This window comes from Anas acuta, chromosome 20 (genome assembly GCF_963932015.1).
Source record: "Anas acuta chromosome 20, bAnaAcu1.1, whole genome shotgun sequence".
Taxonomy (NCBI): Eukaryota; Metazoa; Chordata; class Aves; order Anseriformes; family Anatidae; genus Anas; species Anas acuta.
The window spans coordinates 2,731,894-2,835,089 of NC_088998.1; the positions used below are offsets into that span (position 1 = coordinate 2,731,894).

The 103,196-nt window shown below is 60.0% G+C and overlaps 3 protein-coding genes across 5 annotated transcripts; 2 read left to right on the forward strand and 1 right to left on the reverse strand.

Annotated features, from left to right (window-relative positions):
- The first annotated feature begins 1,193 nt into the window (after window positions 1-1,193).
- On the forward strand, window positions 1,194-70,645 carry LOC137842646 (collagen alpha-1(II) chain-like). Of its 2 annotated transcripts, XM_068656957.1 has the most exons (69): window positions 1,194-1,341; window positions 27,090-27,237; window positions 27,753-27,911; window positions 28,527-28,722; window positions 29,360-29,497; window positions 31,107-31,148; window positions 39,582-39,858; window positions 39,939-40,276; window positions 43,107-43,151; window positions 43,883-44,002; window positions 47,135-47,173; window positions 47,294-47,347; window positions 47,978-48,031; window positions 50,524-50,631; window positions 50,722-50,775; window positions 51,519-51,572; window positions 51,691-51,735; window positions 52,000-52,053; window positions 52,463-52,507; window positions 52,606-52,659; window positions 52,744-52,788; window positions 53,066-53,119; window positions 53,239-53,283; window positions 53,466-53,519; window positions 53,898-53,942; window positions 54,477-54,530; window positions 54,803-54,910; window positions 55,920-55,973; window positions 56,293-56,346; window positions 56,559-56,603; window positions 57,122-57,175; window positions 57,859-57,903; window positions 58,447-58,500; window positions 59,201-59,254; window positions 59,661-59,714; window positions 60,031-60,084; window positions 60,312-60,365; window positions 60,566-60,610; window positions 61,049-61,093; window positions 61,271-61,378; window positions 61,626-61,679; window positions 61,896-61,949; window positions 62,175-62,228; window positions 62,423-62,530; window positions 62,600-62,653; window positions 62,836-62,943; window positions 63,602-63,655; window positions 63,785-63,838; window positions 64,016-64,069; window positions 64,458-64,511; window positions 65,038-65,145; window positions 65,286-65,339; window positions 65,456-65,509; window positions 65,734-65,787; window positions 65,954-66,007; window positions 66,114-66,167; window positions 66,335-66,388; window positions 66,871-66,924; window positions 67,722-67,775; window positions 67,859-67,912; window positions 68,087-68,140; window positions 68,223-68,240; window positions 68,404-68,457; window positions 68,593-68,655; window positions 68,905-69,070; window positions 69,426-69,532; window positions 69,647-69,727; window positions 69,939-70,127; window positions 70,320-70,645. In XM_068656957.1, the coding sequence occupies exons 1-69, from the start codon at window positions 1,245-1,247 to the stop codon at window positions 70,467-70,469; spliced, it is 5,370 nt and encodes a 1,789-aa protein (XP_068513058.1). In that variant the 5' UTR covers window positions 1,194-1,244; the 3' UTR covers window positions 70,470-70,645. The 2 variants fall into 2 exon arrangements, with proteins under 2 accessions (XP_068513058.1, XP_068513059.1); XM_068656958.1 differs by lacking the exon at window positions 31,107-31,148.
- Window positions 70,646-71,530: 885 nt separating this feature from the next.
- Window positions 71,531-76,082, forward strand: SLC31A2 (solute carrier family 31 member 2). The gene is made up of 4 exons (XM_068656762.1): window positions 71,531-71,687; window positions 73,996-74,062; window positions 74,539-74,713; window positions 75,209-76,082. Exons 1-4 carry the CDS (start codon window positions 71,682-71,684, stop codon window positions 75,375-75,377), a joined length of 417 nt encoding a protein of 138 aa, XP_068512863.1. The 5' UTR covers window positions 71,531-71,681; the 3' UTR covers window positions 75,378-76,082.
- NIBAN2 (niban apoptosis regulator 2) lies at window positions 75,994-100,915 on the reverse strand. 2 transcript variants are annotated; one of them, XM_068656761.1, is made up of 14 exons: window positions 100,738-100,915; window positions 88,078-88,208; window positions 85,292-85,420; window positions 84,846-84,951; window positions 84,130-84,297; window positions 81,593-81,708; window positions 81,412-81,516; window positions 80,600-80,762; window positions 80,206-80,393; window positions 79,886-80,041; window positions 79,533-79,649; window positions 79,071-79,178; window positions 78,848-78,959; window positions 75,994-78,003 (listed from the first exon to the last, which is right to left on the reverse strand). In XM_068656761.1, the coding sequence occupies exons 1-14, from the start codon at window positions 100,790-100,792 to the stop codon at window positions 77,099-77,101; spliced, it is 2,559 nt and encodes an 852-aa protein (XP_068512862.1). In that variant the 5' UTR covers window positions 100,793-100,915; the 3' UTR covers window positions 75,994-77,098. The 2 variants fall into 2 exon arrangements, with proteins under 2 accessions (XP_068512862.1, XP_068512861.1); XM_068656760.1 differs by lacking the exon at window positions 100,738-100,915 and adding an exon at window positions 89,637-89,709.
- Window positions 100,916-103,196: the final 2,281 nt, after the last annotated feature.

Sequence of the window (103,196 nt, forward strand, 5' to 3'; positions counted from 1 at the left end):
GAGCGGGTGAGGTTGTGTCACTGGGTTCAGCAAAGTGATCACCTGCATGAAAAGGTGCTGCTGAGCAGTCGGGGTTGTGGCAGGGTAAACGTATTTCTTTCACAAGTTTTTATCTTTTTTTTTTTTTCCTCCTGTTGGAGTTGGAGAGCATTTAAAAGGCATGGGTGTGCAGGTGATCCACCTAAAAACTGCTGCTGCAGCGGGATGTCAGTATGGGAAAGGAACAAAGGGCAGAGCCTCTGCATTGCGAGGCAGGTTGCACATCCCCCATAGAGCGCTGCTGCAGGGCAGGCAAGGAACGCAGCGGGAGAATTTCTGCTGGGCCAGAAGGTCACAGCTGTGGAGATCGATGGGACTCAGCAACACCTGAGATGGAAAAGCCAAACCCGTATCACATGTTCTTGGTGAATAAAACCCTCTGTGCTGCAAAGCAAGCGGCTCCTTGAGTATTTCTGACCTTCGTCTCTGGGATGCCCTCGGTGCACAGCAGGGGAAGGGCTGGGAGGTGGGGACAGGAGCAGGACACGACCTGGGGACACAAGGTGGGGACAGAGGAGCAGGACATGCAGTGGGGGCATGGGGCTGAGGGATGCACAGCCATCACCTGTGGCATTTATGGGGCAAACTCACTCGGGGGGCACCTGCCCACCAACACCTCCCGCCCTGATGCCCTTTGGTTGTGGCCGGTGCAGCGGGGGGGTGGCAGTGCCCCGTGGGTGCCCACCGCAGCCACCGAGCTCCTCGAAGCCCCCAGCATGGGGAGGGGGGGCGGGGCGGGTTTAACCCCTGCAATGCCAAGAAGGGGGCGAGGAGAGGGGGGGTGGAACCCTGAAGATCCGAGAACAGCTCTGGCAGGAGGGTTGGGGTCCTTCCCCCAGCCCCAAATGCTATTTATTGGGGATAAACACCCCAGTAACAGCTGCATCAACATTTGTGGGTTGTTTTTTAATTTATTTTTTTTTTGGGGGGGGGGGGTGCAGTCTCCTTTCCCAACGCTGCCCAAAACACCCGGGGGGGGGCATCATTAACCCCTGCGCCCCCAGCTGCGTGTGCACAGCCCGGCAGTGCAGGCGGGGGAGGGGTTACGCGTGTCCCCCCCCTCTGTGTGCCGGGGAGGGGAGGGTGTCGGGTGTCCCCCCCCCCGCCCTCCCCTCCCTGCGGGGGTCCCGCGGGGCGGGGCGGGGGCGGGGGCGGCGGGGCCGGGATGCGCCGTGCCGGGAGCGGGGCCGGGGCCGGGGCGCACGATGCGCTGCGGGGCGCTGGCTCTGGCGCTGCTCTGCGCCCTGCCCCTGGGAGCAGCGGGGCTGGAGCCCCCCGAGACGGGCTCTGGGATGCACCCAGGTAGGAGCTGTACCCCCCCCCCGGGGGTGGGATGGGAGGCGGAGGAGGAGGGGGGGAGCAAAGGGAGGCTCGCCCGGGGGTCCCCGCTCTCCACGCTCCCCGCCGACCGGTGGGGATGCTCCGGGAGAGGAGGCGAGGCGGTGTCCGCTAGGATGCACTGTTCAACCAGGATTGCAGCCCCGGGCACGGCAGTGAGGCTTGTCCCCTCCTGCAGTATCGGGGCTGACCTCCCGGCCCGGTACTCGGGGGTCCTGGGTGCTTTGGGGGGGGGGGGTCCCACCTCCCACCGTCCCAGGTCGCGGCTGGTGCTGGGATGGGGGGAGCTGGGGGGCTGGCAGGCATGTCCCTGGGGGGCTGCAGTTAATGGGGAGTGAATTTGGGGGGGCTCAGCGTGTGGCAGGGAAGTGGGGGGGCTCATTGTGGCTCCAGGGGTCTCGGTGGCAGGGCAGTGCTGGAGGGGGGCGCGGTGGTGGTCCTGCTGCAGGAGCAGGGCAGCCGGAGTGTGCAGGGCTCCTCGGGTGTGTAACATCACACAACATACGTGTAACAGCACGTAACGTGTCTGTGCAGGCATGAAACTTATGTTTGGGGTGCTGTGACGTGTCTCCACATCCCTATTATTTCCTCTCTGTGGGCATGGAACTCAAATTTGGGGCACTACAAAGTGTCTCCACATCCCTCGCCTTTCCCCTCCGCGGCTGGTCACGGTCGGGAAACTTTCACTGAAACTTTTTGGGAGCGCTGGGCCCCTTCGTTCCCAGTGGCAGAGGCTCCTGTCCAGGCTGGGGGTCAGCAGGGTCCTGGCTCCCCCCATAGGAGGGGGCTCAGGACTGGGTGGCCGAGTGCTTTTGGCGAGCAGCTTCCAAAATTTGGAGCGTGGGGCTGGGACGTGTCACTGGCAGTGGTGAGCTGGGGGAGCGCTTCCACCGTGCTGATATAAAAGAGATGTTTGCTGTGCTAAGACAAACGTTACCCTGCCTGCGTTGTGCTAATGCCCATGGGTCCTGCTCAGAGGTGGTGACCCCGACGGCACAGCTCCTGCCCGAAACATGCGTGCTTGGCCCAGGGCAGAGCGTGCCGGAGGCTTCCCTGGAGCCTGGTCGGTGGGAATGTGGTTGGGAGAGGGAAAGCCCTGAGTTATCTGAGCGGAGCTTAACTCCGCTTGAACCTTGGCTGGGAAATGAGGCTGCAGCCATGCAGCCCACAGCCTGGGAACCGAGCTGGGAATCGCATTCCAGTGGCTGAAATTGGAGCGAGATCCAAGCGTGGATAAGGCACCGGGGGGATTTTGGGGTGGAAGCGAGGAAGCTGGGAGTTAACGACTGCGGGGAGGTAGGGGGCTGTGTGCAGGGTGGGAGCAGGGCTCTCCAGGCAGCCTGGGGACAGCCAGGTGTGTGACTTCACCTTCGATTACTGCCATCTGTGCTGGTGCAGGTCATGGGCTTGGGCAGATTTCCTGCAGCTCTGAAGTGTTGCAGGTCCCCCAAGGAAACCAGGTGTGGTGCCACAAATATATGGGTTTGGGGGGCTTTGACACAGAAGAAGGCAGCTCTCTGGGCTGAGGCTGTGCCCCTGCTGTGCCCCCCCAGCCCCAATAACCACAACTCCTCCATCCAGTGCCCGGCTTCTCCTGTGCACCCTCAGCTTCCAGCTTTCCCCCCTCTTTCCCAGCTGACGGGGTCCTGCCTCGTACCCAGCCCCACAGCGGGCTGATTTCATGTGGTTTTAGGGCTGAGTGATGGCTGCTGGTCTGCGTGGGTCAGGGGAGCAAGCAGCTGGTGGTTCTGCAGCATCACCACCATGGGGTCAGCACCAGCCCTCATCCCTTCCTTTGCTCTTATCTGGAGGAAGGTTCAGATGGCTTGTGCTCAGGAGAAGGCAGTAGGGATGTTCCCAAGCCCCACGGGGAGCTTTGGGCTGTCAAAGCAGGAGGTGCCCATCCAGGAGGGGAACTGAGCTGTCACCAGCGTTGTGCTTGCAGCTGTCACCAGCAGATGCTCAGTAATGATCCCGGGAGGACCGAGGGTGCCAGAAATGGGTGGGGGCCGGACCCAGGGCACCAGGGACATGGTCCCATCCCTCATGAGCACATTTCCCCACGTTTGGGTTGCTGCAGCCCCAGCTGAGCCTCTCCCCTCTCCCCCCCTCGCCCAGATGTGCCCACAGAGGTTGGGATGCTCAGTTTTAGAAGGAGGAACCATAACTGCAACCCAGCTCCCCAAACCAGGAAAATTCCGTCTGCCAGCGCAACCCAAAAATGCGTGTGTGTGAACAATTTGCCATTAATTAAAGCTTAGAGTCACCCAATTAAAATCGGCTTAATTAAGGGATGAGTGGCATCTGAAGATGCAGCGCTTGGCTCCTGCAGATGGCATTTCTTGCTCGAGGGCTGGTGAAAGTTGTCTTTCAGTAATTTATTCTCCTGGAGATGTGGTGCTCTGAAATGTCACGTACAGCATCCTGCAGCAACCTCCTCGGGGCTGGGGCCGTATGCTGGGGTGTGCTTGTAATGAGGATGTGTTTGTGGGCTTGGTAAGTGAAAAATTTAATGTAGATATGTAAAATCAGGTATGAATTGCAAGGTGCTAGTGCTGTTTGTGTGTGTACAGAGCTGATGTTCTGTACCGTATACATCACATTAGTCTCTGTGTGTATATCAAGCTTACAAAATCATGCTAATCTTAACAAGTTTGCAAGTCAAATTGCTGAAGGACCCAGAAATAGCAGTTCTGGATTCCTCATGTCATCTGCATCTGACCCTCCAGTGCATGCACACTGCTCTGGGTCCTCAGTCATGCTGTTATATGACCTTATTGCTTTTTTCCCCTCACGAGACCCCAAACCACGCTCTCAAAGTGGCCTGAACGCAGGGGTCACCGCCTGCCACAGAGCAGCTGTGTGCTGGTCCCCTGGGGCTGCTTGCCCCTGTGAACGACAAATTTCAGGCTCGAAGGAGCTCCGAGAGCCTCCAGCAAAGGGCAGAGCCCGCCAGGAAATGCTCACAAAGCACCTCCTATCCCAGAGTACTTCAGAATAAGTAAGAGAATGAAATATGTGGGACAGCAGGGATATGAGCACGGGGTGAGGGTCCTTCTGGTGACCCTGCTACAGCCAGCCCCTGGGGCTGGGGGGCAGCCAGGCACAAAGGGTGCTTGTGCTCAGGGTGGGAGCTGCTGGAAACCCTCCGGGATGCAGAGGGGGAGCGCTCTGCCGGCAGGTCGGGGGTCCCAGCCCCACGGAGGGGTGATGGGGATGTGCCCTGGGGGCTCACTGACATCCCCCAGTGCTGTCTGCTATTAGGGCGGTGGATTGGTGTGGGACCTGTGGGTGGGGGATGTCGGCTCCTCTCCCCTGCAGAAAGGAGGAGAAATAAAGGGAGAATGCTGCACAGTGGTTTCTGCAGTGAAGCAGCATTTCTGGTTTCCTATGTGATGTGAAAAAATGTCCTATTGTACCCAAAAAAAAAAAAATGGGAACAATGACAAAGGTGGCTCATTCCTGGGTGAGAATTGCCTTCGCAGCTGGAAACCACTCTGTCACCTGCCTGAGCTCGCTGAGCACCACCTTCCAGTGCAGGATCTCATTGCTCATTTGTCTGCCAGGTGGCAGTGCCCCCTGCCCCCAAATCCTCTGGTCCCTTTGTCCAGGACAGGGCTGTGGGGGTGCAGGGACGTGGGGGGTGCACACACAGAGCCCACTGCATCCCCGAGGGTGCTTCTGGCGGTTTGGGTTGAACGCTTGTTGTACGCCTGCCTCATGGGGAATTGCTTGAAAAATTTCAGCCAAACCATCCAGCAGCTTCCAGGACCGCTGCCTTTAGCCATTATTTGTGATGCTGTGAGCTGGAGCGCACACCAGAGGCTTGGCAGCATCCCCACGCAAAATCCTTTCAGATCAGGCCGAGTTATAAAAACTTAAACCTTTCCTCTAGCAGCGGGCCAGACACAGCCTCATTTCCTACTTTCCCTGTTGTTTATTGAAGTGCCCACTCTCCGTGCCAGCAGGTTGGCTCCAGCTGTGGGTGGATCCGGCAGCCCCAAAAATTACCCCTGCCCAGAATTAATACAGCCAGGTACCGCTGCCTTCCCTGCAGCCAGGGATGCCGGTGCCACTTGCATCCTTACTTTTCACACATAATGGGTCAAAATCCTTGCTTTTAAATTCCAGCGTGCTGGGAAAGGGTTTGAAGGGTAAACATGCACTTCTCCTTGGGGGGAGGATTTTCTAGACAAGCAGTGTAATGGACAGTCTGCGTGCTGCAGGTTTACAACTGCGCAAACCCCGCCGGGCAGCAGGGCGAGATGATGTATGCCTCGTGCCTGGGGGAAAATAAACACGGTGAGCCCGGCTGCTTTGCCTCAGCCCGTGTCTGTCTGAGCACAGGCAGACGTCTTCCAGCTGCTCTGGGGCGCCCGGAGCTGTTGGGAGACCCCTGGCCGAATTCAGCATCCCTGGGGGGGACACGGGGGCTTGGGCGTGAGCCAGGGCTGTTGGCTGGGCTGCGATGCAGCGTGGGGCTGCTCTGTCCCCTCCTCGTGTTGGGACAGGCTCTGGCATGGCCCCGTCCTTGAGTTTCTTGCAAGAAAGGCACCGTCTGCTGCTGTTGAGCGGGTGCCTGGTGATGCCCCCACTGCCTGGGCTTACGTAGCCGCTCTCCTCCTTCTCCTCCTCCGGCCAAGCAGCTGGCCCCCCCGGTGTACGTTCAGTATGTGCTATATAAACATCAATCTCCGCTCTCACAAACTCTCTGCAGAGCCGTGGGGCTGATGTCAGCCCTGGGTGGGCAGGGGATGCTGGCGTTAATTCAGCTCTCGATAGCTGCGAGCGATTAAGGCTCAGCCCCGCTCCCCCCTGCAGGATGGGGGGTGTTCATTCCTCAGGGTTTTGGGGCCGTTTGAGGTTGTTTGAGGAGGAAAGATTGGGAACCCCATCCGGCACAGCTGGGATGTGCCTCAGCATCCCCATCTGTGGGACCAGGGAGCTGGGGGCAGGAGGCACAGCCCAAATGCAGGTGCCTCCCCCCCTGCCAGGAGCTGCCAAAGCTGTGGCTGAGCCTCCCGGCACCTGCTGCTGCCCCAGCTGCCTTGGAGAGCTCTTGGGGTGCCTGCTCCATCCGTCCTTTGAGCTTGCCCCTATCTCTGCGGGGTTTCTGCAGCTCAGTGCTGAGCACACTGCCCATCAGCAGCTCCTGGTGCCGCAGGGCTGCCCGAGGGAGGATGCTGAATGCGCTCTGGGCTGGTCCTGAAGAGGAGAGCTGGTGCTGAGGTGTCCTCGCTGGGCTTGCTGGAGGTCTGGTTGGTACAAGCTGAGGTTGCTGAGAGCTCCTGGAAAGCGAGGCTCTTCCTTTACCTAACCGGGTGGGGAAGTAGGGGCTTCCAGAACCTGCCTTAGTCACTGCTGGCTTACAAATCCTCACCAGGAGCTGTGTTCTGGAGGCTGCTGCAGCCTTGGCAGCGTTTGGTTCCCAGGCACCTTCAGTTCCTGCATGCCCCGAGTTGTCCCCCCCTTGCTGTTTCCCACCCAACCACATCCAGGGGACAGGGCACGGATGGATGGGGACATCTGCACGGGATGGTGGCTTCCGCAGTGAACCACATTTTAATAATCACAATGTGCACAGAGCAGGTTGGGCTTTTTGTCCCTAAATTGCCCTGGCTCTCAGCAGCAGTCTCAGGCTGGGACGCGTTGAAAGGAGAGCACCAACCCGAGCAGAACAGAACATGGCAAGGGGACTCCTTGTCCCCAGCGTCCCTTCATTGTGCGAGGGATGAACCCAACCCGCAGCCCCTCTGATGGGTCTCTTGGCTGAAAAGCTTTGCTCCCTTGTGGCTGTCATTTGGGGGAAAAAAATCTGCGACAGCATCCTCCTCCCCTGCCTTTCCCACCCCAGAGCTCACGGGAGCAGCTCAGCGACAAAACCCAGCTTCTGTTCAGCGCACGTCAACCTTGACAGCGCGCCGCTGTCCCGCGATGATGGTAATTAGTGCAGCGCTAATTACCCAGCTTGAGCTCTGCCGTGCCCACCAGCCGAGCAATCCCCACGGGGCTGGAGGCCACCAGAGGTCCCAGCCCCTTGGTCCCCACCACGATCACGGGAGGTGGATGGGGAAGCTTTGCAGTGGGGTTTCTGCCTGGGAATGCCAAGGGGGAGCTGGCTCCGAAATCCCAGGAACTTCATTGCGCTAGGAGGTGATAAAACCCAAACCCCTCTTTGTACAGCCCCCTGTTTTGATACTTGCTCATTTTAAAGTCCTTGTGGCAGCGTTGCCAGTCCAAAACACTTGACCAGTCCATGGAGGATTGCAGTATTTATTTCCTGAGTACCGAGACAGATACACGCTGCCCTGATTATTTCTGCAGGAAGGTTTGTAAATCTCATTGGAGTGAAAAAGAGACATTTCTGCCCAATTCCCACAGCTCCCGGAGGGGGCTGGGGCTGAGCTGGCAGCACCACCTGCGCAGCTGAGCCAGTGCAACCTTCCCGAACTGTGTTAAGGACCTCCCCAGCCAATTAATCTGCACAAGACTTTGAGAACCTGCAGGTTTGCCCTTGGCAATGGGGTAAGGCAGGAGCGGGTGGTGCCCCTGGGGATGGGCAGGGCTGGGTGGAGGGGCTGGTGGCATCCCCTGAAGGGCCCAGGGCTGCTTCTGCTGGGGCTGCACCTTGGCACGGCAGTTTGGGGATGTGTCATTTAGTGCTCGGAGGTTTAAGTGTCCTTTTTGCAGTCCCCCCTCGAGCCCCAGCAATCTGATGAAGTCTGTTTTGTCTTCTGTCCCAAACGGCTGTCCCAGGGCTCAGCAGCACTGTCCCCAGTGCCACCAGAGAGCTGGCACAGCCAGGGGACTGGAGAGAGCAAACACGGCCAAATGCATCGATATTTAATTTTTTTAATAAATGAAAAGGAAACCACTTTCAGGCCAAACTATCAGCTGCAGCCATCCCAAAGTGCAGATGTGGCTCTGAGCTGAGAAGGCCAGGTCCTGCCCTGGCCAGGGGTGCTGGGGGGGGCCGGGGCTGGGAGGGCTCTGCGATGGGGAAGTTTGTGTATCAGGGAGTAAACCAGGGGTTTTGACATAGTCGAGATCCTCATAAATGAGTTCATTATTTGAAAGATGGAATCGATTAGTAGATAAATTGGCAGAAAGTGGAGGTTTGTTGGGAAGGGATCCTAGCCCCACATCAGAGCTCGCTGGCAGCGCCTCCCCCACGTCTTTGGTGTGCTTTCGGCACAAAAACTCAGTTCCTGCAGTTGACATGCGGGGGCTTTCCTGCACAAAATATTCCTGTAGAAATCATATTTAAGTTCTCCATTGAGAAAAGAGAGATAATCCATTCCTTTCTGGGCCAATTCAGCCCCAGGCACACTACATCCAGCCGGGGGGGATGCTTTACAGCCCGAGGGGTGTTGGGTGGCTGTGTCACCCCACTGTCACCCTGCTCCCTGTCCCCATGGGTGGCTCCCAGTCCCAGCGAGCAGGGGACAGCTCTGTCCATCCCAGGGATGGATGCTGCCCCATGGGGTCCCTCCAGATGAATTACGATGGTCCGTTGCCACAGCCCTCCTTCAGAACATTTCACTTGGGAGGAATGTCAGAATATCCTATTTCTGATCCAAAATCTCTCCGCGAGCAGCCTGGTTATTTTTAAAGCATCGCTGCTTCTGCCAGCAGGTTTTCTCTGCTCTGAGAACAGGCGGCTGGGGCAGAGGCGTTGAGCGTCTGGTCACCTTGGGGCAGCAGGGCAAGGGTGGAGATAGCTCCTGAGGTGGGATTTTGTGGGGTCACAGGAGTTTGTTGAGCACCGGGGGCTTGTGCCAGGCTGGATGAGCCCTAAACATGTTGCAGCAGCTGCTTGCATCAAGGGATTCATGTGGTTCCCTGGCCAGGTGGAGAGCAGGAGACCGAGGGTTTGGGCAAAGATCGCGGGGTCAGCTGCAGGCATGGGCACGGAGAGCATCCTGCAGGCAGGGGCAGGCAGTGGTGTTTTGTTCCTGCACTCCTTTCTTATGGCAACACTTCCCCATGTGCAAAAAATGTACCTCTGAAAGCCGTCAGAGAGAGACGTGGCAAGGATCTGGTGCTGGTGTTGAGCGCTAGGAGGCTTGATGTGCATGCACCTTGCCTTGTCCTGCTCCAGGGAACCCATAACAGAATCATCTAGGTTGGGAGAGACCTCCAAGATCATCGAGTCCAACCTCAGACCTAACACTAACCAGTCCTCCACTAAACCATATCCCTGAGCTCTACATCTAAACGTCTTTTAAAGACCTCCAGGGATGGTGACTCCACCACTTCCCTGGGCAGCCCGTCCCAATGCCTCACAACCCTTTCAGTAAAGAAGTTCTTCCTGATATCCAACCTAACCCTGCAGTGGTGCTCAGCACGGAGCTCTCCTTGTGTTCGATGTCTCCATGGGCTGGGGGCAGAGCTCCCCTCCTGCACCCACTGGGGGAAAGGGGCAGGGGCTGGGCACAGCTCCCTCAGGTTAGTCTGGGGGAAAAAGAGGAAAAGAGGTGATTGCTGTTGTTGTTTTCACCAGAGTGTAAGCAAAGGACAGATTGTTTTGTCTTGTTGAGTCTCCTAAAAGGATTTGAGCAGCAGTTGCAATTTTCTTAAAGGAAAAAAAAAATAAGGATAATTAACTTTTATTTCTTGAAAACTGATGGCTCTAACAAGGAGCATTATGCAGATAGCTCGCAGTTGCAAGGTGGCTGTACTCCAGGTTGGAACATTTAGGGAGGACATGAAGTATTTCCGCTGGGATGTGGAGGAAGAGGAGCAGCAGGCAGGCAATATATCCCAAAGACATCCCAAAGCCCCTCGGAGCCCCAGACCCACAGGGACGGATGAAGGATGACTTCTGCTGCCGTACTGCGGGAGGCTATGGGGGATGCTGGAGCAGATCTTATCACAGCAGCTGCAATGAAAACCAGGATGCTCGGGGTGCTGGGGAGGCACTGGTGTGTGCTGCAACCTCCTCGGTGACCGTGGTTCTCGGGGAATTGAACATCTGCAGCCCCTGAGGTCAGGATGGGGCTGGGGAGCGGAGGGATGGGGGTGGCTGTGGCACACGGTGGGGCTGGGCCCCCAGTTCCTCACTTTGCTGTTTTGTCGTTTCTGCTGCTCGTTTCCCCCGGGGAAGCAGGGTGTGATGCCAGGCAGCTGCCTGCCTCCCCTCCTCCTGTCATGGCTCTGACTGCGAGATGGCTTCGCCAGACAAAATGCAGGCAGGCGGCAGCTGATGTTCCATTAGCTCCTCTCTTCCTCTCTTTTTTTCCAACCTGCTAGACATGACATTTCGAAGAAGTGCTGTTCCTTCACCAGCTTCCCCTGCCTTATGCTCCTGCGCTCCCTTCCCCTGCCCCTGCAGGTGCCAGCACTGCTGCCCCTGCACAGCCCTGCAGCCGTGGGGAAACACCACGCCGAGAGGTGTCCCCTCTGCACGGACACAAATTGTCCCCGAGGGGCACAGCTCCAAGGAGAGACGTGCATTGACCCCAGGCATGAAGGCTTTAGGGTTCTAGGGTGGCAAAGTGAGAGGGAAATAAATTCATTTTGCAGGCAACCTGCAAAAAAAACCTTCCTGAAGCCACCCCAGGGGCAGGTCTGGCCTTCTCTGTCTGGGCTGTCAACTTTTCAACAAAAATCTGCAAATTGGTGTCAGGCTAGGTCTGGAAATTCCTGATGAATATGGGAAATAGCTCCAGCTGGAATTTGAAATTTCTATTTCTCTCCCAAGTATGTGCCTCAAAACGAATTGCTGAGATTAAGTTTTCCTTAAAAAGGGAGGTGGGGAGGGAGCGACTTGAAGTCCTTCAGCCAGAAGAATGCCGCTGGTACAGCGGGGTTAGCAGGGACCGCAGGGATCACTCTGAAGTCAGCCAAAATACATTTTTCCCCCCAGTGCAATCCCTGAAGCACAGGCTGGTTCTCACAGCCGTGAGGCTGGCACGCAGCGTTTCACATCTGCGGCTCCGTGCGTGTCTCCTGGCAGGGAAGGAACATCTCCATCCTTGTGGTGGAGCTGGGGAACGTGGGCGAGGGGTGAAGCTGCCTTGGAGCTTGGGGATATTCTTTATTGAGTTTTTTTCTGCATTTCTCGAGACTTTGGTTTGGGTTTTGCTGTTTTCAGAGCCATGTTTTTGATGGCAGCTTCCCTTGGGTAGCAGGCGGTGTGTGGGGCGAGCGAGCCAGCGTCCTGCAAAGGCACCTGGCACAGGGAAACCTTCAGTGTGACAAAGTGACATTAGGAACACTCCTCTGAGTCCTGGAACAGGTCAATTAAAGGGCTGGGAATGCCTTGGGGATGCTGCGCTCCGTTCCTGGGTGTGCAGGGGCTGAGCGAGGCGCTCTGAGGAGCGCTGCTACAAGGTCATTAACGCGCTATTAAAAGGTCATTAAAGGGGCTCTGAAGTTGGATCCCGTGAGCTTTGCGTGAGCAGGTTTTAAATGACTTCTGTGCGTTTCTTTCCTCAGTGGAGCTTTATGAATATTTTAATGATGAGAGTGGAGGAAAAAAAAAAAAAAAAGAAAGAAAGAGAGAGAGAGAAAAGAAAGATTTGGGCGAGAGAACCAGGAGGGAGACAAAGGCTGAAGCCTCTCGTGCTGTTGGTGCTGCCTGCGGGGGGACCCATCTCTGTGGCCACCTGCAGCTCGTGGGATGCTGAAGCATCCTGCTCAGACCGGCTGTGATTGAGCGCTGGAGGTCCACGATGCATCCCCACCTTGCAGGAGAAGCCCTTAAGCTGCTGAATGTGCTTTGAGAAGAAAAAAACAAACTGTTTTTGTGGGTCTTTCTAATAAGTGGATCAGGAACTGGCCCACATTAAGCTGTTTTCTGAATCTTTATTGCTGGTTTTATTGTAACACCCCGCTCATGCTTTTCCCCTGCAAGTGAGTGGACTTCTGGGACTCCTACACCTTATGTAATAAAAGTGCTGTTAATTTTCTTCCACAGCTCCACTGGTTTTAATTGTAACCTCCCACGTTAGCTGTAACAGCCCATGTGCTGGCTGTACACATTGCTTAATTCACTGCTGGCCTGCCTCACGGTCGGGGTTGTGGCTGTGTCTCAGCGGCTGGGAGGACTTCAAATCCAGCCGAGAAGGTTCCTCCAGAGGGAAGGTGTTTCTCCTAATTCAGCCACAGGTGTTGGCCGTAAAGGAGCAATTAAGCAGGAGACCTCCTGGGCCTTATTCTTCGTAGGAGTCAGATCAGAAAGTGCTCGGTCTCACACTGTTACGGCTGCTGATCCATACATGATGCTGATCGCATCAGGAGCTGGAGCCTGACCCGAAGCCAGGTGGTTGCAGCCTCTCCGAGGCATTAAAGCGATGCCCAAAGGAGCTGCCCAGGCTGTCCCCAGTAACGCTGAGCCATCCTGCATCCCCCCCAGCCCTTCGTTTCAGACAGGGCAGCTCCTTGCCCTGCGGCTCCCTGCACCTCCCGAGCCAAACACGTGCAGACGTGGCCGTGGATCCCACCCGGCCCGTTTTACACACACAGGCTGGTATTTCCGCACATCTCCCTCTCCCCCTGCACGGCCCCTTCGCAGAGAACAGCGTCAGCCCTCGCTCGTGACCTTGACCCCCAAACCTCGCCCCCCCCCTCCTCCCGAAACAAGGAGCATCTGGCACGCACGTGCCTGCCTGCTGGCAGAGCTGCGCCGGTGCTGCACAGGCGTTTGCCCTGCTCGTCCTTTTGGGATGTGTTTGCAGCCCCACAGCGGTGCTTGCTCATGGCTCGGTGGCTGCTAGGGGGACATAGGTCCTTGGGAGTGCCCCCCCGGGAGGTGGGTGTCTCAGGCATCCTTTCAAGGTATGCAGGAAAAGTTTCCTCCAGTGAAAGGGTCTGGTGGCTGTGCTGGAAGTTATCAAGGGTTTGACTGTCGTAGGGCGAGGGGTGCTCCAAAATGACTCCAGATGTTAGGAGCCAGCCACATCTCCTCTGGTGCACGGCTGGCTCCCAGCCAGGGAGCTCGGTGGGGGCTCTTTTAGGGGCCCTTTGGAAGGGGGAATCAGCTCGTCCTGGTGAATCCCCCACGGCTGTGTGCTCGGAGACCACCACAGACACCCAGATGTCCCGTCTCTGCCACAGCCTTGTCTTCTCCTGCCCAGACGTGGGGAAGGGGAGCAGCCCTTCTTCCTGGGCTGTAGCTGGGTGCTGGGGACCATTCACCCCTCTGCAGAGGGGGGCAGTCCCCGAGCATCTCCTAAGAGCTTCCCTTTCAGGTGGTTCCCTGTAGCCATGAGATCGCCTCCAGATTCTCCTCCAAACCTTGGCATTCAACCTCCGGCTTGGACCATCAGCAGGCAGGTTTTCCAAGCTTCCCTCTCATGCTGTGAGGCTCAGGAAGGCTAAGTGAAGAGACCCAGAGCTGTTCACGAGTCCAGAGCTGGAACATTCAGTCTCTGTGTCAGGAAGTTGTGCTCTCTACCAAAGCCAGATCTTCAGAGCAAAGCAGCAGGTCTGAGGCCCCCGTGTCCACCCTGTGTAGTTTTTATATTTTTTACATTGGACTGGACTTCCATTGCACGGGATGCTCGTCATGTTTGGAACATTAAATGTCCTCCAGAGCATTCCTGCTGGCTTATTGTTGCCAGAAAGGCATCCGTTTGTGTGGTCCAAGACCGCTCTGCAATGCCATCTAAAGCGCACTAAGTGTAGATGACCGAGGTGTTCCCAGCAAAATGCATTCCTGATCCTAATTAAAATAACTTGTGCATGAGTTTTTTTATTTGCTGTGCTTATTTTCCACCTTCAGCAAGAGCTTTCCTGTGCAGGAGCAGGCTGTGAACACGTTAGCATGGACTAACATTTTCCAAAGCGAGCCATTTGCAGAGGAGATGTGAAGGGTGCACACCTGTGTCTTTACAAAGGAGGTGCGAGGCTGGCAGGGCGGATTTTCAGCCTTCGTTACGTGTTTTTTTTTCCAGACTTGTGGATCTCCAACCCAACAGTGGTGCCCTGGCCTCTGGGCTTGTTGCTGCTCGTGGCTGGGACCTGCAGTGCTGCAGGCGTGCTCCTTGCACACGCATCCCATGCAGACAGGCACCAGCTTTGCTCAGCCCCTGCTGCCCCCGTCCCACTGAAATTAGAGCAGGGCCCAGACTGAGCAGGCAGGGGAGCCAGGATGGAGATGGAATAGGATGGGGAGTACGGAGATAAATGTCCTGATGGAGCAGCCAGAGCCCGGCTGGCGTGGGACTGTCCTCGCCCCTTCCCCGTGCTTGGAGAGGGCTTGAGACAGCCCCGTTAATTGCTCGTTTGTTCTGTCTGCTCTCCTTCTTAATACCAGCCTATAAATATTGCTGTGGAGAGCGTGGGTTGGTGTGGTTCAAGTTCAAGGTTGCGAGCAGCATGGAGAAGGCTTCTTCTTATTGGGGTTGTGCATGGCCCTGCCCCCCTAAAGGAGTTGAAAGCCCTGAAGAAAGAGATGGGCAGCAAGGTTTCAAGGTTGGTTTTTTTTTTTTTTTTTTTTTTCTTTCTTTTTTTTAACTTAAAGGGATGCTTGTTGCTTTGCCTGGATAAATGAGTAGATTTTTCTTCTCATCTCAAACCTGAAAGTGGGTTAAGCACGTAGGAGAGCAGTTGCCTCTTTTTCTTTTTTTTTTTTTTTTTTTTAAGCCTGTAACATCACCAGTTGCCATACCAAAGACGGCGCAGGAACTGCTTGCTCTGAGTGTGGTGTGATGATCAGGAGACTGCTGACATCTCCGGGTGGTGATGGCTGCGGTGTTCAAAGCGATGCCCTGGGTTTGTTGCTTTTGCAGCTCCCACAGAGCAGAACCAAGCTTCATCAGGAGCTCCTCAACACCCCCACACCCCAACAAGGATTTCACTTTAGCTTGGCCAAAAACATGCCCGTGCTGCCGTGCCCCCATGCCACGGGGCTCCCAGGACCTTGACCTGGACGGGTTCTTGTGCCTCTTCCCCGTGTCCTTCACCTGTGGCTTTCTGAAGGAAAGTCAGGGCCCATTGCTGCTCCCGGGGGGGTTAGCACCCAGCTCGGCCAGTGCCAGGGAAGCTCAGCTCCAGTAACAGCCCCTCCCTTACTGGTGCTGCCAGCAGCACTGTGCTCTTGGGGCTGTGGCTGAGCCAGCTCACAGCACCGCAAGGCAGCAATGGAGGAGAGCGGCTCTTGAAACACAGGAATTGGGCAGTGTAGGGAGAAGAGGCATTTGACCCCGGCTTTCCCACATTTTATGGCAGTGTCCTGGTCTCTGGGACATGGCAGGAGGGGAACGGCTCCACTGACTTTGCATGTCTGGAACTTGGCCCTCTATTTTTCAGGTAAGATGTTGGACGACAATGACTGGGTGTTTGGAGCTGAGCTGATTCCTTAAAGCATTTGTTTCGCTGCAGGTGTGGTAAGAAAGCAGAGCAGCTCGAGACAGATGGACTTCCTACATTATTTTTTGTTTCCTTCGAATCCAAAGTAGGGAGAAAAAAAAAGAAAAAAAAAAAAAGAAAGAAAAGAAAGAAAGGAGAAAACAAATTTATTTATTTATTTATTTATTTATTTATTTATTTATTTTATGTAGGCCTGACAGAGCACTGAATTGTGCCGCAAAGGCTGGGAGCGCTGCTGCAAAGCCAGCATGAGCGATTGTTGCAGCAGCCTCCAGGACACTTATCCAGGGGGTCTGCAGAGCTCCTGAGAGAGCTGTGGAGAGGGGTTGGGAACTGTAGGAGATGTAGGAGTGGGGTCCCTGTTTTTGGCTGCCCTCCTCCCTTGGGAGCACGCAGCCTGCCCAGGCAGGGTGTCGGATGCCTCTGGATGCCCGTGTCTGTGCCGCGGGTCCGGGCATCCTCAGCACAGCTCCAGGAAGGAGCTGGTGGAGCCCAGGGCAGCAGGCAGGGCTGCACTGCCCCGCTCAGCTGCAGGTGCTGGATGTGGGCACCGACCCTGCCAGGCCCAGGAGGTGTGTGAAGGTGTCGGGGCTCGCCTGTCCCATGGGGACGCTGTGAGGGTGTCCCCAGGTGCCCGCCAGCCCTGCTCCACCCCAACACGCCCCGATAGATGTGCTGGCAATGCCCTGAGCTGCCCCCCTCCAGTGCCACACCATTTTCCTCCTGTCTGCCTTCCTCATCCTGCTCCCAGTTTGCCCACAGGGGCTGGGCCGTGTTGCTGAGACCTTGGCCTGGCTTTGGTGCTGCTGGCCCAAGGTTATCAGGGACGGATGCCCCTTGAACAGCTGGCAAAGCACAGAGCCACTGGAGCTAAACGTGAAAACCCCCAGATCCGCAGTTCGGTGGGGCTGTCGCACTCACTGGCACTCTGATACAAGGCCAGGTGGCAAGGATTACTTTCCACAAACTGAGAACATTTTAATGTCTCAGAAGAAGAAACCTTGAAACCTTGCAGCAGCAGGAGTTCTCCCACTGCGATGCTGGATGCAGTATGTGGTTTATAAAAAAAAAAATCCTGGCAGTTTTGGAGCACTGTGTGATACATTGCTTCAGTTTAGTGAACCCTTCTTTTTCAGCCTGGGAAATTAGCCCACGGCTCCAGCTGTCCTCTTTCCTCTTAATGGTCAGACAGAGGCAGCAGGGCAGTGGCACGGGCTGACGGCTTTGGTGAAGCTGGAGAGGTGGCAGGCTGGGTTATGGGCCAAGCAGGCTTTGGGCTGGAGGAGTTCTGGTGCCTTTCAACCTGTACGTGTCTGAAAAGAAGGTAATTTGTGTGGTCCTGATCACAGGAGAGTCAGCTCAGTGTGTTGTACTGAGCCGTTACAGCAGCTTGGTTTTGTGTATTTTACAAATAAATTAGTTTTTTTTTTTTTTTTTATTTCTTTGTTTCTTTGTTTTTGTTTTGTTTTGGTTTGTTTGCAGCTGTTGGTTTGTTTTTGTTTTTTTTTTTTGAAATGTCCTGAAAAAAAAATCTCAGGTTTTAAACACAAAACTTCACTTTCAGTTTTAATCCAGCTGTCTGTGTTTGAGTTAACTACAGTTAACTCGCACGGAATAAAAGAAAATATGAAAGAGGAAAATCATCCCCTCAGACAGAGCCCCGCATGAGGCTGACTCAAAATGACTCACTTTTCTTTTTTTTAACTTTTTTTTTTTTTAATAGAAATACTGGGGAAGTTTTCTGCTTAACACCAATTCCTTTCCAGCAATTTCATTCAACCCTGAGACCTCCCCCACATCCCGAATCCAGGATTTTCTCAGTGTCATCTGCTCGGGTCTGCAGCGTGCAGGTGTGGGCATGGGTGGCCCGAGCCTCCTCAGCTTTACTTGCGATGAGTAATGAAGGCCTGAAAGCTGTTTTTTTTGTTGGGATATTTTTTTCTTTAGGTTCTTCTGCATAACAAACTCACTTTTCTCCTCGGGAAATTTTCTAGGAGACGGAGAGAAAACTTTATTTGATCTGGGAGGTGCAGATCAGTGGGTAAGGGATGCTCCTGTGCAGCCTTGGAGGTGGTGGATGCAGGAGCAGGCATGGACCAGCCCGTGGGCAGGATGATGACTCTGAGCTTTGGGGAGAAAAGAGGGACGGAGAGCTTAAAACCCAGCAAAGGGCTTTTGCATAACTGCTGATGGTTGCAGAGGTCACCCCGTGCCCATGTGCTGAGCGTGCCTGCTGTGGGATCTCACCTGTAAATGATTGCAGGAGGCTGCCTTGGTCCCCGTGGAGCATCCGTGCCCATCCTCACCCTAGCCTGCAGCCCCTCTCTGGTCCAGGATCTGCTCTTGGTGAGGCAGGCTCAGCCTCAGGACCTCGGGTGGCCGTGGTGGATGGGAGAGCTGATGGAAAAGGGGCACATCCAGCACAGCTGGGGGCATGCCTGGGTGGCTCGGGGGCTCTGACATCTCCCAGCTGGTGTCCGGCACCTCCATGGGGCATCCGATGGGTGTCCAGCCCCTGCAAGCAGCCCACGTCAATGAGCCTTGAAGGCTCGCAGGCACCCAAATGTGCAGAAATACCTTGGGGGAGGGAATTGGGGTGGAGAGGGGAGCAGCTCTGAGTAATGCTGAGCGTAAAGAGCTCGGGGGAGCATTCAGGAGTTCCGTAAAGGTGGAAACCGCAACAGTTCCACAGTTTGTGCAAGAAAGTTGGCAGCCGCGGGTGTGGAGTGAATCACAAACGTGCACATGTTTTGCCCGAGGTGAAAATTGGAGTGCTTTTTGGCTGTGAAATGTCAGCTTGTTAGTCTGGGAAATGCTTCTTTTCTGGTTTTTCTCTGCATTGCTCTGAGCTGTTTGCAGGGAGCGGCGTGCGCAGGGCTGGGAGGGCTGGGCTGGTGCGGGGGCCCCGCACACCTCCCTCTCCTTCCTCCCCCTTTTCCTGGGGTCCCCCAGGCCTAAAGATGCATGGGGTCATGGTTAGAACCTCCAGAATATTTGTCCCTATCAAATGAAGTTTAACATCATGATGGATCGTGGTGCTTTGCGGGGAGCTCGTTTATCTCCAGACTGAGTGCAGCCCGGCAGGTTGTATTTGAGCCGAGGTGAACCATGTCAAAAAGGGGAAAACTTGGCCTTGCTGAGTGAAGACGTGGCTGGGAAAGCTTCCCCGTGTTAGGACAGGTTCAGGCAGAGGCAGCACCTTTGCCAGCTGTTTGTGCAATGGGGAATCTCTTGCATTAGACCCTGCGCTCTTGAGAAATGCAGGCGGGAGGGAGCTGCCTTCCCTGCCTCTGGTCTCCTGCGAGCTCAGGATCTGTTGGGAGGTGGTTGGGAAATGGCTGCAGCCTGCTTCTGGCTGCTTCAGGATCCTTGCCCGTCCCCCAGCTCCTTTCACAGGGATGCGATAACGCAGTGCCTCCGTGGTGAGGAGGGAGTGACCCGAGCCAAGCCTTTACACTGGCAAGATATGATTGCTTCCTGAGTGAAGTCACCGGCTCTTATCACACCTGGAAAATTAAGTTATCTGACTCCCTGCCCTCCCCCAGCCAATTAGCCTTCAGGGCTGTTGATAAAGCACATGGGGCACAAAAACACCGAGACCCAGCAGGGGCAGAGCCCCTGGCCCCTTGTGGAGAGGCCGGTCCCATCCTGCTGCTCCGTGCTCCCGCGGTGCCGAGCTGCTCCTTCCCTCCTGCCCGCTCTGAGTCAGGCAGCAGGGCTCTGCAGAGGGCTGCTTCCTGACGGGCTTATTATGTTTATCATGTTCACGTTTCAACTTGCCCATAAAATGATCTTAGTGTTGATTTTTGGTTGCATTGCTTACAGACCCTCCTGGCTAGGCAGCAGTGCCCGTGCTTTACGGGAAGACTCCCTCCCCGGGGTGTTTCTGTCCCGGAACAATTTACTGTCCATTATTTGGTGGGAGAAGGACGTTCTTTCTCCACCTGTCCAGAGAAATGCAACTGCCACTACCTTCTTCTGGTGGGTTGGCAATGTGCCATGAATAATGAGAGTCAGCACGTTGTCGTGGTTGTCATCCTCATCATCGCTGCCTCGGAGGTGCAGTTGGGGCAGGCTGTGGGATCCTGCCCTGCCTCCTCTGCTAAGAGAGGCCTGAGTGCCAGATCCCCTTCTGGGCGCACAAAAGGCAAAGGCCACAGAAAGATGCTTTCTGGGCACCTTTGGCTTACCTGGAGGTTGCCCCTTTTGCCTGCTCTTCTCCAGCCCTGCTGAAGACTCCTGCTGCTTGGGTCTGCTGGGAGCACAGTTCAAGGTGAAACTCAGCCAGGTTACAATAAATGTCTTCTGATTTTATTTTGATTTTATTTGCTGCAATGAAGCCCGGTGGCTGCTGGCACAGGTCAGGCTCCTGCTGGTGCCTTCCTGCAGTGACTAAGAGCTGGGTGCGCCGCCGAGGTCTGCCCTGCCTCACACATCTCGGCGATATCGGGTTTAAGGTTCCCTCTCGGCCTCGGGTGGCGTTACAGGGAAGTTTATCAGCGCTGTTAGATTAACCCAAAGGGACTGACTCATCACCAGAAGGGGATTCGCAGGACGGCCTGGTCTGGTTGTTGAAATGAGCGTCCCGGGATGGGAGCCTGGGCAGCCCTGGTGCTATTCTTCAGGCTGTAAGCTCTCCCAGATGTGCAGGTCTGCAGCAGGAGATAAAGCTAACCCGGCCGTTTCCCTTGTTACTCGAGACACTCCAAACGTTGCTGAAATAAGAGCTCAGGCGGAGGCTCTGCCAGGCATGAAACAACCAGCCTGCTGCAGGGGAGGCAAAGCTGCAGCAGTGCTTGTGAGATGACTTCCAGGAGCAAAGAAGGTGACCGAGGTGTTTCGGAAGTAGCCATTTCCCATCCAAGAGCTGCTCCATCCCCAAACGCTGAAATCACATTTCCTTTTGTAAGAAACCTTTCCTGCAGACGCTTTGTGTACATTGACGTTGTCCTTTGCAACCCTACAAAACAGAGGGAGATGCCCGGAGAGCTGGTGCTGGACACAAGCCCCCAGAGGGTGATAATTTGCAGAACTTGCTATTAAATGACTTTGACAATGAAGCAGCAAACAGGAGGTTATTTACTAGGGACAGTGAGGGCCAACATTTCTGGGACTTGTCCCCACTCCCTGTCACACAACTTTTACTAGCACGTTTTTGACTTGGTTTTAAATTAATCACACAGATTCCTCTGCATAAGCACTGTAGACCAATTCAAATCTGGTTTGTGCTGATTCACTGTAATTCAGTAATTAAGTTTAATTGCTGTAAAGCAGACTTGAACTGATTGAAGAGTGGCTGTGCGGGGATTTGCACAGGTTTAAATGAAATCCGTTTAAAAATTCCCCTCTAGCTGAACCTTATTAAGCCTTTAATATAGATAAAACATCGGTTCCACAGGGTTTGGCTTTGGTGAAGTGAGGGTTTGAGCTCAACCCAACGGCATCTGGTGTTGGTGCTCCAGGAGGGACGGGACCTGGGGGCACAGAGCAGAGCGAGCAGGGGTTGGGGTACGTGGGGAGCAGGGGACGGGAGGGGAGGTTCAGGGCTGGGTGAAGTGTGACACCCCAGGGTGCTTCCTGGAGACCAGGAGCTTTGGTTTGAGGTCAGGAACTTTGGTCCTCAGGAAGGAGATTGTTGAGGAGCTCTGTGGGATGGAGTCAGAGAAGGGTTTCGGTTGGAGGGGACCCTAAAGCCCATCCTGTTCCAACCCCTGTCATGGGCAGGACCCCCTGCCCCCAGCCCCATCCAGCCTGGCCTTGGGCACTGCCAGGGATGAGGCACCCACAGCTTTTCAGGCAACCTGTGCCAAGGTCTCACCACCCTCTGAGTCAAGAATTTCCTCCTTATATCTAATCTAAACCTACCCTCTTTCAGTTTAAAGCCATTACCCCTTGTCCTATCACTTCATTCCCCGACAAAGAGTCCCTCCCCACCTTTCCTGTAGCACCCTTTAGGCACTGGGAGGCCTCAGTAAGGTCTCCCCAGAGCCTTCTCTTCTCCAAGCTGATGTCTGGGAAGGTCAGAAGTGGTTTCTTTTCTGTTGCTTTCTTATTATAAAAAAAAAAGCAAATGTGGCCACCAAATCCTGCAGAGCAGCCAGCCGCTGTGAGCTTTCCTCCCCTGCCCTCCCCTCCTTCCCTGCAACTTGTTCAAGAGGTTCCTGAACTCCCTGAACCACCAGGACATTGACTTGCTCCGCGTTTGCTTGTGCATGAGGATTTGAGGTGATAAGATCTGAGAGAAGAAGAGGATGGTGAGGCTGAAGGCTGCCGTGCCCACCGAGCCTGCTTCCCTGCTCCTGCGGCCTCCTGGTGTCATGGTCCCCTCTGTGGGATTAACACGTCCCAGCTCTTCCTCTCCTGTTGCTCTTCTCCAGAAAGCTCTTGTGCAGCCTCTCTGCTTCTGCCTCTTGGCCTCCTTTTGCTCATGGCCAGCGTGTCCTCGCTCGGGGTCACCCCGTGTCCCCAGCAGCCCTTCCTCCTCCCCAGGCTTTGTCCCCAAAGCCCCATCCCCGTCCCTCTGGAGGTGCAGGAACAAAGCAGCAGCACACCTGCGGATCTGCGTAATGAGCTGAGAAACCGCCTGAGCCCGGGTTTTCCTGCCCAAACAATGTGTGCAGCTAGCTTGTCTTCCGAAAAGGTTTCCCTGACATTTCTGTCCTCTCCATGGGCGGCTGGTTGGAGGCTTTCACTCCTCCACTGAGTAGCTACGAGGATGTCCAGGAGCAGCGCGCTCTTTCTTTTTCTTCCTGCCTTGGCTCTGCCCCCTCCAGCTCGCAGCCACTGAGTCAAAACCAAATCCTCTGCGCTCCCCAGAGCAGGAGGAGCTTTAATCCCGTTGCATAACCTCTGAGTGGACATACAGCACCGTCAGCTTAAACCTCCTCTCCCATGGCTCGTGTAGCACTTACAAAGAAATCGTTGGGTGACCGGGGAACTGGACACAGCAGGAAAGCAGCGTGGTGCAGGAGGTGACACGGATGGCTGCTGTGTACATTTTGTTGTTGTTGTTGTTACAAATAATGGTAGGAGAGGGAGAAATGGGAAGAGCTGCCAAAGGGTTATGTCCTGTAGATGCAGTACTGCCAAGCTGTCCTTGTGGAGTGTGTGTGTGTAGTCATCAGGAAAGTCTGAAATAATATAAAGATGCCTTTTCATATCGTTTTTTTTTTTTTTCCTTTGCTGTAGCAATTGATGTTTTAGAAGGTCATCTGTATGCAGGTTTTTATGAAATCAGGGAAAGGAAGGAGTTTGTGCATGGAAATGGAGCTCTGCATGGACGGGGGCTGCCCCCAGGTGTGTGCCCCGCAGCAGCCCCCGGCTGGACCGGAGGCACCGGCACAAACCTTGCACTGGGTGAAATGGAAACGCCAAGGGGTGGAGGAGCACCGGTGCTCTGGGAGGGCCGTCTGGTTTTGGGTCTGTGGTTATTGGCTATGGGTGTGCCAAGGGGGTGAGGTCAGGGGTGTGAGGTGCCAGGAAACCCTTACCCTGGTAAAAAAAAGGCCACTTTTTCCATCCTTTAATGCACAGAATCTTTATTTTTATTAAGTTCTAGTGATGTACAGACGTCTCCAATTTTGTTTGGAAACATTGCTGAAGTGCACGGACTGTGAGCCTGCTTCCAGGGGTATTTCCCTCAGGCTCTGCTCCCCCATGCAGCAAGCACAGGGCCCTCCTGCGGGGCTGTCCCCAGGACTTGTCCGACCCCGTTAGTTCATACCCCAAGCAGTGCCGCCCTCCCAGGGAAGTGATGGGTCTGACAGATGCTGTTAGGAGTTCTCCCAGGGCTCCAATTATGTTTTACATTGTTTAAAACCACCCTTTTTTCCCCTTGCTTCTCCACTTTGGGGAGAACTTCAACCCGAGCAGGCGTTTTTCTGGCCCTACCACCCAAACCACAGCACTGGGACGGGGTGGGACAGGACCAGTGGTGGCCTCCAGAGCACAAACGGGCCATAACGGACCTGAGCAGCCTCACCTGGGACCTCCACCCACACCCCTGCCCCAGAGCCCATTTAAGCTCTGTTTTGGGTGCTCAGCCCTTCCCTGAGCCATGGTGCTGTGTGCTTGCCTGCAGCCCTGCCTCTGGTTGTGCTCCCTGCATGGACTTTGCCCTCATGCTGCAGGTAGTTGTCTCCCAGCAGGACCCCTTCTCTGCATGCCTCCTCTGCTGCCTCTCCTCTCTCTCAGGTGGATTTTGCTCCACCCAAGCTCACAGCCCCATTTTCAGACCCGCTTCTGGCCCCCTCTCCTCTTGCAGGTGACTGGGAGCACTGGTGGTGCTGGTGCATTGGCCAGATCCCTTGTACCAGTGTAGGGGCACACGCAGACCCTTTGCCTTTAAACATCCTGGCCTTCCTATCCCAGAAATGCTGGGGCTTTCTGCGTGCTTAATATCAGAGATGGAATTTGTTCCTAACTTCTCAGAGTGATGGGGCAAAGACTTTACTCCCTATTTCTATGTGTTTTTTCGAAGTCATTTCAAGTCAGGGGTGCATGCTTTTAGATTTACTGAATAGCTTCCTTTTTTGAAAACACAAAAAATCATAGTTTTTGAAATAGCCATTTCTTTAAGTGCCCAGTGAAGGTGGGGGCAGTAATATTGGTCCCAGGCCTGCTGCTGATAACCAGAGGCTGCATCCTCTGCTGCTGGGCTTTGCAAGGCTGTGCTGGCTCCCTCCCCTTGGCATTTCTGGGACAATCGAGCTGAAACACGAGGTCCCTGTGGCTGTGTCCCTTGGTGCAGCTTCTGGGCTCGTGGAGGCAGAGCCTAGCTCTGTGGGGTAAGAGCTTCGTGCAGGCACCCCAAATTCCTGCAGGGTGCTGTGCCGTGGCAGTGTTCCCCATCCCAGGGAGCAATCATCACAAAATGCACTTTGTGCCCTTGTGGCCATTGGGTAACATCATTGTGGGGCTCCCTTCAGCTCAGAATGATGTGTTTTTGGCTCTGGCTTCATGGTTGGTGCTTGTGCCCTGCACAAATCCCCCTGGCACTGGGCTGCCTGCAAAGGTCCCTGCACTGTGTCAGGTGCCTGGAGCTGAGCTGTTTGACAGCAGCTGCCGAGCTCCAGCAATCCCCTTTCCAGCACAAAATGACCCTCCTGCAGGCTTTTGGTTTGAGGTCAAATAGGAAAGATGTTGGTTTGCCTGCAGGATATGTCCTGGAGGTGAGAAGTGGGGAGCCTTGCCTGGGGTTATGGCACCAGCTGCATGGGGTGGCCGGTCCCTGCCTGCAGCTGTGCCTCGCTGCATCCTCTGCATCCACCTGCCTGCATTAATCTGCTCCCACGAAGGCTGTGACCCCGATCTGGTGACTCAGACCTGCAGCTGAGCTTTGCTTCCACGGTAATCCCCGTCCTTGAGCAGCAGCACGTCTGTTCCCAGGGGGTAAGGCAAAGAGAAAAAACAAACCCGCTCTGAAACGTAATGCAAATCCGCAGTGCTCCTGTAACGAGCTGAAACCCAGCAGTGTCAGGATGGGGAGAGACCCTTGGTGAATCCTGGGGAGAAGCTGCAAGCAGAAGCTTCAGTGCTGAGGGTGGCTGGCCATGAGGTGTAAGGGGCAGCCCTGTGCACGTCGTCCGGTGCCACGAGCTGTGGCTGCCCCACGAGATGCTCTTCAAAGTGTCTGTGGCAGGTCGGCTCCAGCTGAGGTTTTGCTGGCTTGTGCAGCAGGGGGGTTTGCTGGAGGCATTTCTGAGGCCCTGGCAGTACAGAAATCAGCTGGATTAAGCTAAAATGAACAAAAGGAGAGCTGCTTCTGGAGGGCACAGAGGGGCAGATGGGGCCATGCACATGGAAGAGCCGTGGTATGGAGGTGGCCAAGCAGGAGAAGGGCACCTGCTCAGCAGCCTGCCCAGCTCCATGGGAGGACAGGTGTCCGAGGGGCTCCTCGTTTGTCTCAGTGCTTCTCTGGGCTCCTGGGGGAAGTCAGGGAGAGGAGGAGAGCGGTGCTTGGGGCACCCCAGGGTGTGGGTGGTGGCTCCCTGGGGACCAGGGTGGCCTGTCCTCCTCCTTGCTGATGGTCATGGTGTGGGGCACCCAGGTCATGGGAGAGGCTTTTCTGCTGCTCTCTTTAGGAGAGCACCAAGCACGGGCTTAACATTACCCTGCATGTGTGTGTTTCCATGGAACACTGCTAATTTTTGCTCGTGCTCAAGGCACACGTAAAGCCCACACCTCCCAGGAGAGCTTCCATTTCACCACACTGTTTATCACGGTATGTCCTCAGCTGCAGCCTGGGTAGGGAGATCACCTGACGGGATCCCTTGGGTTTGCTCTGGTCTGCCTGCAACCACCAGCAGAGCCCAGCAGTGATGAGGACCTGGGGATGAAGCACACAGCCCCTGGCACATCCACAGCTGCCAGCAGCTGGGAAATCTCCCAGAGCTGCTTGGGAAGGAGAAGGGACAAACATCCCTCATCTTTTCCCCTCTGTCAGCTGTGTGAATTCCCAGATTATTTCCCAACCCTGCACACATGCATTGCTTCTGGCGCTGATGAACCTGGCAGACCTGGCACCAGTTCAGGGCTCCTAACTGCTGCCCTCTCTGAGGAGCTCAGCCCTGCGCCCTCTGGTCCTGCACAGTGTTTGTGAGATTCCTGCTGCTAAAAACTCTTGCTGTGTGCTCGTCTTGCTTTGCTGAGAGCTGCCTGGGAGCACAGCAGTGCTGTAATGGTGTGGGAGCTGGGGAAGCACCAGGTGGTGCCCCAAGCCACCAGGGATGGCCGAGGCACCCCTGCAGCACCCTTTTCCCTCCTCTTTTGCTGAGACGTGAGGGGCCTGGAGATGTCTCCGAGGTGGAAGCAGCGTGTCTGGGTAGAGCCAGGTGTCTGCTGTCCTTAATTTTTTTTTTAATTTTATTTTTTGCTAATGGATGTGAACAAGAAACCTTGTGGCTTTTAACAGCTTGTTCCCAGCTGTACGCTGCTTTAACGAATGAGCTTGGCAAGGAGCGTGTGCGTTCACCGAGGGAGGTAAAACTCCTCCCGAGACTGAAGCACTGGAGCTGCCAAGCAGCCCAGAGCAGGGCCTCTCACCAACTCCAACACCCGCGTGTTGGCAGGGCCCTGCTCAGAGAGGGCTCCTCACCTGCTGGGGAAGGGGATTTGCGTGATGCACGGATCCCCATGGGGCTCACACCTTGCAGCAGTGCCCTGCTTTGGGCAGGGGGGGGGTCCCGCAGCCACCTCTGGAAGGATGCAGAGGCTTCATCGCTCTGCCTTTATGCCATTTTTTTTGTTGGTAGTGGGCAAACTTCAACAAGGAGGCTTGGGAAAGGACTGAGCACCCTGTTGGGGGTTCAGCTGTTGTCCATCTCCTGGGAAGAGCAACGAGCAGAGCCCTGCCACGAAGGCAGCTCAGCTGCTGACTGTGTGTTTTCCCCATGCAGATGAAGTGAACTTGCTGGACAAAATGACCTCCCACGTGCAGGACCTCACCAATACTTCCTTCGGCTACGATGAGGCCAACTGCAGCGTCCTGGGGATCGGGCAGTACTCCACGCTCAGCATCCCTACGAGGGAGGCCTTTGGGGACAGGTGGGCAATGGGGCTGGGGGCAGCTCGGAATCACCCTGTGCATGCTCGTGGGTTTGAGGGCTGGCTGTAGGATCCCGTTCCACAAGATGAAGATAATTGCATCTCCTCCACAGTCCTGGCAGCTCGGTGTTTCCTCCCTTTCTTGTGCTCCTGTGGGTTGTGAGCAGGGAAGAAACACGGTGCCCGACCATTTCCAGGAGGATGTTTTCTTGGTGTTCCCATCGGGAAATCCTCTCTGCTCCAGCACAGGACTGGAGAGGGAGAGGTCCCAACCCCATCCTCCATCCCTGCCTAATGCCAAGGCACAGCAGCAAGCAGCTAGTTTGGGGCTGGCTGCTCCTCTTTGAGCACCTGACCCTACAGTCTGAAAGGCTGCTTGCTCTGGGATTCTTACATTTTATTGTTGCTGTTCTCACCGAGTTCCTTTGTGCCGTGACTCATTTTTTTGCCCTAAGCTGTCAGCCTGTGGTGACTCAGCCACTGCTGCAGGGTGCCAGAGGCCGCTTCTCCCCCAGGTTTGCCGACGAGCTGAGCGTGCTGCTGAGGCTCAGGTACTCGCTGAAGGAGGACACCAGCCTGGTGACCATCCTGAGCCACCGGAGCCGCGTGCTCTTCCAGATCCGGGTGAGCCCCTACGGCCTGGTCTTTGTCACCACGAGGAGGAGACACTATGAGTAAGTCCCAGCTCACCTGCTGCTTTCTGCATTTTTTTTCTTTGACTTAAAACTGGACACGAGAGCCCCAGCGGGGGCTTTGAGCAGTGCTGTTCCCATCCCAGCTCTGCTGAACCAGGGTCGCGTTCCTGTCCCCTCTGTCTGATGGTCCCTCAGACCTAACTCTGCTTCATCAAAACGATGCAGAAAACAAAACAAAAAGCAAAGAGGTTCAGATGCCCATGCTGGTTGACCATCTCACCAGCTAGTTCCCAGTCCAGAGTACAAACAGGACTTGGCATGAACATGGGGCTCCCCCAGGCTGTTTATTACCGACCTGGACTGTGTCCTGGACCTGCTGGTGAGCAGCTGCAGCCCAGCACCATCCCTCAGGCTCCCTAGGTGACAACCCTGACCTCCTTCATAAGGACCCTGATTGCTTTTCACCTGCTAAAAGCTGTTTGTAGAGCCAGGCGTGGTGGTTTCTGGTGTTGAGGATCACAGCACATCCCTTCCACTGAGGATGGATGCTGAGGGACCCCGGGAGCTGGTACGGGTGAAGTCCAGGTGAGACACGCGAGCTGTCAGACCCAAATTTCCTGTTTTGTCTCTTCCCAACCCCTCTGGGGAGCACAGGTTCCCGGTTTCCCTGCTCAGCGACGGGCACTGGCACCGAGTGGCTCTCGGCATCTCCTCGGAGGGGCTGGAGCTGCACGTGGACTGCCGGCTGGTGGGGAGAGCGAGCTGGTCCGGCCACGTCGGGATGGGAGTGAGCACGGAGGGGCTGGTCGTCCTCGGGGGCCTGGTCGAGGCCTTCGAGATCCCCTTTGAGGTGAGAGCTGGGCAGGGCTGAGTTTGGAGACATGGTTTGCTTCAGCTGCGTGAATCACAGAAAGGTTTGTGTTGGAGGGGACCTTAAAGCCCACCCCATTCCAACCCCTGCCACGGGCAGGGCCCCCTGCCCCCAGCCCCATGCAGCCTGTCCTTGGGCACTGCCAGGGATGGGGCACCCACAGCTCCTCTGGGCAGCCTGGGCCAGGGCCTCACCGCCCTCTGGATGAAGAATTCCTTCCTTACGTCTAATTTAGCCTACCCTAAGAGGTAGAAGTGAGGTTGCAGCTCCACCTCAGAGCCCATTGCCCTCTCTTGCTGAAACCCACCGCCGATGTTCCCTGTTTGGGGATGAGCTGCGCGAAGGCTTTGAGATGTGCCAAGTGTTTGTGGTTGGGTCAGGGCAGCCGTGCACACCGCTGGGTTAGTCTTTTCCTCTCATCCTCTGTGCCCATGGCTAGTGCCATGTACAGAAGCCGTCTGTGCAGTCAGCATGTGAAGGATTTGGCGGGGAGCTTGTCGAAGGGTGACTGCCCAAAGCAGCCTGCCAAGAAGCCCAGGGAAGCTGCACACTCCCCAGACTTTTCCCTCTCCTCTGGAGGGAGCAGGAGGGTAAATTGTCTGTGTCTTCCCCCCAGGGTGCCCTACAGCAGCTGATCTTCGTGATGGGAGACCCAGCGGCCGCCAGCGAGCACTGCCACAGCTACGGCACAGCGTGTGCCCCCCGCCTCAGCCGCCTGCCGTCCCCAGGGGACCTCTCACCCACATGGCCAGAGGTGTGGCTGAGGGCAGCTGCCAAATCCTGGGGGTGCTGGACCGGGCTCCTGTGTGGAGTAACCTGTTCCGAGTGCAAGGACCAAGCCAGGGGGTTAGGGGAGCCTGGGAGGGCTCAGGTTTCTGCTCTGAGCTGAGATTTGGGGAGGTGGTGGTGGTGGTGGTGGGTCTGCCATCATCCAGACCCTCCCTTGAAGTCACAGATGGGCTTGGTGCAAAGGGGAGAATGAGTTAGAGGAAACATTTTGGAGCCAAAGCTGGGTGTGTGCCTGACTGCCCAAGTGTTGAGCACAGGGAAGTTGTGCTCAGCCCTGGAGTAACGCTGCAGCTCCCTGCTGGGAGTGGGGCAGAGCTGGGACCAGGAGCTCTGCATCGCTTCGAAGGTCTTGCTCATGGCCGGCGAGATTGCTGCATTGCATCAGCCTTTGGAAGGCTTTTCCCTCTATATCGTGAATGGGAATTTTGTGGGATTTATTTTATTACTGTTCATTTATTATTTTTTTTAAGTAATACATCCGTCTCCCCAAGCCTGGATCCCACAGTAAATTCCCAAGGACACAAAGCACCCAGGCTTTCCTCGGGAGCCAGGAGTTTACCCAAGGAGCAACTTTATCTCTTGGCCAGGTGTTGAAGTCCACTAAAAGATTTTTGGTGGCGTGAGGGCTCTTACCCTTAGCACCCAGTGGGCAGGCTGAAGTCTCAGGCCAGCAGGGCTTTGCAGCTGCCTGGACAAGGCTTGCTGAAGGCAAGGGCTTAATGGCAGGGTTTGCATCAGCCTCCTGTGGGTAATACCCTTCTGAGGGGCTGGAAAGGGCAGCGTCAGGGAGGGAGCTAGGTGTGGGATGGGAGATCTGCCCTCCTGGGCCCTGCCTGCCACTTCGTCCCAGTGCCAGCAGCAGGGATGGCCGGGGCAGGTAATGCAGAGCAGTGAAAAGCGGCCTGTGGTGGTGATCTGCCTGCTTTGGGGGAGACTGCTGAGTTCCCAGGACACGTATCCTCCGGTCATCCCCCATATGACCCTAGGCATGTCCCTGCTGACCGCCCTCAGGTGCTGGCTGGGGTGCTGCGAGGTAAATCGAGCTCCCTCCCTGCAGCTAAGAAATGAGGGCAAATCTCTGGTTTAGCAAGCTACAAGATCCATCTTACAGCCTGCGAGGATGGGCTCCTCTCAACACGCTATTATTGCAATTAGTGTTATTAACACTGCCCTGGGCTATAATGCCCATAACACTCACTGAATGGCTCCGGTGGCTTACCCAGCAGGGAGAAGATTTTATTTTCAGCTTCACTAAGTTGACTGCGAGTGGGAACGCCAGGGTGATTCTGCCCAAATCACACCAGTCCCCATCCCTCGTTGGCCTCCTCAGGGCTGATTAGCTTCGAAACCAAAACAAAGGAAACCGCAAAAGCCACCCAGGGACTCAAGAGGTTTAATGGGAAGCTGCTTGCTCCTCGCCACGACTGGCTGCTTCCCAGCGCACGCTCCCGGGATGCTTCCCGTGCCAGAGCAGGCAGCGTGTGCTCAAATCCCAGTGCCAGCAATAACCACGCACTTTCGTCGGTGCAGTTCTTGGGCAGTGATGTTTTTCCTCTTTCTCTCCAACTGTGCAGGTGCCAAAGGAAACCAATGAAATCTGGGATGCGTCTGCTCAGGTACGGCTCTCCTGCGCTGCGGCAGGGGCTATGGGCAGGTTTGCTCCAGTGAGCTATCGGGTAAAAACCGAACACCCAGACAGAGCTACAAGTTATGATTGTTTTATCTTTGTTTACAATATCTTATGACTGTTCCTTGACATGTACTGGAGTTGCTGGGAGCTAAGCTGAGTCAAGGTGGCCTTTCTGAATTTGCACTGAGCCCGAGAGGGGTGGCTGGCTGGACGTGTGACCAGGCATGGACCAGCTCACTGCATGCACAGTGGTGTTCATGGACCTGCCTGTGGCATTTCTGGGAGGGAGGAAGCAAATGGTGGGGCTGGCAGGGTGGTGAGGTCTGTACACGGTTCAAGAAGCAGCTGGGTGACTGCTGCCTCTGGTGCTAGCGCCTGCGGCACCCACCCAGCACGAGGTCGGACCGAGCCTCCTGCTCGGTGCCTTGCAGGGGGTGATGCTCGCAGTGAGGCGAGCTGCAAAGCCTCTGTTTGTTTTACTTGGGATTTCTAGCCAAGATTTGTTGCTCAAGTTCATGCAAACAGACACCCGGAGGGGAAGCCTGCCAGCAAATGTAAATTGAGATTTTTTTTTGTATGTCTGAGCAATAGGGATTCCTTTCCACATTTCCCTCTCCCTCCCAGGTGCTGCTCTTTACCCTTGCCCATGGTCTCTGTTCTTGGTCTTGTCTGGCTTAATCTGCCTGGCTGCACCTCGCCAGTCCCCTGGTGTAAGCCAGGCTTTGTGCGGGGCCAAGTGGGCCTTGGAGCTGGGCTCGTGCCCTGTGCTCCTGGGCTGAGCCCTGACCCGATATTGCAGCAGCAGGAAGGTTTGTGGGTGAGCACGCTGCTGTCCCACTGGGTGTTGTGGGCAATGAAATGGTGAAACAAAATGGTGAAGTTGCTCTTCCCATCTGGAAAATGGTCTGCGCCTCACCGGGGTTGGACCTCGAGTCCTGGTCAGTGAGATGCTGCCGTGGTAGGGAACTGGTGACGTTTACAGGGGAAGGCTAACGAGACGCTGGGCTTGGGATGAGTTTGTTTCACAAGCACTTAATCAGGACCAGAGACGCCTCAGGATCTTTGACGTTTGGATTTATTGAAAGAAAAAAAAAAAAGCACTACGAGCGTATCGCAGTTCGCACGTAATGAAGAGCAGATCGGCCCTGCTGCCGGGGCTGTGCAAAGCCGGGCTTGGGGTTGCACTTTCTGTGCCTTTGTTCACTTAGAAGTAAATGAGTGTATTGGTAAATTCCTGAATTCCTAATGAGGGCTAATTAATTATTGAGTGCTACGGTGATGGTGGAGGAAGATGTAAGTGAATGAAGGGAACAGATGAATTGCTTGTTACTGGCAGCCTAAACTGCAGTCTACCCCTTTTGTGATAATTATTTTTTTTAAGTATGTTACTATTTATTGGTCATCTTCACGAGATGGGTGGTGCTGCCCCCCTTCTGCTCCCTTTTGTCTTCCTTTCTTTACACGAGTGAGGGCTGGGCTTGTCACTGGACTTTTCCAAAGCAGTTTAATCGGAGATCCTGAAGCTGTTCCTCACAGGTTTAACCCTCTCGACTGTTCAAACTGGTTCCTAGATGTCATCTGGTTTTGTGGTGTCATGAAAGCCTTATGAATGTGAATAGGGAAACGAGTGGGGCTGGTATTGTTCTGTAACTTCATGGCATGTGTGAGCCAAGGGCCAGGGAGCTCCTTGCAAGTCAGTTTTTGGAAACACTTCTGGGAAGAAAGAGGCCAAACAAGCCAGAGGAATGCACCAGGCAAAAACCTGGTCTCTGCTCCTCATTTTGCAGAGGCTTAACTGGAGGAGATGCTCCTGTGCAGCACAATTTGTGTGTATTTCTGCTGGATCAGGCAGCACTGGGCAGTAGCAAATGGAATATAATGAGCTCCTACAAAAAATATATATACATATTGGCATTTGTAAATATTCAGTGTTTAGGGTAAAAGACTATAGTGGAGCGTACTGTACAGGATTTCTTGCTGGTTGTTCCTTGTGCCAAGACACATTCCAGCAGAGAGAAGCAAATCACAGTGTGGTGCTTGTGATGGTTACAGGTAATTCATACGTAGAGAAGAGGAAAGAAGTTGCTTTTGTTTTTTTATGGCCAGAGGAATGCTGGCTCTACTTAAAGTTCAGGGAGAAAGCCCGTCTGACACACAACTTTTGAAAGCAGGTAATGGTGATTTCGTTGCTAAATTCTTGTTAGTGCCTTTGAGTGCTTAGTGTCCAAGTACTACCAAAGCATCCTTCCTGGGCAGTCCGAGCAGCCTGAAGCCTGATTAAGTCAAGAGATGGATGTTCCCGTGGCCTCTGGGCTCCTTGGGTGACCTGGGCTGATCTCAAACATCCCGGCAGGTTTGTTGTGAAGGCTGGTGGGGAGCTCTGACAGCCTGAGCAAAGCGATGTCTCCACTGCTCTCAGCAGCGTCCTGGAGGTGACTGTCCCTGTGTTTTGGCAGCTCCAATATCTCAGCCATCAGAAGACCTCCAAAACTGTTTTTTCAGGCAGTGTAATGTGTCCTTGGATGGTTTATTGCACTTAAAATCCACTGCGTGATAGGCTCTAGGGACCCCCAAGCATTGCCCTGTGAAAACAGGCTGCTTCTGCAGCAGCTCACAAGGACCACTAAAGAGAAATCACTGATCTTAATATTTAGGCTTACAACCCATCCCCTTCCCAAGCCCAGCACCTGAGTGCCGTATATCAACCTGCCGAGCAAACGCTGCTGCCCTTGGTCACGGAAAGCAGTGGTGTGGGTGATCAGTGGGCTGAGCCAACCCGTTTTTTGGTTGAGCAAACAGCTCTTGCACACGAGATCCTGTGCTTTGGTCAGCAATAGGAAGTTTCCTTCCCCCAGGCTCCTGCTGCAGACGCTGCAGGTATCATTATGTCAGACTTGATCTTCTGCTGAATGCAGCCCGTAGGGTTCCCTGGTGATTATTGCTACTATAAATTAATTCACTTAGGAAAAAGCCCAGTCCTGGTTTTCAACTTTCCCAGAAAGCTTTTCCAGAGGTTTGATGTTTTTTGGGAGGGGAAAAATAGTTTTAAATTGTCTTTCTCTTATCACGAGCTCATAAATCGCATTGTACCTTTGACTGTTGGATAGAAAAGGTTTCTATAAATAAACCTGTGTTTCCTGGTAAGGAAGGCACGAAGCTTTGAATTACCTTCTCCTTAGGCTGACCCTGATGAAAACGAGTGCAGCACAGTACGCTGGCTGCCTGGGCTCCTGCGGACAGATGTGCCCCAAGCTGGGTTTTAACCTGCTTCCCGTTCACCGAGTGAATTTAGCTTCTGGATGGTGGCATGCAGCTGTACCAAGTAAAAAGCCCTACAGAAGTCTGGGATGACTACCCTGACGCTGTTTTATCTGTGTCAACAACATGCCCTTAATCTCCCTGGGTGAGATACCAAGTGGGTTGCACAGGATTGTGCCACAAAACCATGGCACTGATTGCATTATCTGAAATTTCATTATTAACAAGCCTTCTATCACTTGCTCCACTATTTAGCTTGGGCTTCATTTTGGGGACAATGTCTGTAATTATTTAGGCCTCCTGTTTGCTTTTTTTTTTTTCCCTTTCTTATTGGCACAAGTTAAAGCTCATTCCCAGTCCCCTGGGACTCCCCCAGCTCCCTGAGCCAAATCAAACATCAGCGCGTGTGTTGCGGAGAGCCTGCGGTGTCAGAGCTTCGGGGGTGCATCAGCGGGGCTGGACTGAGAAACCTGGCTCCAACCTCCTCCGTGTCACTGCTGCAATGGGAAGTAGCTCGTTGTCTTCTGGTGATACCATCTGGCTTTTCCCAAACGTGGGACGGGAACGTGGCTGCGGTGGCTCTGCCACTGCTCCCCGACAGATCTGGCTCTGTGTTGCTGACCCTTTCTGCTCTCTTATGGTGCAGCATCCCCTGCCTGCCTTCAGGTCCTGCTGGTTGCCCACCCCCTGTATGTCATTCTGGGGTTTCGCCCCCCCCATGCTTTCTGCCTCCCGTGCTGTGGGCAGCTGCTGAGCTGCTGGAAGCAGTTCCCAGGTTGGGTTTCCCAGCTGGTTCTCCTCGTAATGGCTTCTACCTCTACATTTGGCTATTTGAAGGAGCAGGCACGGATGTTATTGATCTTGGCTCTTTGCTCTGTTTACACAGAACCCGTATAACCCAGTTGTGATTACTGGTGCGTAAGGGACCAGTAACTTGCAGCTTAGAGTCGGTCATTTCCCCAGAGCTCGCCAGATGAGAGCTTCTAGTCCAGACCTTTCCCATGCCAGACATTCAAGCTGAATTTAAAAATCGCAGACAAGCCTTTTCTTTGGAATTCCAGTGTTTTTTTGGTGCCAGCTGCAGGGCTGCACCCCGGCTTCCCACCAAGTCTCATTCACTTATGTACCAACGCCTTTATCCTGCCCTGACACCCCCACTGCACACCTGAATGCTTTGCTCCTGGTTAATCACGCCTGCATCTGGCATCGATAACCTTTATTTTAGGCAAATGGGAGCAGAGTCCAGGCTTTAAGCCCTGGCTCCCTACCACACCCATCCTCACTGGATGCCATCCCCCAGCATTGCCTAGATGCCTTTCCTCTGCAGCTAGCAGTTTGTGTTGGATTTTATTTTAGCAGCAGTCAGTGTTTTGCAAAGCAAAGGATGGGCAGAGCTTTCATGTCTCCGATGTGGAGGTCTGGCCCACGATGCTCGCTGGTGTTTTGGTTCCTCAGCTCCCCGAGGAGCTCCTTCAGCTCTGAGCCTGGTCCTGGTCTCTGAGGCTGCGCTAGCAGTGGGCTCCCCTTCACTCCGCTCCCAGCCCTTAGACACTGGAGGTTTTACTTTGAAGAAAGCTTTTAGATCTGGGGCTTTGTGGAGTATTTGTGAGGTTGGGATCTCAGCATCTATTTAAGCTCAACCTTCCTCTGCCCTCTGTCTGTCAAAGGCTTTCTGGCTGCTGATGTCCATGCACTTCATGGGCTTAATCATCCTGTCCTCGTCACCATCCCATCCTTGTCACCATCCCATCCTCACGCTGCAGCAGGCAGCAGAGGCACTGCTGTCTCTCGTGGTTGCCCTCTCTGTAAGATGCACAGAATGAAGCGTGAAGTTCTCTCAAAAGCAGCTGTAGCTGACATGTTTCAGAACCATGGTTTCATTTATCATAAGTTTTATTTTAAAGAAATTAGCACTTTCCAATTGAATTTAAAACGACAAGATTCTTGATGAAGGGGAGGAATAGGGGTCTTGCGAGCTACTTCAATTTTCACCATTAAAGTTGTATTTCAAACCTGTAATCAGGAAACCCTCCCAAAGCACCAGACCTAACATTAAAACTGCAATACTGAACAATTTCATTTTTCGGCTGGGAGATGGGGATGATGTCTGTGATCCCAAGGAGGGACCTGGGAAGCAATAGGGCCCTGATTTTTCCCCAAAAAAGCTGTCAGATCCTGCTTAAATTAAAAGAAAATTTGCCCATGGCCAGGTTTCTTGCACCCCTGTGAGGCTGGGGGCTGTAGGAGGTGGGAGCTCACAGCAGGTTGGTGCCCAGGTTGCAGCTCAGGGCAGGTTTCAGCGCCGCGTTTTGCCACCTCAGGACTCAAATGTTTTCCCTTCCAGCTTGCAGAGCCCTCCTGCAGCGTCCTGCATTGCTGCAGCTCTGCCCACTAACGAGAAGTTCAGTTAAAAATAAGAGAAAATTTCTCTGGGGAAGACAGAAGAATTCCTCTGCGCCCCCAACTACAAAAGAGCCAAACCCAAATCTAACCAGGAATGAGTCACTTTCTGAAACTGTTTTAATGTGAACTTAGAGGCCAAGTCCCCAGCCCCCACCAGCTCTCATTCTCCTTGGATTTACGACACGCCAAACCCCAAATTGAATCATGCAGCTGTGATTGCAGAGGCCGTGGGTTTAATTACTGTGCCTGGCTGCAGGAAGAGGCTCGTGGAGGAGCCTCTGATGCCTGGTGCCACCGCTCCTCTGAGCCTCTTCCATCCCTCGGGATGAGTTTTTGTTCCCTGTCCTATTTTGGATGCTCTTCTTTAGGTTTCCAGGTGCTGGAGGTGGAGGTTTACACATAGCAGTCAATATTTACTGAGCAGATGTTGGAGCGTGCGTGGAGCTGACCCCAATTTTTCTGTGGTTTGTTAACAAACTGTGTGGGCTGTAAATTGCATTATCTGGGGGGAAAGTGAGCTAATGGCTGCTAATTATAGCATGTTAATAGTCTAAGATGCTAATTGCTCCTACCAAGGAACTCCAGGTCAGGCTCCAGGCGATGGGAAGAAGGCCAGCAGTGGTACCTGAGCTCTGTGGGTCTGAGCAGGGGGTTGTGTGGTGGAGAAGTGCTGATGGCTCCTGCCTCATCCTCCTGGGGGCTCACACAGCCGTGGTGGGCTGGAGAGCCAACGTCGCAGTGGGTAGAGCAGATTCCTTGTGTGCTTCACCATTTCAACTCCTATTGCAGCAGCTTTGGGGCTCGAAACAATGCCCAGGTGGTTTGAGAGCAGAGCTGTGTGATTTCCTTGGGGCTTGGATCTTACCTTCTTACCACAGTGACTGGGTGCTGCCAGCCTGCAAGGCTGCTCCCTGCCAGCGCCCCAGTGCTGTGCTGCTTTATGGGGTTCACGGGGTGGGGAGGTCTAGAGAACGGGAATGTGATGAGTTTTGCTTCCCCCAACTCTTCCTCTTCTTTGTATTTAATTACACATCATCAGTGGCTTTAAAAAAAATAAATCTGGTGTGTGCTCAGAGCACAGCCACATCATTTCTGAACGAAGTGCTCCCCTTCCTCACCTGCCTTTTGGCAGCTCCTCTTTGTAATCAGGCTTTTGCCACTGCCTGGCTTTGCTGAGCACGTGGTTGTGTCGATGCCAGGGCCGTCAGGCTGCCTTCAGCAGCTCCAGGACCGAGCACGAGGGAGGTTTTGCTCGAGCTGGGGTCTCTGCCTCACCACCAGCTTTGTTGTGTGGGGGCTGCGCACGAGACTGGAGGGGTCGGATGGGTGCCGGGCACCAAAATGTGAGCTTGCTGCCTCTGAGTCAGTGGGGGAGGCTGGATTGCACCTCGTGGTGTTATTCCCGGCTCTGGTTGAAGCAGAAGTGTGACGTGGGTGGCTCTGAAGCACGGGGCTTAGTCAGACCTTCAGCACGTGGTGTGTGTGTGTCTGAGCAGGCAGCCCAGAACCCAGCTCTGCATCCTCGGGACCTTGAAACCAGAGGTAGAAATACCCATATTCTCCCCCAAATCTCTGTACACAGATAACATCTTGGGTCAGAAAAATGTTTCTCAGGTTGAGTGTAGGGGTCAAGGGCTGGCTTGAAGCCCCACACAGTTGCAGCTGCAGTGGTTGGGCTCCGGTAAGGTGGGATGGAGGTGACCTGGGCTGGGTTCCTCCCGGTTGTTCCCACACCTGAGCACAAAGCCTTCAGCTGCTAGGAAAATGCTGCTGCCTTTTGAGCTCCTCTGCCTCCAGGGATCTCCAGAAGCAAGTTTGGCCAGGGCCACCTGTGTCGGTGGGTCCTCGCCTGCAGAACCTCTGGCGGTGGGATTGCTGCTGGGGGGGGGCTTGGGAGCACCAGGAGGGGTCTGCAACCGAGCAGGATCAAGGCCAAGAAATGGATTCAGTCACGAGAAGGCTCACGGGGAAGGATGCTTGGTGTCTCCTTGTACTTGCTCCCCTTCCGCAGCCCTGCGAGGCACTCACGGGCCTGCATCTCCCTCTAGTGACTTCTCTCAGCCTGTTCCTCAGCTGCCTTGCACCAGCCCCAAGGAGCCCCCAGCCACGGCCCCATGGGCTCCAGGTGCTGCCTGGCACGGGGCTGTCCCCCCCAGGGCAAGCTCTGGGCAGGCTCTGGGGGGTGTGGGGGGCTGCTGGAAACACTGCTGTGACCAAGGAGGGTCAGGGCCTTATGGGGCTTGGGGTACAAGCCCGGTCTGTGACGCTGGATGTAAAACTGCAGTGTGTTGCAGGTGCAGCTCTGCAATGCTTATCTCCTTTTCCACATTCACGTTTTTGTCTTGTTTATGGATGTTCCTATCCACGTTGCCATTTTTCTCCATCCACGGCTGGTGCCTGGGCTGTGTTGGAGCTGTAGGGCAGAGGGAGGCGTCGTGCCCTGCGCCATCCTGAAGGGACCATTGGTGGGACAGATGAAGGCAAGGCGAATCCCTTGCAAACCACCGTGGTAAATGAATTTGTCATTGGACTGAGATGGCTGAACTGAGCCGCCTGGCACGGACAGGATCTCCCAAGGCTGGGGAGCTGCATGGAGCCCATTCCACTTCGGCTCTGTTGGTGCTGAAAGGGGCTCGTGGGTGCATGTTGGACCAGGACAGGGCATCAGAGCAGTGGCAGCCTCTCGAGCCCTGGTGAAACAAGCTGCTGGCTTAAAAAAAGAGAGAAAACTTCAGATTTCATTATTTTTCTCTTTCAGGATTGGAGGTTCTCCAATTCAGATTGGACCTCGGGGCCACCACAGGCATGGGAGGATGCCGAGGAGAGCCTTAACCTGCAGCCGGATGGGAGCACCCTGCCTTCGCTCTCTGCTGACGAGATGCCATCGGCTGAGGAAGACGAGGAGGAGGAGGAGGAGGGAATCCTTTCTATTGAGGATGAAGGCTTTGAGCTGTTGAACTCCACCTACAATAAAATCACCGGCCCTGGCAGGCCAGGGCTCAGCAGGAGCAGACCACGGGTCACTGCTAGCTCCCGTGAGTCTGTTTCGCTTTCCTCCCTTTCTCCTGAGCTCGGGCGCAGTGCCCTGGTACCTGACGGTGCTTTATCCCCCCAGGGCATCCAACCAAATCGCAGCGAGCAGCCCAGAAGGAGCACACCACCGACCCCCAGCAGGAGAACATCACCACGGGGAAGCAGCAGGGTGCTGCGGGTGCCCAGCGCCGCCTCCCACCCACCAAACCCGGCCGTGCCAGCGCGCCCGCTGTCCCCAAGCTGTCCCCATCGGCACATCAGGAGGCTGCACCCAAAGGTCCCCCGGGGCTGGGGATGGCTGCAGGTGACCCGGAGCAGCCTCCCACCACCCTGGGGTACCCCATCTCACCGGCGGCACGCAGGCAGCGGGCTCGCATGAAGCCAGGACCCCCGGGGCCACCGGGGCCACCAGGGCTGCCAGTGAGTGGTGGAGGTGATGGGGAGGGACTGGTGGGCAGTGGGGGCAGGTGGCAGCTCCACAGGCAGATGGGAGAAGGGAGAAGACCATTCCCTTCTGCCCTCTGCCCTAGACGTGGTTTTAAGTCATTTACCAGTGCTGTTGGCTTTGGTTTTACGATGCCCTAAGGTGAAGCTGTCACCTCCAGCCCCTGTCCCCACAGCAGGCCCCTGCTGGCATCGCTCCTTTGCTTCTCCACCACTGCCACCCCCCAAAACTCAAAGCGTTGAATTAACCCGGGGTTACAGGGTTTTATTGGTTTTTCAAGTTGTTAGTGAAACCTGGTTCTCATTCATTGTGTAGTGGATGAGAAAAAAAGGGAAAATTTAGAAATAGTAAATTTAGGGTAGGTAGGTCTTTAGAGGAGTTGTCAGCCTTCACTTGGCGAGGTTTTCTTAAGCAGAAAACTGCATTTTATTCAATTGGTTTCACAACTGAGGGCTACTACAGGCATCATCTCCTCCTACCCTGCATATGTGGGAACATCGGGCACAGGGCTACCCTGGGCTGGATTTGGGGACCCTGGGGCCGGTCTCTGTGCAGGGCCATCTGTCCATACGGCTGCGTTCACTGCATTGGCCCTAAATTCATCATCGGCGTGCCAGGCATTGTAGGACACCAGTTAAATTTAGGACTGCTAGCTTCCCTTTCAAGTCAGCTCCTCGTTCCTGCAGCTATTGCCAGTGGAAATAAAATAAAGCAGCAAAAGGAGCAGATGCTGAAGGAAACATCACGGGAGCAGCAGACGCATCCCAGGGGCTGAGCCCTGCGGTGGCCTGGCGGGAGGAGGCTGAGCCAGCAGGGAATTGCTTTTCCCACCCCATAGGAAGCATTGAGATGGGATTTGATGGTGGCTTGGATCGGGATTTGGAGCAGCTTGAAGGGCTTCTGAGCTGCTGGGCTCAGGCAGGGAGGCGGCCGCTGCCCCCGCACCTCTTGCTGCTGTCCCTTGTCACCGTGAGGCGATGCCAGCGAGGATGCAGGGGGTGTATCGGGGGTGTAAATGCAACTCGTGCACAGAATTTAAGGGTTTTCCTTTGAAAGCATGGCCTTGCCCTGCTGCTGGTTTTGGGGGTGCTGTGTGCTGCCCTTGGAGCACCCCCTCGTGCTGGGTCACCTTGGGCATCCCTGCCACGTGGTGTGAAGCAGGGCGGGTGTCTGCGGGTGCTCTCCTGATTTTCCTATAGGAGAGGCTTGGAGATGATGAGTTTTAGCACCAAAGTTTTGCTTATGAGGATTGTTCTTGTCAAGTTTCATTGTCAGTGTCCCTCGGGGACATCAGTGGGTTTTAGGGGAAACTGATGCTATTCCTTTCGGGAGTCTGGAGCTGCAGTTTGTGTATATCTGGTTTGCCACCCTCAGAAGTTTTCACATGTTTGCAGAACGATTTTCAGTAGCTGTTCAGGCAGGGAGGTGCGGATGGAGGCTTGACCAGCACCCTGCCACCTCCTGACCATGCCCAAATCCCAGTGTGGACACCTATGGACCCCATAGCCCAGCTTCCCATTGTAGCCATTGCCCTCTGCGAAGGCACCGGAGCTCTGAGGGGAACCCAACACAGCGAGGAGCAGAATGTGGTTACTGCTCTCCGAGCTGCTGCTGTTTATGATCTTGCTAATCCTCCTTGCCGTGGTTTCACTGTGCTGCCAGCATTCAGAAGCTGCTTGGCTTCTCTCAGCCATGTGCCACTTTTTTTCCTTTTTATTTATTTATTTATTTATTTATTTCTGTCACTTATCCCTGGCTGGTTGGGAGCAGAGACGGATTTGCTCTTTGTAGGCTTAAATTGAATCCTGATGGAGGCACGAGCTCGTGCTGACTGCTCTGCTTGGAGGAGCCCCCATGGCTAGGGCACACACGGTCCCTGCTGGGGGGACACCCCGCAGGAAGGGGGTCACAGCGGTGCTGTGCAGTTTGCAGAGCAAACTCTCCCTTCCTGGAGGGATGTTTTGGGTTGACTTGTTTCTCTCCTGATGTGATCTGGCCCTTCGGTTCGGGTCTGGGCACTGCAGGTGATGAACATCCCTTTGGTGACGTGTTCCTCGGTGCCAAAGCTGCTTCTGGGCGCACAGCTGGGGCTGTGGTGGGTACAAGGCTGTGTCTGTACCTCCGACCTCAGACTGCAGGGCTCGTGCGGGCAGTTTTCAAGCAGAGGACAGAGAGGGACGGTCACTGAGGCCACCAGAGCCGCAGCTCTGCAGCAGATGCTGTGCTGTGGTGTTACCTGGCTCCATGCAAGTTTATGCACATTACCTCCCACGTAGGTTCCTTTCACTGGGAAAAGCTGGGATCCCCCAGCTGGCTTCATTTCTGCCCGGACAGATGCTTTGCTAAGCCCTGAAGTGGGGTCACCACTTGGCCAACAAACGCACATTTGACCAGAGATGAGGCAGATCAAATCTCCTACAAGTTACCAGCTGCAGATGTTTGCATCCTCCCCCAAACCACTGTTTGAGTCCGTGGCCATGGTCCAGCTTTCTGTTTCTCCTTTTTTTTCCCCTAACATTCTGCCTTCCCTCACCAGGTGTCAGGAGATGTGCTCCTGCTCCATGTGCTCGGGGTCAGTTGTGTGATGGATGCAGCAGGAGCGCTCGGCTCCGCACAGAGCTGCAACCTGGTGGCAGGGCAGCACCGCGTGGGGTGCACCTCCTGCCCCACCAGCTCTCGGGGCTGGCTTTGGGGCACTCGGTGCCCTTGGTTTGCTCTCAGCTGGAGGCTGAATCGGTTCCTGCTTCCCTGGGCTGGGGAAGCCAGCAGAGCCGGGTGATGCAGCTCTGCTCCTTTGCCTTGCAGGGGTGCCCTGGGAGACGCGGGCTGGCGGGGCCCAAAGGAGACAAGGTGAGTATTTGGGAAAACACATAAAGCATGAGATGTGGCCGAGGGTCCAGGGCAAACACCACTGATGGTTGGGGTTTGCAGCTTGCTTGTATGTTTTGTTTATTTTTTTTTAATTATTTTTTTTATCAAAATAACCAAGTGAGTATCTGATGCTGCAGTCTGGTGGCCCCTTATCTGCATTTAGAGGAGGAGAAAACTGTTTTAGCCGGGTATTTGAAGCCCATGAAGCAGCTTTAGCTCAGATCACCTGGAGGGATGCTGCCGTGTCCCAAAGTCCAGTCCCAGGCTGCACCCACCAGCCGGGGGGACATCTCTCCCTTTGCACTGCAATGGCCAGCCCCTTGGGTGCTGGTCCTGCAGCACCTTTTCCACCTTTCAGTGGTGAAAGTAGCAGGGCCCTGCTTAAATCACAGTGAGAGAAGCAAGTTTGCCTGCTGGAGGAAGGGACGCCCTGGGGCTGCTGCAGTTCAGTGCACCGGCGTGGTCCAAGGTGGTGGTTTAGGGGTGGGGAGTTCCCCTCGCTGTGCCCTACTGCTCTGCAGCACGGGGGTGTCATGGGCACTGCTGCAGCCCCCAGCAGGGCTGCTGGGGACGTCACAGCTCACACTGACATCTCTGTCCCTAATGGTGACACGGTGAGAGTGCTCCTGGCCTGGCCAGGACCTGTCTCCAGCCTGTGACAAGCGTTAACCCCCCCCACTGGTGTTAAGGAGCTGCCTCTCTCTCCCTAGGGATACCCTGGAGCCATGGGGCGGACGGGACCCCCGGGGGACCCAGGACCCATGGGCATCCCCGGCATCCCCACCATCATCCTCTGGAAGAACTCCTGGGAGGACTGGCTGACCTTCACCGTGAGTGGGGAGCCCCATGTGCACCCACTGGGTGTTTTTATTGTTGGTTTTGTGGTTTTTTTTCCCCATCCTTTCCATCTTCTCTTGGCCAGCAGGGAGGAGCAGGGGCAGGGGAGGCCATCAGGATAGGAGGAGAGGGAGGACGCAAGGAGGGTAGAAGCTGGCCATTTGGCTTTGGCTTGTGGAGTTTGCTGCCATCGGGCTCCTTGCGGGGGTGAGATGTTGCTGGGAGGGGAACAGGGCTGCTCAGCAGCGTTGGCACTGAGCACGAGGGGTTTGGTTCTGCTTGGCCTGGGCACCCCACCACACACCTCATGAAGTTACCACTGTAAGAAATCATTGCTGACCTTGTTAATGGAAACAGCGCGTTAATTTATACCTAAACCCAGTGGCTGGAGGGGAGGAAAGGAAAAAGGGGGTTCTTGCTCCTGTCTCTGGGTGGGGAGCAGCTGCTGCAGAGACCCAGGTGGCCTCATCCAGGTTCCCCCTGGCAGAGCGCCTGCTGGCATTGAGCTGGATCTCAGGCTCTGGAGAGCCTCGCCTCAGCCTGGCAGGGCAGCAGCTGAAGGTGATGGGTTTTTGGCTGCTGTCGGCACTCCAAAAGCCTGGGTTCAAGCTCCCTGGTGTGGGGATGCTGTGTGCTGTGTATGTGCGATGTCCCTGTGTTGTCTCTGCGATCTGCCCAGTGGCACTGGGGGAGCTGGTGTGGGCTGGGGCGATGGGCTGCTCTGAGAGCCAGGCTTGGATCTTCAGCTCCTAAAACCATCAGAGACCACAGGCAAGAGATTCAACTTCTTATCTGCAGCCCTGCATTTGTGCAGAGGGTAACAGCATCCCTCTCTAAGTGCCTCCAATGCTGGCAGCGCATCCAAGGATGCAGTGCAGGCGACCTCCCTTGTATTCACTCCTCCAAAACATCTCTGGTCTTGCCCAAAAAAAACAGGGGGTCAGACTCACTCCTGTCCTGCTGTGCCCTGACACCAGCCCCCCAGCCCCCTGCACAGCCTGGCAGGTGCCGGGACCCCATCCTCCTGCTGCAGGGCAGAGGGAAGACGTTCGGGGAGCTGCTGGTTGGGGCACGGCTCTCCTGCTGCACCCATCTCGTGGTGCTGCCCCTGCCCCCCGCCAGCAGGTGCTTGGCAGGAGATGAGAGGGACGCGGGGATTACGAGCAAGGAAGCCCGTGCTATTCAGCACCTGCCAAGGATCAAAGGCATTCCTCATGCTGGATGGGAGCGGCGATGTGCCTGGTGTGTCCATCCATCCACCAAGCCCCCTGGAGGTCCTGGTTGCTCCAGCACAGGCTGTCCTGGGGGCTCATCAGGGCAGGGTTGTTCCCTCTCGGCCGGGGTCTGCAGGGCAGGACAGGAGATCTGTAATGCTGCAGGGTGCAAGGGCTGGCTGCAGGGAGAGAGCTCGCTCCCGTTGAGCCCCACCTGCCTGACACCCACATCCTGCTGCCCTGCTGCTGCTGGAGGTCAGGCTGGGGAGCGAGGGTCGGTTACTCCAGAACAAAATGAAATAAGGCAGGAGGAGGCAGCCCGGGGTGCAGGCAGACCTGCTCGCTGCAGGTTTCCCCTGCCCCGTGCTGGGGCTGGAGCCTTGCAGGATGGGTCCCACACCGTGACCGGTCCCATCCCCGTCCCCCCACCATCCCGGTGCCCATCACACCGCTCGTCAGGGCTGCTGGAGGCAAAGCAGGGGCAGTTTCCTGCTTAAATTGCAGAAGAAAATTCATTCATCTCCTTGGCGCCTGCTGCTCTGAAGCACGAGTTCACCTCTTGTGGGATTACTTTTTTCCCCAAAAAGTTGGATTTTTATATATTTTTTTTTTGAAGCCTAATGAAATAATATCCTGTCCCGAGTGAACCCGAGTTCACCGATTCACAAGACAAGGCAAAAGCACTGGCTGTGCTCCAGCCCCCCCAAAAGTTGTCCTGAGCAGATTTTGGGGGGAAATGAGAAGTGGCTGAGCCAGGGGGCCGCAGCCTGGCGGGGGCTGCTCGCGTTAATCAGCCCGGGACCAACTTGAAAGCAGCCGAGATGCCTGGTGCAGCGTTAGAGCTCGTTAAAGGCCTCCATCCATCATCTGCCCCGAGAGCCCCGCTCGTTATTAGAAATATTTCCACATGTTGAAAGGTCTGTGTTTATGCTCGGTAATGAGTGCCTTGGCTTTCCCATCTCTCTCCTCCGGTATCAGAGGGCAAATTTCGGGGGGGGGGGTTCCCTGAGCCTCCGAGGCTGCTGCTGGGTAAAACCTGAGCACGTGGGAACCCGGCCCCTCCAGCGGCTTGGGTCTGGGTGGGGAACAAGGCAGGGTTTGTTTGGTTTTTGTTTTTTTGTTTTGTTTTGTTTTGTTTTAGCATTTGATGTAATCCAGGATTTGGAGGAACTGCCTGAACCTTGAGTCTGACCTCGCCATGGAGCGAGGAGGAGGAGGAGAGCTGGGATTTGTGTCCTGAATGTCTGTGGGTCGTGATGCTGGGAGAAAAGGAGGCTGGCTGCTTGCCTTAAATACTTGCTGCTTCTTTAGCTGGTCGTCTCCCAGAACCTGGGAGCAGGCAGAAGAGGCTGTGCTGTGATGTGTTCAGGAGCCTTATGCTGGTTAGGAGCGCTGTGGGGCTAGCTGTGGCCAGGTGGGGTTAGCCCATCCCGTGGCCTTGGGGTGTTTGCTTGTCCCTTGGTGGCCATCTGAAGCTGGAGGAGCTGGATGCGTTTGGCTGCGAGGGGCAGCCCAGCACCTCTGCCTGCTGGGGCTGCTGGGGGTGAGGTTTCCGACCCGGCCAACCCACGTGTCACAACATCTGCTGGAGTTCAACCTGGGCTAAAGACAACAGTTTCCATAACAAAATCTCCAGGCTCTGTTTAGCAGCAGAGGTGACCTGGCTGCTTGGTCCCCACATGCCCGAAGATCCCGGCTCTGTCATCTCAGCTTGCTGAGGCCAGCAGTTCTCCTGTCCTGCACGTGGTGCTGTGCCGATTCACCCTTCTCCCATGACTTGCATACACATAGTATAAAAAACAAGTAACCAAGAGGAATGGCTCATCACTGCCTGTTCCCAAAAGACTGAAACCAGCAGAGACTAGGGATTTGGGGAGGATTTTTTGACATCTTTTCCCATTCTCTTTTCAGCAATCACCATTTTACCAGCTTCTGCACGCGGGCTGGCCGGTGAGTACCGCTAAGTTCTGGGGTTTGGTTTTCCCTCTGCATGGCTGGCTGAGTTTTCCTCTTTCCAAGCTCCTTGGCAGTGAGATCTGTTCTGCCATCATTTCTTTCTCTTTCATCCAGAGGAAACCTGGAGCCCCTGGCCCTCCAGGACACCCGGGGAAAGCAGGAGTGCCGGTAAGCACGGACACCTCCGGGCTGCTCCAGCCTGCCCATGGACAATTTGAGTTCGTGTCCCAGCCCCTGAGCAATCCTGGGCTCCCTGAAATTCAGCTGTAATTCAAGGTCTTGGGGGTGGATTTCAAAGAGGCCTCGTGGTTTTCTTGTCTGTGGGCCACCGATGGGCAGGTGGCATTGGATGTCCCCGCTCCCTGGTCCTCTCTCCAGCAGCCCCTCTCACTGGGGATTGGGTTCCCAATGCTGCTCCTGTGTGTGCCCACGTGTTGGGATAAGGACAGCATAAAGTCATTCAGAAAACCACAAGAACAACCCAAAGGAGCGGTTCATGGGATGCTTGCAGAGGGTGGTGGTTCCACCTCATTGTGTGCATCCCAGCCTCCCGTGGGTATCGGAGCGGTGAACATGGGCAGGGTGCCAAGGTGTGAGCGAGCCCCGGTGCAGCCGCAGGGCACTTGAGTGCGGATCCATCCTTGGATGTGAGTCCCAAGGCTGCTTTTGTGCATTGTTCCTTGTTCTCCCCGTAACTGTATCTGTGAGGCTCCAGCATCTTTCAGCGCAGTGGATTCTGCAACACAGCCAGGGGGAGCATGGCCAGAGTTTGCTGACTCGATCCATGTTTGTGTGCAGGGGCCATCGGGAGAGCCGGGGGAGCCAGGCGAGAAGGGCCAACGAGGGTACACGGTGAGTGCCCGGGGCTGGGTGGCTGCTGGCAGAGCTCTGGGCTGGTATGAGGGGTGTGGGATAGAGAAGTGGTTTTATTCAGAGAGGATGAACGTGCCCTCAGTGGTAGCTGTGCCCTTCTTGGGATACCAAACCTTGGAGCACCGGGTGGGGAGGAATCCTAAAAATAAGGTTTGCTACTGGCCTGGGACCTCTGCAAAGACATATGTGCCTGACCTGAAGGGTTGTGTGAAAAGCAGCCCCGGTCCTCTCTGCAGGACCAGCGTGCGCTGTCCCTTTGTCACCTCCTGGAAATTATCCACCCAGTTCCCTGCTGACGGGACGCGTGAGCCTTCAGCTCTGGCAGAGCGGTGCTGCTGCGTGGCAGGACCCCGGGACCCCACTGCCTGCCCAGGGATGAGCGAGCACAGCTGTGGGGTTCGAGTGCCCCAGTGATAAAAAGAGATGAGAGCAGGTATCCCAATCTCCCTGCACTGCTGGAGGTTTCCACTGGCTCCCCACCAGTGCTCGGTGGTGCCCAGCTCTCACTGGGTGACCTGGCACACCCCAAGCCTGGTACTGCCTGAGGGGAGCTGGTCTGTAGGTGTCTCCTGGCACCTCTGGTTCTCATGGTCTCTGTCCTGGTTGCTGCAGGGGGCAAGCAGTGCCCTTTGCTGCTGCTCCTCACCACTCAGCCCGGTGGTTTTCTGCCTTCAGCCCTCCAGTGCCCCTGTCCCTCCCCAGCACCCCCAGGCACAGCACCCTGATCCCCTCGCCTCCCTCCCGCGGTGACCTTCCTCTCTCCCCGATGTCTAAAGGAGGACTTCACAGGATCTGGGCCAGGTCCTCCCACTTGTGTTGGATCTCCTCAATCCCAAAAGCTCACAGTGAAATTTAGAGGTGAAATCTTGAGTAAGGATCAGCGTTACGCTGCAGGGCACCAGAGTAAATCCACTCCCCGTTGCACGCCCCACAGCAAAGTGGCCTCTACCTGGCCCTGCTCCCTCCCAGCAGGGATGCACGTGGGGACGGCGTGCTACCAGCTGCCAGCATCTGGAAGGCTTCAGGGGCTGAGTTAAATCAGTTGAACGTAAACACTGGAGTCAGTCAGTGGAGCTTAACCAGAAGGTGCCAAAGTCCTTCCCTGCCTTCACGTGAGGAGGATCTGCGGGGGGAGCACAGATGGACAGGAACATTTTTCCCACCCAGCTGCGAGCCTGATGTCTGCTCAGCTCATTATGAGGAGTCCAGGCTGTGGTTGGTGATCACTTTGGGCAAGGTGCCGTGGTTCTGCTACAACTGGTCCCAAAAGGCTGTGACACCCAGTCAGGCTATGGCAGATCCCTGCCGGGCACTGCCTGTGCCTCATCCCTCATCCCTGTGTCTGGTGGTGTGGATGCTGCTGCCCGATGCACAAAGGGCCCCGAAGCACCTACTCATAGAGGGGTCTGTCCCTGTTCTGCTTTGCTCTGAGGACCCAGCGATGTAGGTGTGATTGCAGCAGGGCGAGGAGGGATTTCACACCCCCATCAGGCACCAAAGCCCCGCTCAGGGCACGTTTACCTGTGGCCTGTTCTGCATTTGGGATCACTGCCTGGGTCCACCCGTCACAGAGCAAACCACAAATAACAGCAAATGTTCCCCGAGTCCCAGAAATGGGGACTTGAAGTGGAATGGGACAAAATTGTGTTCTTTTGGGTTGCGTGCCTCAAATTTGAGCAGGCACTGCTGAAGCAGCGTGGGGATGGCTGCACGTGTGGAGGTCTGTGGGGAGCGAGGGGATCACTAGGAAGGGAGCTGGAAGAGAAAACCTCCCCCAGACAAGCTGCTGTGTTTTCCAGACCAGATTCTTCCCTTGAAAAGGAGCCGAAGCAGCTGTGTTGCTCTGCGCTTCCCTTGAACCCTGGCTTTCCAGACGCAAACAAAGCCTGGTTTTGGGGCTGACAAAATGTCCCAGAAATCTTGGGAAATCCAAACAAAGCATCTGGAAGGGAAATGACTTCTGCTTGTTCCAGAATGATCTTTGTCCTTTCTTAACTCAAAATTACCAGGGAGCTGAGGAAAATTAAAAAGCTGCCCCCAGGCTTCAGCTCGGTGAGCAGCACCAGGGCTCTGCTCCGGCTCGTGCACGTGGGGAAGGTCGGAGATGGCTTCGAGTGCAACCCCAGAGCTGGCAAGCAGATGCAGAGGGCTTTCGCCTGAGCTGCTCCTGGTGCATTGCTCATTCCCTGCCTCCTCCTCTGCTCCTTGCAGTGCTGGCTGTGCTCCCCTGCTGTTCAGGTTTGGCAGGATGCAGCTTGCAGCACGTGCAGCTTCTGCCCTGCCCCGTGTCCCCATCCCTTAGGGGCTCGTGGTGGTTAGCAGGCACTGCTGGCAGAGCGAGAGCCGGGCAGAGCTCAGCGTTCAGCCCATCCATTTCACAACACCGTGGAGTTTTGGGGGTTCAATGAGGGCAGTGTTTGAGGTGTGCACAGCCCGGGCTCACTCCCTGTGTGTGGTTCTTCTCTCCGCAGGGCGAGCCAGGGCTGCAGGGCTTACCGGGTCGCATGGGACAGCCCGGCTCCGATGGCTCCCCTGGCCTGGGAGGCAAACCCGGGCTGTCAGGGCTGCCAGGAGAGCAGGTGAGCGGGTTGCAGAGAGCAGCAATCCCCGGGGAGCTCAGGCCGGGAGCTTGCCCAGCGCCTGCTCTGCTCCTTCTTTCATCCCCACAGGGCCTGCAGGGCTTCCGAGGGGACCGGGGGCTGGCTGGCGAGAAGGGGGAAGAGGTAAGGTGGTGCTGCACGGGTGTGAGCCTGTGCCATCCCCAGCACCTCGTGCTGTGAATGTTTTCCAAGTGATAACACCTTTCCATTACTGGTTTGACTGGTACTGCACCAGTAGCACTCCTCTGAGTGCCTGTGTCCCATACCTGGGCTGTGAGTTCACCCAAAGGAGTGCCCAAGGGATTTTGGCACTGAGCAATCAGGCCGGGGTGTCTGGAGATCCCTTCGTCATTTCAGCCCAGATTCTTTGCCTTTTTTTGGAAGAAGAAAGCCCAGGTGGCTTTTTGTGCATCTTTTCTGGCTCATACTCTGTGCCCCCTCCGAGCATCCTTCCACCATCCAGACAGAACCTCTTGCCCTGGGGTCCCTCTCACTGCATTTGGCTGCTGCTGGAGATTTTCCTTTCGTGCCCCACAGCCTCTGCGGGGGGACCTGCCTGGGGACCCGGTGTCCTCCAGGGCGTTGGCACTGGGCACAGCCCTGTCCCTGCCACCACTGTGTAACGTGGCACAACGCTGACCTGGGACACTGGAGCAAGGTGGCAATGTGTTGGGGACAGGCTCTGGGGCTATTTATTTATTATTCTTATTATTTTATTCTTATTATTTTATTTTCTCCTGGGGCTGGGGCACTCATGAGGGTCTCCATCCCCCGCACCACACTGATGCTCCTTTGAGGCACGGCAGCTGTGTTTTGGCTCCTGATGCTCTCTTTGTGCCTCATCCATCCTTGTTGTTCCCTTCCAGGGCTTCTTGGGTGACCCCGGACCAGTTGGTGAGAAAGGAGAGAAGGGGGCGAAGGTGAGGGGGTCTGCCCCTGCCCTTTGCAGCCTTGCCCGGGCTGGGCAGGGACCTCTCCTTCCCCATCCTGCTCCTGCCCCTGGGTCATGCTCCCCTGCACATCTCTTGGCTTTTCCAGGGGGTGAGAGGAGAAAGTGGGCCGCCGGGTCCTGCAGGGGCTCCGGTGAGTTGGTGCAGAAGCACGGGATGTCCCAATCTTTGCTGTGCCAGGATTTCTCCTTCTCTCTTGATGCATCCTTGTTCCCCCGTCCATGACCGACCCCTTTCCTTTGGAGACGCAATTTGGGCAGCCCTTGGCTCCGTCTTGCTCTGGGCAAAGCCCTCGGGGCTCTGTGTCTTCCCCAGCCCTGCTGCAGGGGATGCAACAAAAGCAGCCGTCACCTCGGGGCCGGCACCTCGCTAACTCCCCCTCTGCCTTCTCTCCTAGGGGATGTCGGGTCTGAAGGGCGCGATGGGCTTCCAGGGCCCTGCAGGGCCGGAGGTGAGGGGTTTGGCTTTCTCTGGACCCCCAGCTCCCCCAAAAGAGGCACTGGGCAGCCTGATGAAGAGAACCGAGCCCTTGCAGAGCTCACCGTGCTGTGGTTGGGTTTGGGTGGCCACCAGCAGCTGAGGTGAATCCCAGCCTGGCTGCACCTGGGGTTTTCCGTGCTGATAGCAGAGCTGCTGGCAATTCCTTGGGAGGCTCCCCGGGAAGGGCTTGCAAGGGGGTTAAAAAGAAAATTGAAGCACTTTGGTAGAGGTTTGTGGCAGGGAGTGGGGAAACAAAGGTCGCCTAGAGGGGTCCTTGAGTGGCTGGTGCTTAATGCAGAGGAGGAAGGGGAATTTGGGGTGTGAAATCCAAATGGAGAGAATCAAAGCCAAAAAAAGGCATAATTTCCCTCCTGTTCCAGGGAGAAGGTGGCCCAGCGGGTGCTGCTGGCCCTGCCGGCCCCCCGGTAAGTCACAGCTTTGTGGTTCCTGCTGTGGTGGGGGCTCCATCCCCGGTCCCCACTCGGTGCCACAGCCCCAGGGCTGAGCATCGCTCGCCTCGCAGGGAGAGCCAGGCCAGCCGGGCTCCGTCGGGTGCCAAGGAGTCAACGGCTCCCAGGTGAGTGCCCCGGGCACCCTGCTCTGTTATTTGGGGTTTTCTAGCTGCTGCGCTCACCCCGACCCTTCCTTGCTCTCTCCCCAGGGAGAGATGGGTCCTCCTGGCTTGCCCGGCCCCCAGGGCCCTAAGGTATGAGCAAACCTCATGGCAATGGGGTGCCTTGGGAGAGCTTGTGGGGTGCTGGGGGGAGAGGTTGGGTGGCCCAGGGGTCACCCAGTTCAGGGCATCCCCTCCAGCACAGCTGGGACCTCAGTTCACCCCAAAACCTGCACGGAGGCTGGGATGGGGGCAAAAATCCCTTCCGCACCTCTTGCAGCGGGTCACGGCTGAGGACTGCAGGCTTTGCACCAGCTATGCACGGATTTAATCCTAATTGTAGCTTTTTATCCCCCACTCTGCATTTCAGGGACCACAGGGCCTGCAGGGGCGTCGCGGCCCCCCTGGCCTGGGGGGCACCCAGGTAAATGATGCTGCAGGTGCTGTCCTGGCTCAGCGCCGCCTTTCCGAGGGGCAGGACCCCCCCATGCATGCTGAGGGGCAGGGAGCTGCTGAGCCCCCTCCCGGTGTGCTTCTCTGCAGGGTCCAGCTGGGATGGAGGGGTCCTCTGGTCCCAAAGGAGACACCGTAAGAGCTTCTCACCCAGCTTGCTTTGGCCTCTGGTGGGGATGAAACCCGGGCTCGAGAGCTTCCCGTGGAGGCAGCCCCCTCCCGCGGGTGCCGTGCTGATTTTGGAGGGGCCGTGCATGCAGCAGACCCCCCCAAACATAGCTGGGGGGGCCTGGCTGATGCTGACGTTCCCCTTGCAGGGTGCAGAGGGGGTCTCTGGGCTGAGGGGACAGCTGGGACAGGAGGGCCCTGGGGTAAGTGTATGGGAGCGGGTGGCTGGATGTGGGGTGTCCCCATCCTTCCCTCCTCCTTCATCAGTTTGGGTGCTGAGCTGCTGTTTCTGAAGGTTGAAAGGGCCCAGGATAGCACGGGCTTCCTGCTGCCCGATGTGGATGGTGCATTTTGGGGTCTGACATTTGGGAGGCTGCCAACAGGGCGGCTGTAGCCTCGGGAGGGTTTGTGCATCCCCCAGCTCCACGCCAGCCTGGTCCCTGCTGGGGATCAAATCCCTCTGGGACACCGGCAGCAGCTCTGGGGAACTGAAATTGGTGTCCCCATGAGTGCACAGCTCGTTTGGCTTTGTGGTGGGTGGTTTGGGTTTCTTTAACTTGCATTTTTGTGTCTCTCTCGAGGGGTTTATTGGCCTGCCGGGTTCAAAAGGCACCCAAGGAGAGCCGGTAAGTGATGGCACCCACACCACACACGGCTCAGGGTGCGGGACAGCCACGTTAGAGCAGCCCAAAGCACCAGCTTCGTGTTATTTATCTGTGTTCAGACCCAACATTGGAATAGGTGGCAAACGCAGTTTTCTGGGGAAGGCTGAGCTGCACTTGGGCTTCCACAAAACACTGTAATAAGAGGAGCTTTTAGACGCAATGGTGTGTCCTAAGACAACATGTTTTGGGGAGGTGACAAGAAAAATGGGAGCACTTCAGGATGTGTGAAATAACACACCAACAGGGACAAGGTGCTGGGGGGCTGACACTGGGACGGTGCAGCTGGGCTGTCACTGCAGGCTGGGGGTCACCGCGTGCTGGGGAGCGCACCCAACACGTACCCACTGCAGCTCTGAAGGCTCCTCAGGAGCAAAGCCCTGCTCCAAACCAGTCCAAGCTTCTTCTGTGATGCCCAAATCAGATCACACCACGCTTTGGTTGCAGTGAAGAGTGTAAGAGGCCTGAGGGTGCCCTCTGGCTCTGCTGCTCTTACAGGGCTGCCGAGGTCCCGCTGGAGCCAAGGGAGACCTGGGAGCCAGAGGAGACAAGGTACCAGGTTCCTAGGCTGGGGCTTGGAGCCGCTTCGTGCCCCTTTGCCTTCTGGAGCTGTGAAAATCAGCCAGAGCGAGCTCTGCATGCTCACCCTGCTCCTTGGCTGCCCCTTGCCACCTTTCCTTGGCTTGATGTCTAAAAAACCTGCCTTGGTTTGGTGTCGAAGAAGTCACATTGCCCCGTTCTGTGCCCTTGGGGTGCTCTCAGAGGGGGGCTGTGGGGTGGGGGCTGCAGGCTGGCCATGACGTGCTGCCCCCTCTTCTCCCAAGGGTCCTCATGGAGCACAGGGAGCAGCAGGACCCCCAGGGCCGCGGGGTCAGATGGGTTTGCAGGGCTTCCCCGGCCCCCGCGGGGTGGCAGGAGCCCGGGGACCCGAGGTAAGGCAGGGTGCTGGGGGGTGACAACCCCGAGGGCTGCAGGGTGCATGGGCAGCACCACCAGCCACCTCTTCATCCTCCTCCCATGGGATGAAGGCCCTGGGCCCCCACCCTCCTGCCCTTCCCATGCTGCCAGCAGCTGGCACAGAGCACTGAAGCCTCCTAATAACACCTCCTGGAGCCTGCAGCACTGCAAAGCTTGGCTCCAGACCCCTCAGAGGGCAGCCATCCCTCAGCCCGCTGCCTTGCTTCACACCCACAGCACTGCCTGGCCCCCGCCCGCTCCCAAAAGCCAAAACAACACTCAAGGACCACAAAAAGGCAGGATTTTCCGGGTGCCATTTCCCACAGTGCACACTCCTAGTGAGCCGTCGGGATGGCTGCAGATCAATATTTGTCCCTGGGGCTGGCCCCACACCTCCAGCAGCTTCCCCACCTGCCTTCCCCCCTATGAGGCCATGCTGTGCATGGCGCCCTCCATCTTGGAGGGCTTTTGGGATGCCTGCCTGGATGTGCCCTCATGTTTTCTCTTTGGGATGAGAAGCAAACCCTCCCACGTCCCCAGGCACGGTGCCACAGCATGGTGGCACCGCTCGTCTCACAGCTGCCCTGGCCTTGCTAGGCCTCACTGCCCCGGCCATGGCTCCTGTCATGTCGGGCCCTGTGGCTGGGCCAGAGCCGGGTGCCAGGGCTGTGTCTGAGCAGGCAGGAGCCTCGGCAGCATTCAGAATTGCCCCTAACTGGATCAGCAGGAAACAAAAATATTCAGCGGTGCTGCTCTGGGCCAATACGGTCCTATTCAGCCTTTTCCTCCGGCTGACTTCACAACCCTGGGGCAGGGGGAGCCACCAGCCCAGAGCACACCATGACCCCGACCGGTGCCATGGCTCCTAGCGCCTTTCATTTACTGTCCCCTGCTTTTGGGGGTCTGTGACCTCCCCAGGGGGGTTGGGTGCTGCCTTTGCCAGGGCAAGGCGCAGCTCCGGCCACCCTTCTCCTCTCCCCGCAGGGGGAAGAAGGCCAGATCGGCCTGGCGGGGCTGAACAGCAGCGAAGGACTGAAGGTCAGCACCGGCAGCCGTGGGGCTGCCCTTGGTCCCACACAGAGGGACAGGGACGTGGCCAGCCTGCCCTGTCACCCCAGTGTGGGTGCCAGCACCCAGGGGACAGCATCGCACTGCCACCCCTGTGGGGATCAGGCTGTGGCCAAGCCCGGGGAGTCCCCAGACTTTTGTCCCCCCCTGGATGACATCCCTGCATCTGCTACTTGCCGCCTTGGCAGCAGTGCAGGATGAGTCCCCTGGGTGCTCGCTGGGGTGCAGGGGTGGTGGGGACCCTCAGAGTTACCTAAAATGCCTGCATTTCCCTCTGTGTGAATTTTAGGGAAGCCGAGGACCCGATGGCCCAAAGGGAACTCCAGGACCGCGGGGAGCCAGGGTAACTAATGGGGTGTGGTACCCGTAGGCTAATCTGGGAGCATCTTTGGGTGGGGGGAACAGAAACAGCCCTGGAGGCCCCTTGCTGGGTGGCATGGGACAACTGCCCAGGGTAGAAGGATGCTTCCCAGCACCAGCTCTGCTGCAGTCCCCTCAATCCGCTGCTTCAATGCTGCCAGAAGGATGCTTTTCTTAGCACTCGCTCTTTTCCAGGGCCGCGTGGGCCAGCGCGGGCTGGTTGGAGTCCCAGGACTGCCCGTAAGGAGCCAGGACCACATCCAGCGCCGTGCGTGGGGCTGAAGGGGGGCAGCGGGTGGGGGACCCGGGCAGAGGCTCGGCTCTGCTTGGGGCTGGTGCTGGAAGTGCTGGAGGTGAACGCATTGGGCTCTAGCACATTGCATACCAGGCTCATCACCCACCAGGCACCGCCACTCCGCTCTTGTCCTGGGCTTAGAAATTCAGGAATTTGTGTCTCTTCTCAACCCCTCACCCATTTTGCTTTTGGGGCTGCCCTTCTGCATGCTCTGATTTCATCCCCGAGCTTTACAAGGCACAGGCACAGAGCTGCGGACAAGAAGCGTGTCAAGGGCAGTTCAATGCTGAAGAGCTGTTGACAGCTTAGGAAGGCCCCGAGGCTCCTACAGACCCTGGGGATGATGTCACTGTGTATTTGTTGCTATTTTGTCATGATTTGGGCTGCTGTGGGAGGGCATGGCTGATGGGAAGCTGTTGTGTCTGTCGCTGGGCTCTGCTTTGAGGCGAGATTCTCCTTGCAGGGCTCACGAGGCATGCCAGGAGCAGAAGGCGCAGAAGGAAAGCCTGGTACACAGGTTCCCATTCCGTACTGTATATTATATCCCAGAATCAACTGGGTTGGAAAAGCCCTCCAAGATCATCTGGTCCAACCATCCCCCTACCACCACTGTCACCCACTAAACCCTGTCCCCCAGCACCACGTCCAACCTCTCCTTGAACACCCCCAGGGACGGTGACACCACCACCTCCCAGGGCAACCCGTCCCAGTGCCCGACTGCTCTTTCTGAGCAGAAATGTCTCCTCATTTCCAACCTGAGCCTCCCCTGGTGCAACTTGAGGCCCCGTTCCCTCTGGTCCTATTGCTGCTTATCTGCGAGGCTGGCGCAGTGTATGAGGGCTGGGGCCGCAGGTGAAGGCTGCATGTCATGGTGCCTTTGGCAAGTTGGAGCAGGGGGGGACTCTTCCAAACCCATCCATAGCCAGGCTGACCCTAGTGCTGCCCCTGCACAGCACCATGGGGCCATTGGCACCAGGCACCGACCACTGTGGGGCTCAAGGAGATGGGGAAACTCCTCACTGTGTTCGTGGGAATGAGTTGGCTCAGGATTTTACTCGTGGGGGCTTTACAACCCCGTACATAGTGCGGGATGGGATGGGATGGGATGGGATGGGATGGGATGGGATGGGATGGGATGGGATGGGATGGGATGGCTGCCTCTGTCTCCCAATCCTCACTGTCGCCTGCCTTATTCTGCAGGGTCCCCCAGGAGCTGTGGGCAGCCCGGGCAGGATGGGACCCCCGGTGAGTAGAGCTGCACGTCTGTCTGCATCGTTTCCGTCCATCCAGCCTCCCCTCTGCTCTCCTCTCTCTGCCCTTGGTGGGGCTGTGCCCTCAGAAGGCAAGGAGGAGGGAACAGGGGGTGCATTTAAGAAGTGGCTATTGCAAAATTCATGTTTCTTATCACCAGTGGCAAGTTGTCCCGTCTGCAGAAATTCGAATACTTCTTTATTTTTACTCTGAAAAAAAAAAAAAAAAAGGTGGGGGGGGGTTGGCAGGGAAGATGGCGCTCCCCTGACAACAAATAGGGGAAATGTTTTGGTCTGGGTGACAGAGAAGTGCTTCTGACTTTGTTGTTGTCATTGCACAGCACAGTCTAGGTGTCTGCATGGGCACTGCTGTGTGGGGGCTGTGCGCTGCTTGGGGCTGCTTTGTGCCCCCATGCTCCCAGGGGGGCTCCTCTCCACCCCAGGTGTTTCTGTCTCTGCTCTCCTCCCAGCCCCTTGTCTGCCACCCCTTGTGCTTCTCTCCCTTCACCCAGAGCTCATCTTCTGCCCTTCCTTCCAGGGCTTTGCTGGCGTGCAGGGGGGCAGAGGGCATGCGGGACCTCCTGGACCGACGGTAAGGAAAACCTGCATGGAAAAGGGTGGTGGAAAGCCAGCAAGGTGTCCAGGGAGGGCTGGTGCTGCTGCTGGGGAACCAGCAAGGGATCAGATTATCTGTGGGGTCTGAATCTTTTTGTGTTAAAAAGCATTTAAAAAAAAAAAAAGTCCTTAGCAGCAGAAACAGCTGCATATAGGGAAGAGCAGGATAATCTCCCCAAAGATTCAGTCTGCCTGGAGGACTCGGAGGACTCTGCAGCTTTCCCCAGCCAGAGGTGGTCTTTGTGGGGAAGGGCAGCCCGTGGAACCCCCTCCCCACCTGGGGGGCATGGTCCTGGTGACCAGAGGGGACCAAAGCGCTTGCTCCATCGCCACCTCCCTGGGTGGGAGTTGGAGGTGCAGGGTGACGGAGAACAACCCCCTGCCTTCGCCCATGTGGCTGGGGTGGACACCAGCACCCTGCCGGGAGCCAGAGCAGCTCCTGCAGCTGGACGAGCCCCCTGGGAGGACGCTCACCAGGGTTTGGTGGGCACCCCAAGAGCAAAACCCCTCTGGTTTTGTCACCCTGCATGGTGACAGCCCTGCGGTGCTGGTGGGAGCTGCCAGGACAGGCAGGGTTTGCCCCCGACACCACGGAGCACAGGAGCGCCAGCAGTGCCTCGGTGGGGCTTGTCTCATTGCAACCCCCTCCTCCCTGAACATTTCCCTTAAATATAAAGGGCCCCCAAGGAAAACCTGGACCTGATGGAGAGCCGGGTTCCCTGGGCCCAAAGGTGAGTGCCCATGGGGGTCTGGGTGTCCGGGGGGCTGGTTGGGGCACCCAGGGGTGATGAACATCCCTGAGTGACTCTCGGCTGATATGGGGAGGGTTTGGGTGATTGCTGAGCCCTGGGGGTGGACGCCAAGGATGGGAACACGGTGCTGGGGCATCTGAGCTGCTCCCACCGCGGCTGGGCATAAAGTTCAGACCCAAGTCCCCAGCAGGGACACTCGGAGGGACACACGCGTTGCTCAGAGCAGGCTGACAGCCTGGAAGTGGGGCAAAAAGCAGGATGCACGCCCCCAGGATGCATTCCTGGGTGGACAATCTGCTCCCCCCCTGTGGGGTCTGCCCAGCCCAGCCCCCCAGCACTGCCAGCACGTGAGCAGGGTGGTGAAAGCTCCTGTCTCTCCTGGCAGGGTCTGCCTGGGAAGCCTGGCGCGGAGGGGCCGCAGGGACCTGTCGGCATGTATGTAAGTGCTGCGGCTGCTGCCTGGCCGTGCTCAGCGCCGGGGGCTCGCTGGAGCACAGCTCCTCTCCCCAGACCCCCGGGGAAGGCGTGGGGTCTGGGGTGGGGGTGAGGAGCAAGGTTTGGTGCTGCTGGGAGAGGGGAAACCCCGTGGCCACCAGACCTTTCCGTGCAAGGTGGCATCAGAATGCTTTTGGAGGATAACCTGAGGCAAAGCCAAGTGGGGCAGCTCCTGCCTGCATGTGGTCCCCGAGCACCACCAGCACCTCCACCCAAATCCCAGACCCACAGCTGCCTCCTAACGCCATCCTCTCCCCCAGGGCTACCCAGGACCAGCCGGCGACCGCGGGAGGCCGGGGCGCAGGGGAGACAAGGTAGGGCTGGGAAATGGCAGCACCAACCCCGATGGCTGGTGCTGGGCAGGAGGAGGGTGGCAGGACTCGACCCCACAGTTCTCCCCACACATCAGCTCCTCAGCCTCTTCACGAGATGGCAGGCTGCTAGATTTTGTCCCTCGGGGAGTTACTGCGTTGAAACACGTGACAGAAAAGAAGGGTTTGGGGTTTTGGTGTGTGGTTTTGTTCTTTTTTCTTCCCAACAGGGTGAAACGGGAGCGCGAGGCCCACCAGGATTCCCTGGAAAAGCCGGTCCCAAGGTGAGGGCTGTTTAACACCTCTGGGTGGCTCCAAATTCCCCCTCCCCCTGAGGCAGCACCAAGCAGATCAGCTCTGCTGGGCTGGACACAGAGCAAGGGAAATCCTTGCCTCTGGCATCAGGGGCTACGTGGGGAGAGGGGAGCTGCGGGGACGCGGTCGGGGCTGGGTGCAGGGCTCTGACGTCTCTGTCCTCCTCCAGGCCCTGCCAGGCCCCCCCGGGCCACGAGGTGCTCCCGGCTCCCAGGTAGGGCTGGATCCCAGGGGGGGAGCGGGGCTGCTCTGGGCTTGCTGGGTGCCCTGAAATGCCCTGCAACACATGCCATGATGCCCTACAGTTTTCTGCAATGTATGGCACTGAACACCCTGCAACACGTGCCCTGTAATCATACCCTGTAATATTTGCCCTACGATGCCCTGCAGCATGCACCCTGCAACACGTGCCCTACAATACAGCCACGTAATGCTCTGCAGTACCCTGCAGCATACACCACACACACCACGCACTGCCTGTAGCGTTAGGGATGTGGATCCCAGACCCATCTGCTGTCGGGGGGAGATGCAGCACCCTGGTCCTGCTCACTGCCTGCTGGGTTTTGCCCTGCTGCATCCCTGGGGTGACCCAGGCAGGTCTCAGCTGCAGCCTGTTGGGGTTCCCTTTCTGCTCACAGCCCTTGTGTTGTAGGGAAGAGCAGGAGAGCCGGGTCCTCGGGGGCTTCCAGGGCTGCCGGTGAGTGGGAGAGCTGCGGGTTGCAGGCTGGGGTTGCAGGCTGTGCCCTCCTGCACCCACAGAGACCTGGGGTGCCTTCATGCTGGGGGTCTCCCCCATCTCAGCACTCTCCCAGGGGGAGAGGGGCTGCCCACGGGCTACACCTCGGGGTGCTCTAACATCCTTCTGGCCCTGCAGGGAGCTCCCGGCATGCGGGGGCTGGACGGTGTCCCCGGGAAGCCTGGTTTGGCTGGGGAAGCAGGAGCAGCCGGCATGCCGGGGGCTGCTGGCCCCCCCGGGTACCCGGTGAGTGCCAACCTGGCTGCTGCGGGGTGCAGCACGGCTCCTGCTGCAGCCTTGCCTTTTTCCAGCAGGACCAGGGCTTCCTTCTCCACGCAGAGGGGAGGAGGAGGGAGGCTGGTACAAGGGGCTTGGTGACAGTGAGGACGTGGGCTGCTGTGTCCTCAGCCCCCCAGCACCCGAGCTCAGGAGCTGCAGGGACCCCCTGGGTTAACGCTATGCCTTGTCACCGATGTGGCTTCTTCATTTGCAGGGTCGGGAAGGACCAAGAGGACCCGAGGGGCCTTCAGGGATGAGAGGAGAGCAGGTACGGGAGCAGGAGGATGCCTGGTTCCCCCTGCCAGCCCTGGGGGTCTGGAGCTACCCCGCTGGGCTGGCTCTGCTGGCACAAGGGGTGCTCCCTCTCCTGGGCTGCAGCCCAAATGTGCTCATCCCAGTGGGATGGGGGTGGATGCAAGGTGGGAGATGAGCCTGGTGAGCACACCACAGCTGCCCGTCCTCACATCCCTGTGCCCCCTGGCAGGGTGCCCTGGGAGATCTGGGGGACAGCGGTGTCAGCGGGCTGGATGGCGAGCAGGTAGGTGGCGGGGACACCCCACACCCTGCCCGCCTCGGGGCAACCCTCAGCTAGAGCCCGAGGCTGAGGCTGCGTCCCTGCTAGTGGGGCCAGGGCTTTGTGCAACATGGGGTGAAGGAAAGTGGGGGGCAGTGGAGACAGCAGCCTGCCCAGGAGAACATCCCCAGCCCTGGAGCTCGGTGGGGATGAGGTGTGCCAGGGTCTGGCCGTGTGCTTCCTCCGCAGGGACCACCGGGACCACCAGGAGCCGAGGGGCAGCCGGGGCCCAAGGGGCAGCAGGTCAGTTCCCATGGCCCCAGCGTGCTCATGCCAGGGTGTGGGAGGGGGAACCAGGGCCCTCTGGAAGCTTGGGCACCCGGTGCAAGGAAAACCGGGGGTGAGGAGGGGGCTGCGTGGTGAGAAGGGGTGGGCAGGGCCAGCGCCAGCTGGAGATGGTGGCTGACAATAACCCTGGGGGTCTTCATCCGTTCCAGGGAGAAGCAGGACCCTGTGGAGCTCCGGGCGTCAGAGGCAGCCGTGGGGAACGAGGGGATGAGGGGCCAGCGGGACCACCGGGGGGGCCCGGGGAGCAGGGCAAGGAGGTGTGTGCCGGGACAGGGCTGGGGCGTGGGTGCTGCTTCGGGTGCTGATGGTGCTTCTCCCCCCGGCAGGGCGATGTGGGTGAGGCAGGAGAGCCGGGAGAGCCGGGAGCGTGGGGACACAAGGTGGGGAGCGCGGCTCCTGCAGTGTGCTCTGCCCCCGCCTCGTCCCAGTGGGATGGGTGCAGGAAGGGGGTGACCCCGGGACCTGATGGGTGCCTGGGGGACGTGTCCTCGTGGGGACACTCATTTAATTGCTTCTCCTTCCTCCTCCTCGCCGTGACGCTGCTGTTTCCATCTCGGAGCAGGGGGATGCTGGCCCTCGGGGCCTTCCTGGAGTGCCAGGACCAGGAGCTGCTACGGGGGAAATCGGACACAAAGGCCCCAGAGGAGAGAAGGGCCAGGAAGGTTTGCTGGCAAGTACAGCGAGGGAGTGCTCCAGTGCCGTGGGGCTCCAGCGCTTGCCCCAGCTGGGTGTGGGGTGCTCAGGAACGGAGCTTGCCCTCAGCAGGAGACCTCAGGCTCCGGGAGCTACAGAAAACGCTAAGAATTGGCAAATCTTAATTTGGGAGTTTTGTGTCTCATGGGCGTGACACCCAAATTGGGTCCTGGTGGCACAAAAGGGTGCGTGCCAGGCCTGGGCAGGAGCAGCTCCCTGTGTGTGAGCCTCTGGGCAGAAAAACACAGCTTGGTGTGCAGAGTTTCATCTGGCCCCATGAGATCAGCCCGCCTGCATGGGCTCTGCCTTTGCATGGCTTTCTCAGAGGTGGATTTCAGTCTCTGAAAGCTTGCGGGACCCCAGAGCCACGAGGAGCCCGAGCTACCCAGAGTTCTGCCCAGTTCCTGCGTGTTGGGAGGACTGGTCTGGCCTCGCGCCTCTTTTCCTCCAGCCGCTGGTGTCTGTGGGTGCTGCTCTCCCCGTGTGCCTGTAGTGCCAGGGAGGAGCCACCAGTGCCTCTGGGACAGCTTCTTGTCCCCGTGGGGCTGCCGGCCTGAAGGAAGCAGCCGTGTGCCCGTTTCATGCTGCCCTCAGCCGAGCTCCTGCCGCTGAGCGCGTCCCCCTCTCTGTCCCAGGGCCAGGTCGGTGTCACCGGCACTGCAGGACCTGCAGGAGCCCGAGGGCGGTCGGTAAGTCACCTCGTGTCCCTGTCCCCCTTTGAGATGATTGCTGATGGGGGTGGGGGACATGTTTGTGACCAGGAGCATCAGGCAGGGCTGAAGCTTGTCAGCCCCGGGTTTTTCTTGACCCCCAAACAGGGCAGCACAGGTCTGCGAGGTCCTCCAGGGCCCCAAGGTCTCGAGGGAGCGAAGGTAAGGGGGGGAGATGCTCCTGCCCATCTCGTTCTGGGCTCTGCCCAAGCACTGGTTTCCCTGGCTGGTGGGGGACGCTCGGGGGACCTGGGTCAGACCCTGGCACCTCGAGCCGAGATCTCCAAGGCCAGAAGCTTGCCAGGAACAGAGCTGGGAGCGTTTCCCTTTCTTCCCCAGGGAGACCCAGGACCCCGAGGCAGGGATGGCCCCACCGGTGCTGCTGGGTTGGAGGTACTGCTGGCCTGGGCTTGTGGAGCTGGGAGCTCTCCGAGGCTTCTCCAGGGCTCTGCCATTTCCAGCACAAGCTGAAGCCAAAGGAGTTGTTGCCCCATAACTGCTCGGGGGGGGGTCAGAAATGAGGCTCTGAGTCCCAGCGGGGGGACTGTGCCCCCACCCCAAAAACCAGCTTAGCATTTAGGGGTGCTGATGCCTTGTGCAAGGCCCACCCCTGCCATCTCAGCACATCGACAACCCCGTGGCACCCAGGTGCCACCAGGCACTGTCACGCACCCCTCGGCTGGCTGAGGGTGGGAGGGGATGCTCCAAATATCTGCAAAGGGCCCGAGCACGAAGCACGTGGTGGGGCCGGGTTTGTGCTGACCCCCCAACATCACCGCAGGGACCCGCAGGAGACGATGGAGCAAAGGGAGACCGCGGGCAGCCTGGCCCCATGGTGAGTACCAGCCTGCCTCCGTGCCAAACCCTCCAAAGGTGCAGCGTGGAACGGGAATAAAGGCACCAGCGAGCAGCCCTGGGCACCTCGGGCTGCTTGCTGCTGGGGGCAGGAGCCTGGGTGCACACAGGGACCCTGCCCTGCCCTGGGTGGCTCTGCAGTCACCCGGGAATGAGTTGTCATCTCCTTGGTTCCTCTACAACCACAGCTCATTAAAGGCATCTTAATAGGGCTATTAAATAAATCATCAACATTTGCTGTGGCCGCCGTGCATTTAATCCCCGGCTCCCAGAGCCTGCCCGAAGCAGGGCGGGTTCGTTTTTGGCTTCCTTTCCTCCAGCTTTCACCGAGCAAACCTGCGGGGCTCTCCAGGGGCTGGGCGGGAGGCAAACGGCGCGGTTACGGCCGTGGCCCTGCGGTGCGCAGCGCTGGGGATGCTGCTCTGTGCTGTGCCTTGCCTGCAGCCCCGTCCTCGAGTACTGAGCTGCCCGGGCACGGCTGTGCCCTCAGCACGTGTGTCCCGCAGGGCTCGGTGGGTGCCCGCGGGCAGCCGGGTGGCCCTGGGTTCAAGGGCTACGCTGGGCACCGAGGAGCTGGAGGAGCGGCGGGCGCACCAGGGAAGCCGGGCCGGCAGGTGAGGAGTGGGCTCCGTGGGGACACAGGCACGGGGTGGAAAGGTGGAGGTGGCACCGGGGTCCCTCGGGGAGCAACAGGAGCCCTGCCCCTGATCCCGGAGCTGATGCTGGTCCCTGCTTTGTGTCCCAATGAACCCAGGGTGCCCTGGGGACACCAGGCAATGCTGGAGCCCCGGGGTCGAGCGGTGCCGAGGTGAGTGGCTGCCCTGCTCCTGCAACCTGGACCTCACCAGGCTGCCCGAGGAGCTGGGGGTTACCTCCTGAATGCCATCTTTTGGAGCTGGGTTGTTTTATTTAATTTTTCCTTAGGGCCTGACGGGTGCAAAAGGGGAGCCGGGCACACCGGGAAAACCAGGGCGCACGGTGAGGGGCTGGGGTGGCCGTGCTGGTGCTTCTCCGGTGCGGGCAGCTGAGCTGGGATTTCCTGGAGGTGCAGCAAAACCCACACGGGTGCTCCTGCTCCTGCCAAAACACTGCCCCAAAGAGGCTTCAGCTCAAACCCTGCTCCTGTGCACGGTGTGGGTGAGAGCGGTGTGGGGACATCCCAGCACCCTAACAGGGGGTTGCTTTCTCCTTTGGGATTTTAGGGCTCTCCAGGACAAGTCGGTCCCCAAGGGCAGAAAGGTCGCAAAGGAGAAAAGGTACCGCCAGCAGCGTCCTGCACGGGGGAGGCACAGAGCAGAGGGGGGCCAAGCCATGGCCCCTGGGGAGAAACCAGCACCAGGAGGGACTCCCTTGCTCAGCATCGGCCCAGGCTCAGATGTCCCAGTGCTGGTGACTAAAACGTCTCCTCTTTTCTCTCCCCAGGGCGATGTGGGGCGTGAGGGGCAAGAAGGGGTCCCTGGAGAAGCTGGCAGGAGGGTAAGGGCGTGCTCGTCCTCACAGAGAGCTGGGCTGATGGGGAGGGGGACGCAGGCAGTGGGGTCGATGAAATTACTGTGCTCTGAGTCTCATCTCCTGTCCCCAGGGCAAGCGAGGCAAGGCAGGACACCGGCCCCCGAGGGGCCCCCGCGGACACAAGGTACATGGCCAGGGGTGCTTTGGGTGCCTTTGGCTGTACGCAAAGGCTGGGCTGATAGAGGGGCACCGTGGCACATGGCCAGGCCTCTGTCCCCCCCCCCCAGTTCCTCCCAGTCCCTCCCAGTCCCGTCCTGCCCCAGCAGAGGGTTTCTTGCTTCTGCATTGCAGGGCCACCCAGGTGACGAGGGGCTGGCGGGGCCCCAGGGCCCACAAGGACCCTACGTGAGTACTGGGACCAAGCAGCGAGGTTTGGGGTGCCCCCTGCTCCCCATCTGCACCCTGTGGGTGCCCCCCACAACCAGAGCAGGGGCCTTAAAAAGAGTGGGGCTTCCAGGTGCTGCACAGCTCTCATCCTGCCTTCCCCCTCCCAGCTTAGTGTTAGGCAAAAAAAAAAAGGCCAAGTTTATTTTCTGGCTGGTGGGAGTTGCTTTTTCTCCAGTTAAATGGTAACGATAATAATAAAACAGCTTCGGAAATGGCACCGAAAGGAAAACAAAGGCAGGATGTTCTGCAGCCAGCCAGGGGACCTGATCTGTGTTTATAACGGGTTAGGGAAGGTGAGGAGGGATTGCCAAAAGGGAAAATGAAAGCTGAGGAATGCCTCGAGGTCCCTAAAAACACCCCAAATTCTCGCAGCCCTCGTGGCTCCCGAGTCCCCTCCTCGGCCACAGGCAGGGCCAGCGGTGTCGCTTCGTTTCTCTTAGGGCATCCCGGGGCTGAAGGGCATCAGAGGAGACCCGGGACCGAAAGGACCCAAGGTAGGTGACATTTATGGGGCTGGGGCCCCGGGCACAGGCTGGCACGAGGCGGGATCCCTGCACCCCCTCCCCGCTCCCCAACGCCCAGGCCTGCAGCGTCCTTGGTGCAGGCGGCCCTGTCCTCACACCCCAGGCCATAAATACGAGCGCCAAGCAGGCCCTGGGGGTGGGTGGCTGCTCGCAGCCTTCGGGAAGTGAAAGGCAGCGATAAATGAGGCTTTAAATTAATTGCAGCTGAACCTGCAGTGGCAGAAGATGTGGGCCAGGGCGTTCGGCGAGGCCGGGGGCTGCAGGGGGCTGCCAGGGTGTGCTCGGGGGGGTTTCTTCCCACAGGACTTCAGCACACACCGAATTTTTTTTTTATTTTCCTTGAGTTTTTCCTCGCATTGTGAGTTTTTCCAAGCACTTCCTCGAGCCTTCCTAGGGCAATATTTTACCCTGGGGTAAAGTACTCCCAGCCTTGCCTTGGCGGCTGAGCAGGGGATGGAAACGCTCCGCTAACAGACCAAAAGGGTTATTTATTTATTTTATTTTATTTTTTTTTCCCCGGAAGGTTCTCAGGTGGCTGGCTCTGGGAATTTCCCACCCCCAGCCACCTGCCCGGCTTGCTGGAGGCCAGGAGCCGTTTGCCCTGGGGAGATGTGGCCAGGCAGCCACCCCCTGTGCCCACCCCATCAAATACAGCCACAGGAGTGACCAGAGCGGGGGCTCTGGGGCAGGGTCCCCCCCCCCCCGGTGGTGTCCCTGGCCACTTCCACCCCCCTCCTGGCCACCAACTCTCTCCCTCCCTCTCCTAGGGCGAGAAGGGCAGCAGGGGCGACCTGGGGCAGCAAGGGGACGAGGGCTTCAAGGTGCGTGGAGGGCTTGTGCCCCTCTCCCCCCCGTGTCACCCCGCTGTGTCCCACCCCGTGTCACTCCCCTCCGCGTCTCCTAGGGCAAGCAAGGACCCCACGGTGTCCCCGGGAGGCCAGGACCCAAGGGACCGCAGGTACCTGCGGGGTGGGGGGGGACAGGGCAGGGGTTTGTGTTTGGGGTGGATTCTTCCCCTTTTGTGCAAAATACACCAGCAAAAAGCAACCTGGGGAAGGGGCTGGAAATAAGGGAGCAGGGCTGGGAGATGCGCTGTTGGGGCCGTGTGTGACGTCCCCGTGTCCCTCCGCAGGGTGACGCTGGCCCCCCCGGCGCACGGGGGCTCCCTGGGCTCCCCGGGAAGCCGGTAAGTCCTTCATCCCCAGCACATGGGGGTTTGCAGGGCCAGCAGCCTCCCCCTGAGGCACCCCCTTGCTTTTCTCTTCCAGGGCTTGTCGGGACAAAAAGTGAGTGCAGGGGCAGCGGGCGCGGGGTGAGCCCTGCTGTGGGGCTCTGTCCCCTCCTGTCCTCATCCTGGGGGTGCGGGACAGCCCCGTGCCCACTGTGGGGACGTGAGGCAGCAGCTCAGCACCTCGCCTTTCCTTCCTCTTCCTCCTCATCCTCGGGCAGGGGCTGAAAGGTTCCTCGGGCCAGCCGGGACCCAGGGGCAAGCCGGGACCACCGGTAAGCAAAGCCACCGACGTCCCTTGGGGACACAAAGTGGTGGCTGGTGCCATGGGGACAGGCGGTGCTGGTGCTGGCGGAGGAGCTGCGAGGGTGGCAGGGGCTTCCCGTGTCACCGCTGTCACTGTCACACAGGGTCCCGCCGGCCCCCCCGGCCCCAGCGGCCCCGCGCTGAAGCTATCCAAGGAGGAGCTGCGGGTGAGTGGGGCTGCGTGGGGCTGGGGGGCTCCTGCCTCTGGTGGCTGCTGCCTGCTGGGGACAAAGGGACAGTGACAACGCCTCACATCCCTGTGCACAAAGAGCAGAGCACGCAGATGGGTCAATCCCTCCCGTACCCAGCCAGGCTCGCTCCTTGTCCCCCCACACCTCCCCCAGTACTTGGCCGTGCTCCTGGCCAAAATGCGAGGGGGGACAATGGGAGCTGGGGTCTGTCCCCGTGATTTCCAGCACCTCCTCCACCCCTCCGACCGCCTGAACCGCACCGCAGCGCGGGCTCTGCTGGAGGCCCTGAGCCGTGAGCTGAGAGCGCTGGTGGAGCACCCCGATGGCACCAAGGACAACCCCGCGGCCACCTGCAAGGAGCTGCTGCTGGCCCACCCCAGCTTGCCCGACGGTACAGGGGACACCCTGCGTTGTCCCCCTGGCCCTTCAGGCCCGGGCCATGGGGCCAGGATTCCCTCTACAAATGCCATTAGGGAGGAGGAGGATGGGGGGGATGAGCTCAGCGGGGTTTATGGGCATCCTCAGCTCCTCCATGCAGGATGTCCTCCTGCACCAGCTCCAGCCCCAGGGTTTTGGGGGGCTGTGTGCGTGTCGGGTGCTCGTGGGCATGGTGTGCAGGGTGCGGGTGGGTGCGAGGAGTGGAAGGCACACAGCACATCCCCAGCCTGTGGGTGTGCAGCTGGGGAAGGGGTGGCAGCCGTGTGCTGCCCTCGCTGTGCCTCCAGCCCCGCTCTGCATCCCCGCAGGGCACTACTACATCGACCCCAACCAGGGCAGCCCCCGGGACGCCCTGCTGGCCTTCTGCAACTTCACGGCGGGGGGCGAGACCTGCATATCCCCCGTCCACAACCAGGTATGGCCCCACGGGACACCCTCAGCCTGCGTGGGCTGGCACGGCCGGGTCTTCAACCTGGCGGTGCCACCAACCCCTGCCGGGACACCGGGATGTGGCCCCCGATCCCCACAGGTCCCCATCAAGGCCTGGCTGAGCACCTACACCTCCAAGGACACCTTCGAGTGGTTCAGTGCCCTGCCTGGGGGCTTCCTGGTGAGTGCCTGGCCGGGGGGACACGAAGCCCTTCCCTGGGGCCCTGCCAGCTCCTGGATGCCCAGGCACCTGGGCACCTTCTCCCTCAGCAAGGAAATTCAGAGCTGTGCCTTTGCAGGGCTGCCTCCTGCCCTGTCTTCGGGGCAGGGTGGGGGGCACGGATCCTAGAAGCAGCCCCCAGCACCCCCCCTCTCTCTTGTTGCCTCTGCAGCTGGAGTACGCGGGCGCCAGCACGGTGCAGCTGCGTTTCCTCCGGCTGCACAGCCGCCTGGCCGCACAGAAGGTCTCCTACTCCTGCAGCCCAGCCCCAGAACGGGGCCAGCCCCAGCCCGAGAAGGAAATCCTCTTCCTGGCGGACTCCCGGGAGCAGAGCTACACAGCCACCCTGCAGGGCTGCCTGGTGAGCAGGCTCGAGCCTGGAAGAAGCACCAGGCTCTGTGTGCATTGCGTGCCCGGGGCTCGGAGCAGAGCTCCTGGCTGGGCTCGGTGGGCTGGGATGGGAGAGCACCCCTGGGAAGATGCCCCAGGCTTGGGGAACGGGGTGGTTTGTGGCAGGGGGACGTGGTCTCAGCGCCGCCCGCCCTCCTTTCAGCTGGACAACGAGTCCTCCATCACCGACACCATCTTCCAGTTCACCACCGAGGAGCTCTCCCTGCTGCCCCTGCGGGACCTGGCCGTGTTTCACAACGGTGACGCCTCGCACCAGTTTGGATTCACAGTGGGACCAGTCTGCTTCAGCTGAAACTGGGGACACGCACGCGGCACCAGAGCCTCCTCCCCATCCCCGACCCGGCCCGGGGGGGATGCAGGTGGAGGTGGTTCTGTAGCTGCAGTGTGCCATGGACTACACTTCCTTCTGAAGTAGAAGAATACTGTTTACAAAAGTCATTGCTCTATAAATTATGTATATATTATATATATGTATGAGAATTGTGTAATCATGACAGCAGGAAAGGAAAAAAAAAAAGGCAAAAATGCTACTGGAGTGGGAAAAGGGGAGAGCAACGGGCAGCTCTGTGCTGGGGAGAGACGTAAATGCTTGGAGCCTCGTCTCCTCGCGCCCCAGCTGTGTTTTGGGGGCTGCGGCTCACACAGTGATGGGCACCATAAGGCACGGCAGCAGAGGTTGGAGCCCCGTGGTCCCCGTCCTGCTGCGTGCTCCTGGCCTGGTGCCCCTTTTCTGCTGGTCCTGGCCCTGTCCTTGCTGCTACCCGAGGGCTGCTGCCACGCTTTGCCCACCCAGGGCTGGGCACAGGAGCGCGTGGGGGTGTCACGGCAGGGGGAGGTCAAACCCTGCAGCAAAAAGAAGAAATCTCCTGCGCAAGGCAGGGGTAGGAAAGGAGAGCGGGGGCACGCCAGCACCACAGCCCTGGGCAGCCCAGGAGGAGGCTGGATCCGAGCTGGGCTGTGACAGGGTGCTGGGTGCACCCACCCCGCCTGGAAAACCCCAGCCAGAGCTTCTGGGCAGCTTGGCAATAAATGAAGGAAGAACGAGCAGTTGTGAGCCAAGGCCGGTTTCTCCCCTCCGAGGCAGGGGGGGCGGTGGGTTGGTTTGTTTGCTCAGCAGCAGCGGGTTTGGGGGGGGACTGCACCCACCTCCCACCCCTCGAACTGCACCCACCTCCCACCCCTCACCAGCCGCCCACACCCGGCTGGTGGCTGCTGTGGGGAGCTGCGGGGGCAGGGTTTTAAGCAGCAGCACGGGGAGGGGGGAGGCTTTTATTGTTGTTATCACTATTTCAAGCAGCAAATGCGGCCGGAAAAATGCAGTGCCAGCTCTGCCCGTAAGAAAAAACACACTCGGTGGCTCGGCACGGCACGGCTGGGCTCGGCACTACAACTCCCGGGGCGCTCCGCGCTGCGCGTCACGGAGCCGCGCCGGGCTCAGCCGAGCCGGGACGGGACAGGACGGGGCTGAACTGGGACGGGACGGGCTCCGCTCTGCACCGCCACCATGCAGGTGAGGCTGCCGCCGTGCCAAACCGTGCCCGTGCCGTGCCCGTGCCGGGCGCGCAGTGCGCGGGGCGCAGCCCGGCTGTGCGCGCTTGGCACCCACGGGGGGGGGCAGCCCCCAGCCCTCCCGTCCCGCTGCTGTGCGGGTGGGTGCGGGCACCCCCCGGCCCTGCCACCCCAGCCTTGAGCACACTGTTCACCAGCCAGCAGCTGCCCCTTCTTTCCTGGAGACCCCTTTCTTCTCTGGGGACCCCCCTTCTTTTGGGGACGGGGTCCCCCTGGAGCAGCCTCCTTTAAACCTCCGCTGTTGGATCTCGTTCCCAGGGGCCGTGCAGAGGCTGATTCATTTCCCTTGGCATCTTCCTGCAAAGCCTGTGCCGTGGTTCCTGTTTTTGTCCCGTGATTTGGCCGGGCTTGGGACGGGGACTGCGAGCAGCAGCGGCCCCGGGGAGCCGGCCATGGGGTGCGCTGCCTGCCTGCTCCTCACACCCCAATGCAGGGTGTCCCTAAGGCGTGTGGGGCTGGGTGCCCTGGTCGGACCGGAGCAGCAGGCAGCCAGCCCTGCTGGGGTGCGTGAAGCCAGGCTGGGTGCTGGGTGCTGCCCACACAGCTCCTGGGGGGTCACTGCCAGTAAGGGGGGGGCAGGACCAAGCCCCTTGGACCAGAATCCCTGCTGGCATGTCACCCCACAGTGAGGATTTTAGGATTTACCCTCAGCCTTTGGCAGCACAGTCAGCGTGGCTGCTGTCTGCAGAGGGGTCACGCTGTGGGGTCACTGTAGGATGGAGCCACAGCATCACAGAAGGGTTTGGAAGAGCTCAGAGCCCCTCCAACCTCACCTTAAACGCCTCCAGGATGGGGCACCCCCAGCTTGTCTGGGCAGCCTCCGAGTGAAGAATTCCTTCCTTGTATCTAATCTAAACCTACCCTTTTAAATGGAGGAGGGGGGCAGGGTGCCGTTGGCCCCAGGAGCATCGTTTCGGCCTCCCGGACACGCTGGGTACCCGAGGGCACGGGGCAGAAGCTGCCCAGGCTGGGTGCCCTGGGACCAGGAGCATTGCGGGGACCTTCTGCAGGTCACCCACGTCCCCAAAGTAACGTTACCACCGCCGTGCCCGGCCCTGCAGACTTAGGGTTGAAGCATGCAAAGGAGAAATAGTTTCATTTAAAGGCTAATTATCATAAATCCGTTGCCAAAGGAGGCTTAAAAGCGTAAGCCAATTATACGTCCTAATGTGCTTTGGTAACGAGTGGCCACAGCGTGTAATTAGAGGCTGAGAGCGGCGCGGGCACCGCTCGCCCTGGGCACGGGGAGCATGGGGGGGACAGACCTGGGCCGGGGGGGTCCCAGCTGCTGGGACCCGGGGGAGCTCTGCCAAGGGCAGGAGGAAAACCCAGCGCAGGTTTTTGTGGCAAAGGCCCAGGAATTGGCAGCCGTGCCCTCAGCTCCGGGCGGTTTCGCTGGGGAAGAGCCGCGGGCAAGGCTTTCTCCTCCTGTCCCGACGTGATGAAGCTCTCGGTCGGGTGGTCACCGGGTTAAAGGCTCATCAGGGCTGGGCACGCCAGCACCGGGCGGCTTCGCTGCCTGCCTCCAGCCCTCCCCACAAAGCAGTCGTGGTCCTGGGTGGGTCCTGGGCAGCCCCCGGCAGCCGGAACCGCAGCAACCTTGGGGCTTTGGCTGGAAAAAAAGAAAAATCCCGTGGGAGGTGCAGGAAAGCGGAGGGTTCCCGGGCTGGGCTGCAGCCGCCAGCCAGTTTCGCTTTAGGCTCCAGACGGCACCCGCAGCCCCTGTCTGCCTCCTCCTGCTCCTCCAGCCCCGGCAGCGTGCGGGTTGCTGCAGCTTCGGGCTCCCCACCACAAGGGTTGGCTCAGGATTCCTCTCGCCAGCCCAGACACGGGCTGGAAGGAAAAAGCTGCCCTGCAAGAAGGCAGAGGTACGTGCCGAGCCCGTTTTGCGTGGCTGGGATTTTGAGTTCCTCTTTTCCATTTCGGGAACCGGACAAAAACTGCACCGCGTGCCTGCCCGGCAGCCCGGCACCTCACCGGGGGCTGTGCCGGGCGCAGGAGGGGCAGGGCCACCAGGGACCTGCAGCCTTTGAAGGCTGCAGCTCAAAGCAGCAAAGCTGCAAAGAAGAAAGAGGCGACGAGCCGCACACACCTCTCGCTTTGATTCCGGGAAGGGCTGTGAGCAGGAAGGGGCCTGGGAGGGCTGTGGGGTGCCGGGTGCGCAGCCCTGCAGGAGCCACGGGGCCGCGTTTGCTGTGGTGCAGGCGGCTCCGTCACCCCCTAACCCCTGTTTTTGGCCTCTCTTGCAGATGACCTTCTTCTTCTCGGACACGGTGGTGCTGCTGTTTGACTTCTGGAGCGTGCACAGCCCCACAGGTAGGCTGCCAGCCCCGTCCGTCCCTCTGTCCATCCGTGTGCTGCTGGCCGTGCTCGCCAGCTGGGGAAAGGGGCGCAGGGCACAAAAACCACCCGGGATTTTTGCATTTCTGGCATTTAATTCTAAATAATGCCAGCAGTGATACCTGCTGGTGGGCTGGGAGCTGGAGGAGGGCACGGCCCCCCCACACCCAGCACTTAACACTGGGGTTTTGCTGCACTCTGCGGGGCTTTGGGGTGGCCCCAGCCCCGCAGGTCCGGTCCTGCAAAGCGACAGATGAACAAACCCTCCTCCTGCGAGCGGCTGGCAAGTTGTTTTTTTTTTTTTTTTATCTTTTTCCACACTGAAAAATATTTGTTCAGCTGAGGGCGAGCTGCTCTTTTCAGGAAAAAAAAAAAAAAAAAAAAAAAAGAAAAAAAAAAAAAGGAAAATAAAAAACCAGCTGCTGACTTCTCGGGGTCTGCTTCTGGGGCAGGGCTGGCACTCTCCCTGCTGGTGCTCGCGCTGCTGTCGGTGCTGTACAAGGTGGTGAAGATGGGCAAGGCCAGGGTGCTGCGCCGGGCGCTGCTGGCCGTGCCCCCCAGCCTGAGCCGCGAGGAGCTGCTGGAGCCCGAGGAGGGGGACGGCGGCCGCGGGGCCACGCAGGGCAGGTACGGCCCGGGGAAGGATTGGGCCCTGCCTGGTGCTCGGGGGTGGCTGGGAGGTGGGGACAGGGTGAAGGAAGGGCTGCGAAGGGGCTCCCAGGGGTGATGTGGGCGCAGGAGCCAGCCCTGGGGTGTCCCAGCCCCGTGGGGTACCCAGGGATGTGCCCCCAGTGTTTTCGGCTGCATCCAGTGCCTGCAGCCCCCGGGGTCCTTTTGGGGTGGGGACAGGCGCTCAGCTGGTGCAGTCCCAAACAAGGCTGTCCGGGGTGTTTCCTTCCCAACACAACCCTTTTAAGTCAAAATCTGGGTTTTTCACCTTACCTTTAATCCCAGCCGTGCCTGAGGCTGCTCCTAACGCCAGCCTCTTGCTGACCCCAGCCCCGTGCCCAGCTCCCTCCCCGTGCCCTACAAACCTCCCACAGGTCAGTCCCGGTGCCCTGGGGGGGGGCTGACACCCACATTTTCCCCTTGCTGACGGGGCTTTTGCTTCTCCCAGCGCAGGTGGTTCCAGTTCCACGTGGCGCAGACGCTGCTGCACGTGGTGCAGGTGGTGCTGGGCTACGCGCTGATGCTGGCCGTCATGTCCTACAACGCCTGGGTCTTCCTCGGGGTGCTCGCGGGCTCCACCGTCGGCTACTTCGTGGTGTACCCGCTGCTCAGGGTGGGCTAGGAGTGGGGACACCCCCCTCGGGACATTGCAGGGTGCTGGGGTGTCACCGCCACGGCCGCTGGCTGCGCCCCCATCCCTGTGCCGCGCAGGACGCGGCACCACCGGGGGTGGCACTGGGGCCGTCCCCCGGCTCTCAGGGAGCTTTTGGCCGTGGGATTTGGGGTGCTGCCTGCTCAGGGTGGGGGTGCTGAGCTCCCCTCTGCTGGGGGGGGTGCGGTTTTGGCACTGGGATGCTCTGTGTGTGAGCTGGGCAGGTCCCTGCGCTCCCCTCCAGCACTGATCCTGCCCCAAACCCCTCACACTGTGCCTTGGGGGGGCTGCAGAAGGAGCCGGGTGCTGGGGGGGGGCCCGGCTGCCCCCCACCTCACCCCCGTGCCTCCTGGTTCGCACTTTAGGATGGGAGCTGCTGCCTCCTGCTGCCTGTGGCAATAAAACCACCGGGGGCCTGGGGCTCCCCGCTTGGTGTGGGGCTGCTGGAGGCGATGCGGGGCCCCGGCACCCCCGGCTCACAGCGGGTTTGGGGGGGCTGCACCTCAGCCCCATCACAGTCCCCCCCCACACACACAGCAGTGTCCTGGGGCCGGGTGGTTGGGGAGTAAGGACAGCCTCCTCTGGCTTTAAATAAAGCTTTAGTTCTTTTATTAATTATTATAAGCATATCTTAAACATTTGTATAACATTCTTAATAAAATATCTTGGAAGAGACAGGTTTTAAGTTCCCAAGGCAAGGCACTTTTTTTTTTTTTTTTGGGGGGGGGAGGGGGCTCCCCAACGCAGGGGGGGTCGGTCCCCAATGTGTGCCAGCTCCTGAGTCTCACCCAGTGCCCCCAGCGCCTCTCCAGTGCTTTCGGTGCGTCCCCCGGGGCTGTGACCGACCCTACTGGGGGTCCCGGTGCCCTGCCAACCCCTGCCGAAGCCCCAGATGTTTGCCCCCCCCTCCCCGGCTGCTGCCAGAACCCAAATGTGCGAGGGCTGAGGGCTGGAGGCCAGGGGGTGATGCCCAGCTGGGAACCAAAAAAGCTTTCCCTAACTCCCAGCCGAGCCTGGGCACGGGGTGACAGCGGGCACGGGGTGGGTGCGGAGCAGCCTGGGGACCTTGTGCAGCCCCACACCTCGCCCCCAAAGGGCCAGGAGTTGTTGTGGCAGCACCCCCAGGCAGATCTCCTCCTGCCCCACACGGCCCCGTGCTCCTGGCCTCATCTCGCCCTTCACCCCCCCCGCAGAGCTGCGGCACCCCCAGCCCTCGCCGTCCCGTTTTTGCCCACCCTCCCCTGCAGCCCTCGCTCCCCTGGGTGCTGGTGACGGCACGGGGCCGCCGGGGAGATGCTCCCCGTGGGGAGGTTCCCAGAAAAACCCCACAGATGCCAACAGGGGATGGTCCCCGCTGCCGGGGGGGGGGGGCAGCAGCTGGGAGCATCCCGCAGGTATTGGGGCTCCAGCCCCCCCAGGCAGCCCCAGGCACGTGAGCTCGGCTATGGGGGAGGCAGATAAAGCATCTCTCCAGTAGAAAAGAAGAAATAAGGCAGAAGAAGGACAGAGCAGAGTGCAGCGGGTGCCCTGTGCTGAGCCGGGCCCCAGCCGGCCCCCCCTGGGCGGCGGCCAGCCGCGCAGCAGCGGGACCCCCCCCAGTTGGGTGCCCTCGGTGTTCCCCATCCCCTCCCTCTCCCGCAGCGCCGCCCCAGCCCCGGCAGCCCCAGGACCAGTCCACGGCGGGAACGGGGCTAGAACTCAGTCTGCACCCCCTCAACAACGCTCTCCGTCGTGCCCGCGGGCTGCGGGGGGCTGCAATCCGCCGGGGGGGCCACCTCCTCGCCCGTCTCCTTGTCACTGGGCTGGTGGCAATCCGTCCCGGCGGGCGCAGGTGGTGCTGTGGGGTGGTGCTCCTCGGCTCCTGATGGGATCTCAGCTCCAGGTGCGGGTGGTGGTGCTGTGGGGTGCCCTGTGGGGTGCCCTGTGGGGTGCCCTTTATCTCCTGCTGGCACCCCGGCTCCAGGTGTAGGGGACGCTGCTGTGGCTTGGTGCTCCTTATCTCCCGCTGGGATCTCGGCTGGGGGTGCAGGGGATGCTGTGTGGGGGTGCTCCTTATCTCCCGAAGGCTCCCCGGCCCCCGATGCGGGTGCCACCGGTGCGTCGCGGTGCGCCCCATCCCCATCGCTGCCCGCACCCTGCGGGGGGCTGTCACCCGGCGCGGCCCCCGCTGCCACCACATCCTCGGTGGCCCCGCTCTGCCGCCTGCCGTGGGTACCGTTCGTCAGCCGCTCCTCAGCCTGGCCGCCGGCAGCTTCCTCCGTGCCCTCCTCCGCCAGCAGCTCCCTGATCTCCGCCACCCCGCCCGGGGACCCCGGCGGCACCGCGGGCTCCGGCTCCGGGGAGCTGGGGGGCAGCAGCCCCTCGGCACCCGCCTCGTAGGGCAGGGCCCCCTCGTCGTCCTGGATCACCGACACCACCTGCTTGGCCCGGCGGCGCTTGTCGGCGGCCGGCTCGGCCTCGGGCTGCCCGCCGTGCTCCTCGGCCCAGTCGATGGGGATGCCCTCGCCCAGGAGGTGCAGGTTGGGATCGCTGTTGTGCATCACCATGCTGTCGCGGTACAGGTTGTGCTTCCGCTGCACCGCCGCCTCCTTCACAGCTGGAGGCACCGAGAGAGGGGTTAGAGGGGCAGGCACCGGCCCCCGGCACCCTGCATGGGGTCACTCCTTCCTCATGGGACACACAGCACCCTGTGTGGGGTCACCCCTTATAGGATATCCAGCACCCTGTGTGGGGTCACCCCTTCCTTGTAGGACACCCAGCACTCTTCCTGGGGTCACCCCTTATAGGACACCCATCACCCTGTGTGGGGTCACCCCTTCCTTATAGGGCACCCAGCACCCTGCACGGGGCCATCCCTTCTTCATGGGACGCCCAGCACCCCGTGTAGGGTCACCCCTTCCTTATAGGGTACCCATCACCATGTGTGGGGTCACCCCTTCCTTGTAGGACACCCAGCACCCTGCATGGGGTCCCCCCTTATAGAGCACCCAGCTTGGGGTCACCACTTCCTTGTAGGACACCCAGCACCCTGCACGGGGCCACTCCTTCCTTATAGGACACCCAGCACCCTGTGCAGGGTCATCCCTTATAGGACACCCAGCACCCTGTGTGGGATCACCCCTTCCTTATAGGACACCCAGCACCCTGCACAGGGCCACCCCTTTCTCATGGGACACCCAGCACCCTACCTGGGGTCACCCCTTTCCTATAGGGCACCCAGCACCCTGCATGGGATCACCTCTTATAGGGCACCCAGCCTGGGGTCACCACTTCCTTGTAGGACACAGCACCCTGTGTGGGGTCACCTCTTCCTCATGGGACACCCATCACCCTACTGCCCTTGCTCACTCTGGGGTCTCCCCACCCAGCCCCCAGCGCCCACCCCGGGTGCAGGAGCCCCCGCGGGGCAGAGCGGAGCCGCTCTGTGCTCCCCTCCCTACCTTGCATGATGTCTTTCATCACCGACTGCAGCACGACCTCCTCGTAAGTGTTCTCCACCAGGATGAAGCTGGCAAAGTCCTCGAAGATGAGCTCCTGGAACTTGGCCAGCTCCTGCGGGGCAGAGGCCGGTCAGCGGGGTGCGGGACGGGGAGGTGCCGGTCCCAAGGGATGCTTATGGGATTGCTGCAGCCCCTCCACGGGGCGCTGCTCCCCTCCTCTTACCCCCTTGCAGGTCGGCGCCAGCTTCTTCAGCAGGAAGGGGATGGTGATCTGCAGCAGGGCCTCCCTGAAGAACTTCTTGCGCACGGTGCTGCTGTCGTAGTCGTATTTCTGCGGGGCAGGCGAGAGCGGCTGGGTCAGCGCCCATAGGGCTGCAGGGTGGCGTGGGCACAGCCCCGTATTTTGGGCCCATTTCCACGGGGCTGAACGGGTTCCCCCGTCCCTCCCACCCACGCCCGACCCTGCGCTCCCCCTGACTTTCTGCAGAAGTGTTTGGGCCACCCCGAACCCCGCCTCTGGGTCCCCCGCCGGCTTTCCCACCCGCCCCAAAACCCAGCAAAACGCGTGAAAGCCTCGTTAGAAAGAAATGTGTCCCCAGAAGATTTCTGATATGCATCCCCAGGCTCCTCGCCCTCGGGTGAAGGCCACCAGGGGCCCCATGTAGGAGCAGCCGCCAGCCCTCACCTTGAGCACGCGCTCGAGGATGCGCTGGATGGACTTGCAGAGGTCGTCCTTGCCCTGCAGCTTCCCCAGCTCCTGGTGCAGCAGCGTCTCGAAGGTGTACACGGCATCATCCATTTGCTGCGGCAAGAACCATGGGGTCAGCGCCAGTGGGGGACTGGGGGGGCTCTTTTGGGGGCACTGGGACACCAGGATGAGCCTATACACCGGCAAGGCTCCCCGCAGCCCTGCCTGGCATCCACGGGCTCCACCCTGAGGACCGAGGGTGCTGGGGTGGCTTTGTCCCTGTGTCCCAGCTGCTCAGCCTGGGGGGCACAGGATTTGGGATTTGTCCCCCCCCCCGGTCCCCGTCCTACCTGTCTCATGTGGATCTGGGCCCTCTGCTTGAAGACAGAGGTGCTGGAGACGTCGAACCGCTGCTGGAGGCCCTCCAGTTTCAGCTGCTCCATCTTCTCGTAGCACGACTGCATCTTCACCGGGTGGAAGGCCAGGTGGGACAGCTTCTCCATGTACTGGGGACACGGCCAGGCTCAGCAGGGCCGGGTCTGCCACACGCCACCCCACCCCATGCCATCCACGGGCATCGTCCCTGGCCATCTCCCCAGCCCGGGGTCTGTCCCCAGGTCTGTCCCTGCCACCCTGAGCCCCGTCCCGCTGCCCCCCTGGCAGCTCTCACCTCCACCAGCTTCTCCAGGCCGCCCTCGTTGACGATGTTCATGTTCATGTCCGTCACCTCCTTGAAGAACACCTCCCGCACCTCGGCGAAGCCCTGGCTCGTGGGGGTCATCAGGGCCTCCAGGATGGAGGAGATGTAGGGCTGCACGTGGTTGCGGACACAAATCTCCGCCTTGGGGAGGACGAAGGCTGGGCAGAGAGCAGGGGTGAGCACGGTGAGCTTCCTCCAGCCTCCCCGCTCCCCATTCAGTCCCTGAGCCCCGTGGGGAGCTGCGCCCCTATCCCCAAACCCCTCCAGGAGAACCCTCCCAGACCCACAGGACAAGGCTAAGAGCTCTTGAAGGTGGCCCTGGTGTGGCACAGCTCCTCCCCGTGCCCTGTCCCCCGGGGCTCACCTCGGATCTTGCTGCAGAGGTGCTCCTTGGAGGTGATGATCTGGTCCATGTCGGTGCGGATGGTGCTCTCCAGCTGGGGCCGCTCCGCCTCGCACTTGGCCACCAAGGCGTCGTACTGGGCCTGGGTCTGCTCGTAGACCATCCTGTACACGGCATCCGAGATCTGGGGAGGGTGAAATGAAGCCCCCGGTGTGTACAAAGCCACGGGAGGTCCCCGAGCAGGAGGACGCCGGGCAGGACTTGACCCCACATGGCTGCCGGAGCTCCTTTTGAAGCCAGACGCTGCGATTTTGGGGCCAGCAGGCGGCAGGGCTGTCCTTCCCCTCCCTCCCTCGCCCTTCCCAGCTGTGCAGATTCACCCTGGGCCGTGCCGTGGAGAGCAGAGCTACAGAAAAAAAAGCAGTGTTTGTGCCTCCGCTGGCTGCCTCGGCAGCACGTTACGTGCTGGGTGGAAACCCCGCTGGCCACAAGGCTGTGACGGGCAGCCCTGAAATGTGCTCAGCCTTTGGCAAGGTCCTGGGCTGGATTTAGCCTGCGCTGCCCTAAAAATGGCTGGCTAAATATAGCGGGGCTGGGCTTTGCTCGGGGGGGCCGGGCTTCCTCCCGTTTGCTTCCCTCGCTCTGGGACGCGGGGAGGGCCGGGCAGGGCTGCGTGCGATGGCACGGAGGGGTGCCGGGGGTGCCAGCAGCAGGAAAGCCACCAGGAGCCCAGCCCGGAGGGACAGGGACCAGCACAGTGCCCCAGCGTGGGGGCAGAGGGTTGTAGGGGGGTGTAGGTTTGGCCCCGGTGTCCCCATGGCCACCACCCCTACCTGGATCCAGGCCCGCTGGCGCTCCGGAGCCTTGCCCTTGAGCCGCGGGCCGATGGCGCTGCGCAGCTCCGGGAGCAGCTCCTCCATCACCAGGTTACTCAGGATCTGCAAAGGGAGGAGGCGTTGGGGGACACTGCCCGACCCCACAGAGCCCCCCACCAGCCTGGGGGACAGCTCTCACCTGGCTTTGGTTTCCACAGAGCATGTCCCAGGTGCCGTACTGCTCCTTGGACTGGCGGTACATGCGGACGGCGTCGGTGAAGGCTGGGGCCTCCACCTTGGAGTCCTCAGAGATCCCTGGGGGGCGAAGGGGGAAACGGGAGAGTGAGCAGGGCAGCGTGGGGACCAGGGGGAGCCGCTGGCAGCATCCCCAGCCTGACACCACAGGGGTCCCCCCATGTCCCCTACGTCCCCAGGGCCACTGCACAGAGCCCAGGGCTGTCAGCGGGGCTGGGGGAGGCCCTGACAGCACCCCAGCCCCATAAACTGGGAAGGAAAAGGGCAGGAAAGCACCCAGGAGAAAAAGGCTCGGCAGGACCAGGAGCTTTTATGCACCATGGGGGCTCAGCAAGCCCTGAAGCACGGCAGGAGCAGGGGCACAGCAGGAGCAGGGGGCTCAGGGACCCCCGGTGGTGCACGGGGAGCTGGGGGCCCTACAAGCCCCCTGGGAGGATGGGGCCCTGGGATGCCCGGGCTGTGCTGGAGGCAGAGGGGCCCCGCAGGATGCGGAGCAGCTGGGGAGGAGGAGGAGGAGGAGGAAGGCTCTGGGTGGGGGATGAGTCACGGCAGAGCCCGGCGGGGAGGCGCAGCAGCAGCAGCGGTGCTCCAGCCGGTTCTGCTGCCCCCGGGATGTCAGCGCCCTGATTCACCCCGGTGTGGGGCTGCCACACGAGGGAGGGGGGGCACAGATCACAGATGTCACCCCCCTGTCCCCTACTGCCACGTCCACAGCCCCCAGGGAGCGCACAGGACAGCCCAGAGCCACCCACCCCACGCACACCCTGCCCAGCCCCAGGGGTGCCGGCGCCCTGCCGCAGCGAGGGGTGCCTGCGGGGAAAGGGAACAGCCCCGGGACACCCCCACAGAGCCCCCACCCCCCTAAACTCCATGCTAAAGCAGAGAGCAGCGAGAGCAGAGGTCCTCGGTGCTGGCCCTGCGCCCTCTCCTCGCAGGACCCCCCCCAAAGCCTGGGCTTGGTGCCAGGCAGGAGGGACCCGCCGCCTCCCCGGAGCGCCCGGCACACGGGGGCAGAGGGCTTGGGGAGCCTCAGCCAAAGGTGGCTTCATCCCAGCAAGGGCAGCCCCAGGCTGTTGGCGTCCTCCAACACGCAGGGATTATTTTTTTTTTTTTTAAGACGCTCGCTTTTAACTCCCAGCCTAAGCAGCTTTTCCCGAGGGACAGCTCGAGGCGTGGGGAAAAAGCAGAACCGCTGTGAACCCAGGGCTCTCTCTCTGGAGACCCCCCCCCGAGGGGTGACATCGCTCGTCCCTGTCCTTAGGGAAGAGCTGGTGTTACAAAAACACCGAGACTTGTAAAGGGAGGTGAAACTTCCCACACTAATCCCCAGCGGAGGCAGGCACGGAGCCTCTAATTTGGGAAAAAGTTGCTCAACGGCAACAAAAGAGCTTTCAGTGGAGTTGTAACAGTATCCGAAACCTTGCCAGAGCAGCGGCGGGCAGAAATCTGGAGCTGGGGAGGGAAGAAATGTCTCACAAAGAGGAACAGCCTGCAAAAATCAAGAAATCCACCCGAGCAGATCCCTTCCTGGGCCCGTGCCCGTGTCTGTGCCTTGTTTCGTCTCCAGTTTGGGAGGAGGAGAGGGTTCAGCAGCGCAGCCACGGGGATGGCTCGGCAGCTCCCCGGGGCTCACGGCTCTGCCTTCACCCGCCCAGAGCCTGGGCGGCCGGGGGGGAAAAGGGAAAGGGAAAGCTCAAAATAAATAAAAGCTCAAGATAAATAAATCAGCCCCCGAGCCCGGACATCCCCGGCTCACAGAGGGCGCACGGACGTGTCCTGGAGCAAGGAGTGCCAAAAGGAGGGGAAAGAGCAAAGCACTCGGATTTCAGCTACCACAGGGGGATGAAAACCCACACCAAAACGCACTCTGCCCCAAAAATATCGGGGCATCGAGCATCTCCCAGGAGGGCAAGGTGCATCGCCGGCCGGGCAGGTGGCTCCTTGCTTGCTACACGGAGCAGGGCCGGCGCCTCCTTCGCCGGGACGCCTTCCCAGAGCCCCACACAGCCCTGGGGCTCGTCCCAGGCGCGGCTCAGCAGGAAAATCCCCTTTCCCTGCCAGGGTATCGGCGGGGTGCCCGGCCCTGCCTGCCCCAGCCGTCCGCAGCCCCTTCCTGAGAGCCGGTGCCGGCGGAGAGTGGGAGGAAGGAGCGCAGGACGGTGGCCTGCACTTTTAATGACTTTAATTGCCAAGTATTTTCTACCTCGGGGTGGAAAATAGTCATTAGGGCTCCCCGCACCGGCGTCTCTCCAGCTGGCTCCACGCGGGCTCTCCCGAACGCTGGCACAGGCGCTGCGCTCCCCGGGGACACGGGGACGTGCCGGGTGGCCGGAGCCCCCCGCTCCCACCCTCACTGGGGCTTAGACACTCCCCAGCTCCCTGCCAATTCCCCTTCTTCACCCCAAACCCATCCCTTAGGGCCAAAAGGGCCCCCAGCACCCCGCCCGGAGGCGGGCGCCCCCCGGCCAGCCCCCAGCTCACCGTTGTTGCAGTGCCGCACGCAGTCCTGGAAAACCGCCCCCCACTTCTCCTGCTCCTTGCCCGTCATCACGCAGAAGTAGTAGTGCCGGGCGTAGGGGTGCCAGAGGATCAGGGGGAAATCCGTGGGGCACTTGATGATGGCGGCGTTCCCCGACTTGGGCGCCACGCCTGCGGGGGGAAGGATGCTCTGAAGGGGAAGGGGGTGGCTGCGCCCCGGCCCCTTGCCCCTCTGCACCCCGGGGATTTATTAGGGGCAGAGCACCCTGATGGAGGCAGCTGGGCTGCAGGCGGCTGCAGGGCTTCGTGGTGTTAGGAAAGCAAACACCAAAACCCGGAGCGTGTTTCCTGCCGGGGAGGTGTCAAGGCTCTTCCTCAAATCGCCAAGGCCAAGCACAGCCCCTGGGGACGGGGCTTTGTGCCGCAGAGCCCCCACATACGGGTGCTTTGCCTGGCTGGGGTTGGGATGTGGGACTCCCCAGAGCTGCTGGAGGTGCAGGAGGGGCACACGAGACCCCTGGGCTCCTCCAGACCCTCTGCCACCATCCCTCTGCCTCCCCCAAGAGCAGCACACTTCACCCCACACCCCACCCTGGGGGACCACGGGGCCGTTCTCCCTCCCTGCAGCCCCCCAACCCCATCCCATCCCCTCCCCAGCTGTCCCCATGGGGTTCTCAGCAGCGCAGGGACCTTGGGGCCCCCGAGCAGCCCCCACTCACCAGGCAGGCTGCTGCTCACCAGCTCCAGGTACTGCTCCACGGAGGTGAGGACCTTGTAGCCGGCGCTGTTGATGAGCACGCGGGGCGGCAGCTCCCGCTCGTAAGCCTGAGCAGAAAGAGCTGGTGAGCGGGGGGAGGACAGGGGGGGGAACACCACGGCAATGCGGCTCCTTTTGGAGCTGACCCCATGGGAGGTAGGAGAGAGGGTCCCCGTCCTCCTCCATCGGGGTGGAGGGGGAAGGAACGCTGCGTTGAAACACCACGGGGCACCGGGAAGCAGCGCGGATGATTTTGGGGACGTCCGAGCCCTCACAAGGAAATCAGCCCCGAGCGTTGTCCCCGGGGAGGAGAGGAGGGGAGCAGAGGGGGGACATCAGGAGGCTTTGAGCACCCTGAGCTCGCTGCCCCCCCGCCAGGAGGTGATGCTGAAGCCGGGGCGTGCTCACCAGTTTGTTCTCGTAGAGCACCAGGCCGTAGTTGTGTGGCACCACGCAGAAGCGGTTCCTCCACTTCTTGTTCTCCTCGATGTACTGGAAGAGGTTCCCCGAGTAGATGACGTGGTCCTCCAGCGGGACCTGCAGGGGGGACACCCACGGTGACCCGGCTGGCAGGGACAGGAGCTCATCATATCCCAAATCCCGGTGCCAAACCAGCGCCCCGGGGTGACAGCCCGGCTGAGTGCCCGCTCAGACCAGGAGCCTCCAGAAGTCCTCCTGAACCTAAATTATTGTGATTTGCCCCAACTGAGGCAGGAGGGGGCACGTACAGCCCAGCTGCAGCTGATGCTGCAACATCCCCAAAAGCAGGGGACGGGGCAGGGGGGGGACACCCCGCGTCCCCCAGCCAAGCACCCCAGGCAGCGCGCAGGCTGCCCCAACACCATCCCGAAGACAGGCGCGCTGAGCCGGCCAAGAATTCGTCCCAGGAATTTTTATGACCCCAGGAACATAAACAAGAGCCAAGAGCTCTCCTGGCAGCAGGAGCGCTCCGCAGCTGCCTCTCCGTGGTGGCCACCTGGCATCCAGCGTGGTGGCCACCAGGAGGGACCAGCAGGAGCAGGACCCCGGTGCCGGACATTGGGCTGGCACACGCTGCCTCCCCGTGCCCAAATCACTCCCCAAAGGAATATGGGGAGAGGGGAGAAGAGACCCTGCGGGGGGAAGCTGCTGGTGGTGACAGCCCCAACCCAAACCCAGCGGGGATGGGGACAGCGAGGGGCTGGCATGGCCAAGGGGACGCCAGTCCCAGGAGCCCCCACAGCAAACGATGGGAATTGTCCCACATAAACCAGGGGGTGGCCACCAGCCTGGGGCCCTGAGCCCCATCCTGCCCATCCTGCCTCACCGAGCCGGCCCTGCACACCCCCAGCAAGTATTTGGGGCACGCAGGTATGTGCCGAATTGCTAGGAGGGGCAGGGAGGTGGCGCTGAGCTGGAGGAGGGCAAAGGAGGGTGCTCGGGGACAGCTTCCCAGGGGCTGGTCATGGCCCCAAGACACTGAGCGGGGGGTGAGCGAGGGGCCTGGGCTGCTGGGGGCACCGCCGGTGGAAATATTTGGTCCCTGCTCTGGTCACTGCTGCTCCTTGCCAGAGCTTTAGGGGACCGAGCCGAGCCTGGCACCGCAGCCCAGCCGTCCCCCTCCAGGCCACCTGGCAGGGCTGCGGGAGGTGCTGCTGGGCACTGAGGTGGCCAAAAAATGGTAAGAAAAATAAAATAAATAAATTTAAATACAGCCAGAAGGCTTCCATCCAAGGACGTGGAGGTCACCACCCTGCATCCTGACATCCTCAGCTCTTTCAGCAAGTTAGGGCAGCGCTGAGCCAAGCTGGAGGACACAGCTCCCCCCAGCTCCTTGGTGACCCCAGACCCTGCCCCGAGCCCTGGGGTACCTCCAGCTCCCATGGGAACCCCACAGCTCCCACCCAGCTCACCCTGGGGACACTCGTGGGACCCCCAGCCGTGTCCCCAGCCCCATAAATCCCTTCTGGCTATGGGCTCTGCAGGCAGCGAGGCAGCTGAGGGGGCTCCTTGCAGGAGGACCACCCTATTTACACCCCGGTGCTGCAGGACCACGCCGTGCCCCCGACCTCTCCACTCGCTGCCTCGAGCTGGTCTCGATCATTCCCGGGCTCGGTGCAGAGGGCGAGCAGCCCTGGGGAGGCACCACCCGGGGAAGGCAGCAGCCGAACCGCGATGAACCCGAGCGGCTCCTCCCTGCGGGTGCCGGGCTCCCCGTCCCCACTCGGGAACACTCAGCTCCCCGCCCTGGCTGCGCCCGGCACACCCCGTGCCCGCGGTTGCGACACGCGCCCAGCACCACCCGCACCGGTCAGGACAGCCCAGGAGCTGTCACCTCCTGCTGCAGGGACCAGGACTTGTCCCCGTGCCCGGGGTGGGGGTGCTCCCCTCCCGAGAACAGGCGGTGGATGTGCGCGCCCGCAGGTCGCTGCAGCAGCTCCTTGATGCAACCCCCCTGGGTTGCTCCAAAAGGCGCTGAGCGAGGCAGAGGGACGGCCACTTCTCTTTTCTCCTTTTCACACCCTTTTCTCCAGGGGCTCTAGGAAACAAACCTTCTCCTCGTCTTCTCCTCACCAGCCGTGGTAACACCAGGTGGAGGGAGAGCCGCAGGGGCCAGGACAGCACCGTGCGGGGCAGCCGGGGACCCCACGGCACCGCCCCAGCCCCGGGCTCTGCAGCAAAAACCCCAGCGGTGGCTTCAAGCAACCCAGCAAAAGCAAACCCCAAAGCTCTCCAGGCATCCCCATACCTCCAAACCAGCTCCTCGCAGCAGCACAGGGTGGTGGATGCATTTCAGGGAGGATTTCCTCCCCTTCCCCAGCGCCGCACCATCGCCTGCCCCCAGCAGAGGGGAAGGGCAGCGCAGCACACCCGGCCGTGCCCTGCACCCAGCAGCCTCGCTCGGGGATTTATTGGGCACAAGCAGTTCCCAGGAGCTCCTCAGCAGCCAGGAGCACCTCCAGGCAGCCTGCCTGCCTCAAACACGTCCACGCCGGGCTGCAGCCCAAAGCCAGCCTCGCCCTGTCCCTGGGTGTGCTCGCTGCAGGGATCTGAGAAGAAAACCTTCCCGGAGAGCCCCGCGGGCTGGAGACCCCGTCCATCTCCTTGTCCTGGGGGTTCCTCTCCCAGTTCCTATGGGGCTGCCCGAAGCAGGGGGAGGAAGATGAGGCTGTGCCTTTGTCCCTGCCCTGGGGGGGGTGAGGCCGGGCTCTTACCTTGCGGTGCAGCAGCTGCGCCTGCGGCCCCCCATTGCCTTCGATCTCATAGCGGACGCTGTTGAAGAGCGCTACACCGTACTGCTCCTTGTAGCAGTGGGCAAACTCCCCCAGCACCTTCCCGGTCTTCTCTGCAAGGGGAGAGAAGAAGAGGGGAGAGTTAGGCTGGGGCTGGCATCGGGCACCCCGTGCTCCCCACCCCATCCTCCTCCCGCCGCCCCAACCCGCGCTGGCTGCGCCCTGGGCACCCATCCCCAGCACCGGGTCCTGATGGGGGCTGCAGCACCTCTGCCCCCCCCAGGTGGGGCAGCCCCACAAAGTGACCCCAGGCTCAGCTCCGTTCGGTCCCTGCGCATCCCACGTGGCACTTTTGGGCACGTTTGCACCTTTCACACCTGGCAAGCGCCGCGGCGATGACCCGGTACCCACGGGAGCAGGGTTCAGCACAAGGCCACGGCCGAGCCCACTGCCCTCTGCCCTCCCCGTCCAGCCCAGGGACTCACTGCAGTCATTTTTTGGCCCTTAATGTTAATGCCACGGATTCCTCTCCCAGGCAGGAATTTCCTGACATTAAGCTGGTTCCGGCACCGCGGCGCTTCCTGCGCATTGTGCGGCCCCGCTGCAGCCCCGCAGGAAGGGCTGAGCCTTCGCCCCCATACGTCGGCTGCCTGGGAATGGGGGCAACCCCCCCGGACCCCAAACTCAAGGTAGGACCTTGATAAAACAGCCAGGACCCTGCGGTGCCCCATAAAGGACATCACACGGAGCTGCAGGCTCTGCAGGTGGAGGTGCTCGGGGCCACGTGTGCCGCGGGGGACAAGACAACCCAAACCGTGTCACCCCCCCAGGAGGTGGGGACCCCACCACAACCCCCTGCAGAGCAAGCTGAGCACGAGGTGCCCCCCACCATCACTTCATGCATGGGATAGGACACTGCAAATCCACCCCCAGCAGCAGGGGCTGGGCTTTCCAAGCCCTGAGGCACGCAGCCAGAACTGGGCCCCCATGCAGGAGGCTCCTGCACCCCCCTAAAACCCGCCTGCCCCCGCAGCCCCCGCCCTGCCTGACCTCAGCGCCCAGGAATCTGGAGGTGCCCGAGGGACTCCCACGGCCTGAATCACCCAGGGCCCTGGCACGGCACCCCACAGCCAGCCCCGTGCCACCCGCACTGCTCCGGGGGGGCACGGTGGAAGCAGTCGCTTCCTGCCAGCACGACACCCTGCCCCATGGGCACCCTGCCCCATGGGCACCCTGCCCCATGAGCACCCTGCCCCACTGGCACCCTGCCCATCTCCAGGCTCCCTCTGGGGCTCTTCCGCAGCAAACCCCACCGCAAAGCATCAGCGCTTTGGGGAGAGACTTCCAGCAAACGGGAAACTTCCTCAGAGCTCCCTAGGGCGCACAGGGACTCAGGCTGGAATTTTGCTCAACTTTGCCCTGATTGTACGATGGGGAAATGACCGAAGCTGCCTGCACCCACACCGGGCTGCTCCGGAGCTCCGGCGACGCTGCCCCTGCATCCCCGGCGCGGGAGCCAGCACGACGCTGGGTGCACGAACCCAGACAAAACAGAGCCTGGCAGAGCCCGGAGCCTGCAGCAGGAGCCAAGATCCTCATCCAGCAGCGGCCGCCAGCCGCGCCGGCACGGAGCAGCAGCTGGCTCCGGCACGTTGCAGGTCCCCGCGGCACAGGAGGGGACAGGGACAGGCACAATCATGGCCCCGCTGCCACCCAGGGCGCTCCTTCCCCTGCCACCAGCGCCGGGGCTGAAGCACCCCTTGGGTTTAAGTTTTTAGCAGCAAAGAAGGAGGAGCCTGCTCGTACGAGCAGAGAAATTCCTCACCCCGATTTTGGCATTTTCTCCTGGAAAAAGCCCAGCCCGCTGCTGCTCCGCGCGCTTGTGTCCGCTAGGTACTGCAGTTGCAACACGCGCCTCCAAAAATGTGTTATTTTGGCTGGGGCTCTGGGCAGCGATGTTGACAGCTGAGATTTAGAAGGACAGTTTGAGGTTTCATTTCCTTTCAGTTCATGGGAAAAAAGGAGCCCTGGTCCCCCAGCAGTCGAGACGGCTTAGTCACTCATTCTTCTCTGATTAACAACGGGGCCAATTAGGAGGTCTTAAGTAAATGGGAAAGCAAAAGTCAATTACTTGCAGATACCAAAACAAAAGGTTCTCAGTCAAGTAGCCAAGAGCGCTGACTCTCCCCCAGCCCAGCAGCCCAGAAAGCCGCAGGCAGGGCGCAGACGAGGGGCTCGGCACGGGGCTGGGGGAGGTTTGTGGTCCCCGAGGGGTGCGGGCAGCCCCCCGCTCCCTGCCCGAGCCCGGGTTCCTGTTGGGTTCACTGGCACCTCTCCGCAGAGGCTCCATCTGCTCTCTGCCTCCGGGTTTCCCCTCCTTCCCTCCTTCGCTGCAGTGGCATCCTGATGACTAAGATTCACGTGGCGCCTCTCTCGCCGAGATAAAGGAGCTCTGCAGCGCGCTGGCGTCTGCGAAAGGGCTGCGACGGGCGGCAGCAGCGGGACGAGGCAGCGGCACGAGGCTGGGCAGGGTGCGGGGACCCCGCGGGGTGCCCGTGCCGGGGGGAGCAGCTCCCGGGGGCAGCGCTGCTGGCGGATCACTGCCCATCGGCAGCGCCTCGAGGAGCGAGGAGCACGGGGCTGCTGCTCCCTGCGTCCTACCTGGGCTGATCTCGGTGAAACCGGCCCGGAGAGGCGGCTCCTGCCCAGCCCTCGGACTGGTTGTGCAGCCGCGGCAGCGTGCCGGGACCCGCGCCAGCCCCGGGCAGTGGCACAAGGGCTCGGGAGGAGGCTGGGGTGGCCGCAGCCCCCGGGCAGCTCCTGCCACCGCCGGCACTCCCAGAGGTGTGTGCCGCTCCGGCCTCGCTGTCAGAGGGTTCACGGCCCGGCCACAGCAGCTGGGGCCAGCCCGAGCCCCTGGGCACCCGGGCAGGAGGCTGAGCGCCGTGCCAGCCCGGCTGGGAGGTGGTGAGCGGCTTGGGGAGAGGTTGGGGAGCAGAAGTTGCCTGTGCCAGGCACGTCTCCAGCACCACCGGCAGCCCCACGCACGCACACCCCAAAGCAGAAGTCAGCTCTCGCCCTGTCCCGTCACCGGGCACAGCCCAGCTCCTCGCCCTTCAGAGCAAAGAAAAGGGCAAAAATCAGCCTGGGGGCCTGGGTCGAGCCCGGGGGTGGCATCACCAGAGAGTGGCACCGGCTCCAGCACCCTCACAGGTGCCTGGCACTCAAAGCTGGGCACAACGGAGCCAGAAGCAGCAGCCCCGTGCCCTGTGGAGAACCCCAGGAGCCCCTGCAGGGCCTCAGGGGACATCTCCGTCCCCACGTCCCCAAGCCATGCGCTGTGGCACTGGGGAGGAGGTGAACACGGCCGGCCAGCTGCCAGCTCCTGGGGGCCAGCACCAGCTCCGGTGCCCCCCTTCCTTCCAGCTCCTCGCATTTTCCCTCTGCATTTTGATTTTTTTGCTGGTTTTGTGTTTTGTTGCTTTTTTTTTTTTTTTTTTTTTTTTGTGCAGCCACATCTGCAGCTCCCCGTGCTCCCCTCGCAGAGCCAGCGCTGCGCAGCATTGTGGGCCCTCTCCCTCCTCACCACGAGGCCAAACGCAGCCACGCAAGGGAAAGGGAAAGAGAAAAGAAAAGGGAAAGGGAAAAGGGAAAGGGAAAAGAAAAGGGAAAGGGAAAAGAAAAGGGAAAGGGAAGGGCCCGATCCTGCGCCAGCCCCCCCAGCTGCTGCCGGTGCCCAGCACGCAGCGGTGCCTGCTGGAGCGTGCGGCGTGGGAGGGCACGGCTGTGGAGTGCAGGGCCCCAACGCCTCCTTCCCCTGGAAATCATGTGAAAATGAGAGTGCCGCCTTCAATACCACGGCCGGCCGAGTCAGCAGCTCTGGCAGCGGGAGGTCAGCCCCTGCCGGGTCACCGCTGGCATCGGTGGCCGCAGCCTGCAGCCGGCTGGCACGGGGACAGGGACAGGAGGGGGCTGGGGATCCGAAAATCCAGTCCCCAGCCGCTGCTGCGGGTGGTGGGGACGAGGGGCTGCCCCCTCGGGGTCCCCCAGCACCTCCCCAACAGGGGATGAGGTGACAGGGGACGAGGTGACGTGGCCAGGGCTGCTGGCGTGCCCCTGTCCGCACACACACGGGCTGACAAATGCGGGCGGCAGCACTGCCCCAAAACCACCCTGCAGCCCACATCCCGTTTTGCAAGCCCGGAGCCCCACATCCCTCACGGCTGAGGCATCCTTCAGGGACCGCAGCCGCCCTCCCTGATCTTATCCGGGGGGGGGGCCGGGCTGTGCCCGTGGGATCCCAGCCTGCCCCGAGCCCCCCAGCTGCGAGGAGGAGCGGGAGCAGCAGCGGGGAGCACGGGGCACGGAGGCACAGGGTTAAAAATGATATAAAAAATTTAAAAAAAGAGACAAAAAGGCTCATTGAGCCCGCGCCCTGGGCCAGCTGAGCCGTGTCCCCCGCACGGTGACGACAGCTCTCCTGGCTGCCTCCCCGCACACGGCTGAGTCAGCAGCAGCCCGAGGAAAGCCCCGGCACAGCGCAGAGCCCGGCGGTCCCCTCGGTGGTGTCCCCAACCCGGCAAAGCCCCCACGGTGGTGGCGGTGGCCTGCGGGGACATCCCGGTGGCGGGGGACCCGTGATCACCACGTGCCAGCCCGGCCATGGCGCAGGCAGGCTGCAGGGGCAGGAGTTAATTGCTAATTTAGCCGGTAAATGGTTAACGAGCGGGGGAGCGCAGGCTGCCGGGCGGGTGACAGGGACGTCCCCAACCCGGGCAGCTTCCACCTCCACAGTGAAGAATGGACAAAGAATGGACGGAAGCCGCCTGCAGCCGCACAAACAAAGCCCGAGCAGCCGCCGGGCCCCCCCTCGCCCACCAGCGGCCCCCCGGGTGCGGATGGGGCTGCCGGCAGCCGGGGCTGTCCCCACCACGGCTTTCCCACGCCACCCTGCCCGCGCGTCCTGTCCCACCGCCCAGACCCTTCCTGCGGGACAATGGGGGCCCCCCTGGCTGGGGGTCCATCGGGGGACACTGCAGGGAGGTGTTGGAAGGGTAAATAGGGGGCTCAGGTCACCCCCCGATGCTCCATGGGTTCCGCACCGTGGTACAAACGTGCCCAGAGGTGCTTCGCTGCGCTTTGGGTACGTTTCCTTGCCCCAAATCCTGGTGGTACGCAGCCAGTGTGTCTGGGCATCCCTCCAGAGGGGTGCTCAGCACCATGGGGTGCACAGCAGGGATATGGGGTGCACCCCGGGGATATGGGGTGCGCAGCACAACCAAGGGCAGGGTGCACGGCACCCCGGGAACAAGGTGCACAGCACTGCAGGGACCGGGTGCTGAGCCAGACCTTAGCCAACAGCATCCCCAGAGCAGCCCCTGCATCTGCCGAGCAGGGCAGGGGGGAGCAGGGCACAGCCCCCAGGCATGGGGTGACCCCCCCCGGGCACCAAGCACCCCGCTGTGCCACCGGCACCGCTCTCTGGCTCGCAGCTGGGCACGGGGCAGGGCAGGATCGTGTCCAAAATGAGCTTTCAGCACAGAGCAGCCCCAGGACAACGGCACCCAGGGGATGGTGCAAGAGGAGGTGGGGGCTCCGTGCTGAGCCGGGGAAGAGGCACCAACACGCAGACCCAATGTGCATGCCCGCGCCCCACAGCATCACTGCCAGCCCTAAGGACCCTAAGCAGGGCCAGGGGTGCCCCCCAGGAGCAATGTGAGGGGGGCTCACCCGCTGAAATCACCCCGCACGGCCGCCTCCCCCTCTCCTGGAGCAGGGGAGCTGACACCAGCCCAGGCGGGTGGGGGTGTTGGGACACCTCCGTCCCTCTGCCCTCAGCCCTAGGGCACCCGGCCAGTCCTCACCACCCCCCCCCCAGCCTTTTTCTGCTGGAGGGCATTATCAGGATTTAGATTAAGTTTATCCGGAGCCAGCTGGGGAACAACCAGAAGGCGGGGGCTGCCCTCCCCAGCCTTTTGTTCACTCTATCACCGGGCTGCACGGCTCCGCGCTCCGACAAGCCCCGTGCCGATAACCCCGGCAGGACGGGCTCTCAAACCACGTGGAGTATTTTTTGGGTGGGTAACAAGTACCCTAAAAACCACACGAGGCTACCCAGCGCAGGACGAAGCAGGGCCGCAGGGGTGCACCCAGCCCCCGCGTGTGCTCCCTCGCTGGCAGCGCCGGCGCTGAGCTCAGCCCTGCTCCCCCGCTGACTCAACGCGCTTCTCGGGAAGGGTGAGAAGGACGGGGGCTGAGCAGCGGGAAGGGATGAGGCAGCACGGCCTCGGAGGGGAAAGCTGGGCTCAGGGCCCTGTTGGCTCGTGCTCAGCCCCCGGGGGAGCAGTGCAAGTGGTGCCCAGGGAGCCAAAGTCACCAAAACGCGGCACGGCGCGCTGCCCGCGGGGACGCAACTGTCCCAGAGCCACCTCCCCATCCCCCAGTGCCCCCATCCCGGCTGCTGGCAGTGCTGCCGCTCTCCCCAAGGTCCCCAAGGTCCCCAGGGCCGTGGCACGGCACCCCCTGTCCCTTGGTTTCCCCCCCAGCCCGGTGCTGTCCCCGCGGAGGCTGCGCCCTCCCCGTCCCTCGCAGCGCCGCGCCCAGCCGGGTGCTTTCCCAGCGGCGCTCCCAGCTCAAAGCAAACAAACCTGCGCCGAGCCTGTCCGCAGGACGAGCCCCAGCACACCACAAACCCACGGGGGAGAGACCGAAACGGCGAGCTAAGCATGGCCGAGGAGCGGCCTGCTGGACGCCGTGGGGACCGAGGGATTTAGGGCACCCCTGCCTCGCGTCCCCTCCTCGCCATGCCCCAGCCCCATGCACGGTTGAAGCACTGGGGGTCTGCAGGGGTCGAACCAAGCCCCTTGCTCTATCCGTGCCCCCCAACCATGCCGAGGAGCCCCAGGGGGCAGCCAGCCCGATGGGGAGGGCTCAGCGCCCTGCTGGGAGCCGTGTTTTTTGGTGGGAGCCGCGTTTTTCCGCCCCACGGCCGCCTGCCTCCCGCTGCTGCCCAGGAACTGGGCTGCTCCGGCTGCGTGTAAGGAATGTGCATTTGAATAACAAACAGCGGCCAGGGCCCGGCCAGGGCCCCTGCGTGGCTTGGGAAAGGCGCTGGTGGATGAGATGGGCCCAGGGCTGCAGCACCAAAGGCGTGTGCAGAGCCTGTCCTGCCCCGAGCAGCCCCCGTGTGCCAGGGCAGAGGAGACCCCCTCCCACCCTGATGGATCCAGGCCCCTGCTGCCAGTGGGGAGGTGGGTGGGGGCCCAGCAGCCCCCCCAAATCACCCCTTTCCACGCTCCTGCTGCCCCAAGGCAATGTGCCCAGGTCCCAGCCCCATGTCCTGCCATCCACTGGGCGCCAGGACCAGGATAAAGGCCACCACCAGAGGTAACCGCGCTCACTGACAGCCTGGCTGTCCCCACGCAGGGTTCCCAGTCCCACCAGTGCCTGTCTGGGGCATGAGGGGCTGGGACAGGACCCCGCCTCACCCCTCCCCACGCTGCTGCGCCACCAGCACCAGCCTTTTGGGATCGGAGTCATTCCAGCGTGGCGCAACCCCAGCCGGGGCTGAGTCACCCCCATGCACGCTGTGCTGCTCGCAGCACCCCCCGGGCACCCACACAGGGTCTGGTGGCACCTGGGAGCCACCCGACAGCTCCGTGGGGTCAGGAGGGTCCTGGGGTCCCTGGGGTAAAGGGACCTGCCCAAACGCAGGCGTCCCCACACGTCTTTCGAGTGTCTCCAGGTGCTGGGGATGGCAGGAGGTGGATGGTTCTCGTTTGGGGATGTCCTGGTGGTCCCTTCTGCAGGTGGCAGTGCCCACCCGGGGACACGAGCAGGTGGCCCCCTCCTGCCCCTCGCCCAGCCCCAGGGAGAAGAGCCGGAGCTGGCCCGCTCCCCGTGCCAGCGGGAAACCCAATCCAGCACCGGGGGAGGAGACCGAACAAAGGCTTTTATGTACGTCAAAGGGAAGGAAAAAAAAAAAAAAAGGAAGAAAAAAAGAGGTATTTGAACAAAACAGCCCTCAGCCTGTTCTGGGCTCTGTCCCTGCGGCTGGAGAGTTTCCTATGCCCTGCCCGCGCCGACTCCTCCGCGCCCCCATGGCCCACGGGGCGCAGTGGGGCACAGTGGGGCACAGTGGGGCACCTGCCTGGCCCCGCAGCGAGGGGTTGGTGCTCAGCCCCTGGCCTGGCCAGGAGCAGCAGCAGGGCTCAGGGTGCTGCCCGTGGCCACCCCACACGGTGACACTGGGGTCACCCAGCTTTGGGCCACGTCCCTTCATTTGGGACACCCCCGACGGGCACCACGTGTGGCACTGGGCAGCGCTGGCAGAGGGGAGAGGGAGCCAGGATTTGTCCCCATGCCCCAGGCAGCAGATCCTGCCCTGTGATCCCTGTCACCTCCATGGGGACAGCTCGGGGGCTGGAGCACCCCCAGCAGAGGGGTTTGAGTGTCCGGGGACAGATCCTGGCGGAGGCAGGGGGACGGGCACGGTGCCCCCCCAGCACAGCAGGGACCCTCGCTGAACACCGCTGCCCTCTCCCTTGGAAAAGGGGGAAAAGGTGGAGTTTGGCTCCTTCCTCTCCCGCTCCGTCCTTGAGCAGCTCCGCAGGAAATCTGCTCGCAATTAGCAGCCCTGCTCCGGCCTTTCCTCCCCTTGGCTCCCCCGGCACCGGGCTCTCCATGGGGCACAGCCAGATTTGGGGTGCCAGCCTCACCTGGGGGGCGAGGGCAGCGAGGAGCCCCCGGTGGCACTGCCTCGGGACCCTGCAGCCAGGCAGAGGCTACTGTAGGAGGGATGGGGATGGGAAGGGGGCTCTGGCTGTCTCGGTGACGTGTGTCACCGTGTGTCACCTCTGCAGTGGCAGAGCTGTGGCCGGGACCCCCGCATGGACCTGGGGGCAGGAGGGAGGCAGAGGCTGGGGAGACGCCAGCTCTTGGCTGTGCTCGGTCGCTGCAATGGGAGCAGGGGTGGCTGATTGCAGAGCTGGGACCCAGGGGAGGATTTGGGCCTGATCCGAGGACCCGAGGAGAGCTCTCGGCTGCAATCCAGGCTCAGCTCCTGTCCCCGAGGCCGGGAGGGCTCCTGCTGCCTGCCGGCCCCGGAGGCCCCCCGCAGCCTGAGCTGTCCCGTGCCCCGACACGCTGGCTCCGAGCAGCCCCGTGCCCCGACACGACGGCTGCGGGTGAGCCCCAGCACGCCAGAAGCAGCCGATCCCTGCTGGCGTGCGGCCCCGACATGCCAGGGGAGGGATTTCCTCTGCGAGGAAAGAAGCCACGCACCGAGTTACCAGGAACCTCCCGACCTCCCCGGCTCCGCCGCACACCTCGGCACCCAGGGCACCGCAGCTCGGCCGGGTTTGGGTGCCCCAAGCCCTGGGGCGAGGCGAGGGCTCGAGCCTCCAGGCTGAGCCAGTGCAGGCTCCTCCTGCTCGTGCCCCCCGGCAGCTCCCGGTGCCCGGCAGCCCTCGCTGAGCCAGAAAGCTGCAGGTCCGGCAGCACCGGCAGGGCTCCCGTCACCTCTGCCCCAGCTGCGTGAGCTGCTGTCTGCAGGAAGTCCCATCTGGCCCCTCCCCAAATTAACAGCTGCTTTATTTAGCAATTAATGAGCTGGCAACTCCCCTGAGCTGCCAGAGCAAGACGTGAGCTCGCCAAGACCCTCCCGGTGCTGCCGCCCGCCTCCCCGGGGGCTCTGCAGGGTGCCAGGACCCCAGCCCCACGCAGGCACCCAGCTCCTGCCTCAGCTCAGCCCCGTGCCCACCGACACGAACCCTTCTGGACAAGGGGCTCGTGGGGATGAGTTATTTGGGTACACAGGAGAGCTTCACCCAGGGCACCCCTCCTGTGCCGCTGGGTACCGAGGACCTCGTGCCGGATCAGTAGGGCACAAGGGACACAGAGCCCCGCGGCTCAGCCAGCGGCATCCCTTCCTTGCCAGGAGCCCCAGAGGTTGGGCTGGGTGCCCTCAGGGGGCTTTCCAACCTGAGAACCTTTTCTGTGACCCCCCGCCCCACTGTCTTTGTGTCCCCATTGCTGACGGTGCCCACGCTGGGTGCCCTTGCGCAAGGAGAGGGGACGCGGTCCCAGCTCCAGCCCGTGCAGCAGGACGGGAACAAGTCCCCACCCACAGAGGGGAGGAAGAGGAGGAGGAGGAGGAAGGCAGCCAGAGGGTGTTGACAAACAAGCTTGGGTGAGTCAGGCCGGGATGATGTCCTAAGGGAAGGCAGCAGAAGGAAGCCCTTACCGGTTCCCCCACCGGCACAGCTCCCCAGCGTGGGGCTGCAGGGACCTGAGGGAGGCAGAGGCAGGAGCTGCCCGAAATCCACCCCGGTGTCAGCACAGCCCCTGTTTGCCCTGCTGGCACCAGGCAGCATCCCCAGGCAGCCCGGTGCCCCCTGCACGGCTGCTCCAGCTGCAGGAGACCAGGGGAGCCCCACCAGCACCCCTTGATCCCAAGGCAGAGAGCCCCCTGTCCTGAGCTGCCGACACGCACATCGCATTCACCCAGCTCATGACCTCCACGAGACATTGGCAGCAGCCTCAGCACCCTCTCAGCGTGGCTTTTTACACCCCAGGTCCCTAGGAAGAGGGGGCTGCCACCTCCCTCCTGCCTCGAGCCCACCTGCGGATGCTCAGGGAGGACGGATCTGGCGCAGGCTGTCACCTCCCCGCTGCTGCAGGGCTTGCTGCACGCCCAGCCTCACGATCCCACCGATCCCACCGGTGCAGGTGGGCTGCAGGAGGAGCAGAGCAAAGGAGGAGCCCATGGAGCCCCCGTCCCTGCTGCAGGCAGGACTCGCGCCCGCGCTGCCCCCACCCGGAGCCCGCAGCCCCCTCCCCAGCTCCGGGTGCCGGCAGCAGCAGCGAGCAGGCCGAGCTAGCAGGAAAACCCTGAGCTTTCCCCGCCGAGTTGCTTTGCATGCCTGACAGCAAGTCGTGCCTTGCCTGCCGGGTTGCGGCCCCTCCCAGCTCGCCAGGTTTCCCACCCCGCCACGAGCCCGGACCTAAAGCACAGGGGGTGCTCGGTGACACCGGTGGACCCCAGCCTCTCCTGGGGGTGCCCCAGGGCAGGTGCAGGTCCCCCTCTTTCACCCTGAAACTTCAGAGCTGTAGCATGGGCAGGACACGTATGACCACAAGTTCTATTGCACGGATCCATGAAAAATCCCCTACAGCCCCCAGACCCCCCAGCGTGGGCTGAAACCCACCGGCACAGCGCTGGGTCCCCGCCGGGCGCAGGCGCTCTGCCTCGCCTCGCCAACGCCCTGCTCGTGCCCAGCAGAGCCAGACTGCTGCCTGGGCACCCGGCCGGGCTTCTCCTCCTCATGCTCTTTGGGATAAAGGCAGTGGGGATGTGCTCTGGCAATGCGGGACGTGCTTTGGGGTCACGGAGCGAGCCCCGGCGCAGCGCAAAGCCCCGAGCCCCCGTCGCCAACCGGCTGCGCCGAGCCTCGCGACGTGCAAACCCACAGCTCATTACGAGCTCTGCTTCAAAGCTCGCAAACCTGCTGGCGTCCTGCTGAGCCGCATACCACGTAAGCATTCCTGCGAGCCGGCCGCGGGGCCTGGCAGGCAGGACGGGCTCCGCCGGCAGCCCTCGGGTCCCCCCAGCTCCAGAGCCGCGCACGTAGGAAAATACAGAGCGATGGTGGGGCACAGAGACAGCCCTGCAGCCTCCCGGGGCCTCGAGCCGTGCCACCAAGCGGGGTCCCACGTGAAGCCAGGCTCCTCCGTGCCAGCTGGCTGGGGGGGACTTTGTGGGGTGCACGGTGCCGGTGCTTGGGAAGGGATTGGAGAGGTTTTATTTTTTGTTTGTCTGAGCGCCACGGGGCTGGGAGGTCGACCTCAGGGAGCAAAGTGCCAGCCCCCAGCCCCAGCTGGAGCAGAGCGAGGCACGGCACCCCCGGGGGTGGGGAGGGGGTGACCCCAGCTCTGGGGGTCACAAAAGTCCCCGCAGGCAGCCCCAGACAGCCCCACGCTTGTACAGAGGCCACCGCCCCGCGCCGGGCGGCACGAATCGGGCATCGCACGCTCGGCACAGCCGCTGGGGCTCTCAATGGCCACATTGTCACCCTGCCCCGTCCCTGCCAGCGGGGCTCCCCCCGGTCCTCCCCCCACCTCCTGGAGCCTCTGGGACCCCCCCAGCACTGTCAGGGAGGGGGAAGTTTCTCTGCGAGCCCAGCACCAGCAAAACCCTCGGTGGCCGTGCTGACAGCCCGGCGTGCCAGCATCGCTGTGCCCCCCCTGCCCTCCTGGGATCAACCCCCGACCCCGTCCCCAAAGCCAGCAGAGACACCCCGCACAGCCCAGCCTTCTACTGGGGGGCGGGCAGGCACTTTGGGGGTCCTGCCCCCCACCCACCCCCAAAAAAAAATAATAAAAATAATAAAAGCAGGCGGGGGGGACAGGCAGGACGTGGAGGGGGAGTCATGCAAGGCGGTGCGTAGGGGTTAAAAAAAAAGTGAAAAAAGTTGAAATAAAGCCGGGTAAAAGTTCTCGGGTGGGAATGGGGAGGGGAGGGGGACCCGGAGAGGGAAGGAGGGGGGGAATCTCAGTCCCCCACTGAGGACGGGAGGAGGTTGGGGGGGTGGGGGGGTGAGTTTTTTTTTTCTTTGGGGGGGCGGGGAGGGGGGGGGAGCTCACCTGCGATGTGCTGCCGGCGGCCCTCGTCCAGGTGAGTGGAGAGCACATCGCCCATGGCGCCGGGGCGCTGCGGGGGGCGCGCTGCGGAGCCGTGCCCGGGGACGGGCGCTCAGGAGCTGCGGAGCCCCATGGCAGCAGCCCCGGCTCTGCGGAGCCGCCCCCGGCCACTCCCTCCCCTCCTCTCCCCTCCTCTCTTTTCCCTTCCCCTCCCTGCCCTTCCCCTCCCTGCCCTGCCCTTCCCTTCCCTTCCTCACCACCCAGCCCTCTCCCTCAGCCCCCAGCCTCCCCCTTTTTGGGTTTGGGCGCCCGGGCATTAATTAGCAGCCTTCATTTGCTGCCTGGGAGCTCAGCCCGGGGCAGGGTGCTGGGGGCGTTCAGCCCCCTTCTCCTCCCCCCATGGCCACCCCAGCACACACACACACACAGCGGGCCCCGTGCCAGCCCCCGCGGGCTCTGGCGCCAGCCGAACGGGTCCCTCCTGGCACCGGCCTCGGCTCCCCGACGTTGCCTCAGAGGCCGATTGCAACACCCGCGCCTCCCTTGCTACCTGCTCCACGCCCAGCTCCTCGTAAACCTCAGCCTTGAGCTGCCGCCAGCTCTGAGGCGAGGCGTGCCGGGCCGTGCCGGGCCCTGCTGGGGTGCAGGAGGGCGGCCATGGGGGTCCCTCTGCCTCCTTTGCCAGGAGGGAGGCTGGGATGGGGAGCGGGGAGGCTCCACGGCCATGGGGTACAGGCAGGGTGGCTGCGTGCTGCGGGGAGACAAGAGGGAGCTGGCATCACTGCCACTGTGTTTCATGAGGGGAGGCTCAAGTGGAGCCCCTCTGGGCCCGGCACTGCCTGCAGGGCTCGCACACGGCCGGGGATGGCGGCCACCGAGCGGCCGGGGCCTGGGCTGTGGCGGCGTGAGGAGCAGGGGGAGCCAGGCAGATGGAGGAAGCGTTGGGAAAGCTCCTCCTTCCAGCGCCGGGGCCGCGGCTCCTCCGCTGCCTCCCCACAGCAGCAGGCGAGGCGGAAACGGCCCCGGCGGGCTCCTGGGGGAGGAAGAGGAGGAGGCGGGGGAGGCCGAAGCGCCGTGGAGGCCGAGCCCAGGCCGAGGTGGGCCACGGCCGGGCGGCATCGCTGGGCCGAGAGGCTTCTCCTGGAGGAAGGAGGGTGGGAGGAGAGGAGGTGGCGGTGTGTGTGAGCCATCCTGTTTACCCTGCCCGAAATAGCTCCTCGGGGCCGGCCGCGGGACGGGGAGGAGGACGGGAGGGTGCCCAAACCTCTCCCTGCCACCTCTCCCTCCCCACCTCCTGGCGCTGGCACCTGGGGGGCCATGGGCTCCGTCCCCCCCCGTGCTGCCTCCCCAAACAACATTTTCAGCATCTGCCCTTTCCCCCTTCACTTATTTCTTATCCTCGGCCTTGAAAGGCATTTCAGCCCCAAAAGGCTCGCCTTTCTCTCAGAAATGCCCCGTACGAGCACTTCGCCCTCACCAACACGCTCGTTTTCGGCTTGTCTCCCCAGCCAAAATGTTGCTGAAGCCGAGGGATTCTCCTGGGAAACTGAGCTTCGGCGAAATCTCGTTTTCAGCAGAAAATCCTTCCACGGGAGGCTTTGAAACGCCTTCCCCAGCGCTGCTCCCGGAGGAGTCTGGCTCTGGGTTCATTTGCAAAGCGGAGCTCCTGGGGCTGTGCAAGGGCTGGGTGGCTCCCCGGGGGGGGGGAACGCATCGCCCCCAAACCATAAACACGTAAATATCCACCCACGGCACCGGCACTGTTAGAAGCCGAGCCTCGCTCCTCTGTAAAGGAGAAATGTGGGGAATATAATTTCAGCGGCGCACGCAGAGTCCTGCTAAACAGACCAACAAAACGCTCGGAAATATTTACTTCTGACAAATCAATCCGTGTGGGCACCGCGGCACCACGCACCGAGCCCTACCTGTCTGCCCTGCTTGCTGACGTGTTTCCCTGAGTGGAAAAATAATAATTAAAAGCTAAAAAATAGCACGCATTGATATTGTTGATGTGCAGACAGGAAGGCTATATTTGGCGCACGCAGACGTAGCGTGCAAACGGCGGCTGGAGGCCGCAGCACGGACACAAAGGGCATTTCTGTCTCCACAAACCTCCCGAAAACCAGCCCGGCATCCCGGCCCCGTGGGTCATGGTTGTGCCATGGCTGTGCTCCGGCTGGTGGCAGGCACTCGGCTGTGATACCCCAGGGGGTCTGGGGTAGCTGGTGTTTTGGGGAGCCCTTTGTCACCGCGGGAAGCGTCTGCGGGCTCGGAGCCGCGCGGTGCCATCACTTGGAGCTCCTCTCGGCGCGTTCCTGTCTGCGGAGGAAATTGTCCCGGCACGCACGTCTGCTCCGGGCTTCCTCTGCTCCTGTGGCTCTGCTGAGGAAAGGGATGGGGAGAGGTGTCCTGCCCCTCCTGCCGCCCAGCAGGGGGGCACTGGGACCACCAAAACACTGAGC

Excerpts from the sequence above, each read along its gene's own strand:
- NIBAN2 (XM_068656760.1), bottom strand. The coding sequence starts at position 89,694 with ATGAGGATCTTGGCTCCTGCTGCAGGCTCCGGGCTCTGCCAGGCTCTG. Across the intron at positions 79,650-79,885 it reads CCCAGATCCACATGAGACAG|CAAATGGATGATGCCGTGTA; the intron begins GTAGGACGGGGA and ends TTCTTGCCGCAG. Across the intron at positions 78,004-78,847 it reads GATGAAAGACATCATGCAAG|CTGTGAAGGAGGCGGCGGTG; the intron begins GTAGGGAGGGGA and ends CGGTGCCTCCAG.
- SLC31A2 (XM_068656762.1), top strand. Across the intron at positions 74,063-74,538 it reads GAGCGTGCACAGCCCCACAG|GGCTGGCACTCTCCCTGCTG; the intron begins GTAGGCTGCCAG and ends CTTCTGGGGCAG. Across the intron at positions 74,714-75,208 it reads CGCGGGGCCACGCAGGGCAG|GTGGTTCCAGTTCCACGTGG; the intron begins GTACGGCCCGGG and ends CTCCCAGCGCAG.
- LOC137842646 (XM_068656957.1), top strand. The coding sequence starts at position 1,245 with ATGCGCTGCGGGGCGCTGGCTCTGGCGCTGCTCTGCGCCCTGCCCCTG. Across the intron at positions 51,573-51,690 it reads AAGGAGAGAAGGGGGCGAAG|GGGGTGAGAGGAGAAAGTGG; the intron begins GTGAGGGGGTCT and ends TGGCTTTTCCAG. Across the intron at positions 54,911-55,919 it reads CAGGAGCCCGGGGACCCGAG|GGGGAAGAAGGCCAGATCGG; the intron begins GTAAGGCAGGGT and ends CTCTCCCCGCAG.